At 40.5% G+C, this 144,179-nt stretch overlaps 2 protein-coding genes across 2 annotated transcripts in view; one reads left to right on the plus strand and one right to left on the minus strand.

Annotated features, from left to right (window-relative positions):
• Window positions 1–758: 758 nt before the first annotated feature.
• On the minus strand, window positions 759–92,857 carry snx4 (sorting nexin 4). The gene is made up of 14 exons (XM_039755374.1): window positions 92,710–92,857; window positions 67,050–67,168; window positions 45,986–46,124; window positions 45,718–45,867; window positions 38,314–38,361; window positions 31,857–31,912; window positions 31,670–31,742; window positions 26,885–26,946; window positions 22,534–22,599; window positions 14,200–14,289; window positions 11,645–11,744; window positions 6,033–6,178; window positions 4,303–4,417; window positions 759–2,331 (listed from the first exon to the last, which is right to left on the minus strand). Exons 1-14 carry the CDS (start codon window positions 92,794–92,796, stop codon window positions 2,284–2,286), a joined length of 1,299 nt encoding a protein of 432 aa, XP_039611308.1. The 5' UTR covers window positions 92,797–92,857; the 3' UTR covers window positions 759–2,283.
• Window positions 92,858–131,025: 38,168 nt separating this feature from the next.
• tgfbr2l (transforming growth factor beta receptor-like) overlaps window positions 131,026–144,179 on the plus strand; it is a 73,775-nt gene continuing 60,621 nt past the window's right edge. Inside the window, exon 1 of the mRNA XM_039755375.1 lies at window positions 131,026–131,513. Within this exon, the coding sequence (XP_039611309.1) occupies window positions 131,459–131,513 (55 nt within the window). The 5' untranslated portion in view covers window positions 131,026–131,458. The remainder of the gene's footprint in view (window positions 131,514–144,179) is intronic.

Raw genomic sequence — 144,179 nt, forward strand, 5'->3', positions numbered from 1 at the left:
CACTTTGACATTAAAGACCCTTCCTGTTCGTTTAAAAAAAAAAAAAAATCCAGTGTGGTTCAAAATTGTATAACAGGAAAATGGAAAAACTTTCAAGAGGGTGGATACTTTTTACTTCTGGGACATTGTCTTAAATTCTATTATAAGAATGACAAGTGTCCATCAGAGAAGAGCTGCTAAACTTGATCTAGGACCGCTGGATTAGGTAAGGTGATGTAAAGTCAAATATTTTAAAATTCTGAAAACTTCTCACCTGAACAATACTGTACAAAGCCTTGAACATCTCTTTTCAAGTCATCACCAGATTTGTGCCTATCAAAGACTGTATATACAAATTTCTCCATCAAGTATTTATATTGACAACCAACCAGGAAAAACGGGTGCAATATGATCACTGCTGAGCAGCAGGCCACTGAAAGACTCGAGGCTGCCATCACAGCCCTACTTAATGATGTATGGCATTTAAATACATGTGCAAGTAGCATTTTTCAAGTTTTTAACTTTTTAGGAATATACTTTTGACAAACTATTTAAATGGACTTTAAAAGGAAACTGGTGTCAATGGAAAGGGTATGGCTTTCAAGGGCATTGAATACTTGGCACAGTACGGTGGATGCATTGAGGTTGCAGACATCCAAACTAACTTCCACTGCTAACGTACATCTGAAGTAATTTGTTAAAAAGGAGAGAAAAAAAAATCCCATTTCCAAAAACATTTTAGGAGGAAGTGCAAAAAGTTCTATAAAACACTGCATAAATAAGACGATCATGATTTGTTTAATGAAATATTCTGAATGCCACACATTTCTCAAACATGTAACGTTCATATTTACAAAGGGAAAACATATCTAGAAATTACAAGCTTTATTTTTCAAAGTTTGGCACAATGCTTTAGTGAAAACAAAATTCAAAATTATTTTCTCCAGCAATTTTAAATGAGTGGTGTTCACAAAACAGGCCTTTAATCTCAACTTTTTATATAGGCATACACAACGTAATGTCAGATTCCAGATCTAATTTATGGGTGCTGCTGCCCCCCCCCATTTTTTAAGAGCCTTTCGGTAATCGTTTTAGCAGCTTCTTTCACTTACTGTACATTGGAATGTATCGGTGATGATGGAAATGTTAATTTACAATACAGTTATCTCTCAAACATCCATTTCTTCATTAGCATCTAGGATCTGAAATGTATTACAAATATTTTAAGAGGAGGGCATGAATACCATAAGATCAAGGAAATCACTCTTTCGTAATTATCATTTCCCTTTCTCTGGCAGGGAGAAAAATGTAAACTACTACCAGATGGCTGGAGAGCTGTCATGCAGCCATTTTCCCATTTTGAGAACTACAATTTTAACACAGGCTCCAAAGAGAAGCCATTTAAAATGTCTAAATTAATGGAATCTACTGAAATGTCACATTTAAAGCATAGATAGGAGTATCAAAAATTCTCTAAATATAAACTTCAAACCATTACAGGTAAAAAAAATGACAGCAGGTTTAGTATTTTTCAAATAGATTCATTCTTGTGCAAATAAGCACCTTTTGGAAAGTTACATGCTTGTAGGTGCATTAGATAAACAAATCTTTGCTCTATGATTTTACATATTAATTAATAAGACATATGAGCTGAACTATAACCAATTAAAATATGCAACCAGTCACATGTGTACAAGGCTATACTGAAATCGTACATTTACTCTGTTATGATTTTATGAGCTGAACAAAGAATACAAACAAAATGTGTACTTTTAGAATACAGTTTCATACATTTACTCAGAAAATCAACAATAGTTGAAGTAGTTACCAATAATTCATCATAACTGTGTGCTCTGGAATCCAAAATTATTTTGAGGTTAGAACAATTGCCAAACCCAATTTTTCAAAAACCTCAGATAGCTTACATAGGTTTTGAAAGAAAACTGGCATCTCTCTGTACATATGGAAATAATCTTAACCTACATAATTTATGGTTTAACACTGCCTGGGATGGGATTTTTTTTTCTTCTTTTTGTTTAGGCAAGGTCATTTATTGTGTCATTCATTTTCACATTTCCAAGAGAATCTTACTTTAATTATGAACACTAATTATGTTGTGCCTTTTGTTTGAACACTATTTATAATTTGGAATAGACGATTATTACTAATAAAACCCATAGTGTTCGGAATGAAAATGTCTTGTGTGTTATTACAATACTAACAGTTTCTTGGCTTCTCTTACAAGGCTTGTTTTATTTATGATAAACGCTGCCTTGCTGAAGCCATTGTACTTTGGAGTCAGTTTCACATCTTGCTGAAACATTCTTTAGCATTGGTCCACACTTGGATTCCCTGTTAAGAAAGGGAAAAAAAGGATAAACATTAAAGTGATAATGTTAAGATAACAGCATGTTCAGAGTAGGAAACTTTAAAAAAAAAAGCCAAACTGAGGCAGTTCCCCAGGGAGGAATCAAACAAAATGTACCCCCTTGAATAGGAGAGCCTGATAAACAATTACAGGGAGTGTTTGACTGCCAGTCACTGCAAGTAAAGGTAAGTGTGTATAGCTGATGATCTCCAAAGGTGCTTACTTTCTTTAATTCTGAGTGACAGTGTTATGGAAGAACTGTTAATTGTTCAGTCAGTTCCCGGGTGGCACATCTGAGCCGTGGCGAGTGCTGCTGCCCCACAGAGTCTGGGTAGTGTCTGCTCATTGTCCCCGTGTCTGGGTTGCAAGATGCCTGTCACATTCACAAAATGTCATGAGATTCTGAAATTGACACCTATGTCATATGTGAACTGGACCTACAATTGGTTACTTCCTGCTTGCATCTAATGCTGGCTGGTTACCCTCCAATCCTTTTGTGACCCCAGGATTAAGAATGTTATGTTTTCCAGCAATATCCAATATCAAAAAATGACTGACTGATTCAGAAAATCTGAAAAAGTGGGCCACAACGTTTTCAACACAGTGCGCATTAGCAATCATCATGGAGATAGGTAGGTTCTGACACTTTCCCTTTGAAAATATTAGATGGATTTATCACTGAACAGCTGCTCTAGAAGTCTGGCACCCAGCACTCTGCTTCAAGTGGTGAACCATTTTCAAAGCTGATTTTAGCTCTTTATTCATTTGCTTTGTACAACAGACAGAACCAGCAGCAGTGAAATCACTCAAGGCTTTCGCCATAAACCCCCATGTATATACAGACAGTTGCTTATTTTCCATCCATCTTCCAAACCTGCTTTATCCTGTGCGTGGTGGCGATGCTGGAGCCTATCCCAGCAAGCACAGGGAACAATCAATGGGCACATAAATTTCACAATACATGCAACACAACAAAAGATATACAACCACGCAATCACACACAATGTTATGAAAATCATATTGCAATATATAACACATTCTAGTCAAAAATGCAATCAAAGGAATATTTCAAAGAGTTAGAAGTAAGTTAGGTAAGCAAATATCTTCCCTCAAAATGGTCATAATTTGAGGTAGTGAAGAAGAGACCGTTGTGTCGTTATGAAAAAGAAAAAAAATACATAATTGTCTCTCTTTTTTTTTTTTTTTTTAACTATTAAAGGAAAACAGCAAACCTTGCTGGTCAACACAGGTAGCCTGTATGAAAATACGTCTCAGAAACACGGCGCGAGTCACACATGCAGGCCATGTTCTGAATGAGATCCCCTAAAGCCGAGCCGAGGGAAGTCACTGGTGGTGTCTTAACTCTTTGACCATGGCCAGTACCTGCTACTCACATTTTTTTTCAAAGCACGTATTGTTTGCAGCACTCTTGAGGGTTGTGGGTGCTGCACTGGATTGAAAGTTGAGCCTGGGTCTGTTCTGCATTTACTTGATGTTGCCCTGCCTGCAACTGACTGCACAATTGTATAAAAAAACAAAACACAGCCCATCTCAGCTCCACTTTGGGTACATTTTGTGCATTAGACCTTGAAAATAAAAGTATCAGATTGCTGGGCTGACAGTTTTCTGCGCTCCTGCTTGCAAAAGCACTAAACTCAGAACTGTACCGGTTTATGCATACTGGAAATCTGCTACACAATATGGTGAATAGATCGGTTTTCAATATTTTTGTACGCAGTACAGTTATCAACTGTAGTATTACTACTATATGCATATGTCAATTATTGTCACATATCTGGGGTGGACTATTTTTATATAATAGGGAAATATGAAAACACAGTAGTGTGGTTGTAGCCTTAATTGTACATGGCATACTGCAGTTCAAATTATCAATGATAAAAATCCAAATTTTAGATAACAGAGTACAGTTTCCTGTAACCCTTGCAGATACTCACCTTCTTACACATGCTGATCTGCATGACTGCGTAACTAATAAGTGCTTCTTTCAAGTCTTGATTTTTTTGCTCTTTAAACCGTTCAATGTCAATCCAGGCATTCTGGACATATTCTCTAGAGTAAAAATAAGAAGAAGAAAAACAAAGTAATAAGCTATTTTCAGATTTAATACTTTCTTAGTTTGCCTATAGAACTGGGAAAGTGAAACGCCAAGTTTTTCTTTCACCAAAGGAATTGTGTATTTTCCTGGAGACACTCGAGAAAAGTAGTAGGCCACGATTCAGCAGAACCTTGACTCGGACTTAATCAGGCCTAAGCCACTAAAATGAAACAAACAAAAAGTGCGAGTGCATTATGGACATGAATCTGGAAATAAAAAGGCAAAGCAGCTGCACCGCATATGCTGAGGCAGCATCTTGTAAATATCATTTTATTAATCCTGAGCCAAAAATTGCAGCTTTTAGCACTTTGCAATCCATTGTATTTGTAATTATCCTGAAATTTTGAATCATATAAGACATGAAAACATTCCCTGCAGAAAATGAGGACAATATAAACAGAAATGGAAAACACACACAACCAAATATCAGCAGTTAAAATAAAGATGAAAGCACAATATGTGCAAATGTCACATATATTCTTTTTTCATTTAAAAATAACTCGAGAAAATAGAAAAAAAACCTCATAAGGTAACCTGTGTGCCCGATGCTTGCTGGGATAGGCCCACAGCCTCCCCACGTCCCCGCTCTGGCTAAGGAGGTGGATGGTAACCTGTTTCCATTTATTGTAAGAGTGGTGACATAACATTTTCCTATTTAAATTTGCACAAACATCTAATATGAAAAGTAACTTTTTCAAATATGTCAAATTTTGTATAGTTATCATATACAGCCCTATAAATTACAAGAAAGATATTAAGCAATGTGCTCAATAAAACTGAAGAAAACGACAACGCCATGAGTTGTTTCAAAGTGAAAATCAAATTCAATGAGCTAACTTTGTATGTAAGGATTTATAAATTGTTTGTATTGTTGTGATTTTACAGATATGTTGTGCTGCCCCCCCAACCCCCAGGTTTCAGATTTGGAGATCCAGTCTTATAACCATTTTGCAGTTTCTAATTGTTACTGAATTTATTCAAGTTGTTTGAACATTGATTATTTCACTTTCGTGACACCATCTCGGGTGGGTCAGGTGACTGCAGACATGTCACAGATTTTGACTCACTTGTGCTCTGATCATCGCCACATCAGCTTTCCTCAATTGCATAAAGTGCCTTCAAAAACCTCTCTTAGCAGTAACTGGCTTTCTTATCAAGGTGGCTTACTGGCACGTTCTTCTTGTTCTGACCCTCCGGTTGTTCTCGACATTCCATTTGCATTACTCCATTATAATCTTTACACTGCAACTTTATTATTAACTTTCTGCTTTGGACCCCCCACACTATGCACTCTCTCTTTCACACTCATTTCTGGAATTGTTTCTCAGCTGCTCATAATGATCTGGGGGCTTTTTTTTTTTTTGCCTGTAACACATATATACAATATCCATTACAATAATATCTTACTTCTGTCAAGTTAGTACATTTTTTTATCATTACAAATATTTTTTATTGTATCGCATTAAAAACAAAGATGAGTGTGTTTAATTTGTTAAACTATCTAATTGAAAATGTATTCTTTTATAGTATAGTATAATTTTATGGCCATAAATTAATCAAATCACTTACTCGCATTCCAAAGTTTTTGACTTCACAAACTCTTCTCCCTCCGTTATCTGCTCTTCTAAAACCTTTAACTTGGCTTCCCTCTGCTCTGGCGTCTCCTGTCCAAACAGTTTGCTTGTCATCCCTTTCAAAGAAAATGTCCTTACAGTCTGTACAAAAAAAAAATATTCAAGAATGAAGTTGGTTTGTAAATATTCCATACATATATATATATATATATATATACATATATATATACACATACATACATACACATACAATATATATATATATATATATATATATATATATATATATATATATATATATATATATATATATATACACACACACATACATACATACATACATACACACACACAGTGGGTACAGAAAGTATTCCGACCCCCTTCAATTTTTCACTCTTTGTTATATTGCAGCCATTTGCTAAAATCATTTACATTAATGTTTTTTCGTCATTAATGTACACACAGCACCCCATATTGACAGACAAAAAAAAGAATTTTTTAAATTATTACAGATTTATTAAAAAAGAAAAACTGAAATATCACCTGGTCCTAAGTATTCAGACCCTTTGCTAAGTATTTAGTAGAAGCACCCTTTTGAGCTAATACAGCCAGGAGTCTTCTTGGGAAAGATGCAACAAGTTTTTCACACCTGGATTTGGGGATCCTCTGCCATTCCTCCTTGCAGATCCTCTCCAGTTCTGTCAGGTTGGATGGTAAACGTTGGTGGACAGCCATTTTAGAAAAAGTTCTATCTTGGAGTTTGCTAAAAGACACCTGAAGGACTCTGCGATGGTGAGAAATAAGATTCTCTGGTCTGATGAGACCAAGATAGAACTTTTTGGCCTTAATTCTAAGCGGTATGTGTGGAGACAACCAGGCACTGCTCATCACTTGTCCAATACAGTCCCCACAGTGAAGCATGGCGGTGGCAGCATCGTGCTGTGGGGGTGTTTTTCAGCTGCAGGGACAGGACGACTGGTTGCAATCGAGGGAAAGATGAATGCGGCCAAGTACAGGGATATCCTGGACAAAAACCTTCTCCAGAGTGCTAAGGACCTCAGACTGGGCTAAAGGTTTACCTTCCAACAAGCCAATGACCCTAAGCACACAGCTAACATAACGAAGGAGTGGCTTCACAACAACTCTGTGACTGTTCTTGAATGCCCAATTGAGCATCTCTGGAGAGACCTAAAAATGGCTGTCCACCAACGTTTACCATCCAACCTGACAGAACTGGAGAGGATCAGCAAGGAGGAATGGCACAGGATCCCCAAATCCAGGTGTGAAAAACTTGTTGCATCTTTCCCAAGAAGACTCCTGGCTGTATTAGCTCAAAAGGGGGCTTCTACTAAATACTGAGCAAAGGGTCTGAATACTTAGGACCAGGTGATATTTCAGTTTTTCTTTTTAATAAATCTGCAACAATTTCAAAAATTTTTTTTTTGTCTGTCAATATGGGGTGCTGTGTGTACATTAATGAGGGAAAAAATTATTTAAATGATTTTAGCAAATGGCTGCAATATAACAAAGAGTGAAAAATTGAAGGGGGTCTGAATACTTTCCGTACCCACTGTGTGTGTGTATATATATATATATATATATATATATATACACATATACATACACACACACACACACACACACACACATACATACATACATACTAGGGGGCTTTGCTCACCAACCCCTGTGCCTGTGCTATGCGCTATCCTCTTTGTGGTTCTGCCACTCGCGTGTAGGGAAGCAGATGTACAATTTAAACAGATTGTTATTTTCATGGGAATTGTTACAAATGCATAATAGAACTAACTATTTTACATTACAGTGAGTAATAGATAAATAGATTAACCATAGTAAAAATGTAATAAATTGAAAGAAAATTATATTTCATGTTGTGCTAGAGGTATTTGTTGTGTTACATGTTTTTGTTCCGTTTAGCTTTGAAATTAACACACAAAATACTTTATCAGCTTACACTTTTACTGTAACACTTCAGTAAAAACAAAATTTTCAATTACATTTTCAATTGAATTTTGATTCCGTGTTTGGACTTTCATTGTGACAACGCAGTATATAACTGCCCGTGAGTGAATTTCGGTTCTATTTCACTATTAAATAAACCAACTTTTTTGAATGTTTGTCCCTGTGATTTGTTAATTATCCTTGCAAAAGCTGTTCTAACGGGAAACTGTAAACGTTTAAATACGAATGGTATATCAAGATCTTCTGTATTTACTTGCTTCCCCTTGGCCATATTATTCATAGCTATGGACTGGGCTATCATTTTTATACAGTTGATACTCAAATCTACTTCAATGTTAAAAGTGGAACTTCTTCAGAGCTTTCTAAGCTCACAACCTGCCTCAGTGAAATTAAAACCTGGATGGAGCAGAACTCTTTAAAATTAAACTGCAACAAAACTGAACTCCTGCAAATTGGGACTAAAATGCAACTTAATAAAAGGAGCTCCTTCCCAGTCCATCTTGGCGGTGATCTCATCAGACCTGCCTCTACAGCAAAGATTCTTGGTGTCATTTTTGATTCCCTACTCTCTTATTCCTCCCACATAAATCACATTAAGAAACTTTCTTACTTTCACCTCCGTCACATATCCCGTGTTCGCTCCTTCCTCTCCTTTTCTAATGCTGAGAAACTTGTCCCCGCTTTTATCACATCCCACATCGATTATTGTAACTCACTGCTGGCAGGTGCCCCTTCTAATCTTATATCACAGCTCCAGCTTATTCAAAACTCGGCTACAAGAGTCCTCACTCAAACCAGCAGCAGCGAGCACATCACACCCATCCTGCTCCATCTTCACTGGCTCCCCGTGTCTTACAGAATCAAATATAAAATCCTACTAATAACCTACAAAGCCTTAAATGACCTCGCGCCAAACCACATTGGTGACCTTCTCCATCACTAAGGTCCTCTGATTCTGGCCATCTTGTTGTGCCCCACACTAATCTACACTCCATGGGTGACGGCAGGGCCTTCAGCTGTATGGCGAGTGCCCAGACTCTGGAATGACCTACCGAAATGAATCAGGTCAGCTGACTCCATGAATTCTTTTAAAAAACAACTCAAAAGTCATCTGTTCAGGAAGGCCTTTAGCTCTACTTGACTTCATTCCCCTTCTCTCAGTTTACCTCCATGTCAAGACGCTCATGTAACCTGTGTGTGTGTGTGTGTCTGCTGGACCAGCAATTATGTTGTCTGTTAGGCTTTATTTCTGTGAATTCACTGACGTAATCTTCTTTATTTATTTGGTTTGTAAAATGCTATATACTGTATACCCTGCCGTTCTTTCTTATATTATGTAAGTGCCTTGAGCATTGGAAACGCGCTATATAAATAAAATGTATTATTATCTCTTTTGGTGTCTAATGTTATCCCCTGAAATATAAACTACATTACCTTTCTTGGATACATCCTTCTTTCAACACTAATTTGTGTGGTGGAAGACCAGATGGTGTTAACGGTTGTAGATATTTTTCATGATATTGTAAGTTGATGTTTTCATCTTCCACACCATCACCACCAACTGTTTCAACAGAGTCTATTGATACGCATGTAACCGATCAACATTTTTGATGTTAATTTGTTTGACTTCATCATTTCTCGGTGCCAGGATTGCCTGTATTCTCATTTCTTCTGTTGATAACCCTTCGGGATGAAATTCTTCAATAAGATTTGGACATAATAAGTCTTCTTTTATTGGGAACTTAAAATGAGGAAAACGTAAAAATTCATAAGAACTGCGAGCGCAGGAACTGAGTTTAACAAAGCATTCACACGACTGAGAAGTGAGAGGACTGTGGGCATGGGCCGTTAACCAGGAATGGTTGAGAGGAGGGTGGGAATTGAAAAAATCTTTTGGCAATAGTCTCGTCTCAAGATTTTCTTTTATAATATATATGTATATATAAGTGTATATGTGTGAACGATGTTCAAAAAGTTTCTGCACTTTTATATTTTCGTTAGAAACAGTGAAGGCAGGAGGAGTGGTAATTGGTTGTGTCTGAGAGTGTCATGTGACTAGTTTTGTCTGGCAAGCCAGCTGCCTTTGCAGTTTGGTATCAGAGTTGTCACCCAGTGGTGAAGATGGCTACGAAACATAGAAATTGCACCAAAGAGGAACAGCGTTCTGTCATATGCTTTTTGTGGGGCAGAAGGCAGCTGGGAGCACAAATTCATCTCCACATGTGTGCTCAGTATGGGGATAAAGTTCTCTCTGGTAGAGTCGTCTATGAGTGGATTGCAATGTTCCAAAATGGCCGTACTAGTGTGACAGATGAAGAGCACACTCCAGACCTTCAGCTCCAGCCACGTGATGGTGATGATGATCAGTGGCTACCCGCTCAACCAACAGCGATTTTTGCTGACGGCATTAAAAATTTGGTACGACGCTGGGAAAATTGCATCACTAAGAAAGGGGACTATGTAGAAAAGTGACAATTTCTTTTTGAAATTCTTAAATTGAGTTAAAAAAAAAAAGTGTGGAAACGTTCTGACTGTCCCTTTGTGTGTGTGTGTGTGTGTGTGTGTATATATTCAACATCACATTGAAAGTTAAAGTCAAAAACTGAAATCCCAGGCTGACCCAACTTGCGTGAATTTCATCACAGAGATTGACTCAGCAGTGTGTATGGCCACCCATGTGCCTTATGCACTCCTGACAACGCCTGGGCCTGCTCTGATGAGACAGTGGCTGGTGTCTTGGAGGATCTCCTCCCAAACCTGGATCAGGGCATCAGTGAGCTCCTGGATGGTCTGTGGCGCTACTTGGTGGTGTCGGGTGCACTGAACACAACCTCAAATCAGTCTCTTAACCACGCAGCATTAAAGGAATACAGCACTCAGACAAGACACTTATTTTTTTTTTTAAATGTTACTTGCTCTGCGTAGTTTTTAGTGATGGCCACTTGCTCACAATGCTCCAAACAAATGCAACTTTTGAGCATGTTACTGGATGATCCGACATATGGATTATGTAACACAAGTGGACGTTTTTTATCCGGGTTTGCTGTTGTCCAGCACTGATCTTCATTCTGCATGACAACAACATTGAAATTTTGTTCTTATCTATCACTACAAACTAAATGGGTGGAGTACTGCTTTAAGCTCAAAGAATTAGCAAACCCTGAGCAGGAGTGCAAGTCTCTCCCACATTTTATGCACAGTATGAAGAAATATTAAGCTAAAAATGTACTTTATGGGTTTTTTTGTGTCTACAATAAGTTATATGTGCACACTGATATTTTAAAAATATTACTTAGGTCAATACATAATACGCACACATAAGTGAAAAATCACTTCCCCATACTTTTTAGAATTGGACGATTAAAGTCAATGGTGTCATTCATAGGTCCGCCGCTCAGGAGCACAAACACGACGGCTGTAACTACATCTCGTTCTGGGTAGGGGCTAAAAACTGTTCCACTGGCAGAAAGCACTTCTGTTTCTGAGCAAAATCTAAATGATGTCACTGAAGAAATTGTCGGTTCATGCATCGATGTGCTATAATGAAAGCAAGTCCTGTGCAGTGTACTGTATGTACCATAGTGTCATTAGGTAGAAGAGCACTAAAAGAGAACCAGTACGTACCCCAGTAGCCAGTTCTTCCCGCTGCTGTTTCTTTGAGACCAGATCCAGTGCAGCCACTTCCAGCTCATACTGTAGTAACTCATGTTTTCTACAGACTGTCCTGGGATAAAAAGAAGAGTTGAAACTGCTTTAATATAACAACCAAATACAAGTTTATTAGGCACACATGCACCACAAGCGACTCTGGTAATCTCCACGTTGTGCTGCCTGTCTAGGAAAGACGAGAGTAGCTCTGCACGGTCAAATACATGAATCGTACTAACTTTGAAGGAGAGAAGAGTCAAGGTCTCTTCATGGAAATCTGCCCTTTAAACAGACTCTCTTGATGAAAACTGACATGGCACAGCCCTACCGTGCCAATTTCTCCCACTGGCAAGCTGTGCTTTGTGCTGGAAAGACCACCCAATCCCTCATTCCAGGACGGAGTGCTTTGAACTGCCTTTCTAGGAAAAGTGACACAAGACCCTCATGCTGCAATCATTAGAAAAAAAAAAAGTGATTCTAGCTCTTCATGCAGTACTTTCTCTTAATCTGCCACAATAGAAGAGCGTGATGCTTGTAAACTATGGCGCGTGCTGGCTTTGTACAAATGTGGATGCTTACTGTCTGGGGAGTGGTTAGTGTCCGGTTCTGGTACTGTCGAATCTCTCTGTGTTGTGTGTGCACTGAAGTGGCTAATGGTGTTATTTATCCAAGGCTTTAAGTGTCTGTGTGTCTGTCCAGTCACTATGCCTCTGTCATTCTAAAATGTGTTCAAGCTGGAACGTGACGTCAGAGTTTCGTTACTATCAACATGCAACAGCAAGCCACTTTGGAGGTCTCGTGTGCTTCAGTATTTGATGAATGGCTCGATGTGCTGAAGCAAATCATCAAACTTAAATGACGACATACAAACGTATTTGTGGTTCTCCTCTTTCGTTTATTTCTCACACAGGCAACACAAGCGTCACATATTCCCCATCGTAATGACGAGATGCACTTTAAAGGTCTCACATTCTGTGCCATCTTTTTATTTGCACCTTCACAACAGCATCCGAACATAAAGGGAATGTATTTGAGTGACAGAGAAAAAAATTAGGGACGCAGTGAAGAAGAAAAAAAAAAAAAGGTCTATTTTGTGATTAAATTGGAAATTTTGACTTTTAACCTTGCAGTTTACTTTGTGGAAGGTGTCCTATGAATTTAATGGGATGTTTCAGACAATTCTCAACACAGCAAAGCCAAGCGTTGTTTTCTCACCGTGATGAAACCTCAGACTGCCACCTGGTGGAATCCTCCAGATTTATATAAAATACACGCGTGCAAGTATAAACAGTTCACTGCTAGTGTAGCAGTAGCGTCCACAGGCACACAAGTCGCGTGAAGTATAAACCTGGCCTAGCACCGCTTTTACTAATGCCATACCAAATGGCATATTACAGAGACACACACACTGCAAACATTAGATTTACAATGAATACTTAGATTTCCAATTAACTGAGGTATTTACAGATATTTTGCATACCTGACTGATAATTTTACAATTTCCATCTGCTCCACAGAAGATGCCATTTACCTTATTCTTCATACAATCCTGGCCAACACAAACAAGTTTATATACCAGTGTGCCATGCCGCCTAACTCTAACCATTATTTATTTATTATGTGGCCAAACACAGATCTAACTTCATTATTAAATTGGCTGATGACATGACCTTCATAGGTCTGATCATCAACAACGATGAGATGGCTCACAGAGAATAAGTCGGCTTTCTTACAAAGTGGTGCCCAGACAACAGCATTTAATGCCATGGAGCTGATCACAGAGTTCAGAAAGCAGAAGGCAGACTACGATTCCATTTATATTAGAAGTGATGCTGCCGAGGGCACACAATGCCCTTCGGTTCGGGATTTGTAATGAATATTACTTTAGAAAGACAACGAGCATTATTAAAGATGTCATCCACCCAGTGTGGCCACATTTCTCTCTCTGAGTTTCAGGACATTTGCACTCACGCCACTAGATTAAGGGTCAGTTTTTACCTGCAAAGCCGACTACTACATGTGCCTGTCTCATTTATGTTGTATTTGATAACTGATGTTGTATTCACTGCCTGTTGTTGGGATTTTTTTACTGGAAATATAAAAGTAAAACTTTCATTAAGGGCAGCACGGTGGCGCAGTAATAGCGCTGCTGTAAGGTCTCACAGTTAGGAGAGCCGGGTTCGCTTCCCAGGTCCTCCCTGCGTGGAGTTTGCATTTTCTCCCCGTGTCTGCGTGGGTTTCCTCCGGGTTAGGTGCATTGGCAATCCTATATTGTCCCTAGGGTGTGTGCGGCTGGCACCCTGCCTGGGATTTGTTCCTTGTGCCCTGTGTTGCAGACCCTTGTGAAGGATGTAGCAGGTTGGAAAATGACTGACTGACTGACTTCCATTAAACATAGTATATAAGCATAACAATAAAAATGAAGCAGGACTTATAAAATGGTTTACATGACTCATGGCTTAAAGGAAAGATTCAACACTGAGGTAAAATTACCCAACAGCAATATTATCCACGCACGTGCTGTACCATACCTGAGAGCTTCCGAATAGAAAAGATACTCCTTCAATTGGTCTGCGTAGTGTTCTTCTTCTTCTAGTATATCATCAACCGAAGCAGCATAACTGAAACAGTGAGACATATTAGAATTTTCAGAGAGCTGCAACCACCTGTCCACTTAGAATCAAAACGCACTGTCAGCAAACTGAGCGCATGAAAAGTTCCAGCTCTCTTCTGGTTCTTCCAGTTGGTAAGGAAAGGTTCGACAGAGCAGGGCGTAGTTCTCTAACAAACTAACTGTTCAAGTTCTCCAGAGCAGCCTTTAGTACACCACCTCAGGGACATGCCCACGGGCACACTCACATGGTGCCCACAGTTGTCCCAATTGGGGCCGCTAGTGGCTTGACTCCATGGTCTATCTTTTTTTTTATTAATTTTAATTAAAAGCAAATAACAATCCATACAGTCAAATCAAACTTATCGAAACCAAAATTCAATCCCCGCCCAGAGAAAATCTTTGAAGCAGCTATGAAGGAATAGTATCCCATTCCCCGATATAGAAGATTATTCTAAAATGTAATCGATTAGATCCTGCCATGTTCTAAAAATGTTTTGAACAGATCCTCGAGTGACAATTTGATTTTTACCAAATTCAGATAATACAAGACAGGGGTCCCCAACTCTGGTCTGGGAGGACCTCAGGTTTTCATTCCAACAATCTTCTTTAATTAGTGACCAGTTTTTTGCTGCTGATTAACTTCTTTTACCTTAGTTTTATTTAGCTTGACTCAGACTCAGTTGTTTCCTTTTCTTGAATGAGCAGCCAAACAATAATGAGACGCGATACGAGCCGCCACAGATCCAGCTCACCTGTGCCCATCAAATAAAGAAAGATAAGAGTCCCGGTAAGGCTGATCTCTCAGGTCACCAAAGCGTTTTGATGGTGTTCTCAGAAGAAAACAGAAAAGCATCCGTTTTGCAAATTTCTGCTGTGGCAGAATGACAGCGGAAACAAGCCATAGAATTAAATAATGAGTTTAATTAGATAGATAGATAGATAGATAGATAGATAGATAGATAGATAGATAGATAGATAGATAGATAGATATTAAAGGTACTATATGATTGATAGATAGATAGATAGATAGATAGATAGATAGATAGATAGATAGATAGATAGATAGATAGATAGATAGATAGCAGCAAGAATTGGCTTCTCATTAAGAACCTGGTTAGAGTGAAATTGGTTGGAGTTTGAAGCCCCAGTTTAGATGATCATGTCGGCTTCACTTCTCATTTCTGTTTGGCTGTCATTAAAAGAGAGAATCATTTCAGAGGACTGAATCCTTTGAAACAGGGCTATTAAAATGTAGGGAAAATGAGTTAATTAGGAGTGAAAATTGGTCACTGATTAGGAAAAGGGTTAGAATGAAAACCTACAGCCACTGTGGCCCTCCAGGCCTGGAGTTCGACCACCCTGGTATGGGACATCAGTTACCCACTGACTTAAAGGTGGTGGACTGGGATTCCTTCAGTTGAGCAAGATAAGTCTACGTGCTAGTAGTGAGGTAAAGGCCATTATGATTTGTTTGTTCTTCTCCACTTTAAGCCCATCTGGGAGAAGTCCATGGTCTGTCATATCATAGAAAGTGTGTCCTGCAGCCATGTGTGGGAAATACTTCAAAAAGAGACAAATAGCTGCCAAATACTTAACCATACAGCAAATCTATATGCAATAGTTAACTACCAATTTACACACAAAAAAAAAAAAAGAGAGAACTTGTCAGAAAAAAAATCTCCTACTTATAGGTATTTTTACCAGAGGCTAAATTTTCTTTAGTCATAATGCTGCTATAAATATGGACTCAACTCCTATTTCACCATCCCATCCAGAAGAGGGCTACTGCACTGCAACTGCTGCGCCAGCCCCCTGGATCAGTCTCTAAATTCCGTACACAGGCGAGACCTGCGAGGTGCATAAGCTGCAGATTCTTATCTCAATGGCATCACATCAGTTGCTCCAGAGCCCAAAGTGGATTACAGTAAATGAAGCCAAGAGGACAATATAATCCATTAGCATTCCTCCCAGGTCTCTCAACTGGATCATTTCCAAGGCTTCATATCATGTTGATTAAAATTACAAACTGGAGTGAATGCCAAGAATGCAGACACAACTCTTGTAGTCAGAAAACAATATGCAACAGCAACTCAGAACTTTTTAGCACAATCTCCATTAAGGTCCACTAGGATACTCCCTCCAAGGTTTTGACAGGTGTCAACGAGACTGGCAGCCCTTACAACCCTTAAACTTTAATGCCAAGGACAAAATGTTGACCCAAAGTCAACACAGAATCTACATTGCTTCTTCAGATGTAGATATTTTGACTGGTGGTCTCCTTCATAGCACCCTGGTAAAGGTTTCCCTGTGCAGGCCAAGGAGTCTGAACCCTTAGTAACTTTGGGGGGGGGTTGGAAAGGGTGGTAACCAGTTATGTAAACCTCCCACCCCACCATGCCAATGACCAATCAGGCTTCTCTTAACATAGCAGGATTTTCTCCAATACTGCCTCACTACACTTTGCCCTTCCTTTCCTGATTGGTCCCTGGAGTGGGAGGAGTTTTCCTTTAGCCAGACTGGCTAAAATGGCTGTAACTTTGCACACTGAATTGAAGAGGGCACCGCCTGAGCAAATCTCTCACCAGTGGCAGAATGTATGGCACATTCAGAAAGTATTCAGATCTCTTTATTTCTTCCACATTTTATTATATAATCTCAATACTGTACAAGATTAATTTTTTAAATCATCATTCTGCACATTACACATGATAATCAAGAAGTTAATAATATAACAATAATAAAAAAATAAAACTGTTTATTGCAAATTTTTGTACATAAAATGCAGAAAAAGTGAAGCAGTCTGAATACCTTCTGAATGCACTCTATTATACAAAAAAATATGTAGCTGATTAAATTTAACTGTTAATTTCAAAACCTGCAGATCGATGCCCAACCTTTCTATGCTTTATGAACAATTACACTTCGAGGTTGACTATTCTTAGAACTGGATAATAATTCAAACTAATACAGTGTACAGAAAGCGACCTTTTCATTGGAGTAAATTTAAAGTTTTCAATATTCTCGTGATGTGAGCGGGTGGGGTTTATATCCAGGGCTGGCACCTGCCTTACACCAAGTGTTGCTGGGATGGACACTGACACCCTGTCACCTTGGTTACTGGATTACAAAATACATAACAAAATCTATTTATCGCTTTTCTAAACCATCTTGCAAAGCATAAAAATAATATATAATGCAAAAACCACATATCTACTCTGCTTCCATTAGTTTTCTGTATTAGGTTAAAAAGACTGGACTGCTATTCAACCGGCAAGTAATCGTATTAGCCAGTATCATTTTCTGTTTGTTTTTTTGGCCATTGTGATAGTGTACTCTATGAAGCGTATTGTATTTATTTGTTCAGAAATGGTAATTGATAAAGTTTACATCACTGAAGTTAAGATATTAGAACTGGCCTTCTACTGACTGCCAGTGTCTTTTAGGTAGTGACACTTTATTGATCCCAAGGTTTAGGCCTGTCGATTCACCTTTTGTAAGATACAGAGCTAACAGAGATGCAGGTCATGAGGTAAGTTGGGCAAAGTGTTGCTCTAATTGTACATAATTCTCTGGTGAGCACTGCCTGTCACCCCTATGGGAATACTTAATAAACAAACAAACAAAAGTCATAGGAATTCTTAAAATCAAACTTGTACCTTACCAAGTAATTTAGTCTGTTTTGTAGTGGTCAGCATTGCTGTTTATTGGCAAAAAAAAACCTTTGAACGTGACCTGCACCAAAGCGCTTTTAAATTAGGTTGTAAAAATCAGTGCGCTGGTTAGTGAGAAATTTTTGGTAGCCTTTTTTCAATGATTCATTCATTGTGCAGTATACATGGCAAAAGCATTTGATTATTATTATTAATAACATTTCCTGCCAGGAAACATATATTTAGTTTTTTGCATGTCCTCCGGGCCATAAGCACAGTAGGTGGTCTTCTGGGCTCATATTCTGTTAATGACTCAAAATAAGATTTTTTTTCAATTGTTGTATTGTGATAAGAACTGTAATCTCTCTCTCTATATATATATATATATATATAAATATATATATAAAAAATATATATAGATAGATAGAAATATATATAGATAGATAGAAAAATATATATATATATATATATATATATATATATATATATATATATATATATAAATACACATAATGGAACCTCGGGTCACGACCCAAAGTAATTTCCCCAATAGGATTTTATGTAAATACAATTAGCACAAAAATAGTTAAATATACCATAGAATGCACAGCATAATAATAAACTAAATGTAAAAACATTGAATAACACTGAGAAAACCTTGAACAGAGAAAAGTAACATTGCAAGAATTCACGCTATAGCCTTACGAAACGCTCGCTGTAAACACTTTTTTTAACGAGTTTTAAGCACAGGGAAAAAAAATCAACATTTGAAAAATCCATAATTTAATAAACATCCAAGAAAACTAACATTGCAACAATTCACGCTACGCACCGAAAAATGAACATTTGAAAAATCCGTAATACAAAAACTAACCATAAACTAACCTTGCATGAGCCGAGTTCTGGCATGAAGGAAGTGAGGAGGAACTGGGTGGAGAGGATATTACAGTTTTGAGGTAAAGTCTGTGATGATGTGGGTTCACTGCATGCTCCCATCTCGCTTCCAGGAGCCCTTAAACCTGTCACCGTCGGTAATGTTATGATCACGACAGTGAGACACTACTGTACAATGGTGCAAAAAGTGCCAAGTGCTTTTATTAAAATCAACAAAACAACAATCAAAAACAAAGTCCAAATTAAATAAAGTGCAGTGCTTTCAGAATCCTTCAATAAATAAATACTTCCATAAAAACAGAAGTGAAGTGGAAGTTAAAGTCCAATACAAAAAAGTGTTCATTAAATACAATAAGGTTAAAACAATGCTGGAAGCAGTCTCTTTAAAAACAAGCCCGGAGCATTCTTTAACTGGTGACCCCCGCCGCCTTCTCGGCCTTACGCAGCCAGCTGTCCCTTTTCTGGTCACTCCAGCTCCTTGATCACTCAGCTAGAACGACCACTTCCTTCTGCTCCACCCCTGCTTGGGCTCAATGTCCAGCTGCCTGCCTGCGAGCACGCGCTCACACCGGTTGTTTCCACACTGCTTCCTGCTTACTCCGCAACCTCTGTCTTTCTTTTCTTTTTCCTCCCTTTAGCCGCCTCGCACTTCCATTTATGAAGAGGACATGGCAGCTGTAGCAAGGCAATTATTTATTTAAAACTGGCCTATACCCGCTATACCACAAAGTCCCTCTGCGCGAGGCACGTCTGACTGACAACAATATACTGTACAGGGAGAGACTGAACAGGTGCATAAATCACCGGCGCGTACAAACCGGAATTGAAACAAAATAGAGCACAAAGAGTTCACAGAGAATGCACAGGGAGAGACTGAACACATGCGGATATCATTGTCTCTGTACGAATCGAAAGGGAAACTGGCTTGTTCGTCACCCGAGTGTGTGGTCATGAACAGATGCAAAAGTTTGGCAAACTTTTTGGTCATAACTCGATTTGTACGTGTTCCAACACGTTCGTGACCCGAGGTTCCACTGTATGTATATATACAGGGTGGGCCATTTATATGGATACACCTTAATAAAATTGTTTTTCTTGTGAAATTCCCACTAAGTTTGATGTGTCACATGACCCTCTTCCTATTGAAAAAACAAAAGTTGGATCCAAAATGGCCGACTTCAAAATGGCCACCATGGTCACCACCCATCTTGAAAAGTTTCCCCCCCTCACATATACTAATGTGCCACAAACAGGAAGTTAATATCACCAACCATTCCCATTTTATTAAGGTGTATCCATATAAATGGCCCACCCTGTATGTATATTAAATATATATTTTCCGCATTCCACTTTTTCCACATTTTGTTATGTTACAGCCTTATTCCAAAATGGATTAAATTCATTTTTTCCTCAGAATTCTACACACAACACCCCATAATGACAATGTGAAAAAAGTTTACTCTGTTTGAGTCGCTCTACCTCTCGTCATGTGTTGGATCGTCCCTTGCCGCTGCTTAGCTAGCGATACCTGTTTGTTCAGCAGACATTACCATCTAGAAATTGTTAAGGAGTAACGTTTGACGATTTTGAGAGAGAGATCAGAGCTACGTGTGTTTTAGAGGGTAGCTGCTCATTTGCAGAGATATCACGGCCACCTGCTCTTTTCCCCATGTGGGGGACGCGCTCCCATCAGAGCTGAACATGATCAGATACAGTGGCAACGCACGACATTGCTGCATACGTACATTCCACATTTTTGGCAAAGAGATAACATCTACATTCTCGCCCAATAGCAAAACCAAAAATATTTTATATCAAGAGGCCCTCGATACGAAAGCTATCAATATAAATTCTTCTCAATACAAATTATTAATTTTTTTTTTTTATTGCTTTTTAAAGTTTGTCCTGTTTCACTACTACGTGGGCGGAGCCACAGGGGATAGTCAGTCTATTATATAATAAAACACTGAGCAGTTTGGCTTTAGTGTGATCAGTTAGTTTGGATTTGGTGGCACAATGAAGAGGAAATGTGAGTGTGTGACACATGAGGAGGAGTAAAGGCACACGCTGAGAGAGTTTTCTTCAAAGACAGAAATTATAAAAGCAGACAGGAGGCAAGAAAGGCGCCTTGTAAATAATGGCAGAGTCTGAGAAGCAGGCTTTATAGGAATATGTTTGACAAGAGAGAAACGCTGGTGAAGAGAGGTTTAGAAACACACGCATACAGGGGGGTAAGGCGCTGCAGGTACACCTAGAGCAAGAGATTTATAATGATTTGCTATTACGGGTATGAGACAGGTGCCGTGGCTAGTAGTTCTATAATAAGTCTGTTTAAATAAAGAGATGTAGGAACCACATCCTTTTTATCGAATACATTTCATGTGGGAAAATGTTCACATAGGAAAAATTGTGATTATTTTCTGGTTTCTAGAGTTGCAATTTAAATCACAGATATGACCGATATTTTTCCAAAAATGAACAGCCCTAAAAAGAGTTTTGTGATTTTCCAACCTGGGCAAACGCAGGACGCTTACCTTGAGCGATGTTTACCACCTGACCCCTCTGAATCATGGCAATCTGGAATTCATCACATTAGACACACTGGAGCTTTTTGTTATGTCACCAGCTTTCCCTGAGCAGGGGCACGACACGCACTGGCCTGATTTCAACAGCTCCGACACATTTAGTAAACAAAAAATGGGCCCACTCTTCTGGTTTTAGCTACTTGTTACATCGGCTTGACAAAAATCCAAACAACTTGCAGTCTATCTGGAAAATGTATTAAATATTTTTATGTAAATCTTTCAAAATGCTGAAAATAAACCCTCTGTTAAATGTTGCTTTTGCCATCTGGTCTTAATCCAGGCAATCCTTGTACCTGTTTCAATGCAGGAAATGTGCTCCAAGTTAAAACAAAAATGATGAAAATTAAATTCATTTTCTACCCAGTAACACTGATATAATGAAATTTAGTTTCCTGGGCAAGGATCAATATACAAACTAATGAAATAATAAAATATATGGCTTATTAATCAACTACAAGTGATTTCTACACTAGAGTACGTAATTGTAGATGTATTGTAAATACATGAGTAAAGAGTGCAGTACAATAGTGCAAAGAAACAGCAGCTTTAACTTAGTATTAAGTTTCACGACATGCAGCATCCTTCCTCCTGCCTCAAACCTCCAACTCAAGCGGCACTGGCTCTCCAACTGAAAGACACAATTATTTTAACTGATGACAAAAGCACAGTACCTTGTCACTAGTTCATTTCAAAAAGTTCCAAACATTTAAGCCATTAGCAAGTCATTATCAATAACCTTTATTAGAGGTGATAAAAATGATCAGCTCAACAAAACAAAGGATAAGCAATAATGAGCACTTGAGACTTGGGTTTAAAACAAAAGTAGCAGTAGGCAATATTGTGTTATGGCTTTCCTTTAAAATTTCTACAATTTTATTTTAGTGTTCTGTCTGTTAAAAAGTGCATGGTGGTTCAACCACAATAGGTTTTAAATTCTCTGCAGTGCCAAAAAAGCACAAAAGATTTTATTTCTTATGTTTTATTTTGCTATGGAGCTTGTGTGAAAACTTCCATCATCATTAGGAGATCACCCTGTTTATTAAGCCAGCGCTGCTAAACTGTAAATGCTTTCTGTGCATATCCGTGCCACAAATTGCCTATATAGATTTCTAGATTACTCACGCGTCCATGTGGTGCCCTGCACTCTGTAGTCCATCACCCATCTCCTTCTCTATGGCACTCCATTCACTTTAAAATAAAAAGACAGGTAAAAATAAATATTAGAATTCTGACCAACTGACTAGGTTTGGGCTCATTCTCAACGCAGAGAACCTAAAAATAAATTCCAATGGATCACACACCAGTAAATACTGTATACTGTATATAAAAAGGAAAAAAAAAATATTATATATATATAACACACACACAGTGGGTACGGAAAGTATTCAGACCCCCTTCAATTTTTCACTCTTTGTTATATTGCAGCCATTTGCTCAAATCATTTAAATAATTTTTTTCCCTCATTAATGTACACACAGCACCCCATATTGACAGACAAAAAAAAGAATTTTTGAAATTGTTGCAGATTTATTAAAAAAGAAAAACTGAAATATCACCTGGTCCTAAGTATTCAGACCCTTTGCTCAGTATTTAGTAGAAGCCCCCTTTTGAGCTAATACAGCCATGAGTCTTCTTGGGAAAGATGCAACAAGTTTATCACACCTGGATTTGGGGATCCTGTGCCATTCCTCCTTGCAGATCCTCTCCAGTTCTGTCAGGTTGGATGGTAAACATTGGTGGACAGCCATTTTTAGGTCTCTCCAGAGATGCTCAATTGGGCATTCAAGAACAGTCACAGAGTTGTTGTGAAGCCACTCCTTCGTTATTTTAGCTGTGTGCTTAGGGTCATTGTCTTGTTGGAAGGTAAACCTTTAGCCCAGTCTGAGGTCCTTAGCACTCTGGAGAAGGTTTTTGTCCAGGATATCCCTGTACTTGGCCGCATTCATCTTTCCCTCGATTGCAACCAGTCGTCCTGTCCCTGCAGCTGAAAAACACCCCACAGCACGATGCTGCCACCGCCATGCTTCACTGTGGGGACTGTATTGGACAAGTGATGAGCAGTGCCTGGTTGTCTCCACACATACCGCTTAGAATTAAGGCCAAAAAGTTCTATCTTGGTCTCATCAGACCAGAGAATCTTATTTCTCACCATCTCAGAGTCCTTCAGGTGTCTTTTAGTAAACTCCAAGATTATCCTGCTTTCCGTACCCACTATCTATATATATATATATATATATATATATCCATCCATTTTCTAACCCGCTGAATCCGAACACAGGGTCACGGGGGTCTGCTGGAGCCAATCCCAGCCAACACAGGGCACAAGGCAGGAACCAATCCTGGGCAGGGTGCCAACCCACCGCAGGACACACACAAACACACCCACACACCAGGGCCAATTTAGAATCGCCAATCCACCTAACCTGCATGTCTTTGGATTGTGGGAGGAAACCGGAGCGCCCGGAGGAAACCCACGCAGACACGGGAGAACATGCAAACTCCACGAGGGAGGACCCGAAGCGAACCGGTCTCCTAACTGCGAGGCAGCAGCACTACCACTGCGCCACCGTGCCGCCCTATATATATATATATACATATATATATACATACATACACATATACTGTACACAGTGGTGTGAAAAAAACTATTTGCTCCCTTCCTGATTTCTTATTCTTTTGCATGTTTGTCACACAAAATGTTTCTGATCATCAAACACATTTAACCATTAGTCAAATATAACACAAGTAAACACAAAATGCAGTTTTTAAATGATGGTTTTATTATTTAGGGAGAAAAAATCCAAACCTACATGGCCCTGTGTGAAAAAGTAATTGCCCCTTGTTAAAAATAACCTAACTGTGGTGTATCACACCTGAGTTCAATTTCCTGATTACTGCCACACCTGTTTCAATCAAGAAATCACTTCAATAGGAGCTGCCTGACACAGAGAAGTAGACCAAAAGCACCTCAAAAGCTAGACATCATGGCAAGATCCAAAGAAATTCAGGAACAAATGAGAACAGAAGTAATTGAGATCTATCAGTCTGGTAAAGGTTATAAAGCCATTTCTAAAGCTTTGGGACTCCAGTGAACCACAGTGAGAGCCATTATCCACAAATGGCAAAAACATGGAACAGTGGTGAACCTTCCCAGGAGTGGCCGGCCGACCAAAATTACCCCAAGAGCGCAGAGACGACTCATCCGAGAGGTCACAAAAGACCCCAGGACAACGTCTAAAGAACTGCAGGCCTCAATTAAGGTCAGTGTTCACGACTCCACCATAAGAAAGAGAAAAAAACGGCCTGCATGGCAGATTTCCAAGACGCAAACCACTGTTAAGCAAAAAGAACATTAGGGCTCGTCTCAATTTTGCTAAGAAACACCTCAATGATTGCCAAGACTTTTGGGAAAATACCTTGTGAACTGATGAGACAAAAGTTGAACTTTTTGGAAGGCAAATGTCCCGTTACATCTGGCGTAAAAGGAACACAGCATTTCAGAAAAGAACATCATACCAACAGTAAAATATGGTGGTGGTAGTGTGATGGTCTGGGGTTGTTTTGCTGCTTCAGGACCTGGAAGGCTTGCTGTGATAGATGGAACCATGAATTCTACTGTCTACCAAAAATCCTGAAGGAGAATGTCCGCCATCTGTTCGTCAACTCAAGCTGAAGCGATCTTGGGTGCTGCAACAGGACAATGACCCAAAACACACCAGCAAATCCACCTCTGAATGGCTGAAGAAAAACAAAATGAAGACTTTGGAGTGGCCTAGTCAAAGTCCTGACCTGAATCCAATTGAGATGCTATGGCATGACCTTAAAAAGGCGGTTCATGCTAGAAAACCCTCAAATAAAGCTGAATTACACCAATTCTGCAAAGATGAGTGGGCCAAAATTCCTCCAGAGCGCTGTAAAAGACTCATTGCAAGTTATCGCAAACGCTTGATTAGGTTTGTATTTGTTTTTCTCCCTAAATAATAAAAACCATCATTTAAAAACTGCATTTTGTGTTTACTTTTGTTATATTTGACTAATGGTTAAATGTGTTTGATGATCAGAAACATTTTGTGTGACAAACATGCAAAAGAATAAGAAATCAGGAAGGGGCAAATAGTTTTTCACACCACTGTATATATATATATATATATATATATATATATATATATATATATATATATATATATATATATATATATATATATACACACACACACACACACACACACACACAGTACATGCATTACTGCTACACCACAATATGTTATCACAACACTTGATATGTTACTATTGTACTAAATGAATTATTGTTATGTGCTTTGTTTTCCATTTTCTGTTTGCTTTAAATTATAATCTGGAATTTTTTCACAGTTGGCAAAATATATTAAGTCTATTACACATAATAAGAAAAGCCTAAAAGGCTTAATTCTTCTTTCCTTTCCAGATTTCAGACATCTCAGCAGACTCCATTCTAACCGTGTGAATACTCATCTGCAGTGCACATTGGTACATCCTAGTCCCAGGTGATTCTTTGTGAGACGGGCCTTTATGATTTGTAGCACTGATCCGGGAAATGACTAGCATGTAGTGCCCGCACGGGAGTTGGCAAGCGAAGCGAGCAGGGGGCAGAGCTCCCTAGTATATATATTTTATATAAAATTTGAACCTGTCACTTGTATTGCTATAAATGTATCAGGGTATTTGGGGTCTGAGGCACCCCCTATTAGTCACAATAAATATGTTTAGTGTATTTAATATTCTGTGTACAATATGTGTGTGCATTCTTAAATAAGGGACATGTCATTATGTCGCTAGAGCACTGACATACTCATTTGATGATTACCTATTTTTAAAACTTATACACAAGCAAAAAAGTGTTTAAAACAGCTTGTTTCTCAATGTCTGATAAAGAATCCTTGTGTATGTGTGTGTGGTTGAAGTTTGTATAACCTTTAACCTTAAAACCTGGCACATGTCACATGGGCATGAAATTCGAATGTTGCATCAGAATGTGATGAGCCAATTTCAGCCCAGCTTCCTTCAACACCAAATCCTTATAATCCTTTATGCGTGGCCAAAAAGACAGCTTCCAGCTTATACAAAATGAATTGCTTCTAATTTCCAAAATATGATGCAAGAAGAAAAAAAAGTCATAATATTTGTCCTCACTGTATGGATGACATTGACATTTTCACAAGTACAGGTACCAATACTGTACACAAGTGTTTTTTGTCCTTTATTTTTTTAGGTCCAGATTCCTGATGTCTTACGTTGGTAAAACTCCGAGAGGCAATTTTGTTTTCTTCACTTGAATTATTAATGGATATTTTAACATGATGCTCTTCATGTAACTGCCTTCTGCTAAGAAAGTCTTTCTAGTGAAGTCATCATTACTTAAAATAGAATGTTGGCAGTAGACAATATTATACAAAAGAACAAAATATTCACAGTACATTTATAAAATTAAACCTACCTGAACACTCTTCCATAGTTTCCATGAACTTTGTACACTCCATAAAGGCGGTCTGCAACTCTCTACAACAAAAATTAAATTTAAAAATTAATTATTTGTAAGAAAATGTAAAAGAAAAGTCAAAAATAAAATTGGATGGATAGCACTATTTCAATAGTCACAGTTAAAGCAACAAAAATACACAATCACTGACTGCAAGATATGCTGAAATAGTGCAAAACCATTCAGATGTTTCACAACTTTAATAATTAAACTGCAGTTTTTTTGTTTTTTTTAATCTCTGAAATGAAGCCTTGACTTCATTTACAAGGAAGACCTCAGAAATACACACCTCAGGTTATAGCATGCAGGAATTACAGGAAGCTCAAAGCTGGTCAAGCAGAAAGTGAGGCAAATTGAAGTACAAATGTTCACATTTTACCTAACCTGACTTTGCAGATTTCTATTTGTAAGGGGAATGTTTACATTATATGTAAAACATTTTACTGCAGACAGTTACTGACTGACTGCATCAAGTTTACTTGTAACTTACCCAAAATAAAATTATAGAAACCTTAACTAAACAAACCGAATATTTCAATATTATTTCCACTGGTCCGTAAGCAGCAGAAGACAATAATATTAAGTATTCCTCATTATTTATGAAAGATTTGTGAAAACTACTTTGAGTCCAGAACCAATCAAATTTTTTTTTTCCAATTTCTAATATTCAACACAAAATCGGGTGAACAACACATTCTCCACCACATCTGGCTATTCCAAGATTCAAAGTCCGTTCCTCTGTTGCAGGAGGGTCTTCTTATCAGACAAATGTTTTGTGGACACCTAACCATCAAACCTTTATGAGCTTGTTAGACAATTCATTCCAAAACCATGGGGATTAACATGGAGCCTGTTCCACTCTTCTGGGTAGGTTTTCCACAAGATTTTGGAGTACGTCCATGGGAATTTGTGCCCATTCAGCCAAAACAACATTTGCGAGGTCAGGTGCTGATGTTGGATGAGAAGACCTGGCTTACATTAATCTACGTCTCAATACATCCTAAAGTTGTTCAGTGAGGTTGAGGTCAGGGCTCTGTGCACGCCATTCGGGTTCCTTCCTCCACATCTTTATGGATCATAAGTGCAAAGTCAAAAAAAGGGTCTTTCCCCAACTGTGGCCCCAAAGTTAGAAGTGCACAATTGTCTAAAATGTCTTTGTATGCTAAAGTACTCTTCCGTGAAACCAAAGGGTGCTTATGCTACACTGCAACATAATCCCTCCTCCATCAAACTTTAAAGCAAGCACTATGCATTCCAGAAAGAAGTGTTCTCCTGGCATCCACCAAACCCAGAATTGACCATCAGACTGCAAGATAGTGAAGTATGATTCATCACTCCAGAGAACACACGTCCACTGCTCTATATTCCAATGACTCCGCTGTAGCTGACGTTTGGCTTCGTGCATAGTGATCTTAGGCTTGTGTGCAGCTGTTCGGCCATTGAAATCCATTTCATGAAGCTCCTGATGCACAGTTTATGTGCTGATGTAGCTTCCAGGGGCAATCTGGAACTCTGATGCGAGTGTTACAATAGGCCATTAAGCACTTAAGCACTTGGGAGCCCCAGTCCAGGACTGTGGAGTCGGAAGCAATTTTTGAGTTACTGGACTCTGAGTTGGTAAAAATGTACCAACTCTAACTGTGACTAAAGGTTAATTGTAATATAATGTGTTAAAATTTCCAATTTTACACATGATGATTTGATTAAACTATTTCTTCTTCTAGACTTTTGATAAAAATATACTTTTTTTAATTGTGTAGATTTAGTCTTGCTTAATGTTATTAGGTGTCAGCAAGCCAGAGCAATTTCATTATAGCCTTTAAATTTGAACTTTAACACGTGAGAGTGCTGTATCTTGTGTTCATTCAATCAACATCTATATCTATCTATATATCTATATATCTATATATATATATATATATATTGTGGTCCCCGCCGGGCTCCGCCCAGGAGGACGTGAGGAGGGCTTGTGCCTCCTCCAGACCGCGAGGGGGCGTCCGTCCTAGTTTTGTTGGGGACCACGGGTGGAGGGCTTGGAAGCCCAGCCCTGTAGGGGCCCGTGGTCACCGCCAGGCGGCGCCCGATGCCGGTTTATCCCGTACGGTCCTCGGCTGGGGCTGGAGCCCGGCCGGGACGCTTTGGAGGACCAGAGGAGGGCAAGTGCCTCCTCCAGACCGAGTGGGGGCGTCCGTCCTGGTTATGCAGGGGGCCTCGGGTAGGGGGCTTTGAAGCCCAGCCCTGTAGGGACCCGTGGCCACAGCCAGGCGGCGCCCCAGTAACTGTTTATCCCGGGGGGAAGACGACCGGGGAGACACGGACGGCTTCTGGGTGCGCAGCCGGCACTTCCGCCACACAGGGGTGTGGCCACCGTTAAGTGCCGGGAAGCAGCTGGAGCCCATCCGGCTCCCCATAAAAGGGGCCGCCTCCCTCCAGTCAGCAGTGGAAGTCGGGAGGCAGTATTGACAGAGCTGGAGAGAGGACAGGAGGCGGTCAGGAACAAAGGCACAGTGACTGTGAGCCCTGGACTTTTGGGGAATCGGTGCAAGAGACACTGGGGTGTGAGTGCACGATAACTTGGTGTAAATAGTAGTGTAAATAAAAGTGTGTTGGGTGCAAAAATGTTGTCCGTCTGTCTGTGCCGGGGCCAGCGTTCACAATATATACACACACACACACTAGGCTGACCCTATATATATATTTTAAGTTGACCACTTCTTAAGGCAATTCAATATGTAGATCAATTTGATATTTTATACAAACTCATTAATTTGGTTATATTGCATTTGAGCGGTATTACTTTAATACTGTAGTTTCTGTTATTTTTGTGATGAAATTTAAACTTTTTTTCTATATTGAGGTCGCCCTTTTGATCCCCCCTGATATTTACTACACGGTGAGGCATTTGTAATCCATTAACATTAATTATTTCCAGAGACATAATTTTGTCTATTTTTCCAGCGCATCACACACAAAAGCAAGGGAACGATGGGAGCACCAGAACTCTGCTCACATCATGTCGCTTCGTACCGCAAGCTGCAAGTAGTAAGTCTGTGATAAACGGAATACCGCTACGCTTTCCACTCACGGGACGGAAGGACAATCCCGACCGCTTTTAAATAGTAAGAAAGAAGAAGAAGGTATCGCACAGTCTGGAGTAGAAAATCATCTTTTACCTGGAAAAACGAAACTACAAATCCCATCGTGCATTGCAAAATGGACGGGGCGTGTGTGAAACTCCGCGTCGGACGGAAGGACACCCGACCGCTTTTATATAGAAGGAGATATATATATATATATATATAAAATCCACTTTTCATGAGAGAACTACTTATCAGATTTAAATTGGGGTTTTTCTATAATTTGCTTGAACATTCCAGTTGATTTTGCGACTTCTCTCATCGCGCTAAGTATCACAGTTCGCTTGCAGTACCACTTTATTTGTGCAAACCAGAGAGAGAGAAAGAGACTGCGGGCTGAGTAAGGGGGGGCGGGTCCCTCCTCACTCATGCGCCAGCCTCCATTCGAGTCAATGTACCTCTCACCACGTGTTGGAGTGTACCATGCCCCTGCTTAGATAACGATACCTGTTTGCTCAACAGACATTACCATCTACGCATTGTTATGGAGTATCGTTTGACGTTTTTGAGGGAAAGATTACAGCTATGTGTGCTTTAGTAGGTATCTGCTGACTGCCAGAGATACCAAAGCCACGTGCTTTTCTCCCTATGCGGGGGACGCCCTTCCGTCAGAGCTGAACACGATCAGATACAGTGCCATCGTTTGAAGTTAGAGTGTTCCTACCTTCCACTTGGCCAGAGTTACTTTTCTTGCTTTTTTTTTTTTTTTTTTAAATGTTTTTATTGATTTTTAAAGTTTGTTCTGTTTCACTATTACGTGGGTGGAGCCGCAGGGGGCAGCTAGTAGTAAATATAATTACAAACACAGGAGTCAGAGTTGGAGGTACCATAAATTGAGGAGTCACAGCTAGAGTCGAAAGTCTTGTGTACCAACTCCAGAGCCTGGCCCCACTCTGTGACTCTGCATGGTCTACCACTACACGGTTCAGCTGTTGTTGCACCGAGGCACTTCCACTTCACAATAATAGCACTTCCACTGGACTGGGCACATCTAGCAGCCGGCCTGCAGCAAAGGTGGCATCCTATGACAGTGCCACGTTTAAAGTGACTGAGCTCTTCATTACGACCCATTCTACTGCCAGTGCTATCCAATGAAAATTGCAAGGCTATGTGCTTGATTTGATGCACCTGCTAACAAAGGGAGCAGCTGAAACAAATGAACTCAGTAATCTGGGAGGTGTCCACATATTTTTGGCCACATAGTGTACCATCTGACTGCCAAAAGTGTACACATTATCAGTTTCATCATTCGAAAACACATAAACCTTCTAAGATCTGTTTCAAAAAAAATTCTCCATTATTCTTAAGTGTAGAACTTGCCAGCATCAAAGAGTATTTATTGTAACATTATAATTTTCATGCTGTAATAAAAGTGAGTTAATTTTTCCACATCAGTGACTTCCACTTGGCTAAGGTATAAAATGGCAAGGAACAGTCAGTGTTCTTCAGAGGAATCACTGTTTATGGGCATTTTTTTATAACACTGCACAGGTCAGTTTGACCCAAATATGGTGCTCTGTCAGCTTTGAAGGTAAACTGCAAAAAAAAAAAAAAATTCATAAAAAACTGAAAATATATATTTTTATTGTCTTATAAATGCACTTACAGCTCTTACACGAAGCAAATGTGATATGACGGATTGCAGTTCATCACTGTAGTGCTTCAGCTCTGTAAATCTCCTTAGAAGGGGAAAAAAAAGGTCAACAGGCTGCACAGATGATATACGTCAATTGAAAAAAGAGCACAAAAACATTTGCTACTCTATAAAAAAAATAATAATAAACAGCACTTACTTCTCCGGATTTTTTACCCGAAAGGTTGCATTAAGAGCTTTCAATCTGGAATCTGCCTGCAAATGTTAATTTTAAAAAATTTTAATGAAGAGAACTGCTGTCTTTATCTCTAATTTATAAACTTTGTACAAAAAAAAAGCAAAGGTGAACACCAGAAAGCCAGTGTATGACAAAAATGCTCTGCCAGTGATTACCTTTATTTTAATTATTATCATTTAAATAGTCAATTTTCAATATTTTAAATATTTCAGCCACCACCACTCCCCACCAGAATTTCACGGCTTATATTTTTAGGGGATGTGTGCATCATTTAGTCCACCCAGAGAGCCCCGAGACCAGATATCCCATGCAATACTGCATTACTATCACTGAACAATTACAGCACAATTTTACACCGTGTAACTTACGGGAGAGAAATCATACTACAGGGAGGCCAAAATCTTTCAGTCAATTATGATACCAAGATTTGTACATGTGAAAGGAAAAATGAACAGACTCCTTAACTAATGCAAACGACTTGCAGAAGACATACAATGAAATGAAATATGGACTCCCCAAGTTCCGTTAAATAATGGTTTATTAGGACAAAACATACACAGTGAGACTTCTTTATTGTACGAAAGAAAAGCGTTTTAAAAAGGTTGTTATTCAAAGCAGCAAATCAGCCATAGGAAGCAAACTAACAATGTCAGCACACATAAAATGGAACGATAGCCAAAAGATTACGCTTGGCTTACAAATACAAAGTCAGCTTGGACCATCCACAAAACTCTCAACTGGGCCATTTGCACTGATGAAAACAAATCCCCAGTGCTGATAAGCAATGAATCAAACGTTAAACTATTTAAACGTTAAATTATTTAAAGCAGATGGAAAATTCATGTCGTGCATGAGTAACATGAAGTAATGCCAAACTGTTTGGATATTGTTTAAAAAAATTTCTAAAAAGAGGCCATAGCACTGGATCACCTGTATGTTGAAAGGAAGCATATGCATTACTGGAAACTTAAAAGACTGTTAATGGCTTCTTATATGAGGGAGAATCAAAAGTAAAGGCAACTAACCCTAAAATACGGGTAAACTGTCAGCAGATGAACATAACAGTTCTGTCACTTCTTCAGATGATCTCCCTGCACATCAATGCACTTCTTGTTTCGTTCCACGTGGGAGAAGATGATTTTCGGCTGCTCCCAAATCCAGGTCTGTGCCACTTCCTTGACCTCTTCATCAGAGGTTACGGTTCGACTGCTTAGAGCCGCTTTAACTGGAACGAAGATATGATCATCGCATAGTGCTAGATCAGGGCTGTTAGGGGGATGTGGAAGACGTTTTAACCGCAGCAGTCAAGTTGCTTCCACAGCTGAGGCTGCTGCATTGGGTTGCAACGTCCACGAGATGTTGCTTGTGCAGATTAGTAAGCTGTTTGGGTGCCCATCTTGCACAAAAAAGTCATCAAGCTTTTATGTTGAAGTTCAGGCACTTTACTGTCAGTGTATAGCACAACAAAATTACTTTTGTGACAACCCCAAAGTGCATTTAAAATCCAAAAGGCAAATTGTTCAGATAGATAACAATAAAATAAATGAATACAAATGGGAACTAAACACAAAGTAATCATAGAAATTCTATATACAGATGCCATATACAATGTTAAATCATGTAACCAGGATGGATTATTATTGCACTAATGTACAGCAGCCATTAAGAAGGCTAACAGAATGTTAGGTTATATAGCGCCTTGATGTGTGGAGTACAAGTCACAGGAGGTTCTGCTCAACCTTTATAATGCACTGGTGAGGCCTCAACTTGAGTACTGTGTGCAGTTTTGGTCTCCAGGCTACAAAAAGGACATAGCAGCACTTGAAAAGGTCCAGAGAAGAGCGACTAGGCTGATTCCAGGTCTACAGGGGTTGAATTATGAGGAAAGATTAAAAGAGCTGAGCCTTTACAGTTTAAGCAAAAGAAGATTAAGAGGTGACATGATTGAAGTGTTTAAAATTATGAAGGGAATTAGTCCAGTGGATCGAGACTTGTATTTTAAAATGAGCTCATCAAGAACACGGGGACACAGTTGGAAACTTGTTAAGGGTAAATTTCGCACAAACATTAGGAAGTTTTTCTTTACACAAAGAACGATAGACACTTGGAATAAGCGACCAAGTAGTGTGGTAGACAGTAAGACGTTAGGGACTTTCAAAACTTGACTTGATGTTTTCTTGGAGGAAGCAAGTGGATAGGACTGGCGAGCTTTGTTGGGCTGAATGGCCTGTTCTCGTCTAGATTGTTCTAATTCTAATTCTAGCACAGATTATTATTGCACATGTTAGTAAACAGTATATTACCTACTTATCTTACATGTTCAATGAAAAACTCTCTCAGACTTCAACAAGTTTATAACACTGGTGTTCTAGTGTACGGTGCCATTGAGTGGAGTTCTACTCTCATTCCTTCCTCGCATGAATTGCCACCATTACCTTGAGCAGCAAGTGATACATGACAGAGACGTTGAAGGCTGAGGTGGTACACGATGTGCAGAGGTTCCCTGATGCCATATTCCAACTACATCCTAGAGTCCCTGGATGACCACCATGTGCCACTTCTTCCCTGACCCACACAAGATTTATCCCCTATTAAGCATGTCTCCGACATGGTCCGATGACAAGTGGCAAATCCTTGACCACTGGCCATTACCATGGTTGAACTCTGGATACCTTATAGTGGGTACATGGCAAGCCACTCCACAAAACACACACCAGCATCTCTTCCTGACTCTGCAAACAGTTACTTCTGCCTATGGTGAGTTTACAAACACTGATCATTGTGCATTCTGCATGAGGTAATGAGCTGCATCTCATATTAATGTACACCATATTGCTCATATCTCGTTTATTTTTTGGTACTACAGCATTAATGGGCAGAAAAGTTTTATTAAAAAAAAAATAACATGGCCACTAACTTACAAAAACACTTATGAAAAAAATGAAAAAGAAAACTGGGAAGCCAGATCATTTTTATGTATTAACACATACTGAAGCCCACATAGTTCATTTCAAAATCTGCAAAACACAAGGCAGGAACCAAGCTTGGATTTAGGGGCCAACCTGTCGTAGACCCACTCAAACACACTGACACAGGGCCAATTTGGAGTCGCCAACCAAACTGCCACACACATCTTTGGGATATCAGAGTAAAAATGACAGAGAGAGAGAGCAACTGAAAAACTCTACCAAGCTACGACCAGGCATGGAATTTGAACCCTGGATGCTGCCTCTAGGAGGCAACAGTCATACCCACTCCATCACTAGATTGCCCCCATTATACTGACTTGCAGTTAATTGCAAGATTTCACAATGGGGTCACATAACACATTTTCAAACAACTCAATTTTAGAATGAATTTTTTTTTTTTTAACTTCTGTCAACAGTTAAAGGAAATCTATGATGAGGAACTCCTCCAAATCTACTACTCATGCACTTATAAATCAAACAAAAACAAAAAAAAAGAGTGCTCTTCTGCTGAGGCAGCCTCTAAGGAGTAGTGAGAATGTATCCTTTTTCCATTGTTTTGAACAGAAAAATCATACAACTAATCCCAATGGATTGACTAAGGATTACAGCACAGCTGAGCTGCCATTCACAGGCCACAGAAAGTTCAAAGGTACTGAACCTCCGTGAAATTCAAGAACGTTGACAATGTTTTAGCGTATCAAATCTTATTAGAGCCATATTGATATTTAACAAAACGATTCTGCACTTTCATATTAATCAAAATACTGCAGCAGCATAAAAATACTTCCTTTACAACATCATTAACAAATATTTGGAAAAGGTCTGGCCAAGAATAGAAGAATAGTAAGAGGGCTATTAAAAAATCATTCTCAGTGCTTGGATATGATTTCTAACACTGCAAACGGTATCTGACCAAAATACTCTGCTAACAGGCACAGTGATAAGAAAGAAAAAAAAACACACACATTAGTTAAAGCCTAAATGTTTAGATTACCATTTTTTCAAAATGTATGGTGCCCAGCTTTATTAAAAATACAAAAAATATATGCATATTGCATTGTAGACAGATAGGACAAAGGAAACCCACTAAATAATACAAGAGAGGAAAGGCACTATATAATAGAGAGAGAGGTTAGGAGCCGGCGCTGATTCAGTGCATTGCCGCACCCACCACATGACAAACCAACTTAGGATCCCAGATGAGGACATGCAACGGCTTACAACTCAGTGCCACACTAGTTAAGATGGAATGGAACCAGTGGGAGGTTTTTTATGGTGGCCGGAGTGCCAATTCTGCCGCCAACCGCCAGGTGTTTTCTTGCACAATAACGTCATACCCAGGATGAAGCAATTACAGGTTAAGGGCCTTGCTCGAGGGCCCAACGAAGTACAGTCACTTTTGGCGTTTATGGGATTCGAACCGGCAACCTTCCAATTGCCAGTGCAAATCCCTAGCCTCATAGCCACCACTCCGCCCATATAATAGATAGATGCATACTATTTAATACAGATAGACAGACAGGCAGATATAGGAAAGACACGAGGTGTGGCAGAAAAGTAATGAGACTGGCAACACTGCAAGCGATCTGGCAACGCTGCGCTGTTGTCCTTGATAGAGCACGTGTATCAGTACCCTCCCATAGCTCAGTGCGAGTTTCGACTCCTTCCTTTAACTACGTGACTTTTGTGACTGCTATTAGCGAAGTTGGGTTTTTGGTTGTGCATCACGCAAAATGGAACAGCGAAATTTGGAGCAATGTTGTGCCATTAATCGGCAAGTGTGACGTTTGAAAAGTTAAAAAAGGCCTATGGGGAACATTCTTTATCCCGAGCTCAAGTTTTTCGCTGGCACAAACCATTTTTGGAAGGCAGAAAACACGTTGAAGATGAACACCTTTCAGGGAGGACTTCAACTTCGAAAACCAATGAAAACATCGAACGTGTGAACACTCTTGTGAGATCAGACCGTCGTTTAACATTAAGAATGTTGAGTGAACAATTAAATTTGAACAGATTTACCGTTCATCAAATTTTGACTGAACATTTGCGCATGCGAAAGGTCTGTGCCAAAATGGTGCCGAAAAACCTCACAATTGAGCAGAAGGACAATCGAAAAAACAAGTGTCTTGATCTTCTTGACAGAATCACTAATGAGCAAGATTTCTTTAGTTGTGTGATCACAGGTGATGAATCATGGATTTTTGAATACGATCCTGAGACCAAGAGGCAAAGTCAGGAGTGGCACACTGCAAACTCTCCTTGACCAAAGAAAGCTCGAATGAGCAAATCGAAGATCAAATCAATGCTGATTTGTTTTTTTGACAAAAAGGGAATCGTCCACAAAGAATTTGTTCCTCCAGGACAAACTGTCAACCAAGTTTTTATAAAGACGTCCTTGAAAGGTTAGAAAAAGGGTCATTCGCGTGAGACCAGACATTGCAGACAAATGGATGCTCCATCATGACAACGCCCCATGTCACACTGCCCTCTCCATAATAGAATTTTTGACCCTTATTCACCTGACCTCAGTCCGTGTGACTTTTTCCTAAACTGAAAAATGTCCTCAAAGGACGTCATTTCGGGACTTTAGAAAACATCCAAAAGAGTGTAACGGACATGCTGAAGACCATACCGGTTGAAGACTTCCAGCGCTGCTACCAACAGTGGGAACAACGTCTCCATCGGTGTGTAGCTGCCAAAGGGAACTACTTTGAAGGGGATAACATTGATGTTTGAAAAAAATAAAAACTTTGGTAAATAAAAAATCAGTCTCATTACTTTTCTGCCACACCTCGTATAATACATAGATAGATATGAAAGGCACTAAATAATACAGATAGAAAGGCACAGATAAGGCACTATGTACAGTAATAATATAGTAAAGGCACTATGTGATACAGAGAGAGAGACAGATAGGAAAGGAACTATATAATACATAGATGGACAAATAGGAAAGGCACTATATAAAACATAGATACATAGAAATTAAAGGCACTATATAAAACAGATACACAGGAATTTATTTGCCCTGGAGGAATTTTGGCTTTATACAAAAATTAAATATTTATTTATTTATTAGGAAATGACAAATATACATCAAAATGACTAAATGAAAGGACACTTCTAACTTGGCCAAAGATAAAATGAGCAGTGAGACATTATAAAGATGTTCATTTGAGTGTGCAGTGTTATTAATTAAAATTATTATTAATAAAAAATTGGTTCTCAGCAAATGATTAGTAATTTATCCAATAACGAAGTACATTAGGAGAATAAAATAAACAAGTCTAAAAGTTCACCACTCTTGAAAGGTGAGAAACACCTTTTTGTTTTATTTGTTGAACCGTCTACTGTAAATTGAAATTCAGTACATGCAGAGTCTCAATATTACTCCAAGGTCAACGGAACAAGATTAATAATTAAAAATAGTCATGCTGTGCTTATCTTACCTTTGCTTGGAATCCTGTATCATAAACTACATCTTTCCATCCATTTTCCTACGAGGAAAAAAAAAAAAAAAAGATCATTTTTAGAAATGTAATTTGAATGTACAGTATTTTTTCACAATAGTTTTAACTGTAATGTTTTACTTTATTAATAGTCTTAACTGTAATTAATTTCATGGACTAGCTGTGAAGGAATAATTAAAATAAATATAAGTGTAATTGAGGAAGTTATTAAAGGATTTTTTTTAAATATGTCAGTTCAGACATTTCTGTAGCCAGGATGTACATTTGGTAATCGTGTAGTCATTAAAAAAAAAAAAAACTTTTCAAGAAAAAATGTTTCTCTTTGAATAATGGCCATGTGGCTTAAAAAAGTATACACATGGTCGGCACTGCTCACTTGTAGCATCATAAGACTGGGTTCAAAGGCCATTCCCAGTACAGATGTTGAGTTTAATTAACGTTTTTAAGCTGGCTCATTATGTTTGAGTGTGGGTGCCTGGGTGAATGTGCTATGGATAAACTGGCATCCAATCCACAATTGGTTCATTTTTCCCAGTAGGTACCACCACAGTAAGTTCCATCTTACCCACCCTAAATCTGAATTAAACAGATTGTGTAAATGGATCTCATAAACTTACAAATCTCTTGCTGAAAGAAGTTAAAAGGACTTTAATTGTCAATGACACCAACATTACGTAAAACTTGTGAAGTCTACTGTATGTAGCAATGCTCTGGTCACTCCTGTGAGCAGCACATCTGTGCTCCATGGTCCAAATCAGCAAAGTAAACACAAGGGCTCATTTGTCATCAGTAAAGACAAACAGTTTCAAACATTCACTAAGTGGAATAACTGCAAAATGAACGAGGTATCGCAGAACTGACATTTTAAGTAAAGGTTTTGTCTGCTGATCAGAAACAGCTCAGAATTTCAAAAAAGTTCTTTAAAAAAATACTGTAGATATGCCCAACTTATGATACATATAGCAGAAAGATGTTTTACTCTGCACCATTCTCGTAACACAAGGTTATAAATTAAACAAAGGTTTTGCAAGCCTAAACCTTGAGAGAATTGGGGGATTTGGTTAATGGGGGTTACTCCCCAAAGCTAAGAAAAGGGTGATTTTATTATCAATAATACAAAGCACAAAAAAGATAAAGAGAAGTAGCAGCAAAATAAATGACCAAATTGACAAAATACAAAATCCTGGCTGCTCCACTGGACCTAGCTATTCAGGCCGTCGCACCGGATCTTTCTAGTACGAGGAGGAAAAGCTTAGAGTGAGGTCAGACCCTTGTCCAGTTTGCTTCTTGAACCCAAGCCAAGTGAACCATGATAGGCTTACTTTCCAGCATCAAGATCAATCTCTAAAAGGTCAGAGATCTTTCTCCCAGAATTTCCCCCTTTTAGCCCGAGGACCTCCCTGTATTCCCGAGTTGGCGTTGCTTATTTAAAAGGCCAGACATCATTACTTTCCCCATCCTCACCCATCTCATGAAAAAAACATCCAAGGTGACTACACCTGCTCCAGAATATTCCTAATGATGCCACTTGGCAATAAGAGGCTTTCTGTTATATCTTTTACATGGGACCCTTTCAGCAGCTGTCACTATAACGGGTGGTTTACAAACAGAGTGCACAGAACGTGGTAATTATGTATATCTAAACAAATATTTTATTGTTTTATGCCTGTGCTGCTTCTCCATTTGTCCAACTATTTCTACAAAGAAAGCATTTAAAACATGAACTGCACAGATCCCTCTTCCCTTTTCTTGGCCTCCCATGCAGTTTTCCTTTTAGTTTCCACATGGAAAAGTGAATGTTTGTCACAGTGTATTCTTGTCAATCTTCCATGCCAGCCATTACTGCAGACTTTAAAGCTCCCTGTGAAATTTCATCAGGGGATAGATAATTCCTAGGTGTACATTATTCATATTTTACTTGGTGATAAGAGATTGAAAAGATTCCACTGCAAAAGTAGATGGTAATGAACACACTATCTAAACACTTAAAGAGTTTCCTTCTGTTTTCCGAAGTAAAAATACAACGTAAAAGGGTTACAAGGTGAGGGGGGAAAAAATTTCACCGGTTAAGATGTTTTCAATCAATCAATCAATCAATCAACATTTATTTATATAGCACATATTCATACAAAAAAATGTAGCTCAAAGTGCTTTACAAAATGAATAGAAAAATAGAAGACACAATAAAAAATAAACATAAGTCAACATTAATTAACATAGAATAAGAGTAAGGTCCGATGGCCAGGGTGGACAGAAAAAACAAAAAAACTCCAAAGGCTGGAGAAAAAAATAAAATCTGTAGGGGTTCCAGACCAAGAGACCGCCCAGTCCCCTCTGGGCAATCTACCTAACATAAATCAAACAGTCCTCTTTGTATTTAGCATTTTCATCGAAGGACCTGATGATGATGGTCACGTAGACTTATGGCTTTCAGTCCATCAATGTTGGTGCATCATGATGCTTTGAGTAGGTGGTGGTGGCGCAGGCCAAATGCTCCACTATATCATAATATGGAGGGGACCTTTTCCTAATCTTTACCATATGCAGTGATTATCTGTTAATTTATTTTATGGCTCCTCATTTATTCATTTATTTTGCATCTATAGATATACAAAATGAATTTATGTTAATTAATTTCAAACTGCTTTGTTTTCCTGTCTGTTTGAACTGTGTCTCTGTGTGTACCCATTGTGCAATTATTAATTTGTTTGTATTTGCATTTGGGCAGGACAGTGGCACAGATGATGCCAACATGGTGCTCCCCGCAGGGAGTTTGCAAGTCCTCCCATTGTCCACATGGGTTTCCTTCCCCAGTCATGCAGATTAGTAGGTGGACTGAATGAGTCCCTGACAGACATGTGTGAGTGTTCACCTTGCGACAGACTGGCATCCTGTCCCGTGGATTGTTCCTGCCCTCCACCCTTCTATATTTGCTGGGACTGGCTCCAGTTTTCTCGTGACTCTGCCATGGATAAATGGGTTAAGAAAATGGATGGATGTTATTTGTATTATACATGAGGACCTGTCACAGTGCTCTGTGCTTGCACTCTGAAGGCAGCTATACAAAAATAGGCTGAATTGAATTTTCAGTGTGGCATACCACAGGGTGCCAGCACACTGGAGTGGATGTACCAAAAACAGCAACTCTGCTAGGATTTTATTTTAAGACAGTGTCAGTGGTACACTAAAAATGAGCTACCACCCAATAACAAAGCATGCAGGCAATAACAATCATCTGATCTAAAATAATTAATGCTTTATAACAGAGGGGGATACGATAATTTAATTAGCATCAGGGTACAACCATAGTGCCGAAAGAAGAATATTCCATCTCACAACTTGACCAACCTCTTGACAGGTCTATAGCAGCCACTATCCTAATCAAGTCCCACTCCTAACAATAAAAGCAAAAAGGTACAATCACATTTGCCTAAGGAACGAAAACTCTTGGGACTGATTTATGGTGAGGAGAAACCAGAATATGACGCAAAATTATAAGTTCATGGATACATCCTTAATGGCATGAACTGTGCAGGCTATAATGACAAAGTAATAAGAGTGCAGTGAATATAGGTCAGTAGATTTATGTCAAACAAAGCTGGAATACCACAGAAGAAATGAACAAATACCTTCATGACTGAAGTGTACTCAGGTGGGAGTGAGTTTGTTTAGCAGTGTTACATGTCCTGAAATGCAACAACAAATCCACAATAACACAGTGGCCTCTGCAGTCAAATCTCACCCGGATTCACTTTCTGAGAGATGAAACTGAATAACCCTTTGGACCCTTCCCTCCTCAGCTTTGTGGTACTATAACCCTTGCCTCTCCAGCAATTATGAAAACTAAAAAAACGTTGATTTATTAAACTGAAATTTTACTACATGATGATAATGTGTTGGAGCAGCACGATGGAGCAGTGGTAGCACTGCTGCCTCGCAGTAAGGAGACCCGAGTTTGCTTCCCAGGTCCTCCCTGCATGGAGTTTGCATGTTCTCCCCGTGTCTGCGTGGGTTTCCTCCCACATTCCAAAAACATGCAGGTTAGGTGCATTGCCGATCCTAAATTGTCCCTAGTGTGTGTGTGCCGTGTGGTGGGCTGGCGCCCTGCCCGGGGTTTGTTCCTGTCTTGTGCCCTTTGTTGGCTGGGATTGGCTCCAGCAGACCCCCGTGACCCTGTGTTTGGATATAGCGGGTTGGATTTTGGATGGATGGATGATAATATGCCATAATGTTAGAACAACAGATTGCTATTATCGAATAAGCTGTATCACTTACACTCACCTAAAGGATTATTAGGACCACCACACTAATACGGTGTTTGACCCCCTTTCGCCTTCAGAACTGCCTTAATTCTACGTGGCATTGATTCAACAAGGTGCTGAAAGCATTCTTTAGAAATGTTGGCCCATATTGATAGGATAGCATCTTGCAGTTGATGGAGATTTGTGGGATGCACATCCAGGGCATGAAGCTCCCGTTCCACCACATCCCAAAGATGCTCTATTGGGTTGAGATCTGGTGACTGTGGGGGCCATTTTAGTACAGTGAACTCATTGTCATGTTCAAGAAACCAATTTGAAATGATTCGAGCTTTGTGACATGGTGCATTATCCTGCTGGAAGTAGCCATCAGAGGATGGGTACATGGTGATCATGAAGGGATGGACATGGTCAGAAACAATGCTCAGGTAGCCCGTGGCATTTAAACGATGCCCAATTGGCACTAAGGGGCCTAAAGTGTGCCAAGAAAACATCCCCACACCATTACACCACCACCACCAGCCTGCACAGTGGTAACAAGGCATGATGGATCCATGTTCTCATTCTGTTTACGCCAAATTCTGACTCTACCATTTGAATGTCTCAACAGAAATCGAGACTCATCAGACCAGGCAACATTTTTCCAGTCTTCAACTGTCCAATTTTGGTGAGCTCGTGCAAATTGTAGCCTCTTTTTCCTATTTGTAGTGGAGATGAGTGGTACCCGGTGGGGTCTTCTGCTGTTGTAGCCCATCCGCCTCAAGGTTGTGCGTGTTGTGGCTTCACAAATGCTTTGCTGCATACCTCGGTTGTAACGAGTGGTTATTTCAGTCAAAGTTGCTCTTCTATCCTCTTGAATCAGTCGGCCCATTCTCCTCTGACCTCTAGCATCAACAAGGCATTTTCGCCCACAGGACTGCCACATACTGGATGTTTTTTCCCTTTTCACACCATTCTTTGTAAACCCTAGAAATGGTTGTGCGTGAAAATCCCAGTAACTGAGCAGATTGTGAAATACTCAGACCGGCCCGTCTGGCACCAACAACCATGCCACGCTCCAAATTGCTTAAATCACCTTTCTTTGCCATTCTGACATTCAGTTTGGAGTTCAGGAGATTGTCTTGACCAGGACCACACCCCTAAATGCATTGAAGCAACTGCCATGTGATTGGTTGATTAGATAATTGCATTAATGAGAAATTGAACAGGTGTTCCTAATAATCCTTTAGGGGAGTGTATAGTCACATAATCATTTTGTACCGTCCAATGTAAGGACAACAAAACAGCACCTTTGAGTGATGTGCTTCGAAACAGTTTTTAATGCCAGAAGCAGTGCACAAGAACACTTCAAGCGATTTATTTTTACACACGTTTAGAGAGCTTTGGCAGGTCCTTGTCCTTGGCTCCCAGATTCACTCTCTTTGCCTGGTTGTACTGCTCTGTGCACAGTACACGTCTATTCTCTCACCAGCAAAGTGATGAATAGCTGCATTCTCAGCTGTTGTTTATCACTTGAACCCCCTCCACTACTGCCAGGAACAGAAGTGCTTGACTGTCCCGATTGTTGCGTTTTTTTTTTTTTGTTGTTGCTTTGAATCTTCACCATCCCAATGCTTTGTTGCCCTCATGTAACTTAAATTACAAATGAAATCTGAAACTGAAATGTTTCCATTTCCTTCTGAAAAACTAGGAGCAAAAAAAAAAAAAATTAAAGTAAAAAAAAAAAAAAGCACAAATAGCATAAGAACGCAACTAGACAGTGGTATATTATGTGCATTGTTGCAACCAGAATTCAAAAATAACCATCTGATATCATGAATTGTGAAGCAAGGACAGTTCTTTCAAGCAGAGACCATCAGTGATTAATGCAGCCCTGACCCATCACTTTCAGGCAGAGGCCATGAGTAATTAGAACAGGGGCTCTGTGGGCAGATAGGGAAATAAGAGCTATATTGGGCCCATAGAGAGCCTAATCACATATGGCACTGATCACAAATGGCTCACTGAATATGATAAACGTGTGGGTGTTTAAGGCCATAACCTGGTATTTGATCAAAAATAGCTCACTGAATATGACACATGATTGGGTATTTAAGGTATGCCAATCAACATGACGCCAGAAGCTGTCTACAAGAAAAATACCATCTGCACACCAACAAAATAGTGCTTTAGCTGTCAATGACCCCCACTAAAGAACTCAACAATGATTGTACTGTACCAATAGCTCCTCTTTGACCAAGATTTGTACGTATAAATAATTATACAACAATGTACTGTATACTGGAAGTGAAAGCTGCATTTTAAAGCAAGTTAAATATATATCTCCTTTCTTTCATAAAATATTTCTCTTGTCTTAATATTTCTGCCAGGGTTACCCAAAGGGTATATATACAGGTTAAAGCAAGGAGTTACATTTTAAAAAATATATATAAATAATTCCCAGAGAGCAACCACCCCCTGGTGGATACAATTGTCAAGTAACACAACAAAGGCCAATATGCTGGCCGACAGAGTTATGACAGCAGATAGGAGTATCACCCTTTGGGAATACGCTTCTACAGTGGCAGACTGCAAGATTCATAGCCTAGTGTAGCCTAACAGTATCGCAGCATAGCACCGATGTGTAGATTGTTGTTTAGGTTAGGTACGGTACCGACTGGCCTGAATATCGGTCTTTCAGGTCTATACTGCTTTGCACTTGGCCTAAAAACCGGCCTGCCCGGTTGAAAGGGTTAATTTAATTATCCAAAGCAACTTGCAGGCAGTATAATGTTATGGCTAAGGAACTAGACTTTAAACCTCAACGTGGCTGATCCGTTTGTTGCCGTGAGCCAGTATGGGACCCCGAGTAAGTCATTTAAGAGATCTGTTCTCCATTTGTAAATAATAGCTGCAAATATCCGTAATGTCCCCTGATATTTTGAGTCAAGTTGAATAAACTCATCAACCAGTTATATATAATTATAACAATTAGGAGACACCATGGGGTTTTACATGGGCAAGCAAGAAAGTCTGTAATTCACTTTCAACTTCTTTGTTGAGCCTCTGGCCCAAAAAATTCAGGCTGACAGTAATAACCTATTTATTATGATTAAAATAAAGCACAAACTGTGCAATCAAATACCTGCGTTAAAAATAAATAAAAAATGTTGTCTTTGGAGAGTACTGAATGTGCAGCAATACGAAGCAAGAAATTCTCTAGCCCAATTCTTCTTCTTTCCACAAAATCAGGATCCATGTTGTCAGCTGACAGCTTATGCCAAACAAACTCTGCCTATGTTAAAAAAATGAAGAAATACTGAAGATAAATGTTTTGGTTCAAGATACATTGCAGGTACAATCAAAGAAATAACTATGTGATATGCATTCCAAAATAATGTTTAAAATCTTACCCTTTTCTCCGGTAACGGAGGGACAACAATATAGGAATAAGTAACTAATAAATAGTTCCTTAACAATTCAAATTCACTGTATCGTCTCCAGAGCGTGTCTGGTGCAGGACTTTGTCCCTCATTTAAAGCTTCAACTGACCTGTAAAAATAAAAGAAAGCCAAGAAAAATAACTTTGTGGGTTAGGGATGGGACTTGACAAATGTACTTTATAATGCCAGTCTATTAATGAAAGCAAGATAACTTTATTATTGATTTTGAAAGATGCAGACATAAATGCTACCAACACACAAAGATGCAAAAAAATAAAACCATTGAAACAAATTTCCATGGAAACCCCAATTTAATTTTCATCATCTCTGGCTCTCTGTGACCCGAAACTGGGCAGATAAAATTTAGTCCACACCATATGAAGGGTTATATGTATATTTCTGTTTAATGCTTTTCATTTGATTGCACGCTACATGTGTGCTTAACCCCACTAGCTTTCACCAGATGGCCAGAGAACAAGTCTGCACGTTGTTACCAAATAAACATAACACTTCTGCAAAATAAAGTCATTTTTTTTCCTTTTGAAGCGACTAGAATAAGCTCTACTAGTAATGCAGTAACCGCTTTTTTTTGTAATAATGCAGTAACTTTTACTACAATAAAATAAGTATTATGTTACTTGTTCCTTTAAAAAGTAATCTGATGACGCAAAGCAAATTACTTTTAATGCTGTACACCCAACACCAAACTGGGATTCATCCACAGAACTCTGCATTTACGAGGTAGCAGTGCCACATAATTTTTAAAACAGTATGGTACCAGAATTTCGGCACCAGAATTAAACAGTAACTGGAAAGGCCTTGTGTTTCTCTCTTTTATTCTGCTCTCTGTCATGATGGAAACTCCACAGGGACCAAGCCCCTGGTCTCTGACTGCGCAGGGACTCCTCTTTGAACACACTGTAGAATTCAAAGGGAAACTGCTACTTGTAGCGACATGGGTGGCAAAGCAGGAAGGTATACAATTTTGAGCTGCAACAGGCAAGTAAGATATTGTGTATCATGCCAAGTAGGTGTGAAATTGTGCAGTGTAGTGCAGCAGGAAGGAAGGATGGACTGTTCTGGGGGCTATCCATTACTGTTTTTATACCGATATTGAGGTTTGAAAGCTGGTATCGATACCCAAGTCAAAATTTTAGTACCAATCCAACACAGTCTTATACCCTAATGGTTGATCTATGCTAGGTAACTTATTATAAGAGAAAGACCTGTAAGTTACTGTACACACTGGCCATCCACCCTGGGTCAGAGGGTTTCCACGTGTGTCCTGGGATGGGCCGACGCCGTCCATAGAATCTCCTGTATTGCAAGGCCTCCAGAACAATAACTTGGATTAAACAAGTTTGACAGTGCAGATGTGTGTTATTTTTTTCTTGAAATAAATTGCAAGTCATTTTTCTAAATCACTCTAAGCTCCATTCATTGTAAAAATGGATTATTATTAACTTTTCAGATTCCATGTAGCTACTCTCAGATACCAGATTACAAGGTTATCTCAAGTACTCGTTACTCTGTTGGTCATGATAAGGAGAAGAATACGGTCATCAGTCACCTCCAGTCAGTCAATAGTGACTAAAAGCTAATACATGGAAAAGGAAATGTGCCCTTGTTAATAATAGAAAACAGAACTGAAAGTGCATGAAAAAAATAAGACATTCATGTAGCTACATGTATTCTAGTTATTAACAGAAATCAAGTTAAAAAATAAACACAAAAAATGTATATGGCCACAGTTTGTGTTGCTTCTTCTGAAAGTACTGGCTTGTCACAGTTGAGTGTGTTTCACCTTAATATCCATCAATTAGTGACCCTTTTTGTCCTTTCATAACTGCAGTCAGCCAAGGCAGACACAAGCACTGACAAGCACAAGTGATTAAGGAATAAGGGACATTGAGGGACCCACTAAGGTAAGCAATGCTACGCCAAGCAGAAAGGCTGCACGGTTTGTAACACCTTCTCCATTTTAAGGCGCAGGTCAGAGGCTTGCAAGCCAGATGGCAGTTGACCACCAACAAAGCCCCCCATTACTTTGGGCCAGCTTTACAAAAACCACCGGAGGCCACAAAAAATAAACGTTCATTCAAGTATCCACAGCAGATGAAGACAGGAGCGATTCTTTTGATTTATTAACGGCATGGTATTGTATTTAGCACTGTTGTGTGCCTTTATTTTCCATTTCTTATTTTCCGCTAATTTCCAACATCATTAAATGGGGCTGGCACCCCGGTAGCGCAACTATTTGTTTTTAACCTCGTATTCGGTTTCTACAGAAGATACAGCTCTGGAAATGCCCTAAGAGTTATCACAGCCATTAAAATACAACAACAACATTTATTTATATAGCACATTTTCATACAAAAAATGTAGCTCAAAGTGCTTTACAAAATGAAGAATAGAAAAATAGAAGACACAATAAAAAATAAAAATAAGTTAACATTAATGAACATAGAATAAGTAAGGTCCGATGGTCAGGGTGGACAGAAAAAACAAACAAAAACTCCAGACGGCTTGAGAAAAAAAATAAAATCTGCAGGGATTCCAGACCAAGAGACCACCCAGTCCCCTCTGGGCAATCTACCTAACATAAATGAAACAGTCCTCTTTGTATTTAGGGTTCTCACGGAAGGACTTGATGATGATGGTCACGTAGACATCTGGCTTTTAGTCAATCAATGTTGGAGCATCATGATGCTTTGAGTAGAAAATGATAGCTAACATACAATTTCAGGAACATTTTCACCAACTCAGAGTTCATAGTTTATGATCATTCACATATACATATATATGAAATCTCCGAAGAAAGAGTCACTTGCTTATCTGCTAATACAGAAGCAAGGTGAGCCCATCGGCAAAACGGTATCCCTTTTACTTTGCCTCCCATGACTAATGCACAAGCGAGGCAAGCACGTCAGTACAATGAATCCTTCTAGGAGAGAGATGCCCAGAGTAGTTCCTTTCAATTACCTGACATCTCTACATTTCAATTTTTTTCTGACAATTTAAACAGTTTCAAGGACCCCATACAGCACAGGCTTGTACAGCTAGTATATTATATTTTATTTATTTACTTATTTAGGGGTAAAACCCTCCTTAAGGTAGAAAAATCAAACACCCCAAATGATATTAGACTCTGTGAAACAACAATAATGAAAGATGGCAATTGGTTTTGCCAGTTGCTAGAACGTTATTACCCTATTCTTTTGACCCCCAGCCATAAGTGCAAAGTCGCCTCAACTTGGTTGGCCGTAAATCTGTGCAAGACTGTACATAAAAAGTCAATGGAGGTTGGGGGTGTACAGTTGCCCCCATCTTGAACCGTCAATCTCACTTTTATACAGTATAGACATCATACTTCAAATGAGGGATGGATTACAGGAGCCTATGTGGTGAAATACTATTGCAGTAAACTGCAGTGTCACTTTGGAGGTCAGACTACAATGTGTTGCTAGGCTCTGGTTTACAGAAACAGAGAAGTGCCAGTATGGCATACCTGCTCACTTTAAACCCAAGGTACATCACAAGCTAAGAGCAATAACATGCCCTGGTCAGTTTAAATACTTGCACAGCTCATTAAAGGGTTCCCCAAGAGACACAACCTAGTGGAGGCAGACACTGTACATAGTTCACAAAATTATTTCTTTCACCACAATTTTTAGACTGTTCAGTTCACTCTACGCAAAAATGTGCAGTCTGTAAATGTCAATGCTGTATATAATACGTTAAAGTAAACCATGATTCACTGTATATTGCTTTTGTCCTAAACCCTCAAAACCTTTGTAGCGTAACAAGATTACAGATCAGAACATTACATTCAAATCTAATTGAAGCTACCATTTTTTTTAACAGTAAGTGCTACAGGTCAAATTATATTTATACCCAAAATTCCCAGTATTCCTACTAATTACCTGTATCAATTTAAAAGAATAACATTTCCCAAAAATGATGTCTTGCAGTGACCATCAACAAAAATTATGTCAGTCACTAGGAAAAGCACAAATTGATCTATGGCAGGAATATTTTACTCATGGCCAATTGTATATCTAGCATATTCCAGAGTAAGGAGCTCCTGTGAAGGAATAGTATTAGCCCCAGGAAAGAAATAAGACATACTGTAAACAGAGAAGCACTCAGTTACATTATAGGTCTGATACATCTGATCAACCAATGCCACTATAACCAAGGTCCAATGTCTTCAGAAACTGTAAAACAGCTGGTGTGCTATAAGAAAAGATTCCACGTTGGCCTCCACCCTTATTAATCGTTAATCTAGCCTAGTATGTAAAGTACTAAACATTGCAAATGCTTTGCTCAGTGTCCCTTTCTTCAGTCCTGACTACACAAAGCACACGAGTCCAGATAAAGCTTTGCAACTCTCAGCTCAACTCACTGACCCTCTCCTCAATGTGACCTGCCCTTCACATCTGCTCTTGAGGACTAAATGGCAAACTGAGTAAATGTAGAAGAGCGCTGTGTCTCAATTATTCCCATATAGTTTTGGATGAAAAGTTTACAAATGACAGAACATCCTTCAGTCCATTGAGTTTATGTGGCTTGCTAAAAGCCAACTTAATCCAGTAAATTACATACTGTTTTAGCATGCTTTATAACAAATGATAATACTGTAAGTTTAGAAAAACAGAACTTCTGTTGTAATAATTATCTTGATGAAATGAATGCTTCAGTAATATGAGAACACAAGAAAAAAAAAATCCATTTCATTACTGTGACGGGTGAATAGCTGCACTGTTTAACAATCCTCCACCAATCCCTCCAACGGATTCTGAGATGCGTGTAGCTAGCGTATACTCTGCGGCAGGCCCCTGTGATTGTTCCATTTCCTTCCATTAACCTATACACATAAAATGCAAATGCTCATATATATATATATATATATATATATATATATATATATATATATATATATACACACACACACACACACACACCCAGAATTAGGGCGAAACATGTGTCTCGTACTCTTTGCATTATTTGACAGTAAAACTATTTTCAACTATATATATATATATATATATATATATATATAAAATATATATACATACACAGTAATAATCTTGAAACATTATTCAAGCTATACTGTACCTCTCCTATTACTTTTCACAGAAAGTGCGCACACACACACACACACATGAAAAGCATTAGTCAGCAACAGCAGCTATAGCCCTCTTATTACCCCATTACTTTCTTGGCTCCACTCTGACAGAGAACTTAGAAGGAGGAAACAAAACAAAAAAAACATGGCCATGTGCAGTCAATGTGGTTTTAGTTACATAGCCTTAAGACTTCTTTTGATCAAGCACATCTCAAACCGAGTAATTAAAATCACACAATGAAGATATACGGTTTTAATTCTCTCAACTTCTTAACAACACTGACATGATTTATAAAAAAATTTCTTTGCATATCACCACTTGCACTGAATAAAAACAAGCCATCTGACTGCAATTTCAACAACTCAAAATAAAAAAAAAAAGTTTAACAACTTATAAGGCCAGAAAATGAGGCCCTGGATGTGAAAACTATGAATCATTCTGGTGTATGGTCCAGTTTTGTCACAAAATGTGTCATCCTTATCAAACGTTTATTTTGAACTTGGGTAGCTTTTCCCAGTTTAGACCTGATAGATTTTTCCTTGGGTTTGCAGACTTTGCAGAAATTAGCACTCACAGAAAACAAATACGGCTTTAGCCTCCCCATCTGGGCCTCTGCCCAATGGTGCAGATCAGTTTGGATGCATTTATGCTGTACAGACAATTTGTATCAAATGAGCAACACCCTAGTACTATCAAATGAGCAAAAAAAAAGTTTTATCTGTATATTAATACAGTATATGATGGTATTTGACAAATGTGAACTTTTTAAAGGATGTGTGATAGTCCTCCTTCTGTCTGCAGCAACACTGCACTGTAGCACATGGACAAAATAATGCAATTGAAAGAAAGAAAGAAAGAAAGAAAGAAAGAAAGAAAGAAAGAACCCACATCTCTGCCACAACTGAACTGGGTGTGAAAATATCTTAAACGAATACTCCACCAAAAAACGACATTTTCTTTTAATGTGTTACTTACCCCAAATAGTTTGTACTGTGGTGGCCAAGGAAAATTGTTAATGTTTTCACAGAGAGCGGAGATAAACTTTCTAATACAATGGGCATCAACACTGGACCAAAACAATCAAAAAACTTAAAAATAGAATATCATAACATTGCTTGTGTTGCATAATCCTCACTTCCTAGTCATCCAGTCATATGCTCACAATGGGCACAAATCAAGCATTTTGTGCTAAAATACTGTTAAACAAGCAGAGCAAAGTCCCTAATGCAAATTTTACACCTTTAAAAACAACAATTTAAAACAAAAAACGTGAATTATTAAACTCTAAGCCTATTAAAAAAAGTAGTCAAGTTGAAATCTAAGAAACCAGCGTTAACATTTGCAGTGCACTATGCAATGCATATGTCTCTGTTATATGCCATTTGGGATTCATATACGAATGCACCATCTTTTGAAAAAATGACAGAGCAACTGGACAGACACTTATCCTTTGATTAAGGTAGATTTACATTAGACAAATGCACACAAGTTAGGGAAGATCATTCTTGCCACTCAAAAATATATAAGTTATTAAATTATTTTACAATAATTATTACGTTACTTATCAAAGATCTTGCTTGCTGCCACCACAGGAGAGATTAGGCATATGTGAAGCTTGCAAACAAGCGACAAGATCTGAAAACAGTTAATAGGTATAGTGTACTTGTAGTTCTAAACAGGTTAAAATTTAGTACAGAGATTTTAACAGTGGCAATGCAGAGTTGTCATTCTTACCGCACAGCACCAGAGTCTGCATTGGTTTTACATGTTTTCCCTGTACTGGATATTTCTGGATTGATCGGTGTAAATGAATGTGCTTAACTGCATAGGATTACTGGTTTTGACAGCGTATATTGAAAATGTGTCACTAAAACTTCTCAATCAAGAAAATATATGTTTAGTCCTTCATGTGCTATGAAGTAAAGAACATTCATTCCCATCTTCCATCATTCACCTGAGCCCCTGAACATTTGAGGTCTGAATATTACCTCTTGCACCACCACATCAAACGCAAATACTGTAACTGGATTAAAACTAAACAGATACTTTATTAGTAGGCTTTTGTTACTGGATTGCAGGCAGCACACTTTTTTCCTGTTGCAGATTTGCCCTGCAAATGACCAGCATACTATCCATATACATTTCCTTCTTGCCTTACACCCTGTGCTGCTGGGATAATCACTTGCTTCCTATGACCCTAAACTGGGCCAATTAAATTTAAGCCTTAGCACATGCAGGATTAAATGTACAATGTATACCTAGAATGTCTGTTCAATTCTTGTCATGTGATTGCGTGCTACACACGTGATTAACCTCTCCCACAATAGCTGACACTGGACGGCTCGACCACACATGTGCACAGTTCTTACTGATCCAAGCAGGCATAATTTTTGTGAAATAAATCCTTTAATGAAGGATTGCAATTATATATATTTTTTTTAAATTTGAGTGACAAAATAAGCTGCTGTACATGCCACATGTCATTCAGACACAGACACACACACACTTATGAAACCATAAGCTGAAATGAAAGCTGTTTTAATTATGGTATGGGTTGAAGATCATGGGTCTCCCAGCAGGGCTGCAAACGCACACAAAATGAATGTATGTACATGTGATTTCCCAGTTTTTTTATTTTTTATAAATTTGCAAAAACCTCAAGTAAACTTTTTTCACGTTGTCATTATGGGGTGTTTGTATGTAGAATTCTGAGGAAAAAATGAATTTAATCCATTTTGGAATAAGGCTGTAACATAACAAAATGTGGAAAAAGTGATGCGCTGTGAATACTTTTCGGAAGCACTGTATATATATATATATATATATATATATATATATATACACGAGGGATATCCAGAAAAAAAGGTTACAAGTGCCCTGGAGGATGCTGGGAATTTTTTTTTTCGAAGGTTGGCATACCTGTGTGTAGGGGGGTCCTAACGGTCAAAATAAACCCGGGACCGCGTCAGTCAGTTGTGAAATGTCATCACAGCAAGCGAGTTCGTCAACCTCTGCTGAGGCCGTTTGCTCCACCTACCACCGATGCGAGATTCGTTCGGTCATCAAGTTCCTCACTTTGCGTCGCGAATCCGCAGCCGAGATCCATCCTCAGCTTGTGGAAACTTATGGACCTGAGGTAATGTCATGTCAGCATGTTTACAAGTGGGTTAGGTCGTTCAAAGAAGGTCGCACTGAAACTCATGACGAAGAAAGGAGTGGGAGGCCGTCTCTCGTTTCAGAAGAGCTGTTGATGAAAAAATTCGCAGTGATCGTCGTGTGACGATTGACACCCTTCATGAAATGTTCCCACACATCTCACGGAGTCTCATGGGTGAAATTGTCTCAGAAAAACATGTTTACAGGAAGCAGAGTGCAAGATGGGTGCCAAAAATGTTGACTTCAGAACATCGCCAAAATCGCGTTTTGGCTGCACATGAATTTCTTCAGCGTTATGAAATCGAGGGTGAGGCGTTCCTTGACTCTATTGTGACTGGAGACGAAACTTGGGTATGTCACCATACTCCAGAGTCCAAAAGGCAGTCCCAACAATGGCGCCATACCCATTCCCCATCAGCCAAAAAATTCAAAGTTCAGTTTTCAGAGCGGAAGATTATGGCATCTGTCTTTTGGGACAGAAAAGGGGTTTTGTTGGCGGATTTCATGGCCAAAGGGATCACCATCAATGCTGAAACATATTGTGAGACCCTAAAAAAATTGAAAAAAAAGATTAAAGACAAAAGGAGGGGAATGCTGACTCCGTGGTGTGTCCCTCCTTCACGACAACACCAGACCCCATACCACTCGTATGACTCAGGACCTGCTTGTGTCCTTTGGATGGGATATTGTTACCCACCCGCCCTATTCCCCGGACCTTGTGCCCTCAGATTTTCACCTTTTCACCAAACTGAAAGAATTCTTGGGTGGTAAACGTTTTTCCAACGATGAGGAGGTGAAGAAGACAGTGTAGAAGTGGCTTTCGGAGGTGGAGCAGAGCGTATTCGACGAGGGTATAAAAAAGCTGGTGCCCAGGCTGAAGAAGTGCATCGAAGTTGACGGCGATTATGTTGAGAAATAAACACATATTTTGGAACAAACCCTGTTAATTTGGTTGAAATATATTCATTTTTCGATTTTTAACAGCTGTTGTAACCTTTTTTTCTGGATATCCCTCGTATATACAGTATATATATATATATCTATACTAATAAAAGGCAAACCCTCACTCACTCACTCACTCACTCACTGACTCATCACTAATTCTCCAACTTCCCGTGTAGGTAGAAGGCTGAAATTTGGCAGGCTTATTCCTTACAGCTTACTTACAAAAGTTGGGCAGGTTTCATTTCGAAATTCTACGCATAAGGGTCATAACTGGAAGCTATTTTTCCCCATATAATGTAATGGAGTCTTGAGTTGGAGATGGCGTGGGGAGTTTCGTGTGACATCATCACGCCTTCTACGTAAGTACGTAGAGAAGAAGGAAGAACTCCAAACAGCGATGAGCACAAAACGCCATTTCACAATTGAGAAGGCAGAAAAACATTATGAAGCAAATGATGCATACAAGCATATTCATAAGTACAGCTACTGCGGAAACAAAGCACGGCGTGAACCGTAAGTTTATATTAAATTAAGTTCATAGACAGGCTGCCACTAGCGTTTGTAATTTAGTGCCTGCCCATATAAGGCCGTCCATCAGCGGCAATCCAATACAAACACTGCGGTAAATGTTCACGGGTGAAGGACTGTGCTTATGCAGAGGAAGATGAGATGGTCAGGGTGGTGTTTGGCACAAACTCATTGAAACTGGAGAGAAACTTTTAAGTGCCGGGTCTTAGCTGACATTACGAGATGGCACCAGTACAGCTGGGAACCTTCGATGCAAGAACACCAAGCGGCTCACGTGAACTGGCGCAATGCGCAGACAAAAAGCAACAGTTCCAAAGAGTGCTGAACAAAAACCGAATTACACAATTGAGAAGGCAGCAAAAAATATGAAGCGTCTTATACATACAATCATATTCATAAGTGCAGCTACTGCGGAAACAAAGCACACGGTGGAAAAAGTGAATGTCCTGCTAAAGGAAGACAGTGTAAAAAAAACCCGTGCATGCAGTTTGTCACATCACAGATAAAAGGAAGACGAGCTGTTTATTGATGCAGTAAGGAACTAATCGATGAATGAAACCTCTTATCTTTACAGCGATTGACAAACACGGAATGTAACTTGAACACATCCTACAAATATGAGCCTGATTGAAAGAAATAATGATAATCAAATCCTTGATGACAGCAACATTCAATAACACTCACAAAACAATTACTGTATATTGACAATCATGTTACGTTATTTTTAAAATGTTCCCTTTTCTTTTCATAACTTCTACTTCTCCACTGCGGTACACGGGTATATATATATAAATGTATATATATATACCCCGATCTACAATACATACTTTAGCATAGACAAGCCACACGCTGTGGCTAATTGTAGAGTCTTAAGCCTCTAACGCCACATTCGAGGTTGATTCGAGAGGGATGTACTGACTATGTACGCTACCGATTCATTTTACCTTAGCATCTCCTTGGTTTGGGGCGTATGAAAAATATTAGGTTAACAGAATCATGTTACGTTATTTTTAAAATTTTCCTTTCTTAGCACAAGCACAGCTGAGAAGCTTCGATGCATGTACTCCATAACGCGTTAAAAAATAACGCATTTAATCACACTTTCAATTCCAAGCAAGCGGGAACTTTTGTCAATGCATGATTTCCTGGTACATCCATTACACTGATGCACACATCACAGCTACAAAAATGTTAGAGTCGGAATAAAGCGCGTTCCTACGACTGATCATTTCGACTACCCGGCGAAGCCTTGATAAAAGCATGGTTTTGTGCACACTGAAAAGCAAGCAAAATTAGATGCATTACAGAAAGCGGACTTTGTGGCTCTTACTGGGGATCATTGGACTTCCGTGACCGTTAGTAATTCTAAATACATCTAATTACAAAATGTTCAATGATCACACTGTTTTAGCCTAATGTACAAAATAATTTTGGCTAATGTTACTCAGAGTTTAAAGAGTAAGCTGGTCAAATTACCTTTTATGTTTCTGACTTATTTTTTTAAGAAGAAAAACTGCACTTTATGTTGAAATTTTGGTTATTATTATTTAAAGACAATACTATTCTGAAAATGTACTTAAAGTACTTAAACTACCACTTTATTTTTAAGTCTGCCCAATTTTAACCAGGGATGATATTTTTGTTTCTGTTTTGAATTCAAATGCAGTTTAAAAGCTTTTTTCAGAAATTAAAACAGCTTCAGTTTACAATATTCATGTCCATGTCTATTATTTGATTCTGTAAGCCCACTAAAACCGTTTTAAAAAAAAAAAAAACATTTGCGATTTGGGGCAAATTTACGTGTGCGATTACATACGATTAATCAAGATTAATTCTTACACAGCCTCTAATTAATTGGATTAATTTTTTTAATCGAGTCCCACCCCTAATATATATATATGTAGATTTGTATATATATGTGTATATACAGTATATATGTAGATATGTATATGTTGTATATACAGTATGTATATATGTGTGTGTGTATATATACAGTATATATATATATATATATATATATATATATATATATATATATATATATATATATATATATATATATATATATATATATATATATATATATATATATATATATATGCCAGCAACACTCATGACAATGACAAAACAATTACATTGTCAATCATGTTACGTTATTAATAAAATGTTTCCTTTTCTTTTACTTCTCCAATCGCAGGTAATTTGGTATTTTGCTATATATATATATATATATATATATATACACTGTATATATATAATATAAATAGATAGATATGACAACAACACTCATATCAATGACAAAACAATTACATTAACAATCATCTTACATTATTTTTAAAATGTTTGCTTTTCTTTTCATAACTTCTTTAACACACTACTTCTCCATGAAGCTGGTATTCTGCTAGTATATATATATATATATATATATATATATATATATATATATATATAAATAATGGAGTATGTTCAACTTGCCAGCAATGGTTACTGCTCTTAATCCAACTGAAAACCTTTGGAAAGCCATTAAATGTACTATCAGTAAACAGAATCCTGCCTGCAAACATTCAGAGCTACCAAAAAAAAAAAATGCAATTTCCGAGTGGGAAAAGCTACCAGCAGACAGGTGGAAGACGCTTATAGATGGCTACAAGAAAAGTCTGGAGGAGAAATTCAGTGCCAAACTCTGCTCAATCTAGTGTAAGGGGAAGGTGCCTTTAATACGGTGCAGGTAAGATCTTCATTTTCTACCGTGCATAAATTACTGGACATCTTTTTTGTTGTATAACTTTGGATATCCTATCAAAATATTTTAATGATCAACGGTTGACAGATTTTCAATTATTTCTTGAGATATTGTACATGATACAGCAAAACTGCAGGAGTGACAGAATTGTTAACCACAGTTGAAAGAAAAAAAAGGATTTGCCATCATTTTAGCCTTTACATCAGCAAAAGCTGAAATTTCAATAAGAGTATGCAGATTTTTAATATCAACTGTGGTTACATCCAGCGTAAAGACTCATACACACAGAGGATATTAAAGTAAAAAATGTAGTTTCAGGCAAAAACTTGGACAGGGGATAAAATATGTAAAGATTACATACGGTTTTAATCTCTTGAGCATGCCTAATAAAGACCATACAACTAACCTGAGAATCCGTGTTTCCAACTGCAGCTGGAGTCACGAAGCAGAAAGCTACTGCCCCAGACATCTCTATGGGACTTTCAAACTGTCTCTCTGCATTTCCGCAACTGGAAAATGGAGCTAAGCTGGATTTTTTTCCCCCCATATTTTATATTAGATAGACAGATGGACAGACAAACAGATAGATAGACATGAAGTGCACTATATAACAGACAGATAGACAGGCAGATAGATATGAAATATACTATATAATGAATCGACAGGCAGACAGACTGAAAGATATGGATATAGTTTTACATTATTTACCTACTTTTAACAAGCTATCTAAACCATCAGTCATTCTATCCTCCCACTAAATATTCCTTCAGATGTTCCCCTTACCATTAACAAAACACTGCTTTAACTTGCAAATTCCTTCTTTTTTTAAAATAATTATTCTATTTATCATGGGTATATGGGCGTTTGCCTTTAGCTTTTCTGAAACCACTTAGCCCAGATTCTTCAAACAAAAAGATACAATGCAGCTAAAATGCTCTGTTTGATGCAGAGTCAGGAAAAAAAAAAACTCGTTAATTTTAATGAGTATACTGAAAGAAGCTTGTAGGAATTACGGAATATGTCTTAATGGATCTAAAACAATTCATTTTACTATCTTACTTTTTCTAGAACCAGCCCATGAGCAGCACGAGTCAGTCAAGGCAGCAATGGGGCCAAGAGAGAAGCTATGCCTAGGTGGGATGTCAGATCCATAAGGCACATTATGCATTTTCACTCACACTACTTAAGTGATACCATCCAATCTAATCAAGTCATTCGTACTTTGAGAAGGAACTGAAGGAATCATGACATCTGAGGCACCACAGCTGGGAAAAAAACGTTGGTCAAAGCACTGTTACTCAGCTACAGCTTTGAAAATTAAACTCAAACAATATTGTTTGATACCAATTTCAAAGCTCAAAAGGCATTCCGATATGCCCCCTTTATGCTGAACATAAAATAATGTCGAGGTCACTTCCAACTACTTGCACAATAAAAGAAAAATACGAAAAATATCTTTCCTTTGTTTAAATCAGTGTGCATATTCTAAACATCTAATCTCACTGTGACAATATGTTACACAAGGATATTATAATTAAGATTATTCTTTTCCCCCCAAAAAACAAACAAACATTATATTACTTTCCATCACTTAAAAGATATAATAAATCCAGGAAATAAAATGCATATGGTCCATACTATACATTTTCTGCAAACCATAAAATCAAACAACTGAAAATATAACAAAAAAAAATTCCATACATGAGTGGAAAAGGGGCATAGAAAGATGATCCAGACTTTTTTTACTAGTTATATTTTTCTTTCTAGTAAGAAAACATTGAAGTATATTATTAAAATAAGAAAAAAAAGAGAAATATTTCTGTGAACTCTGAAGATAACTAACAGTCACGCAATATTATCTGTAAAAATCTGAAAAGTCAAGACCCCCAGGCTACATAACAAAGTAATGGCCTTTTGAAACATTCCTTTTTTATGTTCTCTTTTCACATTTTTATTAATATCTTCCTAAGCCTGATCCTTGTTTCTGTTATTTAATCTTGCGTAAAATACACAATATTTCTAATAATAATAATATGCTCATAATTGGTAAGTATTTGGCTCATAATTGGTAAGTATTTGTGATCAACTGTGAAAGGAATATGAGGGAAACCATACAAACGGAATTGAAACTTACAGAAAATGTCACATTTAGTTAAATGTCATAATGGTAATAATAGAAAAAAAATAAAAAACCTAAATGAAACAACACCTTAATACTTCCAGTTATTCAAACATACACAAAAATGAAAAAAACTTTACTAGGATTTTAGCAATTAGCCTTTCCCCTAGATCCACTGCTCCCCTGGGACAGGAGCTGCTTAGAGCTAAGAATGGCTTCTGGAAATCATAATACTTCTTCCACACATAATATGCTGTGCTTATAGCCAAAACAGGAAATTGAACTTAGCATATTCTTTACATGGGTATACAAATAGAATCACAGCAGAAGTGAATGCCAATAAAGTATATGACGGTACCCAGAATTTAAACACTCGCCAAATATATTAGCTGGGGTGACAATGTGGATATTTAATAACATCCAAGTTAGATGCATTTTACAAGACTATACGTGCCTGTATCTGAATATGCAAGTTTTTTTTAAATCTTATGTAATAAATTATTGGATTTGAATTGGGAATATTTTGCCATTTTTTCATATCACTGGCCACTATACTGTATATGTGAAACTGATGGTACTGCTGTCACTTGGCTTGTATGGCAGTAAATAGATGGATAGATACTTGAGTTGAATGGTGTAGTGATTTGAAAAGAAAAAAAAAAAAGTTCTGAAAAACCCAATTTTTATAATGGTGTGGTAACAGCAATATGTTAATTTTGGAACCACCTCACACTCAGCTGCTTATCAATATGTCACACCCCCCAAGGCTCTTTGATGAAATACACATATTATACGTAGCTCAATTCTTTAAAGTGTATTTTTCTAATATATATTAATATTAATGTAAATGCATTAAAAATTACAAGGGGGAAATCCCACTCCTTGTACGGATTTGCAGAGTGCATCCAAGCTGGCAGCCAAGCCATTGTACAGCGGAGCAGAGAGGCAGCTGTTATATGGAGGGCACTGGCAGGGGAGATACCGTATATACTCGCAGAGAGGTCGGGACTTGCTTTTACTGTATAATTCCTGGTATTTTATAATGACGGTCATATACTGTAAGTCGAATGCGGAAAACTCACGCTATTGGTACAAGGGATTATGATATGCTTACGCCCACCTGAGAGAGTAACCACGGAGCACACTGCCTTTTTTTTCCCCCTATGTATTGTGCTTACGTGACCACATAGTAATACTCAAACTACTCCGAAGCGACGTTTGCACCGATTTGTGTTTTTTGAATCTCACACACTTGTACACCTTTATTGTAAGAGCATCCCTTATCTACGATGGAGCGTTCAATCAGAAGAGATTATGAAGCTGGTTTTAAATTAAACGTCTTTGATGTAGCAAAACAAATTGGTAACTGCGCTGCTGCAACAAAATTCAATGTGTCTGAGAAACTGGTGTGAGATTGGAGGAGGTAAGATGATGTAAAAAAAAAAAATAATAATTTAAATGTCATTTTTTTGAACAGAAACATAAGTCGGGGTCTGATTTTATGATTGATTTTTCGGCTTTCAAGACCCGACTTATATAAGTTAGTATATACAGTATCTGCTATTTGGTTTGGTGCCATTTTGGAACCAGAACTGAGGTTAGAAAGCTGGTATCGATACAGAAATCAAAATTTTGTACTTATCCAACACTAATAGACCGAGGGAGAAATACTGCTTTTTCTGCATGTGATAGGAAACAGTCTCTCATGTTAATTATTGGCGCTTTTCCACTGCATAGTACGGCACAGCACGGTTCAGTACAGCTCACCTTGGTTCGGCTCAGTTCAGCTCGGTTTGCGTTTCGACTGCAGTTTAGTACCGCTTTACAGTGGGCGGGATTATTCACGTGTCGTTACAGTTGCGCCGCCTCTACTGCCATGACATCATTGTAAATGCGCCACAAACAAACACACAACAATGGAGCATATCGACGGAATGGTGTTCTTCATTCTCGGCATGTGGATGTTTTTAACAGCAAGACGAAGGAGTTTGTTTTTTTTAACTTGTCCCTACACTGTTTGTAAGTCCGATGGTAGCCGTGTGCGCCCAAGAGCTTAGCGACCTCCTGAAAAACTTTTTCATTCCGCGTCGCCCCATCCAGCTCTTGCTGGATCCGCTCCTTGGCTACCAACGAGAGGAACGTCTGTACTTCCTCAATAGACCACGAAACAGCCATTTTTGGTTAAAACAAAATGGTGCGTCCGAACCTTCGCTGGCTGTGCTAAAAATCTAGCGGGTCTGTTGTGTCTCGTGTCGCAAGTCCAGTGACGCAGTAATGACGATTTTCTCCGGCCAATCAGTGACCAGCAGAGTTTACACGTCACGTTTTGGTAACGGTTCGGCGCTTGGAACCTCGGCTGAGGTGGTACTAAAAAAAGGACCAGGTACCAGGTACTGTTCCCAGTGGAAAACCCCCCAAAAGTGAGCTGAACTGAACCGTGCCGTGCCGTACTATGCAGTGGAAAAGCGCCATTAGTCCGAGAGTCTTGATTGTCCTGGACTGACCAGGTTCGGGCGTATACACTGGCATCCCATCCACTTTTAATTTCTGTCTTACACCTGATGCTGAGAGAATAGGCTCTGGCCTACAGTATAACAGTAAACATAAAAAGTATGAAGTCACAAACACATTTCATTCTCACTCCTTCCTAATAACATGCAAGCACTGAAGAAATTGTTGATGGGATTTTTTTTTTTATTTGCAGGTTGGTATCATTATATGAAGGAATCCTAAAAAAGACTAATGAACACCCTGCTTTTTAAAAAAGGACCAAAACAAAATCATCAAATACTGTCCACCCAAAACAACTCTGTAACAAGATGAAGTCCCAACTCAAACACATCAAACTAATACTTTCAGTTTTTTTTCATATGGAGGTATGTAAAAAAATGGAACTTAACCTAAGAAGAAAAAAAGAACATAAGAGAACCTCTGTGGCTGTAGCTACAGTCCACAGCGTAACAGAAATGGAGTGATGCTTGACTTTTTGATGATCTTCAAATACTTACATAAAGTAGACCAATTAAGGTAAGAAATCAAATCCTGAGATTTTCCACAAATTTCCTCAAAAAAATAATTTAATTTTGCACTTTATTTAAACACAGCATTTTTAAACAATAGATACCCCTTACAATAACCTACACAAAACTACTTTGTAAAATCTAAAATATTCTGCAGGTTAATACATCTAATATTTGGTAAAATAATCTGCAAATTACATAATCAATCTTTTTTTTTTTTAATGAAAAATTTCAAACACATCAGAATCAGCTTTTGCTTTTCCTTCCACACTACCCTGGTGTTTTGAACCCCTGGAAATGGAGAGCTGTATACTTTTGAATACAAAACCTCTGCATTGCAATACTAACAGGTGATAACAAAGACTTTCAAAGATGCAGACTCTCATTGTGCTCTGGTGTGTTTGTGCTTATCATGTAGCCCTTTCCCGATTTGATCCCATTTTTGTTACAACCTCTCATTCTCTGTTTGGTCACTCTTCACGTAAGAAAAACATATTCCAACATAGCTGACACAGAAGAGTTGCCTTCCAGGCGCTTGCTGTTGTGCTTACCTGTATGCATCTACATTACATTTTGTACAGTATGAATGCTGCATACAAGCCCAGAACGCAAGAAATATACTGTTTGCTACAGCTGGCATTACTGTCCCTTTTAGGATTGCGCACGCCCAGCATCGGAGAACATCTATGGCTTATGCATTTTCAGTCATTTTAGTGCGGATGGAGGTATTGTCATAAACAATGTGAAAAATGCTAGTGTGGATGGAGATCATTTCCATTTGAAAATACATTTTTTAAATTAAAACATAGTAAAGTGGATGCAGTCTCAGCCAGAAGAATTGGTAGCACCCAAACAAAGCAAGTGTTGATATTCATGGATAATTAGGAGCACCAAAGATCGACACTGTGAGAATGAGACTTGAATAATTAATTTGATTTGCACCTCATAAAAAAAGTCTGTATTTATAATGTAGTTCACACCTATAAAATATTTTCAAATGGAAACCAGACTGTTTTTTCATCTTTGCAATAAAATCTCCCATCACTAGAATTTATTCACTGAGTTGTAAACTCTGCTTCTAGAAGACAACAGTCTTAGCAGCTATTCTCTTACAAACAATTGGTAAATAAGTAATAAAGCTCTGTCCTAAATTTATATATATATATATCTATCTATATATATCTCTATCTATATGTCTCTCTCTCTCTTTCTCTATATATATATATATATATATATATATATTATATATATATATAAATATATATATATATATATAAATATATAAATATATATATATATAAATATATAAATATATATATAAATATATATAAATATATATATATATATATATATACAGTGGTGTGAAAACTATTTGCCCCTTCCTGATTTCTTATTCTTTTGCATGTTTGTCACACAAAATGTTTCTGATCATCAAACACATTTAACCATTAGTCAAATATAACACAAGTAAACACAAAATGCAGTTTTTAAATGATGTTTTTTATTATTTAGGGAGAAAAAAATCCAAACATACATGGCCCTGTGTGAAAAAGTAATTGCCCCCTTGTTATAAAATCACCTAACTGTGGTGTATCACACCTGAGTTCAATTTCCGTAGCCACCCCAGGCCTGATTACTGTCACACCTGTTTCAATCAAGAAATCCCTTAAATAGGAGCTGCCTGACACAGAGAAGTAGACCAAAAGCACCTCAAAAGCTAGACATCATGCCAAGATCCAAAGAAATTCAGGAACAAATGAGAACAGAAGTAATTGAGATCTATCAGTCTGGTTAAGGTTATAAAGCCATTTCTAAAGCTTTGGGACTCCAGCGAACCACAGTGAGAGCCATGATCCACAAATGGCAAAAACATGGAACAGTGGTGAACCTTCCCAGGAGTGGCCGGCCGACCAAAATTACCCCAAGAGCGCAGAGACGACTCATCCGAGAGGTCACAGAAGACGCCAGGACAACGTCTAAAGAACTGCAGGCCTCACTTGCCTCAATTAAGGTCAGTGTTCACGACTCCACCATAAGAAAGAGACTGGGCAAAAACGGCCTGTATGGCAGATTTCCAAGAGGCAAACCACTGTTAAGCAAAAAGAACATTAGGGCTCGTCTCAATTTTGCTAAGAAACATCTCAATGATTGCCAAGACTTTTGGGAAAATACCTTGTGGACTGATGAGACAAAAGTTGAACTTTTTGGAAGGCAAATGTCCCGTTACATCTGGCGTAAAAGGAACACAGCATTTCAGAAAAAGAACATCATACCAACAGTAAAATATGGTGGTGGTAGTGTGATGGTCTGGGGTTGTTTTGCTGCTTCGGATCTGGAAGGCTTGCTGTGATAGATGGAACCATGAATTCTACTGTCTACCAAAAAACCCTGAAGGAGAATGTCCGGCCATCTGTTCGTCAACTCAAGCTGAAGCGATCTTGGGGGCTGCAACAGGACAATGACCCAAAACACACCAGCAAATCCACCTCTGAATGGCGGAAGAAAAACAAAATGAAGACTTTGGAGTGGCCTAGTCAAAGTCCTGACCTGAATCCAATTGAGATGCTATGGCATGACCTTAAAAGGTGGTTCATGCTAGAAAACCCTCAAATAAAGCTGAATTACAACAATTCTGCAAAGATGAGTGGGCCAAAATTCCTCCAGAGCGCTGTAAAAGACTCATTGCAAGTTATCGCAAACGCTTGATTGCAGTTATTGCTGCTAAGTGTGGCCCAACCAGTTATTAGGTTCAGGGGGCAATTACTTTTTCACACAGGGCCATGGAGGTTTGGATTTTTTTTCTCCCTAAATAATAAAAACCATCATTTAAAAACTGCATTTTGTGTTTACTTGTGTTATATTTGACTAATGGTTAAGTGTGTTTGATGGTCAGAAACATTTTGTATGACAAACATGCAAAAGAATAAGAAATCAGGAAGGGGGCAAATAGTTTTTTACACCACTGTATATATACAGCCTGCCAATAAAAAAATTAACCTAATGTGACAGTTAACAGGGCAACATATTCCTTGTGATATTTTAGACTCAGAAATGCAAACAATGGCATTTAATAGACTATTCCTGTTTAATTTTTTTACTGATTAAAAAACAGGCTAGTTTCACTTAACATAGACAGTTACAATATAAATGACGCACAAAATGAGCATGCACTTTTATTTTAATTGAAAAGTTTACTGCAACATCAAGCAAACACATAATGCAGGAGCAAAGTCTGCAGGTTCTTTACGACCATGGGTGTTAACTGTTGTCTAATAGCGTCAAACTGTGGGGACCTCCTTTCTATCAACTTGGTGTCTTGTTTTCCAAATACTGCAACAAAATTGTTAAAACTGACCCTCTGCAGTAATGAATTTTCCCATTTAAACAGTCTCACCGGGTTTCAATTAGGTACACTGTATAGGTCTCCTGCATGTTCATCGTATTCTTCCCCGTTCTTTTTTCTGCTTCAGAAACACTGATCTCCATTTTCTTCAGTAAACTTGATCCATCACCCTATGAGGAAAAGAAAACTAACACCATTACTCAAGGTGTTTGACTGACACAGTAATTAAAGATACATTCATTGTTCATTGAAGCTTTTTCAGCATAATCTTTAACTACACTACCGTTTATAACCTCACTTTTCCACAGCACATTCTCTAAGAGTACTCTGACCATTAAAAAGCTCAGACAAAAAAATAAGACACTGTCAATGTAAGAGGTGACACAGAGAAGACACCCTGATGTGAACACTGTCTTACAAATAGCTGTGTCACATGCGATGGCTTCGTAGTGTGACAAAGGATTAGTGGTGTGCCACATGTGTTTGGTTTTCTCTGTGAAAAAAAATCGGTCAAACCACAGACAGGAATGATTGGCAAAAAGGGGTTACTGCGTTCGACTGTTCCAAAAGGCACAGGAAGTTGCCGACTTTGACGGTGTGCCTAAGCCATGTGTGTTAATTGCCCTTAAAAGCAGAAACTGCTCATTTAAAATGGCTATGCAAGTGCTATTTATTTATCTTTATTTTCAGAAGGCATTTGAGAAAATCCAACATAACAGACTGGGCAACAAACTAAAAGAGTGGAAATTCAGGAAGTAGTGTATAGATGAGTGCAAATTTGGCTAAAAAAACAGAAAAACAAAATGTTATGGTGTGATGAATTTGATCAGAATTTGGTGATGTTATAAGTGGTGTCTGTCAGTGTTGGGGCTACTGCTATTTTTATATATAAATAAATGATATCTGCCTATATATAGTATATATATATTTAAATATATATATATTATATACTAATTCTCCAACTTCCCGTGTAGACAGATTGCTGAAATGTGGCAGACTTATTCCTTACAGCGTACTTACAAAAGTTAAGCAGGTTTCATTTCGAAATTCTACACGTAATGGTCATAACGTTCGACAACATCCGCCATGTTGAACTTTCTTATTTACAGCCCCATCTTCACGAAATTTTGTAGGTGGCTTCCCTGCGCTAACCGAAACCGATGTACGTACTTATTTCAGTGGTATGACGCCACTGTCGGCCACCATATTGAACTTTCCAACGTCACTAATTCTCCAAGTTCCTGTGTAGGTGGAAGGCTGAAATTTGGCATGCTCATTCCTTACAGCTTACTTACAGAAGCTAAGCAGGTTTCATTTCGAAATTCTACGCGTAACGGTCATAACGGTCGACAATGTTCGCCATGTTGAACTTTCTTATTTATGGCCCCATCTTCACGAAATTTGGTAGGTGGCTTCCCTGCACTAACCGAAACCAATGTACGTACTTATTTCGGTGGTATGATGCCACTGTCGGCTGCCATATTGAACTTTTCAATGGTCTTTGTTACTTATGGGCTCTTCTTCAAGAAATTTGGTACGCAGGTTCCCAACGCTAACTGAATCCTACTTACGTACATATATACGTCCATAGCCTGCAGCTCGGTCACCGTGTGAGGCGGCGTTGGGTCCCCCATCCCAATGCCTCCCACATTGTTGGCTGCCTGCCTATATAAGGCTGTCCGTCGCTCCAGTCTCTACATTCCCTTCCTTGCTTCGCCACGGGATTCACGTCTCCCTGCTGATAACTACAGCCTTTTTATTTAATCCACAGCTTCTCCACCGTTTTATTGTTCGTTTATTACGATTAAAGTTATTGTTTAGGTATTTTAGACTTACTTTACATTGTTCAGGTACCCATTTCCATTATCATTCCAACCGTACCCCCATTAACATGTCTATCGAGGTGATCACCATCGATCAAAGAACTGTCACTTACCGAGTGGTTTCCATGCCCGGAGATGGCATCTATCTTTTCCAACCTCTGTGTTACATATTTCACGGCCATATCAGGCTCACTCTTGATATCCGGAGGAACATTGTGTCTTATGTATTGAATGACTGGGACAGGTTCAAGGTGTGGACTGATGACTAGACAGGAGATAATCAGACTACACAGGAGCACTAGAAGAGTGAAATGCTTAAGCCCTTCACCTATGGTTCTGCATGTGAGTTGATGGCTGCCGCTGAATTGTTCGGTTGTCGCTTTCAAGTGTACCGAAATGGCCAAATTTTTTACACCTTTTGACAACCGCCAATGCTTCTTAAACATTTTAGATTGACAGGTGAAGATTTCAGTAGTGGACACTTTGATGTTTATGAATGTTTAAACTCTCAAAAGCTGGATGTAAAGTTATCGATGAAACCGGTTGTATACTTACAACGCTTGACACATGCCGAATGTCTTTTCAACACAAGTCCTACAAATACTGTTGTAATTGAAACAAACCATGAAACTCAAACCGATTATGACAGCAGCAATCCAAGCTGTGAGATTTGAGACAAGATTACTGTTCATATGGCCAACTGTACGTTGCATGCTCAAGAGTAAGCTCAGCGCACAGCTTGGTCATATTACAACCGGAGGGCAGAACTCACAATGTGGTATACAAAGAGATCTTTAACAAATAATTATTGGTATATTTTCCCTCAGTTTAAAAAGGTTTAATTTTCTTCTTAATAAAAATTTTAAGGCAGTAGCGCAGGTATTTTGCTAGTATATATATATATATATATATATATATATATATATATATATATATATATATATATATATATATATATATATATATATATATATATATATATATATACACACACACACACACACATACATAATTTTATATATAGTGGACTATGGCCGGCAGTTTATCCCGGTCAAGACCCCCAAGCCGCCAAATGGAGCCCTCCCTGCAACGTGGAGATGCCCCGAATTCCAGCAGGGCATTATGGACTTTGGAGTTTTAATACACAGCCCTGCTGGATAACGTCGGGGCCACCAGGGGACGCTGCAGGGAGGCACAGAAACGTTCATTTTCCACACAGCCCGGAAGTACATCCCAGTCACATGGTTGGAAGAAATAAAGTGTTTCTGGGCTGACGAAGAAAAGGAGTTTTCACCTGACCCGGAAGTGCTGGATAGTCACATGGACTGAGGGGTCAGAAGCACATTATTACTTTAATAAAGTCAATTATTGGACTTTTATCTGGTGTCTGGTCTGAGGGTTTAATGGGATGACAGCGCCCCCTATCTGTCACTATATTTTATACAGTATATATATATAAAATCCTAAGCCTAAAAGTACAACGATTTTATGTGACTTTTGGGCTTTTTAAAACCTACATATACAGTGCATCCGGAAAGCATTCACAGTGCATCACTTTTTCCACATTTTGTTATGTTACAGCCTTATTCCAAAATGGATTAAATTCATTTTTTTCCTCACAATTCTACACACAACACCCCATAATGACAACATGAAAAAATTTTACTTGAGGTTTTTTCAAATTTATTAAAAAATAAAAAACTGAGAAATCCCATGTACATAAGTATTCACAGCCTTTGCTCAATACTTTGTCGATGCCTTTGTCAAGTCTTTTTGAATATGATGCCACAAGCTTGGCACACCTATCCTTGGCCAGTTTCGCCCATTCCTCTTTGCAGCACCTCTCAAGCTCCATCATGTTGGATGGGAAGCATCAGTGCACAGCCATTTTAAGATCTCTCCAGAGATGTTCAATCGGATTCAAGTCTGGGCTCTGGCTGGGCCACTCAAGGACATTCACAGAGTTGTCCTGAAGCCACTCCTTTGATATCTTGGCTGTGTGCTTAGGGTCGTTGTCCTGCTGAAAGATGAACCGTCGCCCCACTCTGAGGTCAAGGCTCTGGAGCAGGTTTTCATCCAGGATGTCTCTGTACATTGCCGCAGTCATCTTTCCCTTTATCCTGACTAGTCTCCCAGTTCCTGTCGCTGAAAAACATCCCCACAGCATGATGCTACCACCACCATGCTTCACTGTAGGGAAGGCATTGGCCTGATGATGAGCGGTGCCTGATTTCCTCCAAACGTTACGCCTGGCATTCACACCAAAGAGTTCAATCTTTGTCTCATCAGACCACAGAATTTTGTTTCTCATGGTCTGAGAGTCCTTCAGGTGTTTTCTGGCAAACTCCATGTGGGCTGCCATGTGCATTTTACTAAGGAGTGGCTTCCGTCTGGCCACTCTACTGTACAGGCCTGATTAATGGATTGCTGCAGAGATGGTTGTCCTTCTGGAAGGTTCTCCTCTCTCCACGGAGGACCTCTGGAGCTCAGACAGAGTGACCATCGGGTTCTTGTTCACCTCCCTGACTAAGGCCCTTCTCCCCCGATCGCTCCGTTTAGATGACCGGCCAGCTCTAGGAAGAGTCCTGGTGGTTTTGAACTTCTTCCACTTATGGATGATGGAGGCCACTATGCTCATTGGGACCTTCAAAGCAGCAGAAATTTTTCTGTAACCTTCCCCAGATTTGTGCCTCGAGATAATCCTGTCTCGGAGGTCTACAGACAATTCCTTTGACGTCATGCTTGGTTTGTGCTCTGACATGAACTGTCAACTGTGGGACCTTCTATAGACAGGTGTGTGCCTTTCCAAATCATGTCCAATCAACTGAATTGACCACAGGTGGACTCCAATGAAGCTGCAGAAACATCTCAAGGATGATCAGGGAAAACAGGATGCACCTGAGCTCAATTTGGAGCAACATGGCAAAGGCTGTAAATACGTATGTACATGTGCTTTCTCAATTTTTTAATTTTTAATAAATTTGCAAAAATCTCAAGTAAACATTTTTCATGTTGTCATTATGGGGTGTTGTGTGTAGAATTCTGAGGAAAAAAATGAATTTAATCAATTTTGGAATAAAGCTGTAACATAACAAAATGTGGAAAAAGTGATGTGCTGTGAATACTTTCTGGATGCACTGTATATGTTTGGTATCATTCTTTTGAGAGTTTATCAAATTTTATAGTGATGTTGTTAGATTTTCAGATTTTTATTGTTTTTAAATTATAAACTAAAAAATATCAAGAACTTATGTCCCGCGAGACGAGAGTTTATGCCAAGAGATTTAATCACACCTGGGACTGGAAATAAAAGACAGAGAGTAGATGACAAAGATAGCTGCTGTACAGGCTTTTAAATGTTCAAAGCACTGCACGAGATTCAGATCACATGGCATGGCAGCAGCAATCCAGCAGCTGATCGAGCAAAGAGGAGATAAAAAAAAAATAAAACACTGTACTTCTTTCCCATTGTATCACAGTTTAAGAGGGGGTTTTGTAGGAGCAACCGTCTCTTTGGGGTGCGTTCAACCCCCCTCTTCACAACACAAGTGGCAGAGACGCAAAGTGGTTGGCACGTAGCACAGAAAAGGGGGGTTGGCAAGAGAAGCGAGCAGGGGGTATATAGTCTTATATATAAACATCTATGCATGAATATGTGTATGTGTCTGTCTATCTGTCTGGCTTGGACGTGCGAGGCTACAGCAGGAAACGCAATAAGCTGGCAAGGCATCCCCATGTTAACGAGTCGAAGACAAACTCGTTTAGCCACTAATACGCAAGCGAGGCAAGCACATCAGCAAAACGAAACCTCAGAGAAGAGAGAAACCTGCTTATCTGCTGAGAGACGAGGGGGGCAGCCATGTCCGCAAAACGAAACCGCAGAATCTGCATTTCAATTTTTTTTATGATGATTTCAATTGTTTCTAGGAGCCCAGGCATTTTACAGCACGGGCTTACGCAGCTAATATGATATATATGATTTGGACAGGAATGTAAGGAACAAGCTAGTCAAGTTTGCAGATGATACCAACAGAGATAAAAATCAGCAAAATTGATATAAAGGGACTTAGATACAGGCTTAGAAACATCTGGGGCAGATTTAATTTAAGTAAATGTAAGTTGTTAGACGAAGGAAGTAGAAATGTTTCATTATAATGCACAATGGAAAGGCTAAAACTTGAATGTACCCTTATGAAAAGGAGTCATAATGAACCGGTCTCTATCTACATCCTGACAGAGTACAGAAGTGATCAGGGTGGGTAACAGAATGTTAGGTTATGTACCACGAGTCAAGGGATGGTTCTGCTTAACTTACATAAACATACAAGTGAGGCCTCACCTAGAGAACTGTGTGGAGTTTTGGTTTCAATATTACAAAAAAGTCGTAGCAGTAATAGAGAACTTTCAGAGAAGAGCAATTAGGCTGATTCAGGACTGAGAGGTATGGGCTATGAGGAAAGACGAAAGGAGACATGATTGAAGAGTTTAAAACTATAAAAGGAATTAGTACAGTCAATCCAGTTGTTGCTTTAAAACAATGAAAACTCTGAACTAAGAACACAGTGACAAAAGTGGAAACTTGTTAACAGAAGATTCTGCAAAAAATGTTAGAAAGTTTTTCTTTATGAGAAAGAACAACAGACACATGGCATAAATTACACTGCAGTGTGGTGGAGTGAAGAACTTTAGGGACTTTTCAGATCTCAAGCCTGTCAAGCTGAATTTTTTCTTCCAGTTATAGTAATGACATCGAAGGTTGGTTCCATCCATGCACTTTTTAAACTCTGAAATGTAAGCTTCACCTTCCTGCAAACCAGGTCAAAAAATGACTAACGGTAGATATGCTCCCTTTATAATGTAGTGGATAGTGATAATCCTTTTACAGCTCTGGGGACCAGGGGTAATTACCAGTCCTCATTACTGCCTTAGAGGCTGTTTCAGGGTCTTTGAGCTGCCAAGCAGTGTACCTATTTTTAGTTCTTGCCCATCTTCAACCTCTTTTCACTGTGTGGGTTTGGGCCCCATACACCACTGCTGCTTGGCCCCAAGCAGTCGCTAACTCATGCCAAGAAATCACTGTGATGTTTGTGTGGAACGTTTTTACATTCTCCCTCAATCAGGAAAAGCATACCGTATATACTCACGGGTAAGTTCTCCTGTAGATAAGCCGGGACTTGATTTTACCGTATAATTTCTGGTATTTTATAATGCCGGTCGTAGAAGTCGAATGCGGAAAACTCCCACTATTGGTCCAAGAGATTATGATATGCTAATACCCACCTGAAAAACTAACCACAGAGCACACAGCCTTTTTTTTCCTATGTGGGTGCTGCAATGCGCTGTATCAGCGTGTGCTCCTAACCCTCTCTCTCTCTCTATGGCGCCTACGTGACCACACAATAATACCTGAACTATTCCGAAGCAACATTTGCACTGATTTGTGTTTTTTGTATCTCACGCCCTCATACACCTTTATCATAAGAGCATCCCTTATCTATGATGGGGCGTTCGATTAGAAGAAAATATGAAGGTGATTTTAAATTAAAAGTCGTTGAAGTGGCGAGTGAAGTGGCAAGAAATTGGTAACTGCGCTGCTGCAACAAAATCCGATGCATCTGAGAAACTCGTGCAAGATTGGAGGAGGCCAAAGAGTGTCGCATTTTTGAATGGGCGTATAAGTTGACGTCTGATTTTATGATTGATTTTCCGGGTTTAAAGACTCGCCTTATATGCGAGTATATACAGTATTTACATTTCTGCACTATGAACCATGGACAAGGAGTGATCAGAACGTTTTAAGCCAGAAACGGAAAGGAGTTTTAAATGGTGCTAATGTTTTAAGTAAAGATTAATTCACTTGTACCAAAATACCTAGCATATTAACTTTATAGTGCATGTTTCTTGTATAAGGACCAAGTCAACATGCATGCTAAAAATCACAAAATCAGGTTTTGTACTATCATTGAATTTCTAACTTCCTAGATCACTATGCCCTTGGAGATACATTCGCACTTATTGTATTCAACATTCAGCAGGTTCAGTCAACCTCGAATGCCACATTCCAAAGATGGGCAAGAAAAATGCTTTAGGGGGCAGGGCCTCAGGGCGACCCAAGGCCAGGCTGGCCTTCAACATTCAGGACAGAAGACATTACCACCATTGTGGTGCAAAATGTAATGGAGAATAAAAAAGCCATTTAAATCTATTGTTCATAAACAAGACATAAGCAAGGTCAAAACACTCCTAAGATGAAGCATCACTTCATCCGATGTGAATTCAGAATGGGAGAAATTTAAAAAGCAGTTCATTACTGGGGATGAAACCTGGATATACCACCATGACTCAGGTTCAACAAAAAAAAACACAAATTAGTCACTGAAGGCATGGAGATTCTCTAGCAACAGAGAAATTCAAGGTCCAAGACACTGCTGGCAAGAAAAGAGGGTACTCCATATTGACTGCAAGCCTCAAATGGCACACATACGGCATCTGGTCAAAATTATGCTGATTCTCTTTAGTGTTTGCAGCAATTAGTCAGGAAAAATGGGGGAAGAAAACTATTTACTATTCACCGCGTACTTAACAAAAATACCCCAAACTTATACTACATGGGCAGCAAAGAATGCTCTATACAACTGTGAATTTGATAATAATAAGTTTTATTTATGTAGCACCTTTCATACACTCAATGACACTTTACAATTCAATAAACACATTAACAAGACAAAAGAAATTACATACAAGAAAATGAATGATACTCATTGAAGAGATGTGCTTTTAACAGGATTTTCAAATGAGTAATAGATTTTTTTCCTCGCGAAGGCTGAGAGGAAGAGCACTCCAAATTTTAGGGGTTATCACACTGAAAGCTCTGCCACCCATACTTACTAAGCTGTATTTAGGTACGGTGAGTAAGTTAGCGTCTGATGATCTTAACGCACGGGCAGGAGTGTAAGGAAGCAGCAGCTCAGACAGATAAGGGAGGGGCTAAACCATGGCGGGCTTTAAAGGTGAGAATAATAATTTTATATTTGATTCTTGAAAAAACTGGTAACCAATGCAAATCAGAAAGGACAGGACTGATGTGAGCAGATTTTTTAGCGTGTGTTAGTAAACGAGCATCAGAATTCTGAGCATACTGTAATCTATTGATATATTTAGTAGGAGGCCATAAAACAATGCATTCCAATGGGTAGTGATGAAAGTGTGAAGCAGTGTTTCAGTATCCTTCACACTGAGGAAAGAATGCAGACGAGCAATACTGCAGAGATGAAAAGAAGCTGCCTGTACTATTGAGCTAATGTGTGGTTGGAATGTAAGAAGCTGATCAAAGATGACACCCAAATTACGGACTGATGCTGAGGGTTCAACCAGGATCCCACTAATGTCAATTTTTAGCCCACAAAGGGTAGAGAGGACCAACCAATAGGATTTCTGTTTTATTAGGATTAAGTCATAACGACTCCTCCTTGAACCGTCACCTTATCGTGGTGGAGGGGTTTGCGTGTCCCAATGATCCTAGGAGCTATGTTGTCCGGGGCTTTATGCCTGGTAGGGCCACCAAGGCAAACTGGTCCTAGGTGAGGGATGAGACAAAGAGCGGTTCAACAAACCTCCAATGATGAGTAAAACCTTTGGACGCGTTTTCCCTTGCCGGACGGGTCACGGGCCCCCTCTGGAGCCAGGCCTGGAGGTGGGGCTCGATGGCGGCGCCTGGTGGCGGGCCTGCACCCATGGGGCTCGGCGGGCACAGCCCGAAGAGGTAACGTGGGTCCTCCTCCCCATGGGCTCACCACCTATGGGAGGGGCCAAGGAGGTTGGGTGCAGTGTGAGTTGGGTGGTGGCCGAAGGCGGGGACCTTGGCGGTCTGATCCTCGGCTACAGAAACTGGCTCTTGGGGCGTGGAATGTCACCTCTCTGAAGGGAAGGAGCCTGAGCTAGTGCGCGAGGTGAGAGGTTCGGCTAGATATAGTGGACTCACCTCGGCGCACAGCTTGGACTCTGGAACCAATCTCCTTGAGAGGGGCTGGACTCTCTACCACTCTGGAGTTGCCCCCGGTGGAGGCGCCGAGCAGGTGTGGGCATACTTATTGCCCCGACTTGGAGCCTGTGCATTGGGGTTTACCCGGTGGGCGAGAGGGTGGCCTCCCTCGCCGGGTGGGGAAGGGTCCTGACTGTTGTTTGTGCGTATGCGAACAGCAGTTTGGAGTATCCACCCTTTTGGAGTCTCTGGAGGGTTGCTAGAGGGCATACCTTCTGGGGATTCCCTCGTTTTGCTGGGAGACTTCAATGCTCCGTGGGCAATGACAGTGAGACCTGGAAGGGCGTGATTGGGAGGAATGGCCCCGATCTGAACCGGCGGTGTTTTGTTATTGGACTTCTGTGCTCGTCATGGATTGTCCATAACGAACACCATGTTCAAGCATAAGGGTGTTCATATGTGCACTTGGCACCAGGACACCCTAGGCCTCAGGTCGATGATCGACTTTGTGGTGTGTCGTGGACTTGCGGCCATATGTCTTGGACACTTTCGGGTGAAGAGAGGGGCGGAGCTGTCAACTGATCACCACCTGGTGGTGAGTTGGCCGATGGTGGGGAAGATGCGGTCAGACCTGGTAGGCCCAAGCGTGTTGTGAGGGTCTGCTGGGAGCGGCTGGCAGAGTCCCCTGTCAGAAGTAGCTTCAACTCCCACCTCCGGCAGAACTTCAACCCGTCCCGAGGGAGGTGGGGACATTGAGTCGAATGGGCCATGTTCCGTGCCTCTATTGTTGAGGCGGCTGACGGAGCTGTGGCCGCAAGGTGGTGGTGCCTGTCGTGGCGGCAATCCCGAACCCGTTGGTGGACACCGCGGTGAGGGATGCCGTCAAGCTGAAGAAGGAGTCCTATAGGACTTTTTGTCCTGTGGGTCTCTGGAGGCAGCTGATAGGTACCGGCAGGCCAAGCGGAGCGGCGGTTGTTGCTGAGGCAAAACTTCGGGCATGGGAGGAGTTTGGAGGCCATGGAGAGCGACTTTGGACGGCCGAGGAGATTCTGGTCCACCGTCCGGCGTCTCAGGAGGGAAGCAGTGCAGTGTCAACACCGTTATATGGGGATGGTGCGCTGCTGACCTCGACTGACGCGTTATGGGTGGTGGGAGGAGTACTTGAAGACCTCCTCAATCCCACTAACATGCCTTCCAATGAGGAAGCAGAGCCTGGGGACTCTGAGGTGGGCTCTCCCATCTCTGGGACTGAAGTCACCGAGGTGGTCAAAAACTCCTTGGTGGCAGGGCCCGGGGTGGATGAGATCGCCGGAGTTCCTTAAGGCTCTGGATGTTGTAGGACTGTCTTGGTTGACACGTCTCTGCAACATCGCATGGACATCGGGACAGTGCCTCTGGATTGGCAGACCGGGGTGGTGGTCCCCTCTTTAAAAGGGGACGGAGGGTGTGTTCCAACTATAGAGGGATCACACTCCTCAGCCTCCCTGGAAAAGTCTATTGGGGGTTCTGGAGAGGAGGGTCCGTCGGATAGTGAACCTCGGATTCAGGAGGAACAGTGTGGTTTTAGTCCTGGTGCGGAACAGTGGACCAGCTCTTCACCCTTAGCAGAGTCCTGGAGGGTGCATGGGAGTTTGCCCGACCGGTCTACATGTGTTTTGTGGACTTGGAAAGGCATTCGACCGTGTCCCTCGGGGAATCCTGTGGGGGTGCTCGGGAGTATGGGGTACGGACCCCTGATAAGAGCTGTTGGTCTCTGTACAACGGTGTCAGAGCTTGGTCCGCATTGCGGCAGTAAGTCGAGCCCGTTTCCAGTGAGAGTTGGACTCCGCCAGGGCTGCCCTTTGTCACCGATTCTGTTCATAACTTTTATGGACAGAATTTCTAGCGCAACCAGGGTGTTGAAGGGGTCGGTTTGGTGGACTCAGGATTGGGTCACTGCTTTTGCAGATGATGTTGTCCTGTTTGCTTCATCAGGCCGTGATCTTCAGCTCTCTCTGGATCGGTTCGCAGCTGAGTGTGAAGCGGCTGGGATGAGAATCAGCACCTCCAAATCCGAGCATGGTCCTCAGCGGAAAGGGTGGAGTGCCCTCTCAGGGTTGGAGGAGAGATCCTGCCCCAAGTGGAGGAGTTCAAGTATCTCGGGGTCTTGTTCACGAGTGAGGGAAGAATGGAGCGTGAGATCGACAGGCGGATCGGTGCGGCATCCGCGTGATGCGGCTCTGCATCGGTCTGTCGTGGTGAAAAGGAGCTGAGCCGTAAGGCAAAGCTCTCAATTTACCAGTCGATCTACGCTCCTACCCTCACCTATGGTCATGAGCTATGGGTAGTGACCGAAAGAACGAGATCGCGAATACAAGCGGCTGAAATGAGTTTCCTCCGCAGGGTGTCTGGGCTTTCCCTTAAAGATAGGGTGAGAAGTTCAGTCATCCGGGAGGGGCTCAGAGTAGAGCCGCTGCTCCTCCGCATCGAGAGGAGTCAGATAAGGTGGCTCGGGCATCTGATCAGGATGCCTCCTGGACGCCTCCCTGGTGAGGTGTTCGGGCACGTCCAACCGGGAGGAGGCCCCGGGGAAGACCCAGGACACGCTGGAGGGACTATGTCTCCCGGCTGGCCTGGGAGCATGGGATTCTCCGGAAGAGCTGGAAGAAGTGGCGGGGAGAGGGAAGTCTGGGCCTCTCTGCTTAAGCTGCTACCCCCGCGACCCGACCTCGGATAAGCGGAAGAGAATGGATGGATGGATGGATGAAGTTATAACGAAGTATCTGTCATCCAATGATTGACTTCCCGAACGCAATCAGTCAGTGCAACAGGTGGAAATGTTGCCGTTGCATCAACACTTATATAAAGTTGGGTGTCATCGGCATAGCAGTGGAAGCTTGATGAGATGTTGCACACTGTTGTACAGGTCTGGCCAAGTCCAATGACCTCCTGATTCCCAATCTGAAAGACTACCACCGTCAGATACGCAAATCCAGCAAATTATGACATCAAGCCAGTTACGGGTGAATGATGGCATAAGCAAGGCAAAGTGTTTAATTTGAGTTGCACATCAAACAATATTCACGTGAGAAACTGTCATTTTTATGAAACACCCCACCCTATACTTGAGGTCTGACCACCTGTTTTCCAAATCTGAAAAAAAAAAAAAAACAAAAGACTACCTCTATGGAATGCACTATGCCAAAGATAAAAATATCATGCCGGTTACAGAATACTGTTTGCAAAAGAAAGACAAAAGCTATTCAGTCACATTTAAAAAATTCTGTACATAACAAATCTATTACTGATCATGGGAACTGTGCTGAAAACTGTAACGGGTTTGATGTTACTGACATTTTAATAGGTCTGCAAAATAACTTTTTGATCACATCTTGTGTGTTATGTGAAATGGCAGTTCCAAATTGGCACAGAGCCCTACGATGGAAACATCTTACTTCTCCCTGCTGTCAGGATAAGCTTTGGCTCACTCCTAACCATGTTAGCAAAATACAAAATAAATAACGATAGGAGGACGTTGCAAAGACGTTGGCTTTGCTTATAAAGCTCAGTAATTAGTGCTACAGCATCAGGTAACCTATATTCAATTTTTGGTCCAGTGACTATCAGCTTGGATTTTGTATGTTTTCCCTTGCAGGTTTTTTCCAGCCATTACGTTTTCATCTCCCATTCTAAAGATGTGTATATAATGTAAGATGACATCTCTCAACTGTGAGAGCAGGAGAAAATTTTTGACGAGTACAAGCCACCATTCAGCCCATCAAATTCCACCAATCCTACCCAGCAAATTCCTCCAAAATAACATTAACTCAAGATCCGAAGGTCCCTCAAGTCCTACTGTCCACCACACTACTTGGTGATTTATTCCATGTGTCTTTGGTTCTCTGTGTGAAAGAAAACCTACCCTTAAAGGAATACTCCACCCAAAAATCGTATTATTTATCTTATGTAGTTTGAAGTGAAGGCTGAGAAAAATTTTAATCTCACGTTTTCACGGAGAATAGGCATAATGTTTTTGATAGAATGAGAGCTAATGGTGACCGATACTGGACAACAGCAAACAATATCAAAAACAAGCATGAAACAAAGTCATGTTACTTGTAGTCATATAATCCACACCTCAAGTCATCTGGTTGTATGCTCACAACATGAAAAAAACACATGTATTTCTTCATAAAAATAAGGTTAAATAAATAACTCTACCCTGCGGTGGGCTGGCACCCTGCCCGGGGGTTTGTTTCCCGTCTTGCGCCCTGTGTTGGCTGGGATTGGCTCCAGCAGACCCTCGTGACCCTGTAGTTAGGATATAGCGGGTTGGATAATGGATGGATGAATGGATGGACTGGAAATAACTCTGGAAAAAGAAAGTAGTCCACAAAATGTAAGCACCTTCACATGGGGTCACCAATGTAATCAGGGAGAGCGAGGCAAATCTTCAAAAAAAATAAAAAATAAATCAGTTTTGAGTGGGGAACATGGTTGCTAGATTGGGCAGTTTTACGGCTAATTGGGTTATTTTTAAATTTGTTGAGTGTGATAAAGAATGGCTTTGCCGCGATTTGTTTTGGGCTATTTTTCTTGAAAAGGTGCGTGATTCCGTAAAGACCAAAAATGTCTAATTACATATCCATGCCTCTTTAGCTTATGAAACTGCCTCTTTTTCTTTCCAACCAATGACAGTGAAATGTCACACACTGCCCTTCATTTCAAGTTTAAAACATGTCGGTTTCACGTCGTTCAACCAATGACCTTTCAGTCACAGCTACTCCTGCCCAGTTATCAATAATACTGGTCAATGTGGTAGGTATCAACCAATCATGGCTGGTAAAACAGAAAAGCACCAATGGGTGTCCAAAACAGGAATGCAGAGGTAGGATAACAGCAGTAGTGAAAGTATTTTCACGGCAACTCCACTACTGTAGGATCATGTTTTGTAAACATGTAGGAAAATTATAAACATATTTTTAAAAATAGAAAAAAAAAAAACAATATACTGGAATGTATGGAATAGAATCATTTCTGTTCTTTGAGACAATACAAAGATTAATGCCTGTGGCACAGCTGGGAAGTAATTAGTTCTTATATGACTGCATGTTTTACAATAAAGCAATAAATTGCTAAATACATTTATGTATTTGGTAGAATATTTTTAAAAAGGATGTGTCCTGTGTGAGCAGTACCTTTATAAGGAAAAAAAAAGTTAAAGGGTTATAACCACGCTGACGAAGAAGGTCAGAGACATGATGTTTCGGTACAACACCTGATGAAGGCTATACAGCCGAAACATTGGGTCTCTTACCTTCTTTCTTTTTCAGCATCGCGTAAGGATAACTTTTTAAACTTTTCTTCCTTTACACGCGTACAGACACAGTCCTGCATGGCCTGCTATGTTGTTTCACGTTGAAGACAAAAATACAATACACATAGCCAAATTTGTTTCTACCCTTTATCATAATTAAAGGTATCTATTTCGGGGGTTTCACTCTGTGAGTTGTACCCTCAAAATTTAGCCATCAGGAAAAAAAGCTAACTATCAGGCCCCTCCTACTCATGCAAATTAAAAACCAGTTGGACAAATCAGGAGTGGCAGATACAGATGTTTGTGGGTTAGAGATAGGAATGTGTATTTGGGTGACAATTTGCTTGCTTGAAATGGACTAATCTTAGTGTCTGTCAACCGAATAGATGGGTTGTCAGCTTAGGTTGAAGAGAAAGAAAAAAAAAATTAAATCACTTCATGTTTTAGGGGGCTATTGATGGCAGATTTCAGTTTTGTACAAAGTCAAAGGGACATTTTGATCCTGCATACTGAATAACTCTGCGGTGAGTTGGCGCCCTGCCCGGGATTGGTTCCTGCCTTGCGCCCTGTGTTGGCTAGGATTGACTCCAGCAGACCCCCGTGACCCTGTGTTCAGATTCAACGGGTTGGAAAATGGATGGATGGATGGATGGATACTGAAGAACTGAAATGACTGACATAAGCTGAGTTATGAGCAGATGACAACCAGTTAGCTATACACTGCATGCTTTGCTAAGAAAGCCAGCTGACCCAGACAAGTTCATCAAATGCCCCACAGTATCATGTACTCCATATTTCAAACTCGTCCATTCCATATCAACCTCACGTGATTCATCCCAAAACCTAAACCAAACAGGAATGTTAAAAGAAAATATAACCCAGAATATCTGAGGTATAGATTTACTTTGACTGTGAAGCATGGCGAGCAACGGCTGTTGTGCATTACATGCAGTGTGACATTACCAAAGGAAAGCACAAAGCCATTCAAACTAGAAAGACATTTGGGAACACAACATGCTACTTATAAAAGTAAGTCATTCAAACTTTTTAAATAAAAATCTTCACACAAAAAAAAACATTTTATCATGTATGTACAACAAGCCAGCTTGCACTTGTGGCATCATCATCGCCAGGCTGCTACGGTGGAGCACTTTAAAAAACACATTACTTTAACATGGCTTTCTGATAACTACACCGTCATTTAATCCTGATACTCTGTATATTCAATTCATTATAATAACTTATCATGGTGGCTTTAAAATCTGTACTGACCCCTACTCTCTCTTCTGTTTCTTTTCCCGGTTTTCTGTGGTGCCGATCTGCGCCATCACCACCTAATCAAAGCACCGTGATGTCCTACATTGATGGATTAAAAGCCAGAAGTCTACATGACCACCATCATCAAGTCCTTCCAAGAGAACCGTAAATACAAAGAGGACTGTTTCATTTATGTTAGGTAGAATGCCCAGAGGGGACTGGGAGGTCCCATGGCCTGGAACCCCTGCAGATTTAATTTTTTCTCTCCAGCCGTCTAGCTTTTTTTTTTTTTTTTTTCTGTCCTCCCTGACCATCGGACCTTACTTTTATTCTATGTTAATCAGTGTTGTCTTACTCTAATTCTTACATTGTCTTTCATTTCTCTTTTCTTCATCATGTAAAGCACTTTGAGCGACATTATTTGTATGAAAATGTGCTATAGAAATAAATGTTGCTGTTGTTGTAAATCGAAGTGTGACATATAAGAAAGTGCAGACAATTACAGAACAGCTCATCTTGACCTTGTGAAACCAGATATGTGCACCGAAATTCTAAATGAGTCAGCCAGCTGCAAACTAAATCACACTCCTCTCTGTACTCTCTTCACTTACCCCTGATTTTAACAAATGTGAGAAAAATCAGACAGGTTACACAAAATTTGATCTGTGTGTCAAGCTACTCTGGATCAATACCATGTGTATACTTTATCATCTATCACTTTCACTGTATTTACATGTTGAATATTTACTGCTATTTGTTAATGTGTACCATTAGGGGAAAATGTTGGCAAGTTCACATTAAAATGTGAAGTCATCTGAACCCCCAACTCTTAAGCATCTCAAATCTGTCACAAATTCTCTCTCTGACCCACTTCAGCTTGCTTGCTTGCTTACTGTGCTAAAAGGTCAATTGAGGATGCAGTAAACATGGCTATCCACCACATCTTGCAGCATTTCAACTCTCCAGTTACTTATTACCAGAATGTTATTTGTAGACTTCAGTTCAGCATTTAACACACTCATTAGAGAGCTTCTCCATGGCAAACTTCTCAGCATGACTGTGAACTATGCCACTTGTTTCTGGTAACAGATGTCAGACAGTGAAGATGGGTGATCATCAATCAGGGTATTCTGACCTTAAAAACAGGGTCTCCTCTCCTTTTCTCTTTGTATACCGATGACTAAACCTCCAGCGTCCCATCTGTTAAACTGCTAAAGTTTGCAGGTGACACCACCCTGATTGCTCTGATCATAGATGGGGATGACATGACAGTACCAAGCTGTTACTGAAAGCATCATCACTTTCTCCACAACAGTCTGGTATGGCAGGGCATCTGCTCACTCACAACAAAGTGCAGTGTGTTACTTGGACAGCACGCCTGAAAGTGGAGTGCATTGAAGTTTGGTATACATCACAGGTCAGGAAACCAGCTGAAATATAAGCAAAGACCACACACATCCAGGCAAATATCTCTTTCAGTTGGTACCATCGAAAAACACATTACCAGTCACTAAAGTCAAGGGCTATTAGCCATATAAATACTTTCTCTCGTACTGCAATTACTATGGTTAGACACCATCTCGGAATAATCAATTATTTTTTTGTGCTGATTACTAAACTTGTTCATCCAATCTAAATTACGTTTTTATTTCTGTTTATAAGGACTGACTTGACATATTACTGGGCCGTAGTGCAATTCTACCTTAATGTATGGTTTTATATATTTGTGTTTTAGGTAATGAATTTTACACTGCTATTCTATTAATACTGGGATCATATCGTGTATTGAACTGTATATTGCAGGGGTGTCCAAGTCCAACCCCTGGAGGGCTACAATGGTTGCAGGTTTTCCTTAAACCTTGACCAATTTCTGGTATTAGTTGACTTCTTTTCTCTCCATTTTAACTCTTGTTTTTAAGACTCAGTCCTCTGAATTGTTTCTTGTTCCTTACATGGCAGCCTAGCAAAAATGACATGTGAAAGGAGCCAACAGGTGACCAGCAGAGTTGGGACATCAAACTCCAACCAGTTTCTTAATTTGAAGCCAATTGTTGTTGTTAATTAAACTTTTTCTTTAATTCCATGGCTTGATAGATAGATAGATAGATACTTTATTAATCCCAAGGGGAAATTCACATAATTTCATTGTTATTTCATTTCAATGCAACACGCATTGTTGCTGCTCTCATTCTGCCACAGCAGACACTTCGGGAACTGTTGATTTTTAAACTGTTTTTTGGACTTAAGCAAATTAACATTACTAAAGCCTACTACTTTAAGATATTGCAAAATGAACACAAATTAGTTGATCATATGGTGGCTCACTTTGCATCTCATTACTTTTTGGCTGCTAATTAAGAAAAGAAAAAAAAAAAAACTTTTAAGGGGTCCGAGTCTTAAAGAGCAAGTCAGTTGAAATTAAGGAAATTTCATTTGGCAAATGCATATACAGTAAAACCTCGATTATCTGTCAGTCAATTCACCATCTGTTTCTGTTAACCATCAGGGCCAAAAAAAAATTGTGCCCACCAGCGCCTACCTATTACTGCTCTACTACTGACGTACGGTACGCCGTTGGCTACTCACATTGTATCACCTCTCCCTTGTAACAGTGTGTAGTGTTCTCCCCCAGCAAAGTGTCTAGCCGTATTTGGAAATAAGTGTCAAGTTATGTACCTTCAGTTTTAATAGTGTATTGTAGCTTTACTCTTTTGTTATAACTGATCTACTCTACGTTGTTATATCTGATAAACGTAAGCGTGTGGTGTTAAAATTGTCACAGAAAATTGAAATTATTAAACATTTACAAAACAGCAAAATTGCTTCATGCATTGCTTCAGTTTATGGAGTAGGAAGAACAACAGTGAACAATATAAAGCGTGATGCCATAAAAATTGAAAAAAGTGTTGAAAATGGAAACCACTGACGTTAATGTTATTCTGTATTAATGTTAATATACAGTATTGTTCTTCTGTATTATAATTTTCTTTTTAAATATGGCTATGTTTTGTTAATATATTGTGACGTGCAGGCGGATTGTGATGCGCTTTGCGGGAGCAGGAAGGGTGGAATGAATGCTGTAAAGTGATGAGACTGAGTGAAGCGTTTCTGCTCTTGAAGGGGCGGACATGAGTGACAGGAGAAGTTAGGAGAAAAAGGAAGGTGCAGCAGAAATAAGATTTGAGTAGGGGGTCAGGAGACAATAAGCAGGAGTGTTTGCGGTATAGAGAAAGACAGAACTGAGTGGCAGGAGAGAAACGGATTGGCTGATTGGTAGGGAAAGCTTTCTTTTATTGTTTTGGAGGTGTACTCAAACCCAAACAACAGAATGCAACATAGGGCACAATATACAGAATGAAAACTCCATCTAAAACGTAGAAAACTCCAGTACCTCTCAGTTGCGTTTCCTTATTATATTGATTGTTACAATATTACATGAATTAATTAGTTTTATTTTGTTAATATGTCTCTGGGGACTCTTCCTATGAAGTCAGTAGATGGATTGAGAGAGCGGTTGGGGTTTGAGGTTGCTGGAAAGGGGTGTGTGGCACTCCTGATATCTGCAAAAGGACGAAGGTCCAAGTCTTTAGAGTCCTGGTGCTTCCTGTCTTGCTATGTGGTTGTGAGACTTGGACGCTATCCAGTGACCTGAGGCGAAGACTGGATTCCTTTGGTACTGTGACTCTTTGGAGAATCCTTGGGTGCCGCTGGTTTGACTTTATGTTGAATTAGCAGTTGCTCACAGAATCCCAAATGAGACACATTACATGCATCATGAGGGAGCATCAGTTACAGCACTAAGGCCATGAGGCACGATTCCCCAAGGGTGATCCGGCTTGCAGGATTCTTGAGGACCTGAGTGGCTGGACCAGGCCAAGGGGACGCCCACATAACACCTGACCGTGGCAGATAGAGGGCAATTTCTGGAGGGTGGGACTGGACCGTGTGTTAGCCTGGGGGGTTGCCAACCAGGACCCCAGGCTGTTTTGTCATGTGGTGGGTGCGGCAACGCACTGTGCCAGTGCATGCTCCCCATCCTGACCTGACCTTGTAAATAAATGACTATTCGCTAAACTAATCTACAGTATTTCATTTTTAAAGTAGCTGTTTTATTATTCGTCACGGCCTCAGTCCTGACCCTTGATGGATAATTGAGGTTTTACTACATATGATTTTATGAAGAAATAACTTCGACTTGAAAAATACTGAACTGATCGATTAAAAGTAACTTGTGACTTTTACTTGCTAAGGTAATGAGTAACCTAATGCAGTACTTTTCTTACTGGAGTAAAAACTTTGTATTATTTCAGCAGAACTGGGTGCTAGTCAAGTAAATTTTATTCATGGCACACATTTAAGAAAAAAATATAAGTTGACCAAAGTGCTGTACAGTTTTCATAAATACACCAACAAATATACAGATACAGTAAACAAATACAACAACATATATAAATACAGTTTTAAAAAAATAGTACTCTCAAGCAAGTTTAAAAAATGAAAGGTAGACACATTTCAGGCTGGCTTTAAAGGCTGGTGCTGACCTAATATAAAAAGGTAGACTTCTCCAAAACCTAGGGGCACATACTGCAATGGCATGGTCTCCACTGAGCTTAAGTCAAGACCACAGCGCGCCAAGTAACTTTTGGTCAGAGGACCCAAGTGATCACGAGGAAGAGCAATGGTGTATGAGGTCAATAAGACAAGAGGGGGCTAAACCATTCAAAAAATGTAAAACACCCGTCTAATCATTATTCCAGCAGCACTGGGCGTTAGGCAGGAAGCATACATGCCGGTTCCTTTGCAGGACTCAATCGTGCAGCCAAGCAGAAAAAAGTGCACTGCATGCCACCCAGTAAATGAAATGGATAAATAAAGCATCGATGTGACTAAACAGATTTATAAACCACAAGAAAATGATCACTTATTTTCAGATTCACTGTGCCACACAGTAATGATTAACTCTTTTTTTCAGTTTAGATAAAGTCGGAGGGTTTTGGCAAAGGAGATCACCAGAAGAAAATCTGTGAATGTAAAAGTGGGCTTTTAAGATAAAGCAGGTTTCTGGGTTATTCATCTCAACCAGGTGATGTGTGTATTGGTATGCACACTCAGCGGCACCTGGCATTACTTTTTAAGTTTAAATTACTGTTTATATTGGGTCATCACTGGACAAAAATCAATAAAACTGGGTCTCGAGAGCAAAAAGGTGGAGAACCACTGGCCTGATCAGCACTGGGCTGCAGTGTTGGCAGTTGGGCGGTTTTCACACCAAATTGGGTTTCTTTTCAAATACTGTTGTGGGAACATTTAGGTGGTGGCAGGTTGTAGTTTTTGGGCTAGTTTTAATAGCCATGTGCGAGTTTCTGGCCGATATTTCATCCTCATCAATGACATCATATCGAACAGTTACTGTATGACGTTGTGTAAAAAATATTTTGTGTTCTTTCAAAGATATGTTTGACTGATTATACGCTAGTTAACAGGTTACATCGAACACTGATAAAAATTTCAGAACATCTTGTTTAATCATACCTTCATCAAGGGTAAGTGGTTGAAATACGAGTGGCAGTACTGTGCAAAGTGGGGAAAAAGAAGCAGAACTTAAGGACTAGATCCAAAGAGTTCCAGCAGACACTACAAAAGCTCTCTGCGAATATTGCCATTGTGAAATTCGTGCTCATCGGGGTGATTTGAAGTCGCGTTGCGCAACTGAAAAGCACCGTCACAGCACAGCTCCTCATTCCAATACTTGAAGTCCTTTTGAGGTCTAATGTCAGCCCGCCAAGCCGGTCGCTGTTGACAGTTTAGTCAAGGTTTCTGAACTGTGGTTAGCTGTAAACAGCTACCCTTCATCTACAGAAGAAAATGATAGTGATGCTTTAAATTTCTCCTAGCTAACAATATCCCAAAATGCATATCCTTTTCTACTATGTTGTTAAAAGTATTATTTTTTGTTAACAGCTAACACTGCCGTACAGCCAGACACAAAATGGGGTCTTGCACCCTGAATACCATGAACTTCTTTTTTCGGCTGCTCCTGTTAGGGGTTGCCACATCGGATCATCTTCTTCCATATCTTTCTGTCCTCTGCATCTTGTTCTGTTACACCCATCCCCTGCATGTCCTCTCTCACCACATCCATAAACCTTCTCTTAGGCCTTCCTCTTTTCCTCTTCCCTGGCAGCTCCATCCTTAGCATCCTTCTCCCAATATACCCTTCATCTCTCCTCTGTACATGTCCAAACCAACGCAATCTCGCCTCTCTGATTTTGTCTCCCAACCGTCTAACTTGAGCTGACCCTCTAACGTCCTCATTTCTAATCCTACCCATCCTCGTCACACCCAATGCAAATCTTAGCATCTTTAACTCTGCCACCTCCAGCTCTGTCTCCTGCCTTCTGGCCAGTGCCACCGTCTCCAACCCATATAACATAGCTGGTCTCAATACTGTCCTATAGACCTTCCCTTTCACTCTTGCTGATACCCGTCTGCCACAAATTACTCCCGACACTCTTCTCCATCCATTCCACCCTGCCTACACTCTCTTCCACAATCCCCATTACTCTGTACTGTTGATCCCAAGTATATAAACTCATCCACCTTTGCCAACTCCACTCCACTGACCTCCCTCTCATTCACACACATGTATTGTGTTTTGGTGGTCCTACTGACCTTCATTCCACTCTGCTCCTCCTCATATCTTCACCTCTCCAGGTTCTCCTCAATCTGCTCCCTACTTTCGCTACAGATCACAATCTCATCAGCAAACATCACAGTCCACAGGGACTCCTGTCTAATCTCGTCTGTCAGCCTGTCCATCACCACTGCAAGTAAGAAAGGGCTCAGAGCCAATCCCTGATGTAATCCCACCTCCGTCACTCCTACCGCACACCTCACCACTGTCACACTTCCCTCGTACATATCCTGTAAAACACTTACGTACTTTTCTGCCACTTCCAACTTCCTCACACAATACCACAGCTCCTCTCAGTCACTCTGTCATATTCTTTCTCCAGGTCCACAAAGACGCAATGCAACTCCTTCTGGCCTCTAAACTTCTCCACCAACATTCTCAGAGCAAACGTCACATCTGTGGTGTTCTTTCTTGGCATGAAACCACACTGCTGCTCACCAATCATCACCTCACTTCTTAACTGACCTTCCACTACTCTTTCCCATAACTTCATGCTGTGGCTCATCAATTTTATTCCCCTGTAGACAATTTAATTGTCATTCTGTTTGCTCTCCATAAACTGTGTTCATTTGTTGATGCTTTCCTTTTAGCGCGATTCTTATTTTCTGGCTTTTGCATTAGCTCGGACACTGTTCCTGAATGTCATGTTGTGTCACTGGCTATGACTAATATTATAGTTAAGGAAACGAATTTACGCAGTTTGCATGTAGAATATCGAATGTTTTCGCAATGATCTTCAAATACAAAACACTGCAGCAGTGGGAAAGTGATGAGTTTTGATTATACTTGTTATATTGCTTAATTTGTTAAGTTTTATTGGGCTAGTTTTGGTACTTTTGGGCTACTTTTTAAAGCTTGGCGAGAAAAATGCAAACCTGCTGGGCTGTAAAGTGCTGGTCAGCTCAGGTGGAGCAGTCCAAGCACATCACTGCATTCGTGTTGAGCGAACTTCACAGTAAACGCCACGACCCACTGTACGAATTACTTTTTATCTCTCTATTATTTAAAAAAATCCTAAGAATAGACAAGACTACTGTATTTCGAAGAAATTGTCCCGAGATGAGACTATTTCAAACAGATTTTTTCCAAGTCCTGAGACGTGACGAGACTATTTCAATTAGATTTTTTCAAGTCCCGCGAGACGAGAGTCACAGTTCACACCGTCCGGTCTTCCGCCGGCTGAATTACTGTTGAAAGAAGGATGTATTGTAATGTTACTGCGTAGTTTACGTATAAGTGATGGGCTTTGCAATGGGACTAGATTAGTCGTACTGAAAATTGGTCGAACAATTCTTAACATGTAAAATTTTAACAGGCGACAAGAAAGGTAATATAGTAAATATTCCACAAATAACATTAGACAACAAAGGAGATCTTGCTATGCCATTCGTATTAAAACGTTTACAGTTTCCAGTTAGAATAGCTTTTGCTATGACAATTAACAAATCTCAGGGACAAACATTCAAAAAAGTTATTATTTATTAAAAAGAAAGAAATGATATTCACACACGGGCAGTTATACGTTGTGTTGTCACGATGTAACTCCAAACATGGAATCAAAATTCAATGCGATATTGATGAAAAGTTAATTCCAAATATTGTTTTTACTGAAGTTTTAATGTAAAAGTGAAATTCACCAATAACAAAGACAAACAGAACAAAAACATATAATGCAAAGAATACCTCTAATGCAACATGAAACATAATTTTCTTTCAATTTATTACATTTTACTATTTTTAACTACTTTTTTTTTTTTTTACTCAGTCTTCTGCCTCTAACAATTCTTTGACGATCCCATGCACATACCCTGGGGTGGGCGAGCAGGGAGCAGAGCCCCCTAGTAATTAAAAAAACAAAAACGTCAATCTTATCACCTCTTAATCTCAGTTTGCTTCAACAGAAAAGGTTCCGCTCCTTGAATCTTGCCTGGTTGCTCAAAATGTTATGTTGCTAGTGGCCATGTTGTCCAGCGGACTAACAAACTGCTTCCTAAACGCTGCTGTGATACGGAGTGGCTGTCTAATGTTATAATAAAAAAAAATAACACGTTCATAAAATTAAACACTGGACACCCTTACTTCCGATTAGAGTATAAAACTACATTACGCTCCATAATTTCTATTATTTACTGTTAGGGCCATTTTTTAGGTACCGTAACATTCATTATTGAGCCGATTAGCGAACTTTAAAGCACGGGGGTTTATTTTCGAAGTAGCACCTCGCGCGGTATGGCGGTGGCCTCTGCCGCTCTCCCTCTCTCTCACTGAGGGTCACCGTCACGAGGTTGGGAGTGGGCGAGGACGACAGGGGTGAAGAAAGTTTGAAACCAACCGTGACAAGTGACGTGTATGCATCTGTCAACAGAAACTCAAGCAGGAGGCCGTTCGCCTGCGAAAGGGAAGCGCCTTCAAAACCACGGCACGGAAGAGAACCGCGAAGCCGCTCAGGCTGTGCTGTGCTCCAGGAACAAAGCAGCAGGTCGACGGCGCGGGCGGGAAGGCCTCAGCCTCGCGTTATTTCTCTATTTGTTTGGTTTTGGGTTTGTCTGGTTTTGGGGTGCTTTCTTTTTTTTCTTCTCATTTTTAACAAGCCCCTAGTATGAGGCAAGCAAACAGGCGTGCGCGCCTCGCGTTACTCAAAAGTGTTTGCATGACGTTACCGTGCCGCCGGTATCCTGCTGCATCTCCTCGGGAGCGACCTCGGGATTCTCAATCACCGCCGCTTCTTCACTTCCCGAATCCGCCATCCTCGGCTCGCTCACATATATTGTTGTGTGTCTGTGTGTGTTTTTTTTGTACCTGACTAAGGCGCCTGCGCATTCCCGTCACGCTCGCCCATCGCGGTCAGTTACTCGGCGCGCCGGTAGGAAGAATGGGAACAGAACTGGATGTTGGGTCTGAGGATGTCGTGCACTTTTATAAAGTAAAGTAAAGTAGGTGCAAGTCCGCAGAATAAAAGAACGTTATTCCAGATGGGATATGTGTCGGTGTGGTGTGGTGGCGCTGGGATTAGCGCATCTTCCTGACAACCCCAGGGTTAGAATGACATGCCAGTTCGCTCTCTGCAGGATGCCTGGACAATCCAAGCGGTTTGGAAACTCTTTAATCTGACAACGGCACACATTCATTTATTTCCTCACGGCTTGATTACTGTAATGCTGTCTTCACGGGTTTGAACAAGACCTCTCTCTCACGTCTTCAGTTAGTTCAAAATGCAGCCTACAGGCTCCTAACTCGCGATAGCCGGAGTGATCATAATAATAAAAATTCTTTGCATTAATATAGCGCTCAGCAATTGCAGGTTAAGGACTTTGCTTAAGGGTCCAACAGAGCAGAGTCCCAATTGGCATTTACAGGATTTGAACCGGTGTTCTGACGAAACATCCTACCCATCGAAATGATCTACTCACTGATACTACGCATGCGCAGACCAGAATTTTTACAGTTTTCTGCATAGGTATTTACTGTCAACATTTTAGAAGTTGTATATTTTGCATGTGTGACTTTTAATCTTGTACAGGCCATTGTATCATGCACGGCTGTGTCTCTTTCAGACATTAAATGATGCATATAGAATAAATTGAGAAATGTTAGCATTACCATAAATTTGATAGACAACTTCTAAATACAACATGTTAAATGATGATATGGTATAACGTTATAAGTTTAATGTTATGACTTACAATAAACGGATGGGTGTAACATATACGGTGTATATACCGTATCTGCCATTTAAATAAACTACGGTAGGATACTTCGACAAAGTAGGACAAATCATCAGAACACCGGCAACCTTCCGATTGCCAATGCAGATCCCAAGCCTCAGAACCACCACTCCGCCCAAATCACCCCCATTTTGCACACACTGCACTCGCTCCCAGTGTTTTATAGAATTAATTTTAAAGTTTTGGTACTTACTTTCAGAGCTTTGCATGAACAAGCTCCTGAGTACCTAACCAGCCTGCTCCAACGCCATACAGCTTGTAGGACTCTCAGATCTGGGCAACAGGGCCTTCTAGTTGTGCCACACACTCGGCTAAAACCCCGTGGGGATCGTGTCTTTCAGTCTGTGGCACCAAGACCATGTAATAGCCTGCCTTGTGGTCAGCGTGAAGCCAAGTCTGTTGATTTTATTAAAAAAACAACTAAAAACATTTCTTTTTAAACAAGCTTTTAATCAGTGCTGAATAGTTCCAGTCTGTTTATTTCTTGTTTTTATTGGTTTTGTTTGTTTTGTTTCAGCTGTTGTATTTGTACTGTATTTGCTGTTCAGTGCTCTGTTACCTTTTGTCTGTGAAGGGCGCTATATAAATAAACTACTACTACTACTACTACATAAGAAGAGGGACTGAGTACATTAGAACAATCCAGATGGGAAAAGCTCATTCAGCCCAGCAAAGCCTGACAGTCCTATCCACTTAATTCTGCCAAAATAAAATAAAGTCAAGTTTTAAAGATGTCTAAAGTCCTACTGTCCACCACACTACTTGCTCACTTATCCCAGATATCTGTGGTTCTCTGTGTGAAGAAAATCTTCCTAATGTTTGTGTGAAATTTACCCTTTACAAGTTTCCAACTGTTTCCCCGTGTTCTTCATGAACTCATGTTAGTTTTTTTCGATTGCTACTTTTTTGTCACTTTCTCAACACTCTTCATACAGTCTGCAATACCAACACACAGCCTGACCAAACAGTTAAGCTCTCCTCCAAAATAAACAACGGCAGCAAAACAGTAGCACTTTATGGCCTTCTGGAAGAACACCACATCATACACAAAACAAAAGGCCTATAAAACACTAACAACAGACAGCATTACCTAAAATGTAATATGGATCGTCGTTAAAGTAGTGTCTGTAAAGTGACTGACATTATTTGTCGCAAACATTGTGTTACAAAACAGAACAGGTCTGTATTCTATAAAATGTCCGGAAATGAACAAACCACGCAGCAATATATGTCAATGGACTTTATTCCCGTCTGTGGTCTACTGTAAGTACAGAATATTCATTCCTAATCATGCAGTAAAAAAAAAACACCTAAGACAAAATGTACCATTGCAGAAAATACCACAGAAGCAAAATATAGTGGGCATACATTACAGTATATATATTTGCAGCTGGAGATCCACAAAGGAAGAAAATGAATCACGTATAATAAAGCAGTTTTTATTTCTGAGTTTTCAGCCCCTGCCAGGGGCCTTCATCAGAGGATAATGTCTAGACTTCTAGAATCAAATGCAATATATGGCAAAAATTATGGGGGGGATTAAGTCAGTGTGATCATTAGGGGGTGTAGGTTATAAAGTTTTATTTATTATGAACATGTTCTTCTTAAGTTTGCATATGCTGGATTTATGTCCAAATGTCTGTTGATGGCATTCCATGCAGTTCTTGCCCAGCAGTATACATTGGACAAACATCAAAAAGAATCGCAACACATATACATGAACATTGCAACGCCGTCAGAAGAAAGGACTCACGATCACTGATGTATACGCATGCAAAATTAACAGGACATACATTTAACTGGGACAATGTACAAGTAAGGTTTAAGGCCGGTACAAAAAGTGCCAGAGAGCTGGCCGAATCTTGGCTATCAAATGAGAACGACATCAATAGACATTTGGACATAAACCCAGCATAATCAAACTTAAGAAGAACATGTTCATAATAAATAAAACTTTACAACCTCTATAACCCAAGCCCGATCACACTGACTTAGCCCCCCTCACGTCATTTTTTACTATATATTGCCTTTGATTCTTGTAAGTCTAAGCATTATCCTCTGATGAAGGCCCCTGGCAAGGGTTGAAAGCACTGGAATAAAAAACTACTTTATGATACGTGATTCATTTTCTCCCTTTGTGGATCTCCAGCTGCAAATATGCAAACCATATCACAGACCTTCTCTTCCACAGATATATACGAGGGGAAGTCAAAAAGTAAAGGGATTTTTTTAAATTTCTCTTTTCAGAGTTTGGTAACACTGCTCGTATCCAGCGCTGAATGAGTGTAGTCGCCAACACTTCTGTACAACGTGTAACTCTTATTCCCACGTTATTCATTGGAGTGTAGCAGACCGTTAAACATGACAGCTCCATTGTCGATCTGCACCAAGGAGGAAATGAGGGCAGTGATTCGCTTTTTGTTTGCAGAAGGTGTTAAACCTGCGGACATTATTCGTCGAATGCAAGCACAGCATGGTGACAACTGTTTATCGCGAAGCAAGATCTACGAATAGATGGAGCGCTTTAAACAGGGAAGAACTTCTTTATGTTACGAAGAAAGATCGGGCAGGCCATCAACGTCAATCACTGAGGACAATGTGATAGTAGTTGATTGCAAAATTGGTTGCAGATGCAACCAAAAAACCTTTTTTCCGACGGAATCAAAAAACTTGTGAAACGTTGGGAAAAGTGCATTGAAGTCCAGGGAGGTTATGTAGAAAAATAAGGTATGTTTCACATTTCTATCATTAGAATAAATGCCCCTTTTCTCAAATGTCCCTTTACTTTTCGACTTCCCCTCGTATATACTGTATATATATATATATATATATATATATATATATATATATATATATATACTAGCAAAATACCTTCGCAGCGGAGAAGTAGTGTGTTAAAGAAGCAATGAAAAAGAAAAGGAAACATTTTGAAAATAACGTAACCTGATTGTCAATGTAATTGTTTTGTCACTGTTGTGAGTGATGAGTGTTGTTGTCATATATATATATATATATATATATATATATATATATATATATATATATATATATATATATACACACACACACAAACATATATATATATACATATCTATACATATACACATATATACATACATATATATATCTATATATATACACATATATACACACACATACATACATACACACACACATATATAAACATATATATACATATACATACATATCTACATATATACACACACAGCCATTTCGTATCAGTGCAATACGCTGTTTGTTAAAACGGTTGACTCCCGCTCTTACGTGCAATAACAAATCAAATCATTCAGTTGTCTTTGCTCATATGTCATTTTAGAGCTGGACGCCTGGCATCTTTTTTTGGCCACAAGTTCGTTTCTGTTTGGTGTGAGGTTCTGTGTTGTGGAGATTCTCAGGATGGATTGCAGGTGCTCATCAGTGAGGCGACTCCTGTGTGCTGTTTTGTTAGTCTTTATCACTGAGAAGAGCTTCTCACACAGATATGTGCTACCAAACATGCACAAGGTTCGAGCCGCATGTAGATGGACTTTTTTTGTTCTTCAAAGTCACCAAAGCGCCGTGCAAACTCAGTGCTAATAACTCTAGCAGCTGAAGCTGCATTATGGGATCTGTAGTTTATTGTGTTACCAGCGCTTCATATACCGGGCCATTAATAACAATAATACAGTATATAAAATGATCTCGCGGGCGGATATAATTACACGCCGGGCGGATGTGGCCCGCCCTTGAGTTTGACACATATGGACTAAATAGAACTTGAAAAGATATATTTTTCAAATGTGATCGCAATTCAGATAGAGTTGACGCACTACAGCCTGCATGCCTCAATGAGTCATCCTCCTCGCTCTTACTTTTTACCGTTCATCTAATGAATACACTGAGTATGGCTTTACCAAAACAATCATTGATGGCTAATAAAGTATCCATTATTCGAGTATGTAGATCGGTATATATATATACATATATATATATATATACCAGCGTATCATAGCGAGAAGTAGTGTGTTAAAAAGCTAGAAAAGAAAAGGGAACATTTTAAAAATAACGTAACATGACTGTCAATATACAGTATTTGTTTTGTGAGTGTTACTGAGTGTTGCTGTCATCAAGGATTTGATTATCATTATTTCTTTCAATCAGGTTCGTATTTGTAGGATGTGTTGTGTTCAAGTTACATTCCGTGTTTGTCAATCGTTGTAAAGATGACAGGTTTCATTCATCGATTCGTTTCTTACTGCATCAATAAACAGCTCGTCTTCTTCTTTATCTGAGACCTGACACACTGCATGCACGGGTTTTTACACTGTCTTCCTTTAGCGGACATTGACTTTTTCCACCGTGTGCTTTGTTTCCACAGTAGCTGGATTTATGAATATATGCTTATCAGACGCTTCATATTTTTGCTGCCTTTTCAATTGTGTAATTCGGTTTTTGTTCAGCGCTCTTTGGAACTGTTGCTTTTTATCTGTGCACTGCGTCAGTTCACTTGAGCCACTCGGTGTACATGCATCGAAGGTTCCCAGCTGTGCTGGTGCCATCTCGTGCTATGTCCATGGCTGTATTTAATGTTACCTTAGTCCTGGCACTTAAAACTTTCTCTCGCAGTTTCGCTGAGTTTGTGTCAAACAGCACCCTGACCATCTCATCTTCCTCTCCATAAACACAGTCCTTCACCCGTGAATATTTACCCGTGGCAGTTTGCTATTGGATTGCCGCTGACGGACGGCCTTATATGGGCAGGCACTAAATTACAAACGCCAGCGGCAGCCTGTCTATGAACTTAATTTAAAGTGTAGGGTTTACATGTGCTTTGTTTCCGAAGTAGCAGAACTCATGAATATGGTTGTATATGTCACTCGCTCACTTCTTATTGTTTCGCTGCCTTCTCAATTATATAATGCATGTTTTCTTCAGCGCTTTTTTGAGGTCTTCCTGGTTTTCTACGTACTGCGTGATTACGTGAGAGGCGTGATGATGTCACAAGAAACTCCGCCCTCACGGCGTTGAAGCTCATCTCCATTACAGTAAATGGAGAAGAACTGCTTCCAGTTATGACCATTACGCGTAGAATTTCGATATAAAACCTGCCCAACTTTTGTAAGGAAGCTGTAAGGAATGAACCTGCAAAATTTCAGCCTTCCACCCACACGGGAAGTTGGAGAATTAGTGATGAGTCAGTCAGTCAGTCAGTCAGTCAGTCAGTGAGTGAGTGAGTGAGTGAGGGCTTTGCCTTTTATTAGTATAGATATATTGTGATAGATGGCCGGCCGTTTATCCCGGCCAGTCCCCCCAAACCGCCAGGTGGAGCCCTCCTTGCAGTATGGAGGTCCCCAGAAGACCAGCAGGGCATCATGGACATTGTAGTTTTTATACGCAGCCCTGCTGGATGCCATGGGGGCCACTAGGGGATGCTGCAGGGAGGAATAACGGGCGTAGCACGTCATTCCTCTTGGTGAAGAAAAGGACTTGTACCTGACCCGGAAGTGATTGAGAGTCACATGGACTGGGGATTGGGAACACTTCCGGGTCAGGATATATAAAAGGACTACGGGAGCTCCCAGACGGCGAGCTGAGCTGGGTGGAAGGGTGGCAACGCGTCTGGGAGCTGGAGGATTGGATTATTGTGATTATTTATGAGTATAGTGGAGGAGAGGGTGCTTTGTGCACTGTGGAAGATTAATAAAGTCAGCATTTGGACTTTTACCTGGTGTCTGGAGTCGTGGACAGGGGTTCAAGGGAGCGAGAGCGCCCCCTATCTGTCACTATATATATATATATCTATACTAATAAAGGCAAAGCCCTCACTCACTCACTCACTCACTGACTCATCACTAATTCTCCAACTTCCCGTGTAGGTAGAAGGCTGAAATTTGGCAGGCTCATTCCTTACAGCTTACTTACAAAAGTTGGGCAGGTTTCATTTCGAAATTCTACGCCTAATGGTCATAACTGGAAGGTATTTTTCTCCATTAACTGTAATAGAGTTGAGCTGGAAAGATGTGGGGGGGCGGAGTTTTGTGTGACATCATCACGCCTCCCACGTAATCACGTGAACTGACTGTCAACGCAGTGCGTAGAAAACCAGGAAGACCTCCAAAAAGCGCTTAAGAAAACATGCATTATATAATTGAGAAGGCAGCGAAACAATAAGAAGCGGCGAGTGACATATACTACCATATTCATGAGTGCTGCTACTCAAAACAAAGCACGGTGTAAACCTAAACTTTAAATTAAGTTCATAGACAGGCTGCCGCTGGCGTTTCTCATGCCCACAGGTAATGCGGGATACAAGTTTAATGAGAGGGCGGGATATAAACGAGAGTTTTGATCACTTTGTAACTAAGTTAAAATTGTAGGTGAAGGGGTGTGCTTATGCAAATTCCGAGAGTTAAGGCGGGTGGGGAGTCACGTCATCATCTCCCCTCCCATTCATCTTATTTCGCTCTGAGCTGAGCTCCGCGGCTAACGCCGTCTTGGAAGCAACCGTCAGACTGCCACCAAATACTCACAGAAAAATCCACAAGTTAATACACACGCTGTCTCTAGAGTTTCTACACACTGAATCCTCCAGGCACTACTTACAAAAGGTCACATTGACAATCGTGTTACGTTATTTTTAAAATCTTTCCTTTTCTTAGCACAAGCACAGCTGAGAAGCTTCGATGCATGTGCTCCATAACGCGTTAAAAATAATGCATTTAATCACACTTTGCATTACAAGCAAAGGGGAGCTTTTGTCAATGCATGATTTCCTGGTACACCGATTACATTGATCAGCGCATCCCGATTCATTTTACCCTCGCACCACCTTAGTTTGAGAAGAAGTATGAAAAATATGAGGTTAACCCAGAAAAACAGATCACCAATTCAAGCTTTATGAATAATCGATTCGCCATCAATAATTGTTTTGGTAAAGCCATCCTCCTTCCATTTTATAATTTTTCCGCCACTAGCCATGATTAAATGAGCGGTAAAAAGTAAGAGCAAAGCGAGGGTGACTTATTTAGGCAGGCATATATATGACAGCAACACTCATGACAATGTCAATCATGTTACGTTATTATTAAAATGTTTCCTTTTCTTTTCATTACTTCTTTAACACACTACTTCTCGCTGCGTAGCGGGTATTTTGCTATATATATATATATATGAATGACCTCCAAAGAGCTGAGACTTTTGATATCATGAGCGTGTGTACAAAAGGGGTCTCCTGCCCAGCAAAAGTCGAGCAGCCAGCGCGTGCATAGCTGTGCCGGCCTTTGAGACGCTGACTGCGCTTCTGCCTTAAGTCAAAGTGAGCACTTTTAATTTTTCATCCTCCCCTGCGCTATAGCCCAGACAAGTGCAAACACGGGACCCCTTTTCTACACCACGGCAAAATAATATTAAGGCGATTCACACTTTCTTTTGCACGATATCGATTATGAGGTCCTCAGCTCGGATTATGAAGACACGCACACGAGTGAGGACTGACAGTGCCATCACAGCCGATTAATGGCGGGGCGTCTCACCAGTCTACACAAGACCCACCCCAAGACTGTCCCCAAAAGGCGATCATAACGTCAGCGAACACATCTCTCTATACTATATAAAAGAAAAAGGCAACTTTCCTTTTTTTACACCTTTTTTCCTTTTATCCCAAACCAAAGCCTTTCTCTCTTAACACTGCAGAGGACACAAAACTAATTTTCTTTAAATGCCGGTAAGGCACATTACCAGAGGCACAAATTTGAGCGTTCACATAGAAAATGTAATTTCAATGTACCTGTACTTCTTAAAACGTTAATGTTTTACTGTTTAATAACTTATAGACTATAATTTATTATTTTTCCCTTGCACTCAGTGACCAAACCTATACACACACATATAGACACATACAAACATACACACAAGTATATGTATGTGTATATATATGTATGTATGTATGTATATATATATATACACACACACACACACACACACACACATATATACATACATACACACATATATATAATTTGTGTGTGTGTATGTATATATGTGTGTGTATATATGATGTAGATAGGTATGTATGTATATATATATATATGTGTATATGTAGATATGTATATAGATATGTAGATATGAAGATATGTATGTGTATATATATATGTATATATATATGTATGTATGTATGTGTGTGTGTGTGTATATATGACAGCAGCAATCAAGCTGTGAGAAAACAGTAAAAAGGAGGTGTGTCAGACGTCGTGGTACATTTTCTGATGCAGCTACCGAAAACAACTTCGTGACGCTGTGACCAAATGCACAAAACAATTACTTTGACAATCATGTTACATTATTTTTAAAATGTTTCCTTTTCTTTTTCAGAACTTCTTTAACACATGACATCGCTGCGAAGCGCAAGTATTTTGCTATATATATATATATATCACAGCGACACTCATAACAGTGACAAAACAATTACATTGACAATCATGTTACGTTATTTTCAAAATGTTTCCTTTTCTTTCTCTTTCCTTCTTTAACACACTACTTCTCCGCTGCCAAGCGCGGGTGTATATATATATATATATATATATAGATAGATAGAGATATATATATATATAGATAGATATGAGAACAACATATATATATATATATATATAGATAGATATAGATAGATATGAGAACAACACTCATATCAATGACAAAACAATTACATTAACAACCATGTTACGTTATTTTAAAAATTTTTCCTTTTCTTTTTCATACCTTCTTTAACACACTACTTCTCCTGCGGCCTTGGTATTCTGCTAGTATATATATATATATATATATGTATATATACACTCACCTAAAGGATTATTAGGAACACCTGTTCAATTTCTCATTAATGCAATTATCTAATCCACCAATCACATGGCAGTTGCTTCAATGCATTTAGGGGTGTGGTCCTAGTCAAGACAATCTCCTGAACTCCAAACTGAATGTCAGAATGGGAAAGAAAGGTGATTTAAGCAATTTGGAGCGTGGCATGGTTGTTGGTGCCAGACGGGCCGGTCTGAGTATTTCACAATCTGCTCAGTTACTGGGATTTTCACGCACAACTATTTCTAAGGTTTACAAAGAATGGTGTGAAAAGGGAAAAACATCCAGTATGCGGCAGTCCTGTGGGCGAAAATGCCTTGTTGATGCTAGAGGTCAGAGGAGAATGAATGGGCCGACTGATTCAAGCTGATAGAAGAGCAACTTTGACTGAAATGACCACTCGTTACAACCGAGGTATGCAGCAAAGCATTTGTGAAGCCACAACACGCACAACCTTGAGGCGGATGGGCTACAACAGCAGAAGACCCCACCGGGTACCACTCATCTCCACTACAAATAGGAAAAAGAGGCTACAATTTGCACGAGCTCACCAAAATTGGACAGTTGAAGACTGGAGAAATGTTGCCTGGTCTGATGAGTCTCGATTTCTGTTGAGACATTCAAATGGTAGAGTCAGAATTTGGCGTGAACAGAATGAGAACATGGATCCATCATGCCTTGTTACCACTGTGCAGGCTGGTGGTGGTGGTGTAATGGTGTGGGTGATGTTTTCTTGGCACACTTTAGGCCCCTTAGTGCCAATTGGGCATCGTTTAAATTCCACGGGCTACCTGAGCATTGTTTCTGACCATGTCCATCCCTTCATGACCACCATGTACCCATCCTCTGATGGCTACTTCCAGCAGGATAATGCACCATGTCACAAAGCTCGAATCATTTGAAATTGGTTTCTTGAACATGACAATGAGTTCACTGTACTAAAATGGCCCCCACAGTCACCAGATCTCAACCCAATAGAGCATCTTTGGGATGTGGTGGAACGGGAGCTTCGATCTCCATCAACTGCAAGATGCTATCCTATCAATATGGGCCAACATTTCTAAAGAATGCTTTCAGCACCTTGTTGAATCAATGCCACGTAGAATTAAGGCAGTTCTGAAGGCGAAAGGGGGTCAAACACCGTATTAGTATGGTGTTCCTAATAATCCTTTAGGTGAGTGTATATATATACTATATATACAGGGTGTTTCAAAAGTCACTATACACTTTTAATAAATTCCTAAAAACGACACAAAAAACTGAGTTTATTAATATTTCTAGCATCAACAAAGGAGTCGTTGCAGTTTTACTTGCTAGGCTTGCCATCACGTTGCAACGCCTTGAAGACTAGTTGTATATTTCCACATGAGCACCTCCATCTTTGACAGCTTTCGGCCATCTTCACATGCAAGCCTCTCTGACATTTTGCAGCATCTCTTTCCTGACCTCGCTGCAGGCCGTGTGGATTCTTTTCTCAAGCTGTGACAGGTTACGGGGCTTAGTGGCATACACTTTACTTTTGATATAGCCCCACGAAAAAAGTCACAAGGTGTAAGGTAAGAGGAGCGCGGGGACCTCTTTCGACCGGTCCATCGGTTAGGAAACTTGATGTTCAGGAAATCTCTGACTAATCTGGCAAAGTGGGGAGGGGCTCCATCTTGTTGAAAAAAAGACATTAGCAAGGTCACTCCTCGCCTGAAGTTGTGGCACAGCAAACTCCTGCAACATCTCCAGGTCATTTTCCCCTGTAACGGTGGTTGTAATAGAAAAAAGGAAGTGTATAATGACTTTTGGGACACCCTGTACACACACACACTTGCAGTTGGCCCATAACTGTAACAATACCACACTGTAATGCTAATCCATCCTCTCGTCTGGATTGGGCCACAAGTTCTCATCAACATCACATCTGATATCCTCTCTGGCAATACATCTAGGGTTGTATATCTTCACATGCCTGATCCATCCTTTGCATTGCTCTGGAGAAATATCTTGGCATCCAACATTCATTGCATCCAGTAATGACATCTGATCATGTGGGCGGTGGTCATAAACCTTCCACCTCCATGCAGAAAAAAATTTCTCAATGGAGTTCAGCAAGGGGGAGTAGGGTGGCATAAACAATGAGGACATCATTGGGTGTGCTGCAAACCATTCTGTGACTGCAATGGAGTGGTGGAATGCCACGTTACCCCACAAGTCAAGTCGAGTCCTGTCCTGCTATATGGTTGAGAGACATGGACGCTATCCAGTGACCTGAGACGAAGACTGGACTCCTTCATCTGTGTCTCTCCGGAAAATCCTTGGGTACCGTTGGTCTGACTTTGTGTTGCTCATGGAGTCCCGAATGAGACACATGACCTGCATTGTGAGAGAGCATCAGTTACGGCACTACAGCCATGTGGCGCGTTTCCCTGAGGGTGATCCAGCTTGTAAGATCCTCATTGTTGGGGACCCGAGTGGCTGGACCAGGTCAAGGGGTTCCCCACGCAACACCTGGCTGTGGCAGATAGTGGCTGATTTCCGGAGGGTGGGACTGGACCGCGTGTCTGCCTGGGGGGTTGCCAACCGGGATCCCAAGTTGTTTCGTCGTGTAGTGGGTGCGGCAACACGCTGTACCAGTGCATGCTCCCCAACTTGACTTGACTTGACTATGTAGGCATGTGCAAAATGGCCTCTGAAAATGTAATGCTGTGATGTTGATGGATTTTCAGTGAGACAGGAATCCATGAATTTTGAAGTGTTTAGTCATTGAACGCATTTTGTATGAAAGCAAAGAGAAATGCTTAACAGTTTGGCCCTCATAAGCTGATGTTGTGGTGACTGTATGAAGAGTTTTGAGAAAGTGACTTCAGTATTGCAGAATGTGTCTTAGCAATTGCAAAAAACTTTCCTCCTGGTGCTCCGGTTTCCTCCCAAAGTCCAAAGACATGCAGGTTAGGTGCATTGGTGATCCTAAATTGTCCCTAGTGTGTGCTTGGTGTGTGTGTGTGTGTGCCCTGCGGTGGGCTGGCGCCTTGCCCAGGGTTTGTTTCCTGCCTTGTGCCCTGTGTTGGCTGGGATTGGCTCCAGCAGATGCACGTGACCCTGTAGTTAGGGTTATCATTTTCTTTCAATTTATTACGTTTTACTATTTTTTACTGTGATTAATTACTCGCTGTAATGTAAAATAGTTAGTACTATTATGCATATGTAACAATTCCCATGAAAATAACAATCTGTTTAAATTGTACATCCACTTCCCCTTACACGAGTGGCAGAGCTGCGAAGTGGCTGCCGTGTAGCGCCCGCCCAGGAGTTGGCGAGCAAAGCAAGCAGGGGGCAGTGCCCCCTAGTATATATTAAAAATAGCACTGACCTCAGCTGGTCAGCACTCTTAACATCGGTCAGTTCTGATGAGGTTCCTCGCACCCTCATCACCCTCTGCTTCCTGTGTCTGAGCCAATTCTGCACCCATCTCAAAACATCGCCCTGAACTGCCACTTCTTTAAGTTTGATGCCCAACCTCTCATGTGTCACCTTATCAAATGCTTTCTGAAAGTCAGGATAAATAATATCACATGCACCACTCTGATCAGATTAGGTGAATAAATTGCATTGATTAATCATTTATTGAATGCTTTATTCTGCTGCTGTCAGTCATGTGACTAAGTTAAGTGACAATTCATAGTATCTTTTAAAAAAAAACGATCCTATCCTTGCGTCAGCATAATTGTTTTTCCTCTGCTGTACTAAAACTTACATTAAGCATTTACAGTATGGTGACATACCTCAGAATTCTGTTCCCCCCTTTGAAAAATTAAATATTGTTTCATTAACAACTAGCAAAATACCCGCACTAGTGTGTTAAAGAAGTTATGAAAAAGAAAAGGAAACATTTTAAAAATAACGTAACCTGATTGTCAATGTAATTGTTTTGTGACTGTTATGAGTGTTGCTGTCATCAAGGATTTGATTATCATTATTTCCTTCAATCAGGTTCGTATTTGGTGGACGTGTTGCGTTCAAGTTACATTCCGTGTTTGTCAACCGTTGTAAAGATAACAGGTTTCATTCATCGAAGTGTTCACTACCCAAATCGGTACTCGTGAATCTAAGATGTTTAACTGGCATTCCCGGTATTAAGTTGTGGATTTGCCTGTGAATATTTAGCGGTAGCGTGTCTATGAACTTAATTTAACCTTTCCCAGTCCTGCAAAGTCAGTTCACGTGAGCTGCTCAGAGTACATGCATCGAAGCTTCTCAGCTGTGCTTGTGCTATCTCGTGCGATCTCGCGATGTCCATGGCTTTATTTAATGTTAGCTCAGACCTGGCACTTAAAAGTTTCTCTCGCACTTTCACTGAGTTTGTGCCAAACACTATTCTATCCCTGACCATCTCATCTTCGTTTCCATAAGCACAGTCCTTCACCAGCAATTTTATCTCCGTTACAAAGTGATCAAAAGTCTCGTTTATACCCTGCGTCTTCTCATTAAACTTGTATCTCGCGAATATCGTATTCGTTGTGGGCATGACAAACACCAGCGGCAGCCTGTCTATGAACTTAATTTAAACTTTAGGTTTACACCGTGCTTTGTTTCCGCAGTAGCTGCACTTATGAATATGCAGGCATATTCTTTTGCTGCCTTCTCAATTGTGTAATGCGTTTTTTGAACAGGTTTTATTCATCGAAGTTATCACTACCCAAATCGGTACTCGTGAATATAAGATGTTTAACAGGCATTCCCGGTATTAAGTTGTGGATTTGCCTGCGAATATTTAGCGGCAGCGTGTCTATGAACGTAATTTAAACTTAAACTGTACACCTTGCCTAAAGATACAGATTTTACAACTGCCTACAGATGAGGGGGGGCAGGCACTTCCTAACCTTTTATATTATTACTGGGCTTGCCATGCACAAATAATCTCAGGGTGGTTACATTCCTTTCTATACCAAGACGAGCCACCTGTAGATACTTGGTGCTGTGCCCCTCTTTCGCCTCTTAGTCTTTTATCTATTGATCTGGCTGACCTTCCTCTTGGTGTCAGAAATAATTTCATTTTGATGCCTACACTTAAGGTTTGGCATAATATTGTTGCCCACGCTGGAAGAAGAGGTTTTTCTAGTGCACTGCAGCCTCTAATCTATAATAATAAAAGGCAAAGCCCTCACTCACTCACTCACTCACTCACTCACTCACTCACTCACTCATCACTAATTCTCCAACTTCCCATGTAGGTAGAAAGCTGAAATTTGGCAGGGTTATTCCTTACAGCTTACTTACAAAGGTTAAGCAGGTTTCATTTCGAAATTCTACACGTAACGGTCATAACGGTCGATAACGTTTGACGACGTCCGCCATGTTGAACTTTCTTATTTATGGCCCCATCTTCACGAAATTTGGTAGGCGTCTTCCCTGCGCTAACCGAAACCGATGTACTTACTTATTTCGATGGTATGGCGCCACTGTCGGCCGCCATATTGAACTTTCCAACGTCACCAATTTTCAAACTTCCCGTGTAGGTAGAAGCCTGACCCCATCTTCACGGAATTTGGTAGGTGGCTTCCCTGCTCTAGCCAAAACCGATGTACGTACTTATTTCGGTGGTATGATGCCACTGTCGGCCGCCATATTGAATTTTCCAAACGTCACTAATTCTCCAACTTCCCGTGTAGGTAGAAGGCTGAAATTTGGCAGGCCCATTCCTTACAGCTTACTTACAAAAGTTAAGCAGGTTTCATTTTGAAATTCTACGCGTAACGGTCATAACGGTCAACCACGTCCGCCATATTGAACTTTCTTATTCATGGCCCCATCTTCACGAAATTTGGTAGGCGGCTTCCCTGCGCTAACCGAAACCAATGTACATACTTATTTCGGTGGTATGATGCCACTGTCAGCCACCATATTAAACTTTCCAACGTCACTAATTCTCCAACTTCCCGTGTAGGTAGAAGGCTGAAATTTGGTACTTATTTCGGTGATATGATGCCACTGTCGGCTGCCATATTGAACTTTTAACGGAAACCGATGTCCGTACTTATTTCGTTAGTATGACACCACTGTCGGCCGCCATATTGAACTTTCCAACATCACTAATTCTCCAACTTCCCGTGTAGGTAGAAGGCTGAAATTTGGCAGGCTCATTCCTTACAGCTTACTTACAACAGTTAAGCAGGTTTCATTTCGAAATTCTACGTGTAACGGTCATAACAAGCAACAACGTCCGCCATGTTGAACTTTCTTATTTACGGCCCCATCTTCACGAAATTTGGTAGGTGGCTTCCCTGAGCTAACCGAAACAAATGCACATACTTATTTCGGTGGTATGATGCCACTGTCAGCCGAGATATTGAACTTTCCAACATCACTAATTCTCCAACTTCACATGTAGGTAGAAGGCTGAAATTTGGCAGGCTCATTCCTTACAGCTTACTTACAAAAGTTAAGCAGGTTTTATTTCGAAATTCTATGCGTAATGGTCATAACGGTCAACAACGTCTGCCATGTTGAACTTTCTTATTTATGGCCCCATCTTCTCGAAATTTGGTAGGCGGCTTCCCTGCACTAACCAAACCAATGTACGTACTTATTTCGGTGGTATGATGCCACTGTCGGCCGCCATATTGAACTTTTCAACAGTCTTTGTTACTTATGGGCCCATCTTCAAGAAATTTGGTACACGGGTTCCCAACACTAACTGAATCCTACTTACGTACATATATACGTCCATAGCCTGCACCTCGGTCACCGCGTGAGGTGGCGTTGTGTCCCCCATCCCAACGCCTCCCACGTTGTTGGCTGGCTACCTGCCTATATAAGACTGTCCGTCGCTCCGGTCTCTACATTCCCTTCCTTGCTTCGCCACGGGATTCACGTCTCCCTACTGATAACTACAGCCCTAATTTGTTTAATCCACGGCTTCTCCGTTGTTTTATTGTTTGTTTATTACAATTATAGGTATTGTATAGGTATTTTACAATTACTTTACATTGCTCAGGTACCCATTTCCTTTATCATTCCAACCCCCATTACCATGTCTATCGAGATGATCACTATCGATCAAAGAACTGTCACTTACCGAGTGGTTTCCATGCCGGAGATACCACCTACCTTTTCCATTCTCTTTGTTACATATTGCACGGCCATATCAGGCTCACTCTTGATATCCGGAGGAAGATTCTGTCTTATGTATTGAATGACTGGGACAGGTTCAAGGTGTGGACTGATTACGGTACAGGAGATAATTAGACTACACAGGAGCACTAGAAGAGTGAAATGCTTAAGCCCTTCACCTATGGTTCTGCATGTGAGTTGATGGCTGCCGCTGAATTGTTCGGTTGTCGCTTTCAAGTGTACCAAAATGGCCAAATAGTTTACACCTTTTGACAACCGCCAATGCCTCTTAAACATCTTAGATTGACAGGTGAAGATTTCAGTAGTGGACACTTTGATGTTTATGAATGTTTAAACTCTCAAAAGCTGGATGTGATTTTATCGATGAAACCGGTTGTGTGCTTACAACACTTGACAGATGCCGAATGTTACTTCAACACAACAAATCCTGCAAATACTGTCGTAATTGAAACAAACCATGAAACTCAAATCGATTATGACAGCAGCAATCCAAGATGTGACATTTGAGACAAGATTACTGTTCACATGGCCAACTGTAAGTTACATGCTCAAGAGTAAGCTCAGCGCACAGCTTGGTCATGTTACAACCGGAGGGCCGAACTGACAACATTGTATACAAAGAGATCCTTAACAAATAATTATTGGCATATTTTCCCTCAGTTTAAAAAGGTTTAATTTTCTTCTTAATAAAAATTTTAATGCAGTACTTCGCCGCTGCGAAGCGCGGGTATTTTGCTAGTTAGGAATAAAGCTTTCCCCCCAGGTATTGGCATTAGTATATTTGATGATTGGCATTCTAAAAATATAAGATTTATTTGCGATCTGTTTGAAAGGGGTAGTTTTATGGCCTTTAATCAAGTTCAAATTAAATATAATTTACCACAGAAACACTTCTTTGGGTTCCTACAAGTAAGACATTTTGTAAATTCCCTTAAATTTCCAGCCAATCAACCAGTTTTGAATCCTATTGAAAGCTTTCTTCTTAAATTTAATGAGGAAATAATCACAAAAAGGAAATTTATCTCTCTTTGTTATGTCAAATTATTGTCTTTGAATTTTGTAACCACTGATAAGGCCAGGGTTCGGTGGGAAACCGACCTCGAAGTTCAGCTTAGTGCAGAAGTATGGTCCAAAACTTTTAGATCTGCCAAGAAATTGTTTTCCTGTAACAGACTCCAGGAAAGCCATTACAGAATTTTACATAGACTTCAGCATACGCCAGAGTTTCTAAATAAAATTCATCCTCAGATTTCTTCTCTTTGTGTAAAGTGCAATATGGATGTGGGGACCTACTACCATTGCATATGGCAATGTCCTTTAATTACTAGATTTTGGAAAAATATTGCTATAGAGCTTCGCTCCATCTTTCACCAAACGATCCCACTGAACCCTGTGCTGTTCGTTTTGGGTCTATCTATAGAAGGGCTCTCTCTGTCTTCTGTACAGATGCTTTTGTTAGGTAAACTTTTACATTTAGCGAGGCGATGTGTACTGTTTCAATGGATTCAGAGACAGCCCCCCACTGTTACACAATGGTACAGAGAAATGTTCAAGGTGCTACCAATGGAGCGCCTCAGTGCCATCATAAAAGGCAATTGTAATGCATTCTGTAGGATATGGCAGCCTTTGCTTGATCACCTACCTCGTGATTTTGCTGTGCTATTACATAAAGGGGGATCACATTTTGTTTTTAAAAACAATAATTAATGTCTGTATTCCCCCTTTTTTTTTTCTCCCCTTTTTTTTTCTTTTTTATTTCCCTTGACTTCAAATGTGAAACGCTGTACATATTTTGACCCAGACATGTATATCTGTAACTCATGTACCTGTATTTGTTGTTTTTTTTTTTATTTGTATTTGGCTGTGCTGATTTGTTGCTGTTTGTGTTGTTCCAAAAAATCAATAAATCATTGTTTAAAAAAAAAAAAAAAAACTGTACACCTTGCTTTCCTATTGATATGTCTACAAAGGCTTGTTCGGCATCAGAGGGTTTCCGCAGTAGTTCCCGTGAGCCGCTCGGAGTACATGCATCGAAGCTTCTCAGCTGTGCTTGTGCTATCTCGTGCGATCTTGCGATGTCCACGGCTTTATTTAATGTTAGCTCAGACCCGGCACTTAAAAGTTGTATCTCGCGAATATCATATTCGTCTTAGGCATGACAAACGCCAGCCACAGCGTGTCTATGAACGTAATTTAAACTTAAGCGTTACACCTTGCTTTCCTATTGATATGTCTACAAAGGCTTGTTCAGCGTCAGAGGGTTTCCGCAGTAGCTGCACTTATGAATATGCTAAGCACAGTCCTTCACTCGCGAATATGTAGTGGCAGCGTGTCTCCCTCACCATCTCATCTTCGTTTGCATACGCACAGTCCTTCCCCCGCGAATATTTACCTTATATGGGCAGGCACTCAATTACGTGGGAGGCGTGACGATGAGGGACGCAACTCCGCCTCACACGGCGACCGAGCTGCAGGCTATGGCCGTATATATGGACGAAAGTTATGACCGTTACGCGTAGAATTTCGAAATGAAACCTGCCCAACTTTTGTAAGTAAGCTGTAAGGAATGAGCCTGCCAAATTTCAGCCTTCTACCTACACAGGAAGTTGGAGAATTAGTGATCAGACAGTGAGTCAGTGAGTCAGTCAGTGAGGGCTTTGTCTTTTATTAGTATAGATGTTTCCTTCCCTCTTTTATCTTTTACTAATACTCTTGTGAGAAATAAGCTTTAACGAAAACAAAACATTTGCTGCTTTTATTACAGTATATGGTGTCACACACATGCATATAACGGGCAGCTTAAAGGCTGTAATGAAGGTAATTTCCTGCCGCTCCAGGGGTTGGCGCTGTGTAAGAACGCCTTTTCCTTTCCTTCCTCTTCCTGCCATGAAGATTGACGGCTTTAACACTACTGATATCACTCTGGGTGTTTGTCTACCTGTCCCGACCTCTTCCTGACAGAAATACCTAAAGACAGAAGAACTGCCATCTTAGACAATCAGCATTTAGACTCCCATTTGAAAAGGTTTTCTCAATGCTTATTGTAAAACACGCTTGTTATTTTTGTTTTGTCTTTTTTGCCTTTTGGTGCCCCAACACTTTATGTTGTTTCTGCCTTGTTTCTTACAGTGGCCAGCGTTAACTTCTCCATGTAGGGCTCTGTTGTCATGATAGAAATAATCGTCTTCTTGGGTCGCAGTATTGGTACGGTTTGCTTTTTTGGGGTCCTAAGGTTAAAAAGTTTCAGAACCCCTGCAATGAAAAGTTCACACTTTAGCAGAATTTAGCAGGACGAGTGCTCCTGTGAACAGTTTTCCAGAAGTTCTGATGATCTTACAGGACCATTTTGACAAACTTTTTGCTTGTCCTTATTAGTGAGTAATGCTTTACATCTTGTTATTATGCCATGGAGGATGTTTCTGATGGAGAAATCCTACAAAAAGAGAGACGCCACTAGACTAGACATTACAGGAGCTGGCCTCCCGAACGACCATGACAGTAACCAATGAAAAGGTGCAGTCTTGACAAAGGAACGTCATCCTCTGTCTTCTGCACATGTTTATTTTTTTAGTCTTTTTGAGGGTTTAGTTAGCCTGGGGTGACTTCTGGGTTATTGGTTTAATAATCTGGCCCCAGAGTCTGTTGTAATACAGTATACAGCTGAAACTGAAGCTCCCCATTGGGCTATTCATTGTTGGTTTGTTAGCTGGGTGGTGTGCATAAATCTGACACTCTGGGTCCTTCGATATAAATCTCGATCCTGGCTGTTAACGTTAGAATGAAAAATGGGATGAAAGCTCAATATAAAAAAAATCCATAATTAATGTTGTAAAATTCTCCTGCAGGTGCACAGGAAGATTGTAAGAAGCTCCTGCTGAGTGTTACCTTGGCTGACTTCACAACACACGCTGGAGAGCTGGGAACTACTGGATACACCTGCAGCAGGCCAGCCCAATCTGGCATTAAACTGGCAAGTCCAATTATTATCACGTCGATTCAGTTTTTGAACTGGACTGTTTTTGGTGGGGGAGCAGAGAGTTCTTCTAAAAACAGCTATGTGACGCAATGCGGTTGTATGCTTTGCAAATTCTGTATTGTGGTAAGAATTTTACTCGTATCTGCTTTAGGTGCTCATGTGACCAATGAAGTTTTAGGACCGGGGTCTCAAACTCCAGTCCTGGAGGGCCGCCTCAGTGGCCGCAGGTTTTCATTCGAACCCTTTTCTTAATTAGTGACCTGTTTTTGCTGCTAATTGACTCCTTTTGAATTCATTTTATGTGACTTGTCTCTTGAAGACTCCACCCCCTTAATTGTTTCTTACTCCTTAATTAGCAGCCAAACAATAAGGAGATACAAAATGAGGCAAAACAACTGGTGACCATCATACGATATCTGAAAATAAAGAAAGGTGAAGGTCTCAGGATTGTTGATCTGCTCAGATCCCCAGTGCTCTTAGAAAAGAGAAAATCCACAATTTTGGAAATGTCTGCTATTACACCACAAGAGCAGCAACAAGCCACGGAATTAAAGCACAGGTTTAATTAACAATGAGATTTTGGCGACTAATTAAAAATAGCTATGTGACGCAATCCGGTCGTATGCTTTGCAATTTCTGTATTTTGGTAAGAATTGTACTCGTATCTGCTTTAGGTGCTCATGTGGCCAGTGAAGTTTTAGGACAGGGGTCTCAAACTCCAGTCCTGCTGCTAATTAACTTCTTTTGAATTCATTTTGATTGACTTGCTTTTGAAGACTCAGACTCCTTAATTGTTCCTTTATCCTTAATTAGCAGCCAAACAATAATGAGATACAAAATGAGGCAAAACAGGACCAGCAAACTGTGAACAACATACAACATCTGAAAATAAAGAAAGGTGAAGGTCTCAGGAATGGTGATCTGCTCAGGTCCACAAAACATTTTAATAGTGCTGTTAGAAAAGAGAAAATCAACTATTTTGGAAATGTCTGCTGTTGTACAATGAAAGCAGCAACAAGCCATGGAAATGAAGAATGGGTTTAATTAACAGTGAGAATTGGTGCCTAATTAAAAATAACTATGTAACACAATCTGGTCGTATGCCTTGCAATTTCTGAATTTTGGTAAGAATTGTACTAGTATCTGCTTTAGCTGCCCATATGACCAATGAAGTATTAGGACAGGGGTCTCAAACTCCAGTCCTGGAGGGCCGCAGTGTCTGCAGGTTTTCATTCTAACCCTTTTCTTAATTAGTGACCTGTTTTTGCTGCTAATTAACTTCTTTTGAATTCATTTTCATTGACGTGCTCTTGAAGGCTCAGACCCCTTAATTGTTCCTTTATCCTTAATTAGCAGCCAAACAATAAGGAGATACAAAATGAGCCAAAACAGGACCAGCAAACTGTGAACAACATACAACATCTGAAAATAAAGAAAGGTGAAGGTCTCAGGAAAGCTGATCTGTTCAGGTCCACAAAACATTTTAATAATGCTGTTAGAAAAGAGAAAATCAACAATTTTGGAAATGTCTGCTGTTGTACAATGAGAGCAGCAACAAGCCATGGAAATAAAGAACGGGTTCAATTAACGACAAGACTCGGCACGTAATTAAGTAACTGGTTGGAGTTTGAAGCCCTGACTTAGTTGGTCTTCTGTCGGCTCACTCACTTTACATTTAATTTCTGTGCCATTTAAGGAAAGACATGAAGCAATTCAGAGGAAGGATGAAGAAATTCAGGGGAACAAATCTTAAAAATGCAAGTCAATTAAAATGAAAGGAAAAAGAGTTAATTAGCAGCAAAAGCAGGTCACTAATTAAGAAAAGGATTAGAATGAAAACCTGCGGCCACTGCGGCCCTCCAGGACTGGAGTTTGAGACCACTGATTTAGATGCTGAGAATGAAGACACCATGTTAATGTAATGTGCCAACTTGTTCAAGTATGTCACCTTTACCTGTAGGCAGCACTTCAATGAATATCTAATTTTTGCTTGTTCAAATATACTCAGCAAAAAAAGAAACGTCCCTTTTTCAGGACTGTGTATTTCAACAATAATGTTTTAAAAATCCAAATAACTTTCCAGATCTTCATTGTAAAGGGTTTAAACAATGTTTTCCATGCATGTTCAATTAACCCTAATCAATTAATTAACATGCACCTGTGGAATGGTCGTTAAGACCTTAACAGTTTACAGAAAGTAGGCATTTAAGGTCACAGTTCTAAAAACGCAGGACACTAAAGAGACTTGTCTACCGACTGTGAAAGATGCCCAGGGTCCCTGCTCATCTGCGTGAACGTGCATTAGGCAGGCTGCAGGGAGGCATGAGGACTGCTGATGTGGCTAGGGCAATAAATTGCCATGTCCGCACTGTGAGACGCCTAAGACAGCGCTACAGGGAGACAGGAAGGACAGCTGATCATCCTCGCAGTGGAAGACCACGTGTAACAACACCTGCACAGGATCGGCACATCCGAATATCACACCTGCGTGACAGGTACAGGATGGCCACAACAACTGCCCGAGTCACACCAGGAACACACAATCCCTCCATCAGTGCTCAGACTGTCCACAATAGGCTGAGAGAGGCTGGACTGAGGGCTTGTAGGCCTGTTGTAAGGCAGCTCCTTACCAGACATCACCAGCAACAACGCCGCCTATGGGCACAAACCCACCTTCGCTGGACCAGACAGGAGTGGCAAAAAGTGCTCTTCACTGATGAGTCACGGTTTGTCTCACCAGGGGTGATGGACGGATTCGTGTTTATCGTCGAAGGAATCGAGCACGTCTGGGACCTGTTGGATCGCAGGGTGAGGGCTAGGGCCATTCCCCCCAGAAATGTCCAGGAACTTGCAGGTGCCTTGGTGGAAGAGTGGGGTAACATCTCACAGCAAGAACTGACAAATCTGGTCCAGTCCATGAGGAGGAGATGCACTGCAGTACTTCAAGCAGCTGGTGGCCACACCAGATACCGACTGGTACTTTTGATTTTGAGCCTCCCTTCATTCAGGGACACCTTGTGAAACATTTTTAGTTTATGTCTTATGGTGTTGACTCTTTTAGTGTTCATACAAATATTTACACGTTAAGTTTACTGAAAGTAAAAACAGTTGAAAGTCAGAGGACGTTTCTTTTTTTGCTGAGTATATGTTGAAAAAATCAACAGTTTTCATGGGGTGTACTTACTTTTTCACATGACTGTTGTATTCTTGTCCATTACGAAAACACAAAAGACTTCCTGTCTTTGCTGAGAGATTGGCCAGAATGTCAGCATTATGGAGCAATAAGGGAAGACTCCATACCATAGATGACAGCATCCCTGAGCTTCGGTACCCAAATGGACACCCACAGGGCATGATGGGAATTGTAGTGCCGTGGAGCAGCTCTGTTTGGTTCCCTGGGTGCCACTAGTGGATGTTGTGGGAAATTTATGCCCCCAACTTTCGGGGAGTCCTGCTTGACCCGGAAATACTTCCAGTGGTATACACCCTAGCCCAGGAAGTACTCCCGGGTCTTGGTTATAAGGAGTCACTCTGCCACCGAGTGGAGTTGGGTGGAAGAAAGACAAAGCCCACCTGGGAGGTGTGAAGGAGAAGAGAGAAAGAAGAAGAGAAGAAGAGTTTGTTGTGTTTGCCACTATTATAAAGAGGCCTTGTTCAAGGTACGTAATTTATTGTAATAAAGGATTGGCTTGTGTCAAAAAGAAAGAAATGAAGAAATTCAGAGGAACGATCAGAGAAATGATCAGGGGAACAAATCTTAAAAAAACAAGTCAATTAAAATAAAAGGAAAAGGAGTTAATTAGCAGCAAAAACAGGTCACTAATTAAGAAAAGGGTTAGAATGAAAACCTGCAGCCACTGCGGCCCTCCAGGACTGGAGTTTGAGACCCCTGTCCTAAGACTTCACTGGCCACATGAGCACCTAAAGCAGATACGAACAAAATTCTTACCAAAATACAGAATTTGCAAAGCATACGACCGGATTGCGTCACATAGCTACTTTTAATTAGGCGCCGATTCTCGTTGTTAATTAAACCCGTTCTTTATTTTCATGGCTTGTTGCTGCTCTCGTGGTGCATTGGCAGACATTTCCATAATTGCTGACTTTCTCTTTTCTAAGAGCACTGGGGACCTGAGCAGATCAAAAATCCTGAGACCTTCACCTTTCTTTATTTTCAGATATTGTATGATGGTCACCATCTCATTATTGTTTGGCTGCTAATTAAGCAAAAAGAAACAATTAAGGGGTCTGTGTCTTCAAGAGCAAGTCGATTAAAATAAAAGGAAAAGGAGTTAATTAACAGTAAAAACGGGTCACCAATTAAGAATAGGGTTAGAATGAAAACCTGCAGCCACCGCGGCCCTCCAGGAGTGGAGTTTGAGACCCCTGTTATAGGACCTGGGGGAAGAGTTACAGTGCCTTCAGAAGGTATTCAGGCCCCTTTACAGATTTTAATGTTAATGTTGCAGCCTTATGCTAATATCGTTTAAATTTAGTTTTCTTTCATCAAACAACACTCGATACTCCAGAATGACAAAGAGAATTTTTTTTTTAAAAGTGTCAATTTTTTAAAATAATAAACCGAAATATCATATTGACACAAGTATTCAGACCCTTCACTATGCCACTTGAAGATTGACGCAGGTGCCTCCCATTCTATTGCTCATCGTTGAGATGTTTCGACGTCTTTTTTTTGGAGTCCACCAATTCACCCCACAGAATTTTGAGCCACTACATTTAAAAACAGGCAGCATATACAGTTCAGTGTAATGTAACGTCCTCCTCTTCATCCTCCCTCGGTCTAAAATATTTATCAGGCTTAATTCACGCTCTGTTATTAGAGTCAACAGGGAAAAATATACACGCTGGAGCAAAATGTCTGTCGAACTTCAGAGCCAACCTTGCAATCTGCCCTCCCCCTGCTGCCTTTTCCATTTTCACTTGGCGGAAGTCGTTTGTTTCATTTCAAGATCGAATTTGAGATCACTTAAGGGGGAAAAAAAAAAATAAAAAATGAGGAAACACTGCTGGCTCGACTTGTAATGATTAAGAGCAGCGTACACTTGGCGGTGCTCCAATAAGGAACAGTTTTGTGCTTTGTACATCAGGGCTCTGGACAGTGGGTAACCATATCCTCTGTTGAATATCCATCCATCCAAAATCCGCACACAGGGGTCTGCTGGAGCCAATCCCAGCCAACAAAGGGCACAATGCAGGAACTAATCCCGGGCAGGGTGCCAACACAAACACACTCTAGGGCCAATTTAGAATTGCCAATCCACCTAACCTGCATGTCTTTGGACTGTGGGAGGAAAGCCACACAGACATGGGGAGAACATGCAAACTCCATGCAGGGAAGACCTGGGAGGCGAACCCAGGTCTCCTAACTGCGAGGCAGCAGCGCTACCACAGCGCCACCGTGCCGCCCTCCGTTAAATATGACAGAGCAAAAACACAAAGGTTGGTTTGCGGTTAGATGTGTGTTTGAATATGTACTGTATAATAAGTCATCAGCTCAGCTTCTACCCTGTGCATGCCACAGGAGCAGGAGGGTTTTAACGTAAACTAGCTTTGTAGTTGTCATGGCTAGCACGTCTTTACACTAAATATATCTGTCTTTTTTCATGTAAAGACAAGGGGTCTTTGCCCCCTGCTCGCCCCCTACAGGCCTGCACTACACACCAGCCGCTTCACATCTCTGCCACTCGCGCTGTGAAGAGGGGAGCTGAACGCACCCCAAGGAGACACAGTCGCTCCTCTGAAACCCCCTCTTAAACGGTGATACAATGGGAAACAAATAGGTTTTTTTTTTACCTCCTCTTTGCTCGATCAGCTGCTGGCTTACTGCTGCCGTGCTGCGTGATCTGCATCTCGCACGGCGCACTCCTAAGGTGATAAGCTGCCACATGAGAGGTTGGGCATCAATCTAAAAGAAGTGGCAGTTCAGGGTGATGTTTTTAGATGGGTGCAGAACTGACTCAGACACAGGAAGCAGAGGGTGATGGTGCGAGGAACCTCATCAGAACTGGTTGATGTTAAGGGTGGTGACCAGCAGGGGGCAGTGCTGGGGCCGCTGCTATCTTTAATATATATATATAAATGATTTAGATAGGAATATAAGAAACTAGCTGGTTAAGTTTCCAGATGATACCAAGATAGGTGGATTAGCAGATCATTTGTAATCCGTTATATCATCACAGAATGACTTGGATAGCAGACAGAATTGGGCAGATTTGTGGCAGATGAAATTTAATGTCAGTAAATGTAAAGAGTTACACATAGGAAGTAAAATTGTGAGGTTTGAATACACAATGGGTGGTCGGAAAATCGAGAGTCCACCTTAGGAGAAGGATTGAGAAGTCATAGTGGACTCTAAGCTATCGAGTCCCAGGCACTGTTCAGAAGCCTTTAAGAACAGAATGTCAGGTTATATAGCGCCTTGATGTGTGGAGTACAAGTCACAGGAGGTTCTGCTCAAGCTTTATAACACACTGGTGAGGCCTCATTTGGAGTACTGGGTGCAGTTTGGGTCTCCATAAAGACATAACAGCACAGGAAAAAGTCCAGAGAAGAGCAACAAGGCTGATTCAAGGACTACTGTGGATGAGGTATGAGGAAAGATTAAAGGACTTAGGAGTAATAGTGGACTCAACGCTATCAACTTCCAGATGGTGTTCAGAAGCTATGAAGAAGGCTAACTGAATGTCAGGTTATATAGCGCCTTGATGTGTGGAGAACAAGTCACAGGAGGTTCTGCTCAGGCTTTATAACACACTGGTGAGGCCTCATCTGGAGTACTGGGTGCAGTTTGGTCTTCAAAAGGACATAACAGCACAAGAAAAGGTCCAGAGAAGAGTAACTGGGCTGATTCAGGGCTACAGGGGATGAGTTATGAGGAAAGATTAAAGGACTTAGGAGTAATAGTGGACTCACCATCATCAACTACCAGACGGTGTTCAGAAGCCATGAAGAAGGCTAACTGAATGTCAGGTTATATAGCGCCTTGATGTGTGGAGAACAAGTCAAAGGAGGTTCTGCTCAGGCTTTATAACACACTGGTGAGGCCTCATCTGGAGTACTGGGTGCAATTTGGTCTCCAAAAAGGACATAACAGCACTTGAGAAGGTTCAGAGAAGAGCGACCAGGCTGATTCAGGGCTACAGGGGATGAGTTTTGAGGAAAAATAAGAAGAGCTGAGTCTTTACAGTTTAAGCAAAAGAAGATTAAGAGGAGACCTGACTGAAGTGTTTAAAATTATGAAGGGAATTAGTGCAGTGGATCACGACGGTGACTTTAAAATGAGTTCATCAAGAACACGGGGACACAGTTGGAAACCTTGTTAAGGGGAAATTTCACACAAACATTAGGAAGTTTTTCTTTACACAAAGAATGATAGACACTTGGAATAAGCGACCAAGTGGTGTGGTAGACAGTAAGACATTAGGGGCTTAAAAACTCGACTTGATGTTTTCTTGGAAGAAATAAGTGGATAGGACTGGCGAGCTTTGTTGGGCTGAATGGCCTGTTCTCATCCAGATTGTCTAATGTTCGGGCATATCACTTATATCCATATATTCGATCTCTTTCCACTTCGTCAATATCGCATTGAATTTTGATTCTGTGTTTGGAATTACATCGTGACAACGCAACGTATAACTGCCCGTGAGTGAATATCGTTTCTTTATCTCTACAAGAAATGTGTCTGATGATAGCATTCACACAAATGACAATTGATTGAACCGTGTGCGTGCTTGAAATTTTCTCTTGCGGGATTTCACTTTCACCAAACAACAAATCTTTTAATTCTCGCGGCTACGCCTCTTCATTGGGAAGAAACACTACTTTTTTTTCCCCGATGGCAACACAAATTAGTCTCCGACTTACAGTTTAAATCTGAACAATATATTCTATCTCTTTTTGCTGTTCCATTATTTCACCGAGTAATAATTTCTGTTGGGTGGCATGGTGGCGCAGTGGGTACCGCTTCTGCCTCGCAGTTAGGAGACCTGAGTTCGCTTCCCGGGTCCTCCCTGCGTGGAGTTTGCATGTTCTCCCCGTGTCTGCGTGGGTTTCCTCCCACAGTCCAAAGACATGCAGGTTAGGTGCACTGATGATTCTAACTTGTCCCTAAGTGTGTGCTTGGTGTGTTTGTGTGTGTCCTGCGGTGGGTTGGCACCCTGCCCGGGATTGGTTCCTGCCTTGCCCTGTGTTGGCTGGGATTGGCTCCAGCAAACTCCCGTGACCCTGTGTTCAGATTCAGCTGGTTGGAAAATGGATGGATAATTTCTATTTGTTTTACTTTACTTTCCTTTTTTTGAGACTTTTGAATTTTCGTACTTCCATGATCTCTAACCTGCTCTGCATGTTTGCCGCGACAACATTTTTGAATTCTTTACGACGTTCTACTTTGTCATCTACTGTTTGTCTTTTAGTTCCAGAACCCGGGCGCTGTTAAATCTCTTGGCACAAAGACTCGTCATGCGGGACGTGAAAGTGTCTCTCTGAGAAAATCCCGTCAATCTGTACAAATTTAAATTGATGGTACTACAGGTGGCAAGTTATTGTTCATTTACTTTTTATGCAGAGCGTATCACCTTAGATCGGCCCAGAGCTATGCACAGATGTCAAAAACAAATCAGACCCAAGACATTCCTAGCAGAGTGGAGTCGGACAGACGTCCAGTGCTGGCCACTGCATTAACCAAATTGTAGATTGGGTTGGAGGCAACACCGTGTAAGAGCCATGACACATAAGTGTTTGCTTCCTTTGAATAGAATGTCAGTTTTGCATAGTTACTTGGGATAATCTTTTACCCCCTGTAAGCTAACATACTGTGCCCTTCATAATGTTTGGGACAATGACACATTTTTCCTTGGTTTACCCCCCTGCTCCATAGTTTGGATTACAAATCAAACCGTTCAGACATCGAGATTACAGCGCACACTTACAGACTGTCATTTAAGGGGATTTGCAGGCATTTCAGTCACACCTTATAAAAATGACAACACTTTCTATACTTGGCTGTCAGCAGCTCCATCTCTATGTATACTGTACTGTATATATGAAATCAAACATCTGTCTGTCCGTCTCTCCACGTTTGACGAGAGAACTACTTAACGGATTTAGATCGGGTTCCAGTTGATTTTGCGACTTCTCTCATCGTGATAGGTATCATAGTTTGCTTGCGGTACCGGTTTATTTGCACAAATCCGACAGACACCCAGCGGGCCAAGGGGAGGGTGGTGGGGCCCTCCTCACTCACGTGCCAGCCTCGGGGTGTGTACCTTACCTCCACTTAGCTCCGGAACGAGAGAACTACTTAACGGATGTAGATCGGGTTTTTTTTCTATAATTTGCTTGAACATTCCAGTTGATTTTGTGACTTCTCTCAATGCGCTAAGGATCATAGTTCGCTTGTGGTACTGGCGCGGTGGGTAGCGCTGCTGCCTCGCAGTTAGGAGTCCTGGGTTCGCTTCCCGGGTCCTCCCGGCGTGGAGTTTGCATGTTCTCTCCCTGTCTGCGTGGGTTTCCAAACACATGTAGGTTAGGGGTATTGGCGATCCTAAATTGTCCCTAGTGTGTGCTTGGTGTGTGTGCCCTGCAGTGGGCTGGCGCCCTGCCCAGGGTTTGTTTCCTGTCCTTGCGCCCTGTGTTAGCTGGGATTGGCTCCAGCAGACCCCGTGACCCTGTAGTTAGGATATAGTGGGTTGGATGGATGGATGGATGGATTCCGGTTGATTTTGCGACTTCTCTCATCGCGCAAAGAATCATAGTTTGCTTGCGGTACCGATTTATTTGCGCGAATCCGAGAGACACCCAGCTGGCCAAGGGGAGGGTGGTGGGTCCCTCCTCACTCACGTGCCAGCCTCGGGGTGTGTACCTTACCTCCAGTTAGCTAGCGAAAGAGAGAACTACTTAACAGATTCCGGTCGAGTTTTTTTCTATAATTTACTTGAACATTCCGGTTGATTTTGCGACTTCTCTCATCGCGCTAAGGATCATAATTTGCTTGCAGGAGTGATATATTCATGCTAATCCGAGACAGAGGCTGTTTGCTGAGGGAAGGGGGTAGCGTGACGTCAAGAGTGGGGAGCTGGGCAGGGACCTCCTCACTGTCCTGTTTCACTAATATGCGGGTGGAGCCATGGGGGAAACCTAGTAATCAATAAAGAGAAGAGTGCCAGGACCTGTGGCAGCCATACATGCCCAAGCCAGAATACCACATTTAACAGATGAGGTGGTCTGCTCTGGATCTTGTGCAGATCCCTTTCATCTCCACACTTTGCCCTTTGTCATCACTCTGATGAGGTTCATCTTTGTCTCATCTGTCCACAAGACCTCTTCCCAGAATCCTACAGGCTGTTTGAAGTCCTTTTTCACAAACCGTAATCTGGCCGTTATTTTGTGGTGCTCATCTTGCAGTGTGGCCTCTGAAGTCTTCTGCTGATAGTCGTCTCTGACACACATACATTGGCCCCCTGAAGACTGTTTCTGGTTTGTCAGACAGGCATTGGGGGCTTTTTCTTCACTGTAGTCTTCCTTGGCGTACCAGTCCCTTTGTGATTACTGAGCCCACCAGTGTGTTCTTTCTTCTTCATGATATGCCATACAGTTGATTTCTGTCATCCTATGGTTTTACTGATGTATCCAGTGGTTTTATTCTTATGTTTCAGCCTCATGATGGCTTCTTTGACTTTCATTGACACAGCACGGCAACTACAGACTCCAAAGGGTAGAAGCAGGCTGGGGTATCTTATGAAGAAATTAAACCCTCCCGTGAAATCCCAAACACCTGTGACTCTAATTGTGACAAACATTGTGGTGCCCTGAAATGGGGGGACGGTGTAGAAAAAGTATTGTGTGATCAGAATGTCTGCAAATCCCCATTAATGAAAGGAGAGAGGATGCCTGAGGGGTGGAGAAGAAGTGGGCTGGTGCCGATATTTAAGAATAAGAGGGATGTGCAGGACTGCAGTAACTACAGGGGGATAAAATTGAGGAGCCACAGCATGAAGTTATGGGAAAGAGTAGTGGAAGGTCAGTTAAGAAGTGAGGTGATGATTAGTGAGCAGCAGGATGGTTTCATGCCAAGAAAGAGCAAAACAGATGTGATGTTTGCTCTGAGGATGTTGATGGAGAAGTAGAGAGAAGCCCAGAAGAAGTTGCATGGCGTCTTTGTGGACCTGGAGAAAGCATATGACAGGGTGACTGAGAGGAGCTGTGGTATTGTGTGAGGAAGTCAGGAGTGGCAGAGAAGTATGTGAGAGTGGTACAAGATACAGTGGTGTGAAAAACTATTTGCCCCCTTCCTGATTTCTTATTCTTTTGCATGTTTGTCACACAAAATGTTTCTGATCATCAAACACATTTAACCATTAGTCAAATATAACACAAGTAAAAACAAAATGCAGTTTTTAAATGATGGTTTTTATTATTTAGGGAGAAAAAATCCAAACCTACATGGCCCTGTGTGAAAAAGTAATTGCCCCCTTGTTAAAAAATCACCTAACTGTGGTGTATCACACCTGAGTTCAATTTCCTGATTACTGCCACACCTGTTTCAATCAAGAAATCACTTCAATAGGAGCTGCCTGACACAGAGAAGTAGACCAGAAGCACCTCAAAAGCTAGACATCATGCCAAGATCCAAAGAAATTCAGGAACAAATGAGAACAGAAGTAATTGAGATCTATCAGTCTGGTAAAGGTTATAAAGCCATTTCTAAAGCTTTGGGACTCCAGCGAACCACAGTGAGAGCCATTATCCACAAATGGCAAAAACATGGAACAGTGGTGAACCTTTCCAGGAGTGGCGGCCGACCAAAATGACCCCAAGCGCAGAGGCGACTCATCCGAGAGGTCACAAAAGACCCCAGGACAACGTCTAAAGAACTGCAGGCCTCCCTTGCCTCAATTAAGGTCAGTGTTCACGACTCCACCATAAGAAAGAGACTGGGCAAAAACGGCCTGCATGGCAGATTTCCAAGGCGCAAACCACTGTTAAGCAAAAAGAACATTAGGGCTCGTCTCAATTTTGCTAAGAAACATCTCAATGATTGCCAAGACTTTTGGGAAAATACCTTGTGGACTGATGAGACAAAAGTTGAACTTTTTGGAAGGCAAATGTCCCATTAAATCTGCAGTAAAAGGAACACAGCATTTCAGAAAAAGAACATCATACCAACAGTAAAATATGGTGGTGGTAGTGTGATGGTCTGGGGTTGTTTTGCTGCTTCAGGACCTGGAAGGCTTGCTGTGATAGATGGAACCATGAATTCTACTGCCTACCAAAAAACCCTGAAGGAGAATGTCCGGCCATCTGTTCGTCAACTCAAGCTGAAGTGATCTTGGGTGCTGCAACAGGACAATGACCCAAAACACACCAGCAAATCCACCTCTGAATGGCTGAAGAAAAACAAAATGAAGACTTTGGAGTGGCCTAGTCAAAGTCCTGACCTGAATCCAATTGAGATGCTATGGCATGATCTTAAAAAGGCGGTTCATGCTAGAAAACCCTCAAATAAAGCTGAATTACAACAATTCTGCAAAGATGAGTGGGCCAAAATTCCTCCAGAGCTGTAAAGACTCATTGCAAGTTATCGCAAGCGCTTGATTGCAGTTATTACTGCTGAGGGTGGCCCAACCAGTTATTAGGTTCAGGGGGCAATTACTTTTTCACACAGGGCCATGTAGGTTTGGATTTTTTTTCTCCATAAATAATAAAAACCATCATTTAAAAACTGCATTTTGTGTTTACTTGTGTTATATTTGACTAATGGTTAAATGTGTTTGATGATCAGAAACATTTTGTGTGACAAACATGCAAAAGAATAAGAAATCAGGAAGGGGGCAAATAGTTTTTCACACCACTGTATGTACGAGGGTGTGTGACCATGGTGAGGTCTGTGGTAGGAGTGATGGAGGTGGGATTACATCAGGGATCGGCTCTGAGTCCTTTCTTACTTGCAATGGCGATGGACAGGTTGACAGACGAGATTAGACAGGAGTCCCCGTGGACTCTGATGTTTGCTGATGACATTGTGATCTGTAGCGAGAGTAGGGCGCAGGTCGAGGAGACCCTAGAGAGGTGGAGATCTGCTCTAGAGAGGAGAGAAATGAAGGTCAGTAGGACCACCACGACAGAATACATGTGTGTGAATGAGAAGGAGGTCAGTGGAATGGTGAGGATGAGGGAGTAGAGTTGGTGAAGGTGGAGGAGTTTAAATACTTGGGATCAGCAGTACAGAGTAACGGGGATTGTGGAAGAGAAGTGAAGAAGAAAGTGCAGGCAGATTGGAATGGGAGTGGGATGGTGGAGAAGAGTGATTTGTGACAAATGGGTATCAGCCAGAGTGAAAGGGAACATCTACAGGACGGGGGTGAGACCAGCTGCATGTGTTATAAGGGGTGGAGACGGTGACACAGGAGACAGAGCTGGAGGTGGCAGAGTTAAAGATGCTAAGATTTGCATTGGGTGTGACGAGGATGGACAGGATTAGGAACGAGGATATTAGAGAGTCAGCTCAAGTTGGACGGTTGGGAGACAAAGTCAGAGAGGCGAGATTGTGTTGGTTTGGACATGTGCAGAGGAGAGATGCTGGGTATACTGGGAGAAGGATGATAGGGATAGAGCTGCCAGGTAAGAGAAGAAGAGGAAGACCTAAGAGAAGGTTTATAGGTGTGGTGAGAGAAGACATGAAGGTGATGGGTGTGACAGAACAAGAGGACGAGGACAGGAAGATATGGAAGAAGATGATCCGCTGTGGTGACCCCTAACGGGAGCAGCCGAAAGAAGAGGACTTGCACCTACTGATATTTTTGTTGAATAAATAATTGAAAAGTCTTATTTTCCTTGCATTTTGATTCAAGATTATCACCTTTATGTGTAGGCACTGTCTGCTTAAAGACCTACTGTTTGCCTGTTCAGATGTGTTGAAAGAACTCAACAGTTTCCATGGGGTGCACTTACTTTTTCATATGAGTACATTGTAAGGTGTGTTGTGCTTTACTGCATTTTTATTGTATTCTGTTTTATTTGTAGAAATGTGGCCAGTAAGTCAGAAAGTAAAAAAAATAAGTAGTGTAACCAAAGTTGTTTGCCAAAGGATTATTGACTGTAGAAAGCTAAACAGAGCAAAGTACAGAGCTGTCCTCCATGAAAACCTCCTCCAGGGCTGCGGGCGGCAGGACCTCAGGAGTGGGGCCCTCCTTACTCACAATGCCAGCCTCCGTTCGAGTCGCTGTACCTCTCGCCATGTGTTGGAGCGCACCTTGCCTCTGCTTAGCTAGTGATACCTGTTTGTTCAGCAGACATTATCATCTACAGATTGTTCGAGAGTAACATTTGACGTTTTTGAGAGAGAGAGATCAGAGCTACGTGTGTTTCAGAGGGTACCTGCTCATTGGCACAGATATCACGGCCACGTGCTTTTCTCCCATCAGAGCTGAACACGATCAGGTACAGTGCCAACATTTGACACTGGAGTGTACCTACTTTCCGCTTGGCCGGAGATGCCTTGCCAACTTTTTACATTTTTGGCAAAGTGATCACAACTACATTCTCGCCTGGTAGCAAAACCAAAAATATTGTTCATCAAGAGGCCATTGATACGAAAGCTATCAATATAATTTTTTCTCAATACAAATTATTATTTTTTTTCATCCATCCATCCATCCATTTTCCAACCCGCTGAATCTGAACACAGGGTCACGGGGTTCTGCTGTAGCCAATCAGCCATCACAGGGCATAAGGCAGGAACCAATCCCGGACAGAGTGCCAACCCACCACAGGGCACACACCCACACACAAAATACACACTAGGGCATTGATTTGTAAAGTTTGTCCTGTTTCACTACTACACGGGTGGAGCTGAGGGTTTAGGACAGCTAGTTTTTAATAAATTAGAAAATATTTCTGAAATCCTTTCACATTGACAATACAGTCCTAAAAATAAAGGTGCCCAAGTGGTTCTTCCTTTATTTATTTAGGTCTGTAGCAGGTTTTGTAAAGAGCCATAAATAGATGCTAACAGATTTGTGAAACACCAAAAGGGTTTTGATTTTAAACGCAGTCTCACTCCATATGATAACGCTGGTTGTGCTCAGGTTTTCTTTTATCTGTCGAGTCCTGTTAGGTCGCCTACTACACATAACCGATTTCTGTTTTAACCACATATTAAAAACCTTTCCAGTGCCCATAGAGACGATTTCATATGCAAGGAACCCTAACCAGAAGAAATGACTCTTTGTCAAGAAGTAACCCCCCGCAAACCAGTAAAGTGCCATTACAGTACCGTTCATTTTAAAGAGTTTACCGTCTAGTGCGCTCAGATTTCCATTTATTAGAAAAGGTTCTTGAAGTTTTCAGTACACAAATCATTACAGAGACATTTACACTGTAAACAGACTGGCATCCTGTCCGGAGATCGAGTCGAGTGGCTTTATTGTCCTAGCATTCATACATCGTACTGCAAACAGTGTTACAAAATAACAGGGCATACATAAACACAGGACAAGTGCAAGGCATGTAAAGAACTAACAGGGAAGTGAATAGCCGGTCATGATTTGAAATCGATTATAAAAAAAAAAAAACTGTACACTGTAAAAATAAATGCCAGTAAAGTTAACGGTAAAAGTACTGAAAATGGTGACAGTAAAATACATTTTTTGAGAAAAGGAAAGTTACCTTATGCTCTATTGAAAATTACCTGTACAGTATTACATCTTGCCTGAAGAAAGGGCCCGAGTTGCCTCGAAAGCTTGCATATTGTAATCTTTTTAGTTAGCCAATAAAAGGAGTCATTTTGCTGGGCTTTTCTCTGTATTTCTTAAGCAATACATATTTTTTACAGCCAAGTTCTGTAAAATCAATATTTTTCTACCTTCAAAATATGCTGCATACCGTTTTACTGATACATTACAGTTACAGTGAAAAAAAATCGCTTTAATTTTACAGGTTAAATAGCGAAGGTGACCCACTGTAAAATGTAAAACGGTGAAGCGCGGTTTCCGTAACGGCGAAGTTACGATATTTGCATAAGGAAACGCCCCCTTTTACACGATTGTTGCTGGTGAAGCGCATACTTTTGCGCAGTCGGGAGAGAAAAACTTAAAAGTTGGCAGACTTATTTTTCTCTGCGTGCTGAAGGTTTTTTGAGGTTATGGAAGCTGATTTATGGTGGGTTGTATTCGATTAGTTGGAACACCTGTAGGACACCATACACCACAAAAGCAAACTTCACTTCTCCATCAGTCAATGTGCCATAACTTCCTTAAGCACTGAATTCTTTTCAATGCATATCATTAAATGATACGATTGGCACAAAATAAAGAAAAAAATGTTTGTTATTGGTTTGTACTGATATTTGATCCTGACATTATTTTGTGATGGTTTATTATTGATTGTCATATTTATTACAGTGCATAAATTTCAGGTTATGGTTAAACGTTCACTTCCATTGGAATGTGTTGTAAAGAAAAAACAGTAAAGTTACTATTGTCAACTTCTTTTTTACGGTAAAATTTTGGCAACCACAGCTGCCAGTACTTTACCGTAAAGTCAGTCAGTCAGTCATTGTCCAACCCGCTATATCCTAACACAGGGTCACGGGGGTCTGCTGGAGCCAATCCCAGCCAGCACAGGGCACAAGACAGGAACAAGTCCCCGGGCAGGGCGCCAGCCCACCGCAGGGCACACATACCCCCACCAAGCACACACTGAGGACAATTTAGGGTCGCCAATGCACCTAACCTGCATGTCTTTGGTCTGTGGGAGGGAACCGGAGCACTCGGAGGAAACCCAAGCAGACAAGGAGGTGAACCCAGGTCCCCTTACTGCGAGGCAGCTTCGCTACCACTGGGCTACCGTGCCGCCCACTTTACCGTAAATTTAACATTGTGGCTAAGATGCTTGTTCGGATAGGTTCCAGCTTGCTGGATTACAAGATGTTGTTCCACGAGGGGAAAAATGAATTTAAATTATTTTAACACAACATATTTTTAAATATGTAAAAAAGTGGTCTGAATGCACTCAGATGCATTTTATCAACAATTTCGGCCATCTGAGCTTCCATTCTCTGTTTTCTACTATTGTGGGGAAGTGGATCTGTCACAGCAACAAAGAGCACAAGGCAGAAAGCAAATCTGGTGGGACCCCAGCGCCCACTCATACACAGACACACACGGCACTGATTTATGGCCAGGCATTTAATTAAACAGCACCGTCTTTGAAGTGTGGGAGGAAACGCGAGTCCCCTAGGGAGGGGCGTGGCTTTAAACCCCGAGAGCGCGCTCCGAATCCACACAGGAGCTCCACTCGGACTAGGGTTCAAGCAATTCTGTATTCTGGCGTCGGTTGCTTCTTGTTGGACTTGTTATAAAGCTCGCAGCAGAGTTTTAGGTGGTTTATAACAACGAGCTCTTTTTAGTGAAACAAGACACAGGCGGCTCTTTTCTGCTGCTGAAGAGCGTGCTTTTTGGGCTTCGACTTTAGTAATGAACTCCAGTTCTAGGGCGGACACACACACACACACCCACACGCATATACAGCTGTCCAAAAACAGCTGGAACCTCCCACACTGGATGGCGGCCAACTATTGAGGGAAAAAAAAACCCGGAGAAACTTCATGCGTCTCAATGTGAGTTTAAGAAATGTCCGCGTTTAATCCTTGCGCCCGCACGGTAGTCCGGAAGGTACCTGGAAGCTGGAGATTGTGAATTTTTTTTTTATCTTTAAGTTAACATGAAAATGGAGTGCAGCTTCGTGATCGCAACAATTTTACTATCCGTTGCTTTACGTAAGTATGATTCGTTTTAATTGCTTTGTGATTATTACTATTATAATTTTTTGGTTGTGCACCGTTCCATTTCGTGACGAATCGGAGTTCGGCTCGTTTAGCCGGTTTTTACAAACCCCTAGAGAAGATCGTTCGAAACGGAAATGCATTGTTCACATTAAAAATAATCGACCAATCATAAATGGAACACACGCACTATTTGTAACTGTTTTTTTTTTTTCCTGAGTCGCATTTTCCAGTTTACCTGTTTGCAAGAAAGAACCAACAGTTTTTTTGTCCATAAGTAACACCGTTTTTTTCATGAATGTATACATTTTGCTTATGCGCACGCACGCGTCATTATGAGTATGTGCGTTTACGTTTATGCGTACCCGCTGGTGTATCTGTGTGCTTATGCCGTGTTATATTATCGAGATGAGGACTGCCTGGCGGCGCAGTGTTAGCGCTGCTGCCTCGCGGTAAGGAGACCAGGGTCCGCGTCCCGGGTGGAGTAGACATGATCTCCTCGTGTCTTTCCTCCCACTGTCCAAAGACATTGGCGACACTGAATTGGCCCTACTGGGTGTGTGTGTGTTTGCCCTGTGATGGACTGCTGCCCTGTCCAGGGTTTGTTCCTGCCTTGTGCCCTATTCTAGTTAAGCCACGACCCTGGTCTGGATTATGTGGTTTAGAAAATGGCATCGCATATTATCAAAACCCCACATTTCTTTTGATATCAATATACTATTTAAAAAGTATCCACCTTTCACAGTGAAAAATTAGGTGAGCTGAGCTGCCAATCATTTAATTGTCAAAAAATAAAAAAGTCAGGATTAGAGTCCTGTCAACGGTTTATCTCAGATGCAGTCAACCATTCTAATTCTGTCTTCATTAATATTAAACGGACCTGTTTAATTTACATCTTCTAATTATGTAAAATCAAACCAACTCAAGCTAAATAGCTCAGAGATGTAACTTTCAACTTCCAGTATACTGTACCTACAATACAATACACAGCTCAGTTACCTGTTGGATATTAACAGCATCACTTGACAACACTAAAATATCATACAAATGTCAATAATTATTTTAGTCATGGACAGCAGTTTCCAGAACACAAGTCATGCTGTCCAGAGGAGAGGAAAACGCTGCTTTTTTGATATAGGGTGTGCTAAAGTTTCACCAGTATACTGAAAAATAAGTCAACATAAGTCAGCTTCCATAACCACAAAAAACATTCAGAACACACTGAAATGGGACCTTGTTAAGCATCAATAAGACACTTTATAACAGATGGACCAATAGATTGATACGAAAGGCACTATATGATAGATAGATAGATAGATATGAATGGCACTATGTGATAGATAGATAGATATGAAAGGCACTATATGATAGATACAGTAGATAGATATGAAAGGCACTATATAATAGATAGATAGATATGAAGGGCACTATAGAATACATAGATAGATAGACAGATAGATATTAGCTTTAGTATAGTAGGCAGGATAAGAGATAGGCAGGATAAGATAGATATTAATTTTAGTATATTAGGCAGGATAAGATAGATATTAATTTGAGTATAGTAGGCAGGATAAGATTGATAGATAGATAGATATGAAAGGCACTATATAATAGATAGATAGATATTTTCCCAAGGGGATACTTTGCTCAAGAAATATGGAAATATTATAACAAACATCACCACTCCTTAAACACACAGAGCAAAGAGATATTATGTCAGTGAGAAAACTGTGATAAACACAGATGGACAGGCTTTCCTGGCCAGGATGGAAGGTCTTACCTGTCAAAGACACTGCAGGTAAAGATGGACAGGTAGGAAGTATGGGCATCCCACCCAGGGTAGGTGACTTTCCCTGTTTCCTGGTGTGAGGCAAGAATAATGGACAGACACAGAGAGACTGCCTCTCAAGAGCAAATATTAATCCAGTGTTCTAGATTGCAGTTCTCCCCTGTCATGGCTCTCGTTTTGACTCCCACAGGAGTCCACGGGAACTGCAGTTTGAAGGGAAAACTACTGGGTTCCTCAGGGGCTGTCGCTGAGGGAGGACTCCATTGTTTAATGGCTGTTCTGCCTGACCCTGGAGTGTTTTCTGGGTACTTTGCTCTGGTACAGGACAACACTTGCTGCTTGAGAAGTGGAAATTAAATGTATTGTGAGTCGATTGATTCATATCTGTGGAAGAAATTTGTGTAAGTAAAAGTCTTTGAAACTCGTGTATTCCTAGAAACAACTAACACACAGACAGTCACAGGTTCACAAACAGAGGTGCTTATTATAAAATACCTGAGGACAGGTTTCTTCTTGGTCACACAAATACACAGTATAGTCTTCTCCTTTTCCTTTCCGTCTTTTCTCCATCCACCTCCGTCTAGCGAGACTTGACTTTCTTCCTCCCAGCTCTGGCTCCCTGGAGGAAGCTGGATGGCTTCCTTTTATGTCAGACCAGAGAGTACTTCCTGTGCCAGGACATAGCCTGAAAGAAGCACTTCCAGGCCTGGCAGAAGTCCCGAAATGTAGGGATTTTGAATCCCTGCAGCACCCCCTAGCCATTCATATGGCTGACTCTTGGCACTAAAATTTCCATCAAGCCCCACTGGGTTCTTAATGGCTACCGTGGTCCTGGGATGCTGCCATCTAGCAGACTGGAGGTGAAAATATCCAAGTTGAGGAGCTTTCCCCCACTGTTCCCATATCGTGTCCTCCTGTCCAGGTAAGGCTCTCATACTCATCCCAGCTGTGATGCCAGCTAATCCTGGTTCATACTTACTATATATATAGTGCCATAAAAACACATTTTCCCCTTTCCTGATTCCTCTGTTTTTACATTTTGGTTGGAAAATGGATGGATGCTTATTCATAACACTTGTTTATGATTTCCAGAGAAATCCAGCTTAATAATGGACAAATGTCTATGTGTGTGTTTGTGTGTCCATCCAGTTGCTATGTCTCTGTTATATGCCATTTGGTTTGGTTTGGAAATCATAAAAGCAGTGCTAATGTTTGTACTCCAACATCCGTTGTAATGAAAAATGCAATGCATTTTATTACTACAAATGTCTGTGATGCGCCATCTGTTGGAATGAAAAATGCAATTAATTGTATTACTGCACGCATTACAAAATACACACCAATAGATAGTGCGCTGCAAACCTTAACGCTGAATACACCGAGGTCTAGGTTGATTTGACGAGTACTACAGCCAGTTTAGCACAATACAAAAGACAACCTGAGTGACCAAACTACGCAGTTTTCAAACAATCATTTGATTTATTGAGTGGTATGAATAAGCAGAAATAGAGGAAACCAGGAAGGGGCAAATATTTTTTCGCAGCACTGAGATTTACACTTACATGCACACATACAATATATACACACCAGTGGAAATGATATACTGTACTGTATGTGACATATACTAGTGGCTAGCAGAGTCTTTGTGATTCTTGAATGCCCCCTGAAAATGCTCAGGGTAAATTACTGAGCTACCCAGCTGGTGAGTTTCAATGTCAGAGCTGAAAATCGGGCGTAGATAAACAAAAGATAAGAGATTCTTGCATAGCTAGTTCCTGAAAATGGTGCATGATTTTGTGAGAGGCAACATCCTGTGGAAACATGAGGGGTCGTGTGTGCTTAGCTGACGGTAAATCTGACAAATGACTTCTTTGCCTGATGGAGTGTCAAACAGAGTAACGGCAGCGAGTCAGGGAAAGGTCTGACCAGCATGGAGCTGGAACGGTCGCAACGTTTTGTAGATTCGCTACTGAGACGTTACAGAGACCAGGCGACAATGCAAATGTGTGGAGTCTCCACAAACGCTCTTTCGATAATTTCAACAGACATATGATACAAGGTCAGTAGTAAATCTAGGAGGTGCAAAGCTCTGAAGGCTTGGGTTTAGTTAATGCAGTCAATTCGGGGTTAAAAAGCACACACAATCGATCTATTTATCATTATATAGTGCCTTTCATATCTATCTATCTATCATTATATAGTGCCTTTCATATCTATCTATCTATCTATCTACAGTATAATAAAACACTAAGGTCTGTATGTCTAGTCCCTTAGAGCAATCTGATTGGACAGTTTAGCTTTGGTGATGCAACGAAAGAAGAAGTGCGAGTGTGAGACTGATGAAGAGGAGTAACGGCGCACGCCGAGAGAGTCACCTTCAAAGCTGGGAAGTAGAAAATCGGACGGGAGGCAAGGAAAGCTCCTCCAAAATAATGACAGAGCATGAGAAGCAGGCTTTACATGAATGGGCTCGACTGAGGGAAACATAAGACAAGCACTGAAGGTACACGTAGGGCAAGAGATAGCAAATACTTTTACTTATTTTATTACCTGTCTTTGACACCTACTGTGGCTAGTAATACATTATTAATTAAATGTGTGGCTCCTTCTCCTGCCTGTTCTTTCACTCTGTCTAATTGCCTGAGGTTTGTAGACAAAGAAGAGAAGTGGGGTGGAAGTGGTGAAGTACAGTACCTGACCATATAAAAAAAGTATAAATGGGAGAACAGGGTTGTCATAGGACTCTAGGTGACCAAACACCAGCACAGTTAGCTTCTTTAACTAATCAGCCCTAGCATCAGCTTTCATCTCCCTTTTGCTTTGACTTCTGATTGTCGTTTTTCCCTTCCGTTGTGGTTGCCTGATTGTTTGTAATTTTTGGCTCTGACTTGGTGTTCCCTTCTGACTACGATTCTTGCTTCATGTTCCTATCTCATGGTTTTTCTTCCTTGCTTGCAATATAATACTTTGACTCCGGGGTGTCATCACACCACTCAGGCACCCACTCACCATTCATTAGTGAATTTGCTTAAGAGATGAAGGAAGCTGAGGGTAAAAAACAAAATGAAGCCTGTCATAAGATCAATCCTACCCACATAATAAAAGCCGAAATATCACCCCATGTAAAGTTCTATCTATTATATAGTGCCTTTCATTTCTATCTGTCTTTCTAAGTGCCTTGAGCATGGTAGGGAAGGCAAAATATAAATATAATTTATTATTTTCTATTATATAGTGCCTTTCTTATCTATCTGTGTGTATGTATCTCATATATACTGCCTTTCATTTCTATCTGTTATATAATGCCTTTCCTATCTATCTATCTATCTATCTATCTATCATATAGTGCCTTTCATATTTATCTATCTATCTATCAATTAATCAATCATATAGTGCCTTTCATATCTATTAATAAATCATACAGTGCCTTTCATATCTGTCTATCAATTATATAGTGCCTTTCATATCTATCTGTCTATTATATAGCACCTTTCACATCCATGTGTCTGCCTATTATATAGTGCCTTTCATATCTATATATCTATCTATATATCTATCAGTCAATCAAATAGTGCCTTTCATATCTATCTATTATATAGTGCCTTTCCTATCTATATATCTATCTATCATATAGTGCCTTTCATACATATCTATCTATCTATTATATAGTGCCTTTCATATCTATCTATCTATCATATAGTGCCTTTCCTATCTATATATCTATCTATCATATAGTGCCTTTCATACATATCTATATGTCTAATATATAATGCCTTTCCTATCTATATATCTATCTATTATAGATAGATAGATATGAATGAAAGGCACTATATGATAGATAGATAGATAGATAGATAGATAGATAGATAGATACTTTATTAATCCCAAGGGGAAATCCACATACTTCAGCAGCAGCAGCATACTGATAAAAAACAATACTGATAAAGAACAATATTAACTTAAAGAGTGATAACAATGCAAGTATAACAGACAATAACTTTGTATAATGTTAACGTTTACCCCCCCAGGTGGAACTGAAGAGTCACATATTGTGGGGTCTCCTCAGTCTGTCAGTGGTTCAGGACGGTGACAGCAGTCTGTCGCTGAAGCTGCTCCTCTGTCTGGAGATGATCCTGTTCAGTGGATGCAGTGGATTTACGCCTTTCATATCTATCTATCGTTCTCCTTAGCATCCTCGGCAAGTGAACTGATACTTAGCATGATGAGAGAAGTCACAAAATCAACCGGAATGTCCAAGCAAACTATAGAGAAAAACCCAATCTAAATCTGTTAAGTAGTTCTCTCGTTCGCTAGCTAAGCCGAGGTCAGGCTGGCGCGTGAGTAAGGAGGGCCCCGCCACCCTCTCCTCAAACCGCTGCGTCTCTGTCGGTTTCGCACAAATAAACTGGTACCGCAAGTGAACTCTGATACTTAGCACGATGACAGAAGCTGCAAAATCAACCAGAATGTTCAAGCAAATTATAGAGAAAAACCCGATCTAAATCCGTGAAGTAGGTCTCTCGTTCATTTGCTAAGCGGATGTAAGGCTGGCGCGTGAGTGAAGAGGAGGCAAACTCTCCCCCTCGGCCTGTTGTGTCTCTGTTGGATTCGCACAAATAAATCGATGCCGCAAGCGAACTATGACAGCGCGATGAGAGAAGTTGCAAAATCAACCGGAATGTTCAATCAAATTATAGAGAAAAACGTAAATCTGTTAAGTTCGCTAGCTAAGTAGAGGCAAGATAGGTCTGTGGAAGTAACCCTCGAGGAGGACAGGAATGGTTCAGTCAATCAGTCTTTATTCATTCACAGATGAGTACAAAGGATTCATGCGTTGCAAGGCAGAAGAGAGTCGGCTTTTTATTTTTTCTTACTCCCCTTTCCCCTTACTTCTCAAACAGCATAATATCATTTACCTAAGCATTTCATTTTATATTGCGCAAATCAGCCAACCGTTTCTGTTTTGTGTACGTGTCAGAGGGGCCCTAAAGAAGGAAAGATCATCTTTCCCGTGTCTAACAGACGCGTTCCCAAAGAGGAAGTTGTCCTAAGTCAGCTTACCGCACCCTGCCTTATGACAGACGCCTGTATGAATGCCCTGCCGTTCTAGCAAATTAGCTTTGTCAGCTTTTAACCCTTAGTAGCTTGCAAGCAGTTCATTTTTCTTTCACAGGTCCGAGGCTGGCACGTGACTGAGGAGGGCCCTGCCCGGCTCCCCACTCCCCCATCCCCTCGGCCCGCAGCGTCTCTCTCGGATTAGCACGAATATATCACTCCTGCAGCCAAACTATGATACTTAGCACGATAAGACAAGTTGCAAAATCAACCGGAATGTTCAAGCAAATTAAAGAAAAAAAAACTATCTAAATCCGTGAAGTAGTTCCCTTGTTTGCTTGCTAAGTGGAGGTCAGATACACATCCCAAGGCTGGCACGTGACGGAGGAGGGCCCTGCCTGGCTCCCCACTCACCCTCATGGGGAGTCTTCTCTAAGCTATGGAGACATCGCCCCCTCTAGTCCTGGAGTGGTATTGCATTCCTGATCTGAGCTGATAAGGTGATCCACTGATGCGCGTGTCTGACGCCATGTAATAGACGCCTTTAAAAATATTTGCTATGTCTTGTCCTACGTGTTCCTTCAGCGCCTTTCCTCGTTATCCTCGTGTGTGAACGTCTCTCCACCAGCGCTTGACTGCATTCCCATAAAGCCTGCTTCTCGGACTCTTGTCATTTTTTTTTTTTTTTTGAGGCACACCTCCTGTGCAGGGCCGTCGTAACGTATGGGCACGCTGGGCAGTTGCCCCACAAGCATAGTGGCCCCATGCTAATCAATGTATGTTGTGACTTGCTGTCAATAAATAAATACTATACTGTACTAAACTATAAGTATTTGTTATTGTGTTACAAGTGGACATTGGCATTCGCCTCTGCCACCTCACGTGCCTGCATGTGTACGGATCTCACACACTACAGAACATAAAAGCGTATCTGTTAACGTTACATCAACTCAATTATCTGCAAAGAAATTTCACAAATGTTTGTGTTAAACACTTTATTAATAATAAATAAATCATAGTAATTTCATACTGTGCCATCTCCATCTGTATGGTTTACCAGTTGAGCAGCATTTATATGTTGAAATTGTTATGTGTTTTTCACGGCTGATGTTATATTGTTCAGATATTTGTGTCGATTAATCTTTGCTGTACAGCATGTTTTGTAATGTTTAAATAAATAGATGTTTAATTTTAACGACCATTTACATTTTTATTCCTGTGAGTGGTTGTGTGGGTAGGAGTCCCGGTACAATGCTTTGCCCATCCGGGGGCATATAATGCTTTTAAGATGGCCCTGCTCCTGTGTCATTTTTATACTTTCCTTTTTGGGAAGCGGCTCTCTCAGGATGTGCCTTTACTCCTCCCTGCTTGTCTGTCACTTGCACCTCTTCTTTCAAAGCCAAACTGACCAATCAGATTGCTCTGAGAGGCAGATCTTAGTGCTTTTATTAAATAGCAAATTACTGCTACGGGTTCACAGAGTACAGTGAAGTTCTTACTTGCATGTGCTAATCAACACACAACTTGTCTTATGTTGCTACAGAGCAAATATTATGTTAATATTGTCACAGATGGTCGGGATGCCTCTTTACTGTATAGACCGGGGAAGCAAGCCCAGTCAGAACAGTACCTCCCCCAGGACGCTAGATGGCAGCCCCCCTGGGTGGCAGTGGTGCCTTGGATTTCTGCAGGGCTCCATGGGAGATGGAGTTTTTATTATACTTATTTTTTATCATCATGAAGAAGTGGGAAGCCCCGAAATAAAATGCATTACTACAAATATTTGTGATGTGCCATCTGTTGGAATGACAAGTGCAATGTATTGTTTGTTATGCGTCATCTGTTGGAATGAGAGCTGGCAACTTGGTATGGGACTTGTAAAAGCACTGTTATTGTTTGTGATGTGCCATCTGCTGGAATGACACACGTGATGCATTTTATTACCACAAATTTTTGTGATGGACCATCTGTTGGAATGATAAGTGCATATGACTATTATATGTCATTTGATAGGGGATTTGTAGAAGCAGTGCAAATGTTTGTGTGTACCACCTGTTGGAATGAAAAATGCAAAGCATTTTATTACTACAAATGTTTGTGATCTGCGGTGGGCTAGCGCCCTGTTTGTTTCCTGCCTTGTGCCCTGTGTTGGCTCGGATTGGCTCCGGCAGACCCCCGTGACCCTGTAGTTAGAACATTAGAACACTCTAGACGAGAACAGGCCATTCAGCACAACAAAGCTCGCCAGTCCTATCCACTCAAGTCGAGTTTTGAAAGTCCCTAACGTCTTACTGTCTACCACACGTCTTGGTCGCTTATTCCAAGTGTCTATCATTGTTTGTGTAAAGAAAAACTTCCTCATGTTTGTGCGAAATTTACCCTTAACAAGTTTCCTACTGTGTCCCCGTGTTCTTGATGAACTCATTTTAAAATACAAGTCTCGATCCACTGGACTAATTCCCTTCATAATTTTAAACACTTCAGTCAGGTCACCTCTTAATCTTCTTTTTCTTAAACTGTAAAGGCTCAGCTCTTTTAATCTTTCCTCATAATTCAACCCCTGTAGCCCTGGTATCAGCCTAGTCGCTCTTCTCTGGACCTTTTCTTGTGCTGTTATGTCCTTTTTGTAGCCTGGAGACCAAAACTGCACGCAGTACTCGAGATGAGGCCTCACCAGTGTGTTATAAAGGTTGAGCAGAACCTCCTGTGACTTGTACTCCACACATCAAGGCGCTATATAACCTGACATTCTGTTAGCCTTCTTAATGGCTTCTGAACACTGTAGGGACGTTGATAGCTTAGAGTCCACTATGACTCCTAAATCCTTCTCATAAGGTGGACTCTCGATTTTCCGACCGCCCATTGTGTATTCAAACCTCACATTTTTACTTCCTATGTGTAATACTTTACATTTACTGACATTAAATTTCATCTGCCACAAATCTGCCCAAGCCTGTCTGCTATCCAAGTCCTTCTCTAATGATATAACGGATTCCAAATGATCCGGATATAGCGGGTTAGATAATGGATGGATGGATGTTTGTGATGCACCATCTGTTGGAATAACAAATGGATATGCCTTTGTTATATGCTATTTAATATTGGATTTGTAAAGGCAGTGCTAATTTTTGTGGTGTACCATCTGTTGGAATGACACATGCAATGCATATGTCTATAGTTTATGCCATTTTGGTATAGTTTTCGCAAATGTAGCGTTCATTTTTGTGATGTGCTGTCTGTTGGAATGGCCGATGCAGTGCATTGATTGCTTCAAATGTTAGTGATGCGCCATCTGATGGAATGACAGAGACAGAGCAACCAGACAGACACACAGGCGCATTTATTTATTAGGGTTCTGTAAAAAGCCAAGATTCCCTCTAGGGACAACTTCAGTTCATTTGTTTGTTCTGTCCATCCATCCATCCATCCATCCTTCCTTCTGCCCACTGTAACTTTGCCCAACAGACGCACACAGGGAGGACACACACACTCCACACAACAAGCACCCCGCCAGGCAATTCAAGGCAGTAATACTCACCGCTCCACTGTCCCTTACACGTAAATCAGATGCATTTTGTTTGCATGCAGTTTATCTTTTTATTTCTTTTTAGACCTGAAAATAAAACAAATGCACACCAGAATTTTTGAATCAGCGTTTAAATCAAATTTCTCACCATGACTGAAGGAAAAAAGAAAAAAAAAATCATTTGGCTCCTGCATTCTCTTATGGATCCAATTTAATATCTGGAACGGCGACTGCTGATTTTAATTACTTTTAAGCTTTGCGCGGACTTTTTGCTTATCCAGCTCTTTTTTTTTTCTTTCTTTCTGTAAGTTTGTATTTTGATGTTTAGCATTTGGTAACATCTGGAAGCCCTTTATGGATGTGTACTGTTTCTTTTAATGTTTGTGCAGCTTTATTAGATCATTGGAGTTTTCATATGAGAACGGCCCATGTGGGCTTAATTAAAATCCACATGAGTGATGTGGCGTTTCAACCGTGGCCTCGGTGTCACGGCCCGCTGCTGGTGCCTTCTCCGTCCTTAGTGACGTTTAATAAATAAAAGAGACATTTTTCTTTGCGGTCAAAGCCCAGACAGCACCATTTTGGACTGATACCTTTAACCTATCATCTATGAAGCGTCTCCGGGGTCGGATATCGCTCCTCTGTCTTGGATGTGGAATTACAATGGCATGCTTTTTTTTTTTTTTTCGTTTAACCTCTCGCTTAGAAAGCACTTTTGTCTTCAGACCCTGCAACTCCCAAAATACAGAAGCTCCTCAAAGCCGAGCCAGTCATTCCATATGCTGCATGAGGATCAGGGGAAGGGGAAGAAAGGAAGAAGAAAGTTACACGATAAACGACAAAATGAATAAGAGGGGCTGAGGCCTAGCACTGTATGTGAGGGGGCAGAAACAACAGAAGGACAATCTCTCAGGGTTTAACTCTTTCAAGACTTTGTGAAAGACATGGTGGCCCCCGCAAGCGCTTGGGTGTCTGACAGGGCTCTAGCCCGGGATCACAGGTCGATATGGAGTAGATATTATGCACAAATAAAACGTATGAACAGAAAGCAAGAATTGATCCTCAGCATAAAATATTTTGAAAACTTAAAACAATATCAAAAAAAGTTTCAGATAAAAAAAATTTCTACATACATTTTTCTGCAACTTTCTCGCTTTGACATTTTACGAATCCAAATAAAATGTAGACCTCTCCACTGGTCGAAAATTTGGATATTAATTGCTGATTTGGTGTCATATAGTTTTATATATTCTTGATTTATAAACATGGCAAAGAAGTACAACTAGTCAAAAACGACTTAATCATCTGGCAATTCTGTGTATCGAAAATGATTTAGCTGAACATGTTGATTTTAGGGGTGGCACGGTGGCGCAGTGGTAGCGCTGCTGCCTCGCAGTTAGGAGATCCGGGTTCGCTTCCCGGGTCTTCCCTGCGTGGAGTTTGCATGTTCTCCCCGTGTCTGCGTGGGTTTCCTCCGGGCTTCGGTTTCCTCCCACAGTCCAAAGACATGCAGGTTAGGTGGATTGGCGATTCTAAATTGGCCCTAGTGTGTGCTTGGTGTGTGGGTGTGTTTGTGTGTGTCCTGCGGTGGGTTGGCACCCTGCCCAGGATTGGTTCCTGCCTTGTGCCCTGTGTTGGCTGGGATTGGCTCCAGCAGACCCCCGTGACCCTGTATTCAGATTCAGAGGGTTAGAAAATGGATGGATGGATGTTGATTTTAGTGAGGTCATTGAAAATTTTGCGTCAAAAAAAGCTAGAAAACAGGTTTGCAATAATTTTTGATACTGTTGTAAGTTTTTCATTAGGATCTTCACTTTATAAATATTTTCAATAAATGTGCATAACACTTCCTTTGTTTTCACATCATTAACCTCGCTTATTTTATTTTAAATCCTATTGGGTATCACATTTTCCTTAACCCTAGGTGAAGGGCCCGCTAGAGATCCTGGCCTAGGGTCCCGCGTTAGAATGTGGGGGCCATGGTGAAAGATACTAAAATTTGCCACCAAACATGTAATTAACAAATGTTTGAAAATATTCATCCACTCCAGTCACTCAGGATCGTTGTGAACCGTATGATAGCATTCAAAGGAACCAACTGCATGCCTTGATAAGCGTGACGTTTGCAATCCATGTTTTTACATTACAATAAGACAATCTGGTCGAAGACAGGCCATTGAGCCCAACAAAGCTTGCCAGGCCTGTCCATTGAATTCGACTAAAATAACATCAAGTCGAGTTCTGAAGATCTCTAAAGTCCTGCTGTCCACCACACTACCTTGTCACTTAG

This window comes from Polypterus senegalus, chromosome 6 (assembly GCF_016835505.1).
Source record: "Polypterus senegalus isolate Bchr_013 chromosome 6, ASM1683550v1, whole genome shotgun sequence".
Lineage (NCBI taxonomy): Eukaryota > Metazoa > Chordata > Cladistia > Polypteriformes > Polypteridae > Polypterus > Polypterus senegalus.

Bases quoted from the DNA above. Each gene is read 5' to 3' on its own strand.
- snx4 (XM_039755374.1), bottom strand. From the start codon at position 92,796: ATGGCGGATTCGGGAAGTGAAGAAGCGGCGGTGATTGAGAATCCCGAG. The intron at 26,947-31,669 runs GTAAGTGCATTT...TTTTTGTTGTAG, and splicing joins ATTTGCTTCGTGTAAGAGCT to AGAGTTGCAGACCGCCTTTA. The intron at 4,418-6,032 runs GTAAGTGATTTG...TTTTTACTCTAG, and splicing joins TCAAAAACTTTGGAATGCGA to AGAATATGTCCAGAATGCCT.